The following is a 144,179-nucleotide window of genomic DNA, read 5'->3' as shown; positions in this document are numbered from 1 at the left end:
AATCAGTACATGCAGCTTTAACAGATGTAAAGAATTATATAAATGGGTATATGCCAAAATTCTTGAGAGATGAGCAGCAATCAGTTCCAGAGCTTTAAGAAACATGTATGGGAGGACAATTGTAATTCTACTACCCCTTAATGTGTCTGTGAGAAAGCGAAGTGGGGTTGGAAGGAGGATGTGACCAAGACCATACATCACTTCACTTTAATACAGGAAGTCCTTGGACCAGTTCACAGAACTGTCATTTTAAAACCTACATCCAATTCCAACACCAACCAGAGTGTTCTTACAGTGCCCCCTGCCCCAGCAAGGCCAGCCAGAGCCAGGTGAGGGCAGGAAGTAGGTGAGATCGACAGGAGAGTTGGGAGGATCCTGACTCCATGGGCTTAACCTGGGTTGACCCCATCTGCCCAGGAGCGTCCCAGCCTGGGCTTCTACGGAGACACTTCCCCCACCTGAGGGCACAGGGAGAAGGCAGACCCAGGGCATTCCTGAGCAGCCTCCCAAAAGATGTGCACAAGAGCTGGGGAGGGGAGGGGGCAGAAGGGCATGCTCCCAGCTGCTGCCAGCACCTCTTCCCCTCCAGCTCCTCCCCCGACCCCTCAGATCCCCCACCCTCCCAACCCTGGCCCAGCATCTCTCCTGTCACTGAGGCTCTCTGATGAGACAGAGGGGCTGGAAATCAGGGCCCGAGGGGAGAGGCCCTGTGGCCCAGAGGCTGGCCCATGGGTGGTGACTGTCTCCTGTGCAGTGATAAGAGATCCATGGCTTCTGCATCCAGGGCTGCTGCTCCTTCTCCATCTAGTCGACCTGCCAGAGACCCCAGGAAACATGAGGCTGGTATGCGGTGAGATGGAGGAGACAACAGGACTGGAGGAAGCGGTCCTGGGCTGAAAGAGAAAGGAGCTGATCCACCATCCATCAGCCGGGTCGCTTTCACTGTAAGACACCACTTAACCGTCCAGAGCCTTCCTTTCCGCTGCTATAGAATGGGGCTAAGCTATCTGCTCCAACCGGTTTTTTTAGAAGGTTTGAATGAGAAGATGAATGCCTGTGTCCCCTGCAAACTCCAAAGTTTATCATCTACCACCTGCGCTGAGCCTTTCCCATTGTCACGCCCTGCGTTGGTGAAGTACTTCATACAAATGATGCGCTTCTGTACGCATTCTCTCACTTGGCTCTCCCACCGCACAGATGAAGGCAAGTGGCCCACCCAGAGCACACAGAATTGATTTTCGCTGAACCCAAGCTCCTAAACTGAGCTCTCTCCCTAGTGCAGGGAGGGCAGGCACGCCCAGGGATGAGTAATGGTCCTAAGTAGAGACATAATAACACCAGGGTCACTCACTCTGAGCCAGCACTGGGCAGGCCTGACCTCATGTGATCATCACATATACTAGCACACAAGGCAGCCACGATGGTTATGACCAAGGTCAGGAATTTGCCAGAATCAACAGGAAACGGCAGATCTGGGCTACAAAATCAGGTCTACTTTTCCGGAGTAAATGGTTAAACTGATCAAATGGATTCAATGTTAGAAGTGTCACCTCTTCCCCCTCCCACTCTGGGGACATTCCCCAGCCCCCAGGCGGGCCCAGGCCTAAGAGGTCACGATTTCCGAGGGTTGGGTCCTCTACAAACAGGTCTGCCCCACCTGGCCCCACATTCACCTGCGTGGTGTCGTGGATCCAGTCCAGGAACTCGGCGATCTTGGCGTAGACGCCGGGGTGGTTGGGCTCCGCGCAGCCGTGGCCCCAGCTGACCACCCCCACCAGGCGCCATGTGCCCCCGTCCAGGCACACCAGGGGGCCCCCGCTATCCCCCTGAGGGATCCAGGCACCAGGACAAGAGAAACAAGCAGTGAGTCCTTCCTGGGGGAGGGGAGCCAGGCCGCCCCAGGGCAGGGAGCGCACCGTAGATTCCACACCATCCTGCTTCCAGGATGGATCCCATCTTGTCTCGCCCTCCTAAACCCTCAGCACACAGCCAACTTGCCTGGGCGCTCCCCACTCCTAGAGAGGATGTTCAGTCCCACACCCCTCTACCAGCCCCGCACACCCTGCCCACCCCGCCCCAGGCCCCTGGCTGCCGCACCTGGCACGCATCCGCCCTCCCGTCCAGGTAGCCCGCACACAGCATGCGGGGTGTGAGGGCCCCGCTGTACACGCAAGAGCTGTTGCAGAGCTGGGTGCTGAGCAGGGGCACCATCGTGTCCTGGAGCATGTCCGAGCTGTGGGCTGCAGGAGGCAGAAGCAGAGATGGAGGGACACGGAGCCAGGCCCCAGGAAGGCAGAGCAGCAAGAGGGGGTTAGAGGCCCGGGAGACACGGAGACCCAAAGAAGGGGTCCCAGGGTGGGAGCTGTGGACTCTGGGCAAGGAGGCAGGGGTCTGTCCGACCTGGGGGCAGGGAATGAGGAGGAGCAGACCTCACATATACAACCCGATGCCAAGGCCCTGGAGCTCCCAGGACAAGGGAAGGGGAAGCAAGGGCCTGGGTTTGGGGGAAACATGGGGTTGTTCCCCCAGAAAGATGCAGGCAAGGAAGACGGGCCCACAGGTCTGGCCAAAGGTGATGCCAGAGGAGGAGGGGCCTGGCACTGCCCTGTGGCCAGGGGAGGAGGCGGTGGGAGGTGGAGGTGCCTCACGTTAGGGAAGGATGACCCCCACCCCCCACCCCTTTTGCATCCAGAGCCCTGGGAGCTGACTCACTGTGGCTGGGGTCAGTGTGGCCCCAGCCAGACACCCAACACTGAGAGCCCCTCGGAAAATCTTGGTCTTCAGCCGGCAGGCACACGGCACCCACGGTGTCTGTGGAGAGTGTGTGGTGTCTGGCGGGGGTCCTGGGCCCCACTCAGGCCTCCCTCCCCCTGAGGCTGGGAAAAGAGCAGGCCTGGCAGACATCCTTGCCCCCTCCTTGTCTTGGTTCCAGCCTCCTGTACCACTGGGCAGGTCACGCATGTGCTGTACCACCGGAGGGGCACCATGCACACAGAGGACAGTGTGGAAACCGCAGCTCATGGGGCACCCGAGGCTGGGCGATGTCCACACTGAGCACCCCCGACCTGGGACTGAGGGGGTGTGGAAATTCCTTCCTAATCTCTCCTAATGATGACCTGTTTTAGATTTTCCTCAGGGTGTTTGGACCCCCCTGGGGCATTGTTCCAACTGGTCCAATGAGGTGTAGCCCAAACCTGATTTTAAGTAGTGAGTAGACATGCCATGAGATAAACACCGCCTCACTGGGAGAAAGAATTCCCTCTCCAGTTCTCTTTCAGCCCCTCGACTGCACCAAGGAGAACAGCTCCGGCTGCTGCTCTGTTCCTGTCTGTGCGCCCCCGCGAAGCAGGGAGACGGCGCCCCGGGCAGGGCCGCTCTGCAGAGGACAGCTTGGAGCTGCGACTTGAGAGTGCCTTTGTGCACTCTCTGCATTTCGGTGGTGATTATTTGTCGTGATTATTATTATTTTGTGGTTATTATTTACTGTTAGTCATATGGGTTCTCTAGTTAGGGTGTAACCTAAAGTTTCCCTTTAAATACACTTTAAGTCACTTTAGAAGTGTTCATTGTTGAACAACAGGGCAGAGACAACAGCAACTGTGGTTCGGGAAACCCAAGGCTCCAGGTAGCAACGGGAGGGAGGCGTGCTGAGTGTTTGTGAGTGTGCGTGTGTGTGGCGTGGCTATGTACGCATAGGAATGAGCGTGCATGCGTACCCCTGTGAGCCTTGCATGAGCGTGTGAGCATCTGAGGGCACGCACACGTGTGTGTGTGTTTCCGCGAGTGTGAGTGTGTGTGTATGTAGGTGAGTGCAGCTGGCCTGTGCGGGTGGCAGAGCCGCCCTTCTAGGGGAGATGCTGTAGGGGGAGAAGCCCTGGCCGGGGGGCTGTCTACCTCGTGAACTTGAAGAGAGTCACTTCCCTCACTGAACGCCAGCATCCTTATCTGTATACACCTGCCTCCTCTCCCTTTCGGGGCTGTTATGAGGATTGGATGAAAGCATATTTGGTAAAGGAAATCTTATTAACCATAACAAGGTTCTAGTTATTAACTGTGATACTGTTAACTATCTAGTTAACTATTCTTAACTCTGGCCTGGCTGGGACCTGGCACCAGCCTGGGGACCAGGCTGGAGCAGCCTGCAGGAGATGGAGAAACTGTGATGCTCCTCTTTGGGACCTCAAAACGCATCCCACCTGCAGCCCGGCTGTGAAAAGGGCCAGAATGTTTGTCCCCAAAGGATTACATGGAAGAGTCAGGGCCACCTCAGGGCCAGGTGATGCCAGAGCGCACGACAGCTACCAAGCGAAGTGAAGGTTTTAAGGTTCCCAGCTCGAAGGAAATCTTAGAAACCAGCCTGCCTCTCCGCCTTTCCCCGGCGCCTGCTCCTCTCACCGCAGCCTCACCTGAGAAGTGGAGTGGGGTCCGGAGCTGCAGGAGGGCCACGTCGTAGTCATGGGTCTGGGCGCTGTAGAGCGGGTGGGCGATGATCCGCTCCACCAGAGCCCCCTGGTGTGGCCTGACCGTGCTGTGGCTGACCAGCCCCTACGTGGACCCGCCAGCTGGACAGGCGGGACAGCCTGAAACTGCACACAGGAGCCACGCTGAGCCCCCGGGAAGGGAGGGGCTGAAGAGGCTGATGTAAATGAGGCGGTGGGTGGAGGGAGCTGCCAGCTGAGGCTATTGGTGGGGCCCCATCACTGGGCCTCTCAGAATCCCCCTAGCAGCTGGCAAGACCCTGGGCATGCAGTAGGTGCTTAATAAATGCTCAGGCACTGATGGAGAGCGAAGTGAGACAGTTATGGGGTATCTACAACCACCCCCCACCTCTCCTGCATAACCCCCCGCCAGGTTTTACGACAAATGGGAAGGCCCTGTGTGAGACGGTAACTCTCAGCCAAGGCAGTGAAGCTTCCATGGGTCCTGTCTCCCCCTTCCTAGCTCTGCTCTCGGGGAGGGGCTTCAGCCCTCCCGGCCTCAGCGTCCTCGCTGTAAGATGAGGCTTACGCTCTCTGCCCTGCCCGCCACCAAAGAAGAGAGCTGAGGAGCTCATTCATTCCTTCCAACCAGTAGTTATTAAGCCCCTGCTATATTCCAGGACTGTCCTAGGCCACGGGGACGAGGCGGTGGACAGACCGACAAAGGGGCTGGATTCAGTGAGAAACAAGACAGAGTCGCTGTTCCCGTGGACCTTCCAGTCTAAAGGGGGAGAAGGACGTTCAACAAATAATCACATGGGAAATGATTTAATTACAGTGGTGATCAGGGAGTGCTGGGAGCGTGAGAGCATTTTAAAAGCTGAAAACCCGAACAAATCTAAATATCCTAAATCTAAATATTCTAAAAAATATTTGTATTATTTCTAGAGAGTATTTGTATTATTAGGGCTATTCAAACAAAGCTGTTCTTGGCACTGCACAGGGAGAAGTTCACAAACACCACCGGCGCCCACGCGCAGCAGACATGGGAGGCAGGCAGTTGGACAAGGACATCTTAGACAGGACGTAGCAACAGCCAAACAGAAGAGGCGTCGGAGGCGCTCTCCTCCCCAGACTTGCCTGTGCACACAGTGCGCCGCCGTCACCACCCAGCGCGGGGCCAGCACGGAGCCCCCGCACGTGTGCCGGGAGCCCAGGGCCACGCTGGCCTGCCAGGGCCAGCGTCCGGGAGCCACCGCCTGCCCGCCGACTATCCGGGAAGCCAGGGGCCTGGCCCCACACTCTGCAGACAGACAAGCACCAGCGAGATGGAGAGGAAGACAGGCGGATGTCGGCACGGTGCTGCTAACTGTCGGGAGTGTGGCCCCGCGGCGTGGACGGCCCCCGCTCATGACTCCTGGTCCTGAGCACGTGAGCTCAGGCTATGAGCCTGCTGAGGGCAGGGACGGTGGCTGCATTATCTACAGAGCCCCAATACCTAAGAAAATATCTGTCCCGTAGGAGGGGTCAGATACTGGTGCGTGGACGGATGCACAAAGGACAGATGACAAGACGGCTACGGGACTGGGAAGACGGGTGAAAGGCAACACCACAGACTGTCTCCCATGTGGCCCCTTGTTCCCCACCGTCCTTAGTCTCCAGAAGCTGCTACTCCATCTCTGGGGCTCTTCAGAAGAAGAGGGGTGAGTGTCAGGGGCCAGGGCAGGCAGCAAAGCAAGGAGGTCACCTGCCCAGACCAGCGGCTGGTGGGGGACGTGACAGAGGCTGAGACACGGCTCTGCTTGGGCAGAATTGTGTCTGCAAGTAGGCACCCAGCAGGCAGGTGGGCAGGCGGGTAGGGAACCCCACTCCAGACCCGGCTGAGCCTCTCCATGCGGCTCTCTCACCCTCCGGGAGAGCCCTCCTCCCATCGCCACCTTCCTGGACCCAGGACAGGACTCACCAGAGCATTTGAGGGAGACAATTTGACCGGAAGTGCAGCTGTCCCTGTGAAACAGAGGCGGCGCAAGCAAGCAGCTGGGCGGGGTGGGGGGGGGGCACCCAAGGCCGCACACCCACCTGAGGGCGTGGAGGAGGGGGTAGTTGTTGGGGGGAGCGGAGGCTGGCCTCTCCCAGAGCGACAGCCATCTGCCTCCTGCCTCCACCCAAGCCCCAAGGCCCTTCCTCATAGCAGGTGTCCTGGCCAGCAAGGCACCCTCTGCCCAATGGCCCCAGGCACGCAGGACATCGTGGTCCTCTGGGGTCGATTTGCACAGGGCCCAAAGTCACAAATAGAGTATTCACAGATGTGAAAATCTGGCTGTTCCCACTCAGGCCCCTGCGTAAATGTGTGCTCAGTGGCTGAGAGGATAAACGAGTCACTGAGTGGACAGGGTTCTTGGCCCCATCCTCCTCCCTAAGCTGACTCGACATCCCCAGCCCTTTTCCTGGCCACGTGTGCTCATACGCCGGCTCTTCTCTCTCCCCTCCTCTTTCTTAGCATAAACCTCAAGTTCTTTCGGACCAAAGCCCTCTTCTCTTTCTTTACTCATCTCTTGCCCCATGCAGCCCAGTGTCTGGGTCCTCAGTTTCTTCGTTTCCCATACCCACGGCCCTCCAGTCTCCTGGTGGAGTCCATCCTAGCCCTCCTTCCCTTTGCCTGGTCAGGTATCCAAGACAGGGATGCATTTTGAGCCTCCCTCATTGGCAGCCACATTCCCCTGATGGACTCTCAGGGGGGGACAGGAGCTGGACAGCAGGGGCCGGAGGTTCAGACGGGAAAGGCGATGCAGGGATGGCAGGAGGCTGCCGGAAAGCTTAGGACACCCAGGCAGGGCAAAGACCTGCTCAGCTTGCACCCGCCCCCAGGATTTGAGGAAGGGTCCATCCCAGAGCCCTCTTCTCTGGAGGGTCTCTAGGTTCCAAGCCATCAACTGTCTCTCTCTTGAGATGCCAGACTTTCCAAAAAAGGTGCAGCAGGGGTGAGAGGGCACTAGCTTGGAGCCAGGAGCCTGGTTTCAAGACTTGGCTTGACTGTTTATCAGTTCTGTGGCTTTGCACAAAGCCCTTGACCTCACTGAGTCTCAGTTTCCCTACTTGTAAAATGGGAATCAGAGTACCATTTCAAATCCTCTAACAATAACACCCAATCCTGCCGTTCTTGTGAGGGGCGGATAGGATAACGTGTGTGAAACTCTGACGGGCAGGGCTCCTATGAACTGAGTTAGTAATTTCCAATTGGGAAATGTCCCCCTTTGTCGTCCTGTTTACACCTCCAGTGTCCTGGCCACCAGGGTCCCATGTTGGGAAGATTTTTTTCCTGGCTTGTTCACTAGGAAACGAGGGGCATCGCTCAGCTTCATGAGAAGCCCTACCTGGGCTGCCACACCTCCTCCAGGAGGCCTTCCAGTCTAGGAGAGAGCTGGGCAAACTCCCTGGAGCTGTTCAGCCTGATGTCAGACAGGTTCACTGCCTTGTCGTGAGTGAGTCTTGCCAGGAGAAAGGAACAGAACAGGAGGAAATGGGCTTTAAACTGCAGCACGAGAGATGGGGGTTAATCATAACCAGAATGTGCGGGAGATATGGTACCAGGATAGTGACTGAGCAAGACTTTGACAATGACCTCTTCTGGGATTCATAATTGTTAAAAAGCAGGGATGTGCAAAGGAGAGAAACAGGCTGGGGTACCGTCATGCCCAGGGGCCAGGAGATGACCAGAATGACCTCTTGCCATTTCCTGAGTACTTTGATGCTGACAGGCTGATAGAGGTCTCCACTGCCCCTCACCCCACCCACCAGCCCTCCACCCTCCCCAGGCCCCGGGTCTGGCCCCAGTTACCTGAGATGCCCGAGGCTCCGGCAGATCCGCACCCCCAAGGCAGAGCTCCAGCCCTCGTGGCAGACCAGGAGCCAGCCTGGCCGGGCCCTCACCTGCACTTCCAGAAAGAAGTCCTCGGTGTTTATTCTGAAAGATACTGAAACCACAGCATCAAAGCCACATCCCACCTGCGGCTGGATGGAAGGGCGGTGTGGGCAGGGCAAGCCGGACCTGGCTACGGAGGGACTCGAAGATGCCTTCATGACAGCATCTGGGTCACCCAGATGCTCCCCAGGGATCCGGCCAGTTCTGAGAATACACAACCCCTCTTTGCACAGAATTTTAGTTCTGTGTTTTAACCAAGTGCTTTCAAACGTGCTCCATCGCTAAGTGTCACAGCAGTCCTGTGGGGTGAGAATTCCCATCTTCCCTGCTCTGCAGAGGAAATTAAGGCGTGGAGGTTGAGCGACCTGTTTAAGGTCACAGAATCTGCAAGTGATGGACCCACGTTTCAAATCTTGTGACAGTACTAGCGATGGTCGCCATTTATTGAGCATCTGCTTTTTCCAGGCTAAACTCTCATATATTATGCTATTATTAAGCTTACAACTTGGTGCAGTGAATATTTTTTACCGCGTTTCATGGAGAAGGAAATGGTGGCTCAAAGAAGTAACTTACCCAAAGGCACACACAGCTAGCCAAAGGCAGCTCCAGGCTGTCCCAGCTAACCTCTGTGACTGAGTCTAACCCCAGCCTTGGCAGCATCGTATCTTCTGATCCTCAACTCTTACCTGGAGGGGAGGGGACAAGATTGGGGTGGGGGAGGGGGAGACAATGTGGAATGATGTCCCCAGCCCTCTACCAAAGACCCTGGCCAGCCACACACTGGCTCTCCCATCCCCCCCGCACACACCTGCTGGCTTACTCAGCCCCAAATGGCAAGTCGCCATCTCTCCTGCCAGCCTGGGCTCTTGGCTATGCCCCAGCTAGAGTTAAAGACAGTCCCCAGGGAGGGCTGGAAGCCCTAAACTCAGAGCTCAGCTCTTCAAGGCTAGATCATGTCACCACCCTCACACCACGGAGACACAGGGGAATGACAGTGAACTCCTGGCCCTTCACATTGGTCCTCTGGCCCCCAGTCAGAAGGGAGGATCTCAGAGCCGTACAGCAGCTGGGGTGGGAGTCTCCCAGCCTTGGGGGGGTGGCCCACCTGCTCTGGGAAGCGAGGGTTGCAGGGCTTCCTCGCCACTGTCCTCTGAGCAGTTCAAGGTCATCTCCTCATCCTGCAAGTTCCCGGGAACGGGCTGAGAGGCAGCTGGCCACAGGTAGAGCACTTCAGAGGACAAAGGCAGGAAGAGGGTCACCGTGAAAAGGCTGGGGGAAGGAAAGGATTCCTACAGGAAGGGGCCAAGGAGCAGGACAAGACCCCTGCAGCAGAGGGAGGCAGAAGCAGCCTCCTGGGGACCCCGCATCACCACCCCGCCTTAGGCGCGTCCGCACGCAACACACAGAAGACAGGCAGATCTCTCTCTGACTCTGTCACTCTCTGACCAGGAAAGATCTCTGGAAAAAGTTTGACTAGGGCCTCCCTGGATCATCCCGCAGGCCTCCCTGCTCTCCTGGGGCCCCTAACCCCACCAGAGCACATTTCTCACCGCAGGACTAAAACATTCTTCTTTATGTAGAGCCTGAGTCCCTCCTGTGGACCTCACCCCTCCTCCACTTGCCATCTACTCAGAGTGGATGGAAAAGATGCTCGCCCATCCGCCCGCCCCTAACACCTGCTTGGCACCTGCTCCTCTCTCCCAGCACCCCCTAGATCCTGTCCTTTGTCCCTCCCAACCACTGAGGTCCCAGCACTGACCTAGAAGCCACGAGCCCAAGCTCGCGCCAGCCAGCAGCCCCAGGGCTCCCAGCACTGCACAGCCGCGCCGCCCTGTACGCCAGCGCTCTGCCCGGGAGCCTGCGGGGGAGGACAGAGGAGAGTCTAGGGGCCCTGCTCCTGCCTGCCAGCCTCACTCCACCCTGAGGTGCCACGCTGGGGCCAGGCAGCCACCCAGTCAGGACAGGAGTTCGCCTGCTGCCCCAGCCCGCCTCTCTCTGCCCCATCATCCTGGGATGAGTCAGGGGCAGGGCTCTGATCACTGGAGCCCTCAGAGCCCAATCGAGCAGGTCTGGGATAAATAGTGAGACAGCCTCCTGCCATCAGCCACTTAAGGCTGACCTAGGAAGATATGGGGGAAAGAGAATCTGGGGGACGTAGGAACACTGTCCCTTCACTGCCCCCACCCTGTCATTCCCCTACCGCCCCATCTGGCTTACTGGGTTGCTGCTGGGCCTCCAGCCTCCGTAGCGGGTCTCCTGGTTCTGCCCTGAAGATCCCGGGTCCTGGGCCCTCCTCTGCATACGGAGCCTCCATGGGGGCCGGGCCGTCCGGCATCAGGCCCTGGGGAAATAGCTGCCAGTGACTCACCAAGGAGAGGAGTCAACACCCACCACGCGTCCCCCTTCAGTGACCCTGGCCGTGCCCTCATTGCCACTTACAAGCCTTTTATCCGTCTTGGGGACTCTGTGTGTTCCCACAGATGCCTGTCAGGCCTCCCTGCTCTCCTGGGGCCCCTAACCCCACCCACCTTCCTCTCACAGCCAGTGTCAGGGCAGAGACCTGAGCCTAGATGAGGCCAGCTCCAAAGCCCACACTCTTCACCACCCCCTCACCCTGCCTCCCGCTAGTGTGGAGGGCACCCTCTGAGTCCCTCAGCATCCCTCCTCAGCCCCTACAACCCCAGCCTTCCTCACTCCCTCCTGTCTCAGAGGAAGAGGTGCTCCTCCCCAGTGAACCATCCGTTCTTTCCCCCAGTACACAGTGTCTAGCCCAAGTGCACAGCCACGGTGGGGGATTCGGAAGGAGTTCAAGGTCAGTGAACATGGACCGCCATCACCACCGCCTCAAAGAATTTGCATGAGTCCTAAAGATAAGTCACATAAGCAAAGTGGCCCATGTTCAGTGACAGAAGAAAAGCTCAGTTCAACTACCAGTGGAATTCAAAAGCAGAGCTTACTTCTTGTTGGGGAGATCAAGGAAGGCTTCCTGGAAGGGGCAGCCTCTGAGACAGGCTGTTATAGATGAATAGGGTTTGAACTGGCCTGTAGGGGCATTGGGCGTTCCCGCGAAAGAGGACTGAAGAGGCAAAGGCGTGGGGGTAAGAAGGCAGAGGGTGGGGTGAGTCACACATGTGCCTGAGGTTCATGTACCATGAAAAGGAGTCGTGGAAAATAAGATCTTGGCAAAAACATTGGGCCAGTGGTTCAAAGCTCGGTCTATAGCCTACTATGTGAACTTGACAACTCATCAACCCTCCAAACTTCAATTTTCTCATTTATGAAACAAGAGCGATAGCACCTGCTCCCCAGTGAATAGCTCCCCACCCTGCTCTGGCCCTCATCTCCATTCCTTCTCCACCACAGCAATCTTTCTAAAACGCAAACAGGAGCAAGTTAACCCCACATTTAAAGTGTCCAATGATCTTTGTAACCTTTGGGATAAATTCAAAGCTTCCTGGCATGAATCACAGCATCCTCTGTGATCTAACCCTTCCTCCCCTCTCCATCCTCACCTGCCAGCACTAACTCCTCCACAGCAGAACTCAGGGTCGTATTAACAGACGTGCCTGTCCTCAGTGCCTTCGCTCTCACACCACGGAGGCGTGTCACCTGCTGTCCCCTTCCCCACATACTAACTCAGCTCAAATGCCGTTTTTCCTGGAAGCTTTCTTCAAACCACATGGCCACAACTGTGACCCAATACTATGCTCATTTCCTTCTCTCTCTCCTTCCTCTCTGGTCTAGAAATCCCAGGGTCTAGCTCAAGGCCCAGCACAATGTGGAAATTCAGTTAATGCATATTAAATGCAAGGGAAAGAGGAAGGAAGGAAGGAATGGAGGGAGGGAGGGATGGAGGGAGGCACATAGTGGAGGGAGGGAGGGAGGGAGGAAGAAACTAAACAAGGTTATGTGATTGAGAGTGTTTTATAAAGTATAACGCAAGTATTAAGTATAATAATATATACTAATATAATATATAAAATGAAATATGTATAAGCTCTGGATTCTTTCTTCAATGAATTTATAATCCAGTAAAGTAGACAGAGCCCCCTAAAGTTGAAGTAACTCCCGTCTTCTCTGCAGACCACCCTACCCAGGCTACATGGCTTGGTCCAGAGAGGAGGATTCCAGGGCACGCTCAGGGAGCCTGGCTTGAAGTTCAGCCTCTGAACAAACTGGCCTCACCTCGAGTGCTGCCCCACCTCGACACTCACCTGTCCCAGCTCACGTGGTTAGCCTAGGAAAATGGTCTTGATGCCACAGGACTTCCTGGTCCCCCCTTTGAGTAGGATTTCAATGTAGCCATGATTTGCTAAGCACTGCCCGTGATTAGAGCACCTGGCTAGGCACGTAGGGGACAAGAGTGGGGAATAAGTCAGCCCCGAGGGAAAACAAAGCCAGCAGGTTGGCCACACAGGGTCCCCTCTAGGATCTAGTCCCTGCACAGGAACTTCCAGAGAAGGCTTTTTCCAAGAGCCGAGCATCCCAAGGATGGGGTCAAGGGTCAGGGTAGAAAGAGAGAGAGGCCCGATCAGAATGGCACAGAGGTGCAGCCTTACCATAGGGGCCAGTGGCAGTGATGTAAAGCCTCAGGGTCTGCTGGGCAGCGTTCCGCTCCTGGTCTTGGATCAGCATTGATAAATAACCCGGCCAGTTGGTTGGAGGGTGAGGCTTCCCTAGTTCACACATGGCTCCTCCCTTCATCACCCCCCTACACACACACACACACCCAGAGAGACAATGAACTCCGCTCAGAAACCATGAATAGACCTCTTGTTGCAGGAAAGGCGACCATGGGTTAGGCTGGGCTGGGCAGCCTCAGCCCCTCCCGTTTGCTAACTGGAAGCTTAGAAGCAGAGAAAAAGGTTATGGGGAGGAGGGGAGGCCAGCTACTGCTGCTTAGCAACCAGGTCCCTTGGGCCAAAAAGTGTGCCCCATGCGTGCGAACACAGCCCCCCCTTCCTGCTGACAGGGCTGGATTCGAGAGACTGATATTAGCATTTGCTGAAACGTTTCTGAGCCCTCGGGACTGTGTCTCGCCTCTGCGTGGGTTGGCTTTCCCAGCAGTCTGGGGCTGTCATCGGGCTGGAACTGGGACGGTGATGGGGGATCACTGTCACCTCTCTTCTCGGGGCTGCACCTGTCACCCCAATGCAGGGAGGTGGGGCCTCTCGGCCCAGCTGCCCTCGGGGCCAGTGACTGCAGGAGCTTCAGAGCACAAGGGGCCCAGCTGAGCCCAGGATGGGCCAGACACACCTGGGAGCCACAGTCCTTTAGTCAAAGAGGCAGACGGATCCCCGGGAAGGGGAAGGCTGGCGTGGCTCCCCCTCCTCCACATGCCTCTCCGAGACCCCTCAGATGGGGCAGTTAAGAACTGAGCTTTAGAGTCAGGCCTTCATCCAACTCCAGTCCCGCTACCTCCCTTACTCAGCCTCACCTGTAAAGTTAGGATAATAGTACCTGTCTCTTAGGGCTAAAGCTGGAGTTAAATAAGCTATTGAATATAAAGCTCTTGGCCTGGTATTTTATTCAGTAAATATTAGCTGCTATCATATTTATTATTTAGTAAATATTAACTGCTATTATTATTACTGTTGAACGTCACCCACACAGGCTTTATTTTTACTTTTTGCTCCCTATTTTCTTCATATACTCAGACACAGTGGCAAGAGCTGAGAATCCCTTGGCTGGGCTCTGAGGTGTCCTCGGACAATACTCTCCAGCCTAGAGATGTGAAGACTCACTGTGTGTCAGGAACTAACCCGGGCATGGGGAATGAATGAGACACAGGCTAGGAGCTTGTAGGCTGGGAGGAGAGACAGGAACGGGTATAAATGTCTGCAGTTTGTGAAAATTGAAATCACAGATGCATGAACACAGAGGTACAGGAGAATAAAAAAGTGGCTGACTCCTTTGCCCAGAGGACCCAGGGAAGGCTCCACAATGGAGGAGACATTTGAGCTGAGTTTTGATAAATAAGAAGACAATTACATAGAAAGGCATTTCAAATACAGCACGGATGATGCTGGTGAAAATGGCAAAGACCCTGGAAATTCTCTCCTCCATAGAAGTGAGGTAACTGACCAAAAAGAATTGTCAGAATCAACTCTTTTAGAACTCTAGAAATTAACCAAAGGCCTATAGCAATATGGGAAGAGTTTATCAGAGAAAAATGAAGACCACAGCTAACCCATACTCAGTGGTGAAAAGCTGAAATTTTCCTCTAAGATCAGGGACAAGACAAGGATGTCCACTATCACCACTTTTATTCAACACAACACTGGAAGTCCTGGCTTTAGCAATTAGGCAAGAAAAAAAAAAAAAAGGAATCCAAATTGGGAAGGAAGAAGTAAAACTACCACTATTTGCAGATGATGTGATGTTTTTCTAGAAAACCCTAAAGACTCCATTAAAAAAACTGTTAGAATGAATGAATTCAGTAAAGTTCCAGGATACAAAATCCATATACAAAAATCTACTGTGTTTCTATATGTACACTAAAAATGAACTATCAGAAAGAGAAATTAAGAAAGTGATACCATTTATAATTGCATCAAAAAGAATAAAATATGTGGAAATAAATTTAACCAAGAAGGTGAAAGTCTTGTACACTGAAAACTATAAGATATTGTTAAAAGAAATTGAAGGAGACACAAGTGAAAGGAAAGATATTTTGTGCTCATGGATTGGAATAATTAACGTTGTTAAAATGTCCATACTATCCAAAGCAATTTACAGAATCAATGCAATCTTTATCAAAATTCCAATGGCATTTTTCATAGAAATAGAACAACCATCCTAAAATTTGTGTGGACCCACAAAAGACCCCAAATTGTCCAAGCAATCTTGAGAAGGAAGAACAAAGCTGGGGGTAGCACGCAACATGATTTCAAACTGTATTACAAGGCTATAGTAATCAAAACAGTATGGCATTGGCATAAAAACAGACACATAGACCAGGGGAACAGAATAGAGAGCCCAGACGTAAACCCATAGTCAATTAATTTGTGACTAAGGAGGCAAGAATGTACAATGGGGAAAGGATAGTCTCTTCAATAAATGGTGTTGGGAAAACTGGACAGCCATATGTAAAAGAATGAAACTGGACCCTTATCTTACACCATACTCAAAAACAATTCAAAAATTGAGTAAATACTTATATTTAAGACCTGAAACTGTAAACTCATGGAAGGAAACATAGGGAGTGAGCTCCTTGACACTGGCCTTGGCAATGATTTTTTGGATTTGACACCAAAAGCAAAATAAACAAGTGGGACTACATAAAATTAAAAAGTTTTGCACAGCAAAAGAAATCATCAATAAAATGAAAAGGCAACACATGGAACATATGGGAGAAAATGTTTGCAAATCATTAATTTGATAAGGGGTTAATATGCAAAATATATAAAGAACTTATACAACTCAACTGAAAAAAAAATCTGATTTTAAAATGAGCAGAGGACTGAACAGACATTTTTCCAAAGACATACAGATGGCCAACAGGTACTTAAAAAGATGTTCAATATCACTAATCATCAGGGAAATGCAAATCAAAAGCACGGTAGGATGTCACCTTACACCTGTTAGAATGGCAGTCATCAAAAAGACAAGAGAGAACAAGTGTTGGCGAGGATGTGGAGAAAAGGGATGCCTTCTTAAACTGTGCGCCCCAGGGGGTGCCCTATGTGAAACCAACTGAAACATCACCCCTCCATATTTTAACCCTGGTGATTCAGATGTAGCCTCATCCTAGTCCTGGCCCTGCTCCCCAGCCCCCTCGCCACCAACAACTCCCTGACTCCCTAGGACACCTCTGTGGATGAGCCTCGATTCACGAGCCTTGAAATCCTGGCTTTCTCTTCTCCTTCGAAAACAGTAAGAGCCTTTTGCAACTGTCCTTCAGCTGGGCCCTGGCTCCTCCAGACAGATAACACTGTTCTTTCTCCTCCACCCCCAAATGGAAATACCCAAGTGCAAGTTATATAGAATTCTCAGACTTGGAAATTTTTTTTAAAGAGATCATTGAATCTACCATCTCTCCTATCAGACAAGAAAACTGAGGCTCTGAAAGGTGAATATTGCCACAGGACACTGGAGGCCATCCAAGCCCAGGTTTCCTGCCATCCAGACCAGGGTCTCCCCCATTTCCATGCACACCCTACAAGCCATGTATTAATGGCTGAACAGGCAGCTCTGGAGAGAAGAAACTCCACATGTGGACCATACCTCTGGCCGGTGCCTATGGAGTTCTGTCCTGATCATCACCTCCCCTTTGTGTTTGCCAGTGGATGACAGCTTCAGCTCTTGTTTGTGGATTTAAGCTCGCACGGGATCATCTCTTCCTGACTGCCTCCCCTACGGATTTCAGACTTACTTAGCCAGCCGCCATAATCACTCCCTCTTTATCCTCTGGAGGGGGAAATGTTGGTGCTCCAGGTGGAGGTGATGAAAGCATGTGTGGCATAAGATGCAGGCTGGAAATTCTGGACAGCTCTGTGCTTCCCTCTCAGTTCCATCCTGTTCCCCTCTTCAGTTTCATCTATCAGCAACACATCCCCCACCCTCATCCAGTTCCTCTCTGTGGCGTGGTCCACCTGCATCTACAGCATCTCCAGATCCCCTCAAACAGCCCCCACCTCCTTCAAGTTGGGTTTGGATCATCTCAGTGAGGTTAGTTCAAGCCACCAGACATTCTACTGGCAGCCCACAGCCTAGTGAAGCCCAACTTCAAACCCTTTCCATCCAGCCCTCTGGAGTGTGGTTTTCTCGATGAAGAAATGAATGACTCCTATGTCTAATGAGAGAGGCTTTAATGAGTGAGAACTGGGAAAATGCTAGATCCAATTAACTTATTCCAAACAGTACTGTATATCGATAGGCAGGGAAGAAACCCCAAGCATCTGCTGCCATGCTGCTTGCTTTGAATACAAAGAAATGGATAAAGGAATAGAAGGAAGGAAAAGAAATTTATGTGGTCTCATATGATGATCAGCTGCTTACTCATTAGCATATTGTGTCAGAGCACTCTCTTCTGTCTTGTTACTCTGACCAAAGTCTAGAATGGGGGACCAGTGTGGAGGGCAGCCCCTCAGGGGGGTCCTGAAGGGTCTGGAGGGGACTCCAACTCAGTCTTCCCCCTTCACTGCTCTCCTCTTTCCCCAGCAAGACCCCACAGGCTATCTTGGGGTCATCTTTGCCTGCTCCCAACTTCTCACCTTCCATCAGTCATTCCGATTGGTCATCTGACCCCTCTTCCATTAAATCTGCCCCCTCTTCCAACCCTTGCAGCCACCACCCTGACCATCCACCAGCATCTCCCCTAGAATTACTGTAACAACCACCCCATCGATCTCCTGCTTCCAATCTCTTCCATTCTAATCAGTCTGCACCCTTATTCCTTTTAAGCAAACCCAGACGCTCAGCTACCAATACGGAAGGATAAAACAAGTGAGCATGGACCCCTCTTTTTGGTACTGTGCTGTCAAAGGGACATTTCCCAGAGCAAATCTAAATAGATTAAAACCCTTCCATGGCTCCCCAGAGCTCCCATGATAAAAGCATTCATTCATTTACGCATTCATTCATTCATTCAGCAAGTGTTTGTTGGTTCCTACCAAGGGCCAGGCCCTGTTCTAGATTCTGGAGTTACATTAATGAACAATCAGGCAGACCTCCTCTCTCAAGGAGCCTATAGTCTAGCTCGGTCACGCCAGCAATTAGAGCGCAGCATCTGATGGGGGAAAAACAGGGCGTGATGGGTGTGAGGGGAGCATCTAGCTTGCACCCAGGGCGTCCTTAGCAAGGCACAGACGGTTCTTTCCAAGTTTGCTCAACGTACTTTTCTGGCCTCATCTTTTTTCCTCCCTTTAACCCTCCTCCCCTAAGCCACTCACTAGTTGTTCCTAGACTAACCCCAGCACCCATGTTCATGCTATTCCCTATTCCTGAAATGCCTTTCCCCCTTTTACTAATTATTTCAGCCCATCAGTCAGCCAATTAGATTTATTGAGGATGTACTCTGTGCCAGGCACTGTGCAAACCCCAAAAGAGACAACGCTGAGCACAACGAGACACACTCCCCACCCTAAAGAGCTTACCGGTTAGTGGGAGGAGACACACATGAATCAAAGGAGCACGGAAGGTGCACATTTATAGCTCTGCAGACATGCTATGAGGGGCCCAGGGGACTGATGAGAGCAGGTAACAGACATACAGCTGAGTCTGAAGACTCAGTAAAGACTTCTCCAAGGAAGGGGCGATTCAGCAGGGATCCTGGGAGAGGCGAGAATGCTCCAAGCAAAGGCAACACGCAGATTCCTGGTGGCAGGAGAGAGTAGGGGTACTCCCAAGGGACTGGAAGACGCTGGAGAGGAAGAGTGAAGAGAAGATGAGAGGAGCAGGGGCCGGAGCGATGGTTGGGCCAGATTAGGCAGAAGCTTCAGAGCCGAGGTAAAGATGGGTACTTTTCCTCAGAGCAACGGCAATCATTTTTAAAAAGCAGCCCGGGGACGTGATCAGCTTGCTACCATCTTTAAGACCCAGGTTAAATGTGCCTCTACCTTCCCAGCAGCCCCGGCAGTCCCCTCACTCGACAGCTCCCTGTAACAGCACACGTGCCACACACACACGTGTCACACACATGTGTGGCATGGTGAGGACTAGTTGGTGGTAAGGTCTCACAGAGGAGACCCTCCCCTCTTCATCTTTGTCCTTTCAGCTGCACACAGGGTCTGGTACGTGGTAAGTGCTCAGTAAAGTTTTGTTGAATCAATCCATCGACACGAGTGGTTGCCAGTTTCCTTTCCTCCCCTCCATCACCCTGCCCAGGCAGGGAAGTTCCGCCCCGCTGCTGCCGTAGTTCAGACTCCTCCCATCCCGTGCCTTTTGAGCAATCTCTCTGCCTCCCTTCTTTCCCCCTCCATCCTCCACAGGGCTACCAGGTTTCCTTCCTAAACAAAGGTCAGCCCAGGCCCCTCTACTTCTCATAGAAGCCTCCGCTGACTCCCCATCGCCCGTAGGATCAAATTCAAATTCTTCAGGCTAATTGTTCAGTGCCTTTTATGATCCAATCTCAAGCTAATCTTTCTGGCCTCATGTTTCATTGCATCCTTCCTTCCCTGGACGCCATATTCCAAGTACAATCAAGGTCCTACAATATTCCTCAAATAGGCCTCCACTCCCACCCCCAAGCGGCTGCTCAGGCTGTGTGCTTCCCTCACATTTTCCTAACTAGAAAACTGCTGATGCTTCAAGATACAGCTCAACTGCCACCCCACCACAAACCTCCTTCTCTAATCCCGCAAACCCGGAACTAGCGGCTTCTCTTTTTGTATAAATGTAGTTATTCCTAGCCCCTTGCCCAGGAGCCAGCACATCCTAGCCCCATCTGTTCCTGCCGGGACCTCTGCCCGCATCCGCCACTGAGGCAGCCGGGAAGAGTGGGAGGGACGGGAGAGACTGCATTCCCAGGGGGAAAAGGAAACAAGGCCACCCTTGTTCAAATATTCAGTTCAAGTATTCTAGGAAATGATTTCTAAGCCTATAGAGAACCACCCATTGTTTCTGGATGACTTCTCAAGTTCAGACATAAAATAACAAGTTTCTGATTTACATACTATAAATAAAAGTGACCTCCCCAAATTGCTTATTTTGTTAAGCAACCACTTTTCTTTTTAACTTTGTCTGAAAGCCATTTACTTTGGGAGTCTTTCGAATTTATAGCTGAAGACTGAAACTTATGAGATACTCAGTCGACTACAGAGTGTGAGAAGAATTCCCCACAGGGCGAGTCAGTGGTGTCACTCTTGGACACAAAGGGCATTTTTCATCTGCTTTGGTGAAGACGCGAAGGAGTAGCAAAAAGTTTCAGTCCTGTGGTTGATCACAAGTACTTTCCCAAACATCTGCTCTAGGTCAGCGAGCTCTGTCCAACAGTTTAAATCGATGTTTAATGACTGACACGACTGTAAAACCCTGTCACGGAGAAAATAAGTCACTCTCTCCATGTGCAGCTTTCTTTGATATCTACTTTGTCACCACTGATCTTTGTTTCTTCTCCAAGAATGGCTTTCATCAATTATCCAAAGCTCATCAATGCCTGATTGCATACAGGGAGGGTGGGCACGGGGCCAAGTTCTCTGCTCTCTTGGAATCAGCAGTCCAACCCAGATGCACGTGTGGAACGGAGACAGCAAAATGGCCCCAGGAGTGCTGTCGTCCGCTGAATACAACACAAGCAAAATTAGAGTTTTCTTCCTTTTCACACCATCTTGTGTGGGGACAGCTCCTCTGAAGTTTATTCTGTTTCTGTGACCATCCTGAGAGGTAAGCTAGTCGGGGTTTCTGTCTCCATCTGATCGGTGACCACACAGAGAGCAGAGGGGATAAATAGTTTGCCCAAGTTCACACTGGTGGGCCAGGTGACCGGGGGAAAAGGAAAATCCCCGTCTTCTGACTTTAAATCCGGAGCTCTCTCCCCATCTCCACGGCTGCCCCCACCACAGACCTGGGGAGACCAGAGACAGACTGACAGCATCCATGCCCTTGGAGTGAGAGGCGGGGTCTAGGGCTGGGGTTTAGGTGGGAGAGAGAGGGAGGGGCTTGAGGAACCAGGGCAGCTTGGACAGGTAGGGTGCATGCTGCTGACAAATCCAGTTGAAGGGGATTTTCAGGAACCTTTTAAATTAGGGGAGAGAACTGACTTGCTATGTGACAAGATGAGGAAAGAGGCGGGTAAAACTGCAGGGCCTTGGCTTTTAAGTGGTTCCCATTTAATGTTAAAAGGCACATCCAGAGAAGGAAACTCCAAATGCCAGTTCAGCTTCCCTCTCTTTTCCTGCCGGAACAGGTGCAAACTTCCTGGGCCTGGGGCTGCCTCAGGGATGCCAGGAGCCAGCAGTGAGCTGTCAGCCTCCCCTCCGGTCTCGGCCAGTCTGTGAACCACAGTTAGGAAGCAGCTGTCCCAGTGAGCTGGCTAATTAAATTAGAGCCCACTGAATGCCTTATTGACCTGCAGCTCACTCCAGCGAGCAGGCCTACTTGAAGGTGTCTGTGTCCATGGCTGTTGGTTAACAGATTGAACAGAAGGGTCGAAGACGGTAAGAGGAAGCAGGAAAAGCGAACAAGGCATGTAAAGAACAGCTGCGGGAGTGTGACCTGTAGGAGACTTATTTATCTGATGTTACGGGTTGAATTAAATGCCGCCTCCCATCCCCACCCCTGCGCCCCAAAAGTCATATGTTAAAATCCTAACTCCAATGCCTCAGAATGTGACCTTATTTGGAGATAGTGTCTTTGCAGAGGTAACCAAGTTAAAATGAGGTCATTAGGATGGGACCTGATCCAGTGTGACTGGATTATCCTTGAAAGGGGGGGAAATGTGGACAGAGAGACACACACAGAGGGAAGACAAGATGAAGAGACACAGAGAGATGGCCAAGGACGGAGACCCAGAACAGGTCCTTCCCTCACAGCCCTCGAAAGGCACCAGCTCTGCCAACACCTTGGTTTTGGACTTCTAGCCTCCAGAACTGGGGTGACGTACTTCTGCTGTTTGAGCGCCCTAACTTCTGGTGCTCTGTTTCAGCAGCCCTCGCCAGCTAATACATCTGGAGACACACAAGAGCCAGAAAGACCCCTGGGTGAGAAGAATTTGTCCTGAGAACACATGAAAAGAGCACTAGCTCAGGAATCAAACCAACCTGGGCTGCAACTCTGACTTTGTATTACCCGCTGTGTGTCCTTGGGCAAGGCACTCAACCTCTCTGTGCCTTGATTCCTCATCTGTAAAATCGGGATAGTAACAGCTTCGTCAAAGGAGTGTTCTTAGGATTAAAAGTATAGTCTTTGGCTTATACAGATCCAGGTTGCACATGGCCCCTCAGCAACAAGGCACAGTCACCAGCATAAATTCTGACCACCTACCAAACAGTGATGAGAATGGGTACGAGGCGCTTTTGTAAAACAGCTACAAAGTGCACCACGGCCGGATAGCAGCACGCCCTCTGTGCGGCTCTGTGAACATTATGACGAATGCTTCCCCTCTCAGTTCTTTCTGCCCCATCAGATTTATCACACACTTGCTCTCTCTCCCTATCTGTCTGGAGACCTCAGCTTTATGCGCAGAAGGCCCCCGCCTTCATTTCTCCTGCCGGACTTGGGCCAGGAGGAGAGAGTTCATTTAGCAGCGCCCAGGGCCTTCCTCCTGCCACTTCACTCTCCAGCTCACTCCTAGAGAGAGCCCTATATAGACTTTGAGAAAAAATATATATATACCTTTATTTGCCCTTTTTTGTTGCCTGGCTTAAAAAAAAAATACTTGTTACTTAAACCCTCCCACCTCCACTCCTAAATAATAAGCATCATAATAAAACCAAATGGAAACCACTTCCAGTGACAGGACTAATAAGGACACATAATAAAGCTCTAGATTCCTTGGGAAATTGGCTGTTTTGGTTACCTGTCTATTCTACTTAAAAATCACTCTATCAAGGCTGAAGACTGACTTCTAAAGAATTAGAATGTAAATCAAATATTCTAAATTCCAAGTGCACTGGGCTGGCTGGATCTTTACTGGTTTGGAAGCCTTGCAGAATTAGGCAGTGTTTCAGGGACACTGTCAGGCTTCAGTTAGTGCTGAAGAGTCCTGGTAACAAGAACTGGAGGTAACTTGTGCCTCCAGGTGGTCCAAATTCGAAACAAACAGGCTTTGATACATATACATAAATACAAATATCCACACACGGCCAAGGGCAGGAGCGCTGCTGGACCCAAAATCAAGTCCTTCCCATGTTGGAGGTCTCCTGACCACTTCCCTCTACTTCCAAGGACACTTCAGCTCACACCACAAAGGTGCCCCGTTTTTCTCTTTATTTGCGCCATGTTGCCACATCGTGTGGGGCTGACCTCAAATCATTCATGGTTGTTTATTAAGCTTTTTCTGCCCAGCTCCATATCAAGAAAAGCATTAGACACCATTCCTGCCCTCAAAGAGTTCCTATTTGGTTGGAGAACTGCCTCCATAATTAAACGCTAAACTGAGTGCTTGAGCTCAAAATGCGAAACACTAGAGCTAACGTGTCTGTGATCACTGTGTCGGGCACTCTGCTGTGCGTTTGACACAGATTATCTCTTTGAATCTTCTTAGCGGCCCCACGAGGGCAGTCATCTTACTACCCCCATTTTACAAATGAAGGTTCTGAGCTGGAGAGAGAATAAATAACTTGGCCAAGGTCTCAGAACCAAGTAAATACGGACTTGGGTGTGAAACCCAGGTCAGTGTGACTTCACAGCCCGTGCTGGCACGTCACCCCTGCGCCCGCCACCCCACCTTCCTCTTACCCAAGTCCGGGCAGACCGGCTGGCCGCTGCGAAGGTCTGCCAAGGGGCCAGAACTAGGTCACTTGTGCTCTTCCTTCCCTTCCCTCCTCATCCCCACATACTCACCACAACTCCTCCTAACCTTTCCCAAGAAAAGCAAAACAAAAAAACAGAGAGCTGAGATGAGAGGCTTCTCAGGACCATTTCCTTCTACTGTGAAGCAAACTCCAAGGAGACAAATAAAAAAGGTTTTTATGTCTTTGTTTCATGGAATAATAATATTACTTTCTTAACGAGAGCGTAACTCTATAAAAAAAAAAAATTAGCTGTCATATGGGTCCATGTCCTCCTCTAACTGAAACTACACTTTCTTTCCTATTGCTTACGGTTACCAAAGGGGGAAGGGGAAGGGAGGGATAAATTAGGAGTTTGGAATTAATAGATACACACCATTATATGTAAGATAGATAAACAACAAGGATTTACTGTAAAACACATGGAACTATATCCAATATCTTGTAATAACCTGTAATGGAAAAGAATCTGAAGCTGTGCACCTGAAACTAACACAATGTTGTTAATCAACTATAGTTTAATAAATCAAATAAGAAATAAAAAGAAAGACATCATACTATGAATGAAAGAGGAGGTGGGTAGTTCAAAACTGAAAATCTGACCATATAATCAATAGGATGATACAATAAAAAGCAGGAGTGTGGCTGCAAATGAAAACCAGCGATGAGTTCAGCAAAACAACAATAACAAAAACATGAAAAAATAGTGTGGGGAAGATCAAAGCCCAGAATATGCTGAAGTTTTGAAAAAATATTATTTCAAGGAATTTGAGGGGACAGGGAGGGAGTGTGGTCAGTAAAAGAAAAGGAAGAAAAAGAGTTGGGCTATACTCGGAGCTGATAATGTGATGCTGAAAAAAATGACACACAGAATGTTGCAGACTGTCTGTCATGAGCGTGTGTTACCTTTATAATCAGGAAAACACTGACTGTTAAACACCTTTTTTTAGGATGTTCTGTTAACATTTAGATCTGTGATAAAAATTTAATCTTTAAAACCTGTGGAGTTTAATTTTTTAAAGTGACACGAAGGAAACCGAACAACTCAGACTCTACGTTGCTTCCATGTTCCTATCAAGGAGCATTATCTTCAGCCTGGAAAGGCTAGAACCAACATATTTGAGAGGAAAATGAAGCCTGAGATAGGTGAAAAGATAGAGAAAGAAAACCTGGGTTTTAAATGAGTTCACAATTCTAGACTCAGATGAATTCTACCCCATGGGACTTAAGAGAACCTTCAGATGTAATCACAAAACCAGGTTACATAGCCCTTGCAATAAGCAAGTGTCCCAGTTTTCCAAAAAGGGGCAAAAGACCTACAGCTACTTTAGACAACTGTGATTAAAGTTAATTCTACAAAAGACTACTAAATAGCTGGTGAGCAAGAAGTCCTAATTTTTTTAGTTTTAAGCAATAATAATGTAGATACAGATACGGCAAACTATTTAGACTGTGCATTTAGGAAGAGAGCTTAGTATGGAAATTAAATGAAATTTCTAACAGTTAATCTGACACATTTAATGTTGTGCGTAATTTGTATTTTACCACATGGTAATTAATCAAGCATAAATGGATCCCGTCATGCACATGAAAACAATTTGTATTCTTTTAAGGCAGCATTTCTAAAGTCAGAGAATGGGTATGGGAGATAGAAGCCAATTCCACTCCTGACGCCACTGCACCCAGACAGACCTTAGGGAAGGGAGTTAGCTGCTCTGCCTTGAACCAAGCCAGTAGCAGACTCCCGCCAACACCCAGCCCTAGGACCCACTAGTTAGAGCTTGGTCACCATGTCTAATGGGAGTCTCTGGGAAAGGAACCCGGGAGAATCTGGTTCTAAGCGGATAGGAGGTCTCCTCTCTGATGAAATAATCAGCAAGAGGAGTCTTCTCTGGGCACCTTTTGAACACTCAGAAATGATGGGGTCAGGGTGGCTGGAGCAAGTGCTGGGCAGAGGGAAGAAGGAAACAAAGGGGAAGTGGTGGCAGGTCAGCCGTCAACTGCACTTGAGGCATTTGTGATTTAACACCCTGCGTTCAGGGAATGGGAGTGGGGTGAATGCAGGGTGAGCCTGAGTAGAGAGCTGAGGTTGGGGGGAAAGGGGAGAAGGCAGGCAGCTAGAAGACAACCCCTGCGGGCAGAGGAGAGGGGGGATGACAAGGGCCGAAAGAAAGATGCAAAAAGAGAAAGCCCCACAAGACACAAAATTCAGACTTTTCACAGGAATGAGCCCTGGGTTGAAAATAATATGTCATTTGCTTCAATAATTGACCATGTATTTGTGGGAGCAATGGGGAGGGCGGGGAGAGGAGGGGTACCGATGAAACAAGACAGAGGAGTTCAGATTTATCACCCTGTGTTAATTTTTTCCACACACTTACAATCTTCAAACATACTATCTAATTTACTTATTTTATGTTGATTATATATCTGTCTTTATCACTAGAATTTAAATCGCCAGAGAAACAGGGGATTTGGGGTGTTTTGGGGGGAGGAGTGTTCGGTGACTAGAGCAATGCAGAATCAGTGTAGGAAGTTTTAGAACCACTTATAAGGCTGAGACAAGGGAGGGAGTAGGTGCCTCTGGCCTTGGGACTAGAGTCTTCTTCAGTAGCTAGAGTAGCTGAGACCCATCCACTCCCACCCCACCCTCTCAAGAAATCTGGGGCACCTGATTCCTGAGGAGGAGTGAAGAACTTATACATAGCTCGTCAAAATTATTGCCCTCCTCCCCAAACTCGAGGCAGACGTTTCATAACAAGGTTTTGAGACATCTAAGGCTATCTCCAGTTACATCACATGACCTCCCACAAAATTCTTAACCAAACTCCTCATCACAAAGTGAGGAATTTCTGTCTAAATCATATAACTGAAAAACTTCTGAAAATTGGAGCTTTGTAACTTTCAGGGAATTTTAGGCTTTAGCAAAATGCATATTTTTAGGAGGAAGTTATCACAAAACCAGTCTTCAAAGCCAGTTCTGTGATTAGGAAGAATGTGAGCATCAAAACCCAATTTAAAAAGACTACTTTGTACCAAGACTTTTTTGTATGTAAGGCAATTTCCAATAGCCTTATCCCTTCCTGAGCTGACAGCTACCTCCCTTTGCTAAGAAGCCACTCCTATACATGCCCTCATTTCTCCACTGCACAAACCAGCTGTGGAGCTTGGGCAGACTACTCCTATGGGCCAGATTTCTTATGACAAAAACACCCCAGGGGATGTGTGCGTAAGTACCTCTCAGAACTTCCAGAAGATAGACATAATCTCGGGAAATCAGATAAACAATAGAATGAAACCCCCTGAAGGGGTTGCTTTAAGTGCATCTTTTAATCTTTTATCTTGCTATTAATCAAAGAAAACAGTTTGATCTATTCACGAGTGACGGTTTGGAGATATGTTGCTGTTTATAACACAGATGCGTGCAGGGCCTGGGTCACCCTTCTGGGCTGGCTGAGGCCAGAGCAGAAGCCCAGGGTGAAGAGGACAGGCTCCCTGGCTTCCATTTCCAGCCATCGGGCCTGGATGCCTGTGATGCTCCCAGGCCTGAGGGAAGAGTGCCATCTGGAGGATCTGCATCCCAGAGAGAAATCCAGGGCAAAGCTGACCACGGAACAGGGCAGTTCAGGACCCACGCTGTCACAGCAGCCACTGTTAGTCACCTTGGGGATTTAGGTTCTTTGCAGACTTACCTTTTTAACAAAAACTTGCCTTTTTACTAAAATTTGAGAGAACTATTCTTGAATTTCATTTCCCAGTCAGCTGCATAGTCATGGTTGTTATCCAGGAAGCGGTGTCTTCTGGGCAGCCTTCAGGTCCGCTGAATGAGTCAACGTCCTTTCCTCCCATAATCCACATCCTCCTTCTAGAGACGGTTCCACTCCCACTCCACTCGGGCCCTCTATCAGGGCAGGTACCTTCAAGGTCCCCGGGGGAGCTGCCAGATCCAGCTCCCAGGCCGCTCAGTCGGATGGCTCATCCCTAACTTAATCATGAGCTAGCAACTGCCCTGGCCAGGGGAGCGGACGGAGTCTGACCGCTCTGTACACTGATACACAAACTGCCCATTAGAGGAGGTTGTTCCGGGGGTGGCCGTCTACACAGCCTCAGAAGAACCGTGACGCAGTTTTCTGTGCTAATGGGGGGAGGGAAGGAGTGAGGCGCACGCTTTGCAGTTACAAGAGACCCTGCCCCCAAATGGCTGTACTTGTCAAGCAACAGGAATAGTTGCTCTGAACAAAAGCAAGCTGTGTAGCCGTCCTGCAATGCGTTTACTTCAGTTCTGTCCTCAGTTCCCCAGCCTCACAATTGCTGAAAACAGAATGCTACTGGAGATGGTGGGAATTTTCAAAAACATTTTCTTCACCTGTGAAAATGGTCCCTTCATCCTCTCAACAAAGACAACCTTTGTTCACAAAAAACTAAAGTTGGTCGGGGCGATACTTTTTTCCATGCGTTCTCAGAGTAAGATATGTTGAGTACAGACAAACAGCTTGTCATTAACACAGCTGAGTTCTGTTATAAAAAGAAACCAGCCTTCTTTCTGATTCATTCTATGACCCCTAAAAAGGTAAAAGAAAAACTAAGCAAGCAGAATGTCCAGGGGCTGAGCCCTAAGAACAAGAAAGCGAGGGCAGAACACTTCCAGCAGGAAGCAAAACACTTTGTTCTCTGTGGGTCAGGGTTTGCGGGGGTTGAAGCCTAGGGAAGCAGAATCACTTTACTGCAAACATCCTCCAGACAGCACCTCTTCCCAGGCACAGAAAGATCACACTCTCTACCCTCTTCACACAAGAGGAAATCGTATTTCAGTATGAAGAGATACAATCCAGCGTCCTACAGAGAGTAACTTTAATATAATATACACCTCCGATGGCTGCAAAGAGTTAAGACAGAAAGTTGAGCTGAAGGCTCACCCACATCCACCAAATAAAGGATTAGGCCGCAAAGCCCACAGTTAGCATCTCAAAGCACATACATGCCAAAGAGCCACTGGCAATTCAAAACCTTTGTCGTTTGGTACTGAAACAGGAACTTGAGAGGCCGGGAAAAAAAAACCCAACCAATAAAATAGAATTTAGTTGAAATAGCAAAAAGTGCCAAAAAATTTATACTGAAAGAAAGACCTAGGAGTCCTAAGAATGCTGAGAAATTAGTAGATAGTGTTATGAAGAACAGGATAGTGAGCGAGTCCTCTGTGAGGATCGTAAATGTCAAAAAGGATGGGACAGAAGACAGGAGAACGTGATGGTCTCTTTTGTCAAAGCTCCCATGTTATTAAAGACACTCACCCTTAACTCTGAAAAGCATTATTTATTGGAAAGAAATATTAGAGGAAGTCTCCTTAATTCCTGCAAGGCCAAATATGGTTCCCTTATCCTCCAAAATACATCTCCCATTTGCTCACAAATTCTTTACTCTGACTCGTGCAATGTCCTGGATTCCTTGATCCGAGGCCAGGGCTGATTATTTTCAATGGACACAGTTCCCACAGGGTCTTGGAAGCAGCATGAGATAATGCTGCCCCGCAGTTTCTCATCACGGGAGGGCAGCTAAAAAGTCAGCAAACCGAGGTGCTTCACTTGACATCTTAACATCCATTTCTTCAACAAAGCCTAATACAAGCCATGAGGTATGGTGTTCTTGGGTGAAATCAAACTTCCAGGATATATTAGCTCACCAAAACCAACAGGTGATTCCAAGAAGCCTTTAAAGGAGTAATTACGCCAACAGAGGAATCCACATAGTCAAGACACAGCCTTCTCAGGAGGCTGGAGCTATTTAATCTTAGCAAGGGCAGCCGCTCTTCTTTCCGTGTTCTGGAACAAGGCACGAATTAAAGCTTTCACTTCACTGGAAGAAAATGCAGCTGCCAAGGGCCCTTTTCCATCTGCCCACCTGCAAAATAAAAGATACAATTTCTATTTCCTATTACGTCTCTAAAGTATAAGCAAGATTTTAAAATTGTTTACTTGATCCCAAATGTGTATTTGTTTTAAATGGAAATAAAGCAAAACCTGGCATCCTCTCCTTCTCAATAGCTTTGATGTCTTCTGCGCTTTGGAATCAGCAGAGATGGACGAAGAGACCAAGTCAGGAAGATAAGACTGTTCCCCCTTACTCTCTACCCACTACTCCCTGTTTGAACTTGACAATGATGACCACACCCTCACATGGCAATATACACTAATGGGATTTGTAAGTACTTTAAAAAGTGAACCATGGGCCACACATTTTAACTGACAAAGGATAGGTATAAAAAAACATGAAATCACACACAATCCAGTAGAATAAAGGGTAAAAATTATGATAACAGCTCACAGACATAAAGAACACACTAGTTACTACTGGGGGAGGAGCAATTAAGGAGCAGGGGACCGAAAGGTACAAACTGTTACGTAAAAAGAAGCTACAAGGACATAGTGTACAACACAAGGAATACAGCCAATCTTTTAGAATAACTATAAATGGAGTATAGCCTTCAACAATGGTGAATCACTATACTGTACACCTGTAACTTACATAATACTGTACCTCAACTAGACTTCAAAAAAAGACATAGATACCCAGTATCAAAAAAAAAATACGTACAGACATTTTATAATGGAAGAAAAAGGATCAATGAACAGATGCTCAATGTCATCATGTAGGGAAATGTGAATTAAAATGACAATGAGCTATCATGTCATGGCAACAATCTAGCAAAAATTTTCAAGTCTGATAATACCAAATACTGGTGAAAATGTGAAGCAACAGGATAAGCTATGAAATATTCAGCTATAAAATAAATAAGCCATGGGGATACAATGTAAACACAAAGAGTACAGTCAGTAATATGGTAACAACTTTGGTGATGGATGGTAACTGGCCTTATTGTGCCGGTCACTTAATAATGTGTAAAAATATCAAATCCCTATGTTGCGCATCTGAAACTAATATAATATTGTACAGTAAATCAATTAAAAAATAAAAACTATAAAATATGTATAAAATAGAACATGATACAGCAGTGAAAATGAACCACAGATTCATGAATGAATTTCTTGAACGAAAGAAACAAGTTTTACAAGGTACCATTTTTAGAAAGCTCAAAACAGGCAAGTGTAAACTTTATATTGTTTAGGGATATGTGCAAATGTGGTAAAGCTATAAAAAGGCAAACAAAGAAGTAACACAAAATTCAAGATCATGTTAGTTCTGGTGGGGACCATCTGGAGAAGAGTACACAAGGGTACACACAGGTAGCGGTAATACTTTTCTTAAGCTGGGTAATCACTACATGAGCATTTATTTTACTCTTTCTTTAAACTGTGAACATATGTTGCATATACTGTACTCCTCCATATGTATGTTTGATAATTTTTGAATGTTTAAACTAGAGGTACTTTCTTCGGTAAAAAAAAGTTTTTCTCAGGTTAGTTATTATCTTTGTATTTCCTGAAATCTCTGAGAAAAAAAGAAGCTGAGATATATCAATACTGTAATTTTTCTCATAGCAAAGAATTACTGATCATTGTTGGGCTCCAAGAGGGCCCTGGGATAGCACAAAGAAAAATTCTAATCTGCTGCCCTCTGGAGTCTTACCTGAAAACATCTTATAACCCACTAAGGACTTGTAAATAACAAAAGGAATAAATCAAATTTTGTACTGAGTGTAGTTAGAGATATTTTAATGTGTTTTTTTTTTTTCAAGCAAAAATCTCATCTACCTCATTTTAGAATGGATAATATTTGCTGAGAACAACTCAGACCCATCCAGGGTGACCAGACTGGTATCGCTGGGCATCTGCAATTAACCGAGCTAAAGCAGGGAGACAAGTAGCTACAGGAATGGATATTGACCTTAAGGTCTGTTCAGTGAGCTCCCTATGCAAGGTGTTAATAATATACCAAGACAATAATAAAAGCATCCAAGGATGTGTAACTGACCCTCGTCTATTCTGTTTTGCATAGTATCAATGACTTTTGCACTCTCAGGATGAAATGACCTAGCATACAATTACTGGGCACAGAAACATTAACTGATGGTGTAGAAATAAACACATCACCTACCATATTTAAGAAAAGATGAAACTTCTCTATGTGTATGACGCTGAATCTCTAAAACTACTTTACTCCCTGCAGAAAACTGCTAGTCAATCTAACAATGGTTTGATGCTGAATATTTTTATAGATAAAAATCACTTCTCTGGTAACGTATCAAGGCAATCTTAAAATGCATCCACTGTTGGTTAAAATGGGCAAGAATTTCCATCCAGGTGTCAGAGGGTTATACTTTTTTACATGTAAGGTTATCTGTCTGTACAGCATACCAAAACATGTTCAAGACCAAAATAATAGAAACAAGGTCTTTATGTCATCGCACATGAGAAAGCAGTAATGAGGTCCACATCATGACAGACCCTGCAAAGGCCCCAACTACTGCCACTCAGTGTGCAGCTTCCCTGAGTAACATTAAGAGACAGAGAACAGCATTGCCATCAATGGCACCAATACTCTTTCACGGCTGTGATGAGATATAAAATCCTACAGAAGGGCTGACCCACCGATCCCCGATTTCTTGCAGGCTGGCCTGTAACATCGTCATCAATTCTTTGAACGGCATCCATTTTGGCACATAGACTGGAACCTCTTCTTGATATTTCTTGTTCTTGCTTTCTTCAGACAGAGGTGCAAATACTTGGGGTCCTTCATCCATCACTGTTTTGCATAAGGAATACAATCTATCACCATCTTCCGTAGAGATGTCCTGGTTTTGCACAAAGGGAACAGAACAGAACAGAATTGGGCCAGCTTAACATGAAAAAATGCTCAATATCGCTAATTATCAGAGAAGTGCAAATCAAAACTACGAGTTTTCACCTCACACCAGTCAGAATGGCCATCATTCAAAAGTCCACAAATGACAAATGCTGGGGAGGCTGTGGAGAAAAGGGAGACCTCCTCCACTGCTGGTGGGAATGCAGTTTGGTGCAGCCACTATGGAAAACAGTGTGGAGATTCCTCAAAAGACTAGGAATAGACTTACCGTATGACCCAGGAATCCCGTTCCTGGGCATACATCCAGAAGGAACCCTACTTCAGGATGACACCTGCACCCCAATGTTCATAGCAGCACTATTTACAATAGCCAAGACATGGAAACAGCCTAAATGTCCATCAACAGATGACTGGATAAAGAAGCTGTGGTATATTTATACAATGGAATACTATTCAGCCATAAAAACCGACAACATAACGCCATTTGCAGCAACATGGATGGACCTGGAGATCATCATACTAAGTGAAGTAAGCCAGAAAGAGAAAGAAAAATACCGTATGAGATCGCTCATATGTGGAATCTAAAAAAAAAGCATATATACAGAACAGAAACAGACTCATAGACACAGAATACAAACTTGTGGTTGCCAAGGGGGAGGGGAGGGGAAGGGACAGACTGAGACTTCAAAATGTAGAACAGATAAACAAGATTAAACTGTATAGCACAGGGAAATATATACAAGATATTGTGGTAGCTCACAGCGAAAAAAAATGTGACAATGAATATATGTATGTTCATGTATAACTGAAAAAATTGTTCTGTACACTGGAATTCGACACAACATTGTAAAATGACTATAACTTAATAAAAAATGTTTAAAAAAACACCTAAAAAAAAAAAAAAAGAATCGGGCCAGCTTAGTAGTAAGTTAAGAGCAGATCTCTGGTGCATGCTATCCAGGGGGTCAGCCACGGCAAGATGTTTTCCAAACAATTTAGCACATCTTACTAGACACCAGATTCCATCAGCGCTGACAACACTCCTAAAGCTAGAATGACACAAAATATGTTTCAACAGATTGTCGGTACTTTAGTTTGTCTGCATGGAAGAGCCTATTTCTCCAGTAGAATGTGGCACAGCTTGCTGCAAAGCAGGGGATGTTATTACAAGTAAGATGTTATTACAAGTAAGGTATCAGTTGGCAGAGGCCAGGCAACTTTCCTGTAGGATCATCACACATACATTCCCAACTGCAACAGTGTGTTGGAAGCGACACACAACACAAGGCTGCACCTCACTTTACTGCATGAAATTATTTCGTTCACTTACATATTACATAAATATGTAACTTTGTACTTTACATTTTGGAACCACTGCCCCGTTTCCAACCTCTTCATTTACAATTTACACGATACCAGATGAAGCAGCAGTATAATCCCACTGTCTTACACAGGTTTAAAGACAGAGATTAGCAAGTCTCCAGCAGAACAGAATTACGGCATACGTGAAAAAATAACAGTACAATGAGTGAGACGTGAAACGGGAACAATTTCTTCTGCCACCTGTGTTGACTAAAAATGAGACTTCAACGTGACTTGTCTCAGTAAAGTGACCATCTGGGACAAGAATTGCATCTCCAGTCTGGCGAGGCATCTAACGGTCCTTACCTCTAGGGCAGTCACTCTGCCTGATGATCTCAGAAATTGCTGTATTGAGTAAAGTCCCCATAGCCTTGCAGTATATATTCACTGGCAGGACATCCTGCCACACAACTCCAAGTCGCTTTAGTTGGTGCAGTACCTGTCAGAAGAACACAGCTATTTACGTGGAAGAGAGATTGTTACAGCTCCTATTTTCTTGATTTATATTTATCATTTGTGTGTGTATGGGAGAAGAGGCATCATATAAAGAAAGGTATGTGCTTCTTGAATATCTAACCTGAGTGATCTCCCAGCTAGATGAAAAACAGACTCATCCTGAGGATGGGAAAACTGCAGCAAAAAGACAAGTCACTTAGAAGAGAGAGGCATTTTTTTTTTTTTTAAGATGAAAGCTAGTATTTAAAATTCCCCAAACCCTAGTTCATGGGTTAAATACTTGCTATGACAGACTCACTAGGTAACTAGTCACTCTACTGGCTTGATGGAAAGACAGCTTCCTACTGAACTGGTGGAGCCAGGGAAGGGAAAGGTCGTGAACATGGGACCCACATTTTCCAGTTGGGGTTGTGGGGAATCAGCTGAGCTGTCACAAATTTTTTGCTGATTGAAAAACAAGGGAGGAGCGTCTAAAGAAAGAGGACAGAGTCCAGAGCTAACAACAGCCTCCCACCTGCCGGACCGCTTTACTTGCTGCGGAATAATTCTCCTCGTCATCCATGTTTGAGAAGTTTCTAGCACTTGATAATCTTTCCAGAAGTTCTCCTTTCTGTGCCCGCATTTGGGCCAAAAAACACTCTGTCCCTATGAGAAAACAGAAAAAAGAATTCTAAAAGTTGTTCAGTTACACACTGCGAAGCCAGGGGAGAAGAGACAAGACAGACATGAACCGCATGTACCTTTCCTGCTTATCTGGAAACACCTGCTCGCTAGATAACATCGGAACGTGGCCCTAAGGTTAGCAGAAGCATCACTTCTGATACACTAGCCAGTCCCTCCAAACCCGCCCTCAGGACAGTGAGTCTCTTCCAACAGTTTGTCCAGAGTCAGATAAGAAAAATTACTTATACAGAAGAAGCAACTGCTTTTTTTTTTTTCTGATAGATGTATACCACCTAAGGGAAAAGTCAGAAATTGAAAAGCTAAGTAAATGACACAGAGTCTCTGCTTTTCTTAGTCTATCATTATAGTCAACATGTTGATTTACCCCACATTTCATTTATTTTAATTTTTAATAATCCCAAGTAAAGCTAAGGGAGGTAGACGAGAAGGGAGTTCAGTTGAGGTTTTGCAAAAAAATCAGCACTGACATTAGTGCGCTCTCACTGGCAATGCTAACAGAATTGTCACTACACAAACCTTATTGTGTGTCACTCCACTGACATAACTCTGATTTGAATTCACTACACACCAGCGATGAAGTTGGGAACTCTAATGCACCATGAAATCATGTCATGAAAAAGTAACGCTTTCAAAAGACTGCATTCACTTCGTAAAACTGAGTAACGGAGAACACCTGGACGTTAAATGCCCTCCCACTCTGCAGTATGGCTCAGGACCACCACCTAATTTCTAACCGCCTCATTCACAGATTACAAAGATGCTAGTCTGAGAAGCTGCATAATCCACATGGTTTCCTGAATTTAAGGTATCAGTTACCGAGTCTCCTGAAGCCAGGTACAAGATCCACAAAAGTAGTGGTGCCATCACACAGAATGGGGGCAAGACGTAATCGGAACTGATGCCCGAGGGTCAGCAAGTGGTGAGCGATGTACATACAGTTGTTGTGGTGAATGGCGGCCAGCTGAGGCAGTTTTTGAAGGTTCTCCCTAAATCAGGAGGAGGCGGAGGACAAGACATAAATCACGGTACAGAAGTTGGGGTTGATGGAAAGTCTACTCTTCTAATGTATTTCTAGGCGTTAATCACTGTCTACTGTATAAATGCTGTACGTAACAAGATGTAACCTCATCACTCCCACTCCGGTTCAATCAGTGAAGCTGTTCTGTCTGCACGGGACCTTCTCCTATAAACTATCCCCATGATTAATGAAAAAGAGCAAGGGGATCAGGATGTCTACCTGTGTCCGCTCTTTGTGCCAACCTAGCCTAGCTATACTTAATACTTCCCTTGAAATTTAACACTGCTAAGTCCGTGGAGACACAGGTTTACTTCCCCTTTCTCCAAATTCCTATTTCATTTCTATAAAGAAGTCCTTGAACTATTTTCTAATTCACTAGTTTTCAAAGGTGGCTAGAAATTAGAGTAATCCAAGAAATTTAAAATCTATAGATGCTCACTTAGACTTCGCCCCAAACAAACTAAATCACAAACTCTGAGTGAAGCCAGGGCATTTATATGTTTTAAAATCTTTCCAGATTTTAATTACCACAGAAGATCAAAAATCCCTGCTCTAATTCTTCTGCACATATCAGTCTATCTACCCAGCCTGGGGAGAGAGCCTGTCTTATACTTACTTCTGCTACATATCAACTAGCAGTCATACAAGTAACACCTTGTGGTTTGCTGATTCAATGTCAGGCTAGAATGTACCACGTCAGAAACTAACAATCTAGAACAGTGGTCCTCATTTTGGGATACAGATCCAAATTACTGTAGGGCTTCAAAAAAAAAAAACCAGATGTGTGGGTCTTACACCCCACCTATAAATCAAAATCTCTAGGGGGTAGGGCCTAAGTAAATATATGTATGTTCTCAAAGTTCCCTAAGACAGTCTGAAATCCTACCAAAGCTGAGAGTTCTAACCTAGAACAGTGGTTCTCAAAGTGTGGCTCCGCTGACAAGCAACACTGGCATCACCTAGAAATTTGTTAAAAATTCCAGGCATTATCCCAGGTCTACCGAATCAGAAACCTTGGTATGGGATTTGGCAATCTATATTTTAATAAGGCCTCCTGGTGATTCTGATACACATTGAAGTTTATAAACCACTGGTCCAGCATCAAGTTCCAAGGTCATACAAAGGGAAGAGAGAAACAAACCTAACTCCACACTTGTCTGAAAAAGCACAGAAGCTCCTAAGCCAACTGTCTCTGAATCTACAAAGATACGGTGATTAACTGACGGGAAGATGATTTCTCTTTCCCTTTACCTGACTAAGTAGAAAGTGAAATAAAAATTGTAAATCGCAGCAAAGAGAATACAAATAAAAATAATAAGGTTCACAGTAAACAAGCTGTCTTTTAGAACAAAAGCAATAGCTGGGCCTCCTTAAAAATACCTCAATTGTTCAAAAAAAAAAATCTGAATCAAAAAATACTCCAAATAATAAACTGGGTTCTTCTCTGAAACCAGGGTCCTGGATTAAGGAATAGCTTTGTTGACATATTGTTTAAAACATTTATAAAAGGTATCCAAAACACTTAATTTAGAAAACAGAGAACTCCTGGAGGCTTAATGTTATGAGTACCTTTTCAGATTAATATGAAAAGAAACTTTTAAAATCCAAGACATAAGGTAGATACCTAAGATAGCCAGGAAGAGTGGCTGATGGACAGTGAAATAGCGATCTCTCGTGGTATTAAGTCTGCGAAGCTATGAATGCCAGGGGGAAACGTGGCATGTCTACTGGACAGCAATATGGAGTGAGGACCTCTTTATTTTGTAACTAAGTAAAGTGAGGCAGTTCTGAAAATACCCACCATCAAAACCAGGGTAAAGTTCTTCTGAGTTTTTAAATCTGTATCACCTACTACATGCAAGATTATAGTAGCCTTATTAGTTTATTAATAAATGAGCAATGCCCTTTAAACCTGTATTTTAAATGGTTTACTGCATTTTATTGTGAATTTTAGTAACCAGTTATCTTTGGTGGGAATATAAAATCACTGGTTTTAACCTGACTTACAAACACTTCAGACCTACAATATTATACCTGAAGTCAGATACAATGGCACTTACTTGTGATATGTTGGTACAACATCATGGAACAAATGGAAGATATTCCTCACTGAGTAGAAAAGTTGAACAGCACTAAAAGAAAAACAAGGTTTCAACAGAAATGCAGAAGGATATATTGGCAATGAGAAAAAAAAAATCAAATTAAATGCACCTTAAGTGAGAGTCATCGGCTAAAACTGCCTCGGTCACTGCTGAAAACACAATCTAGATGGAAATACATTCTCAACCAGTTTTACTAAGACTGAACTAGACTTCAGTTCTAAAAACCTGGACCCATTAATAATTTTAAGAATAGCAGCATTCAACCCAAAGCCTCTTTTCCATTCATCAGTTTGGGTTCTGCCAGTACCCAGAGTATCCCTGCAGTTACAAATGGAGCTAAGCCTCGAGCAAATGCCACCTGCCCACTGACACACTCTGCAAAGGGCAAGCTATCAATAAAGGGGCTCGCTGATGCTGCCAGAACCAGCCCGCCTTTCAGCTTCCACCTTTTCTCCTGCTTCCCCCAATGCAAGGAGATGAATCAACATTTCTAGCACAGAATCTAACCTCACGTTTTCTTGCCCTTTAAATCTGGCCTTAGAACATGTAAAGATTATTATTAAAATGCACTTAGAAAGAACAAATATAAGGTTTTTGTGCCTTACTTCTACGTATCTTCAACTATGTATCTTGAACGAGTCACAGGAATTTCATAGTTTTTAAAAATAATGGTTATTATACCCCAAAACACTGTTATGACTTGCTTGTGATACCTGACTATTTTTGTTGCACATGTTGCTGTTTGACGTTTGATAAGAGGGAAACAGGTTGTTGTAGTGTAGTTGTGTTTTTGTTTGTCGTGTTAAAAACTATTTTTGGCGGGGGAAAGAATGTCCACAGACACTCAGTATACAGAAATATTGTTTGGGGTTCTCTTAGGAAAAGTCGCCTTGACTCCCTAACTCTGGTCTGGTATATTTCAGGTGAATGTCATGTAAAGAAACAGTCATGCCCACATTTATTTTGCCAAAGGAGTACATATTTCCTTCTACATGTATCTTTTTTTCCTACTTATATTTAAAACTGGATGGACTTGTGAATATAATGATTCATTAAAATCATGTAAGTATCTTGGTAAACATGTTCTTTCTAGAGAAGAATAAAACAAAGGGGTTAGTTTTTACATAGAGATAAAAACTGAAACTCCGGGAGTCCATCTGAAGATACAATTTGATTAAGTCAGGCCCTAACTGAGACTGTTTTCCACTATGAGGATGAGAAGTACAAAAATTACTACACACAGATTCAAACTAAGGTTTTGTAAATCTCTTTTATAATCAACTTGGGCTATAGCCTACCATTTTCTCCTCAATTTAGCTCAGGAGCAGGGGAGGAGCTTCCTAAACAAAAAGAGATTCAGTACAAATGCGGAAGCATGTGGAATAGAGTTTGGGTACCCTGGATACAATGTTGACTGGAAGAAACCTTGAAAGGGAGAGATCAGAACTTTGGTGCATTCCACTCCTTTCCTTCTACCTTTGGCTGGCTGCCCACCAAACTATTCTTGCTTTAAAACTGGTATTTAAAATGTAAATTAATTAGGGCCTAGATTTCCAAAGGTAAAATGAAGGTTAAGGTAAAGGGCCAGCGCATGCTAAAACAGACAGTACAACAAGCACTGTTACCACCACCTGCCAATACTAATGAACATCTGAGTATTAGTTAATTCCCAGGCAGCATTCTAAGTTCTTTACAAGTGCTTCCTCATGTAATATCATTCAAATCGAATAAAAAGTTAAAAGTAAATAAAAATTGAAGAGCTTTTGTGAAAACTGATTGACAGTTTTTAACATCTGTCCATCCATACACATGCTTTTATTTCTCATACCTTGCTGTAAGATTTATGTTATTGTAAATAAAAGTAATTATCAATACATGTCTGTGTGCTGTACTGTTTTTCTAGGGAAAAAAAAAATTAACAGGGTATGAAAACCCAAAGAATTCCAGTTAATTTTCTTAATAAATGTCTAGCTTACGTACGCATCTACCCAAGTCATTGCCATTTGCAGATGACTCAGAACTCATACCATTGATCGCTGCTGGTTGTTGCCTCTAGTAAAGTCTGATAGGCAAGTTCCATTAATTTCTTCACAGATTCACTGATGCGGCACGTGGGCAGAGAAAAAGAATGCTGGTCCAATGAATTTTCAGGCTCCAGATTCACCACTTCGTCGTACTGAGTTATGGACACTTTCTGAACTTGCAGCTTGTCATCCTCATCAGGACTAGGAAGGTCTGGCACACTTATCTTAGAGGCAGGAGTAATCTAAGATTCAGACAGAAAGACAGAAAATGCATTGTCCTCAAAATAATTCAAATGCAAGCATACAGTGAGGAATAGGATACTGGTTGCTTCCATGATGCTTACGCTGTTGCTCTAGAGAGTAGCTGGAAGAGCTGAGTAAATATGGCTGTCCTTTAATGACCTGCTCAATCTTGGGGGAGAGCACGTTATGAGAAATAAACAAGTCCTTCCACTGCGCCATTCTTCTAGTTCTGTGCACATTTACTCTCGGTGGAGACAGCAGAGCTGTGAAACTGGCCCAAGATTTCAGGTAAATGAAAGGACCTTCAAAAATTCTCTTTCTCAGACCAGACTGTTGGATTACTGCACAGCAGTACGCTTTTGTGTTCCACTGTCATTAAACAAATTACTTGTGTTGGCTTGGTCAAAGAAACAACACATTCACGCTAGCTTATCCTATTCTTAAAAACAAAATTCCAAACCCAAACCAAAAAAGCCTCCCTAACATTTACACAGAATGAGAATTCCCTGACTTGGTCAAGACTAAAGGAAAGAACACTAGACTTACAGTCTGGAAACATCAGTGATATTTTTTAACCCTAACTTTTAACAAAGTCATTTAACCTCTCTGGACCTCAACTTTCTCATTGTTATGTGAAGAAATTGCACTACAATAAGGGTTTTCAAACCTTGCTTCTCAAAGATGCCTCAGGGACCAAAAAAAGGGGGGAGTGATTAAGGGGGTGGAAGCAGCGGGCTCCCCACTCCTACCGCAAGAAGAGCAGCTCTGTCTGCACGTGTTGACCTCTATGGAAAACTTCTGATAGAAAAAGTTTTAAGTCTAATCACTTAAGTCATCAGACTTGCCTTCTTAATCTGCAAAATGGTAAAATCATGTCTACTTCATAGGGCTGTCAGGAAGTTTAAATGAGAACACAAGCATCACAACCAGGAGAGATGCTACTGGCATCTAGTGGGTAGAGATCAGGGGTGCTACCGAACATCCTGCAGGACAGCCCCTACGGCGAAGAATTATTTGGCCCCAAATGTCAACAGCGACAGTGCTGAGAAACCCTGATCTAGAGGAAGATACATTATTAGGATTTGGGTACTTGGGGAAAAATACAACACTACAGAATGTGAGAACTAATTGAATAAGGAGCTCAGAGATTACCTAGTTCAATTCTGTCATGTTACAGAGGAGGAAATGAGATTCAACAGGTTAAAAGATTTAGCCCAGAGTCACAGAGCAATCTAGTAAAAATCCTCTTTACATCAAGGAGTTATGACAGAGCCAATGAGATACATGTTACTTTCATTTACCAAACATTTACTAAGCATTAAGCCCACAGTAGTGTGTGCCAGGTATTCTCCTGATGCTAGAGATCCAACAGTAAACAAAGCAGGAAAAAAAAAGCAGCACCCCGCCCTCATAGAGCTTATTCTCTAGAAGGGAGAAACCAAATAATTCACACAGAATGCTTATCGCTAGTAAGGGATATGAAGAAAAATAAAGCAAAGAAAGAGTATAAGAAGTAAGGGGAGGTCACAGTTTTAAAAAGAGCGGTCAGGAGAGGGAGCGAGTCACCTAGGTGTCTGCGGTAATATTCCAAACGGAGAGAAAAAGAGCTTCGGAAGTTGTGCAGCCACGTGGGCTGGGCACCGAGCGTGCGGGGCCTGCAGGGAGCCCAGAGTGCGCGAAGCAGAGTACGTGGAAGAGCAATGTGCTAGGAGACAGTCAGACAGCAGGCATGGGGACACAGCACAGAAGTCCCTGCAGGCCTCTGGAAGGGGCTTCCTCTGAATGAGATGGGAGCCAGTGGATTTTGCGCAGAAACGTGACATAAGTGATATTTACATATAAAAATGTGCAGCCCAGTCCCCAGTACTGAGTACATTTCAGCTCCCTTAACAACCCCCAAATTACCTCAAAATGTGTTAACATCTGAGCACTTCGAATGGCGAGTTAAATATTCTGCTGAAGTAGACACAATAGCAGGGTACCCCCAAGGGAAATGGGGGATGGCAGAAGGGGTAGAGGGAAGAAGAGCTCAGTGCTCTCAGTGACAACAGAAAATTCCTCAGCCATTTTTCTGTTAAGGGATGACTTTAATCTCTGTCACGCTTTAATCTAAGTAACACCTGACATTTGCCAAATATTATTTTATATGTGTAAGACATTAAAAAAAAAACAGAAAAAGTACACAGAATTATCTAAGTCAAAGGAATAAATTACTCTCAGTACAAATTAATTAGTCCACTGACTTTGCAGATAATTGTTTATACCCTACACAGATCACAACTTTTTGTACATTTCATTATTTTTACTTGAAAACGAGTGTCTCCATTAGCCTAAGAAATGAAGTCAACATTTTCACAAAAGGATATAATCTCTGCATATAACCATATCAGTCATGAAACTGTGTACTAAAAACTCAAGTGATGACGTTGAGAAAAATCCACAGGCTAACACACTGTCTGATTTCAGTTAACAGTGTAATCCATTACACTGATGTAGACTTTTTCAATTTACACCATGCTTTTATGTGCATTATCCTATCCGGACCTCACAATGCCCTATGAAAGAGGTAGATGTTAGGACCACTTTAAAAATGAGAAAACAAACGTTTAAGAAGATTAATAATTCGTCTCAGTGACCTCAGCAACTGCCACAAGCTCTTCCACTCCACCATAATCCTCTCAAAAATGATCTGCTCCCTACGTACAACGTATAACCACCCCCATACCGTCACAGTGTTGTGAATTTCAGAGGTCATCAGGTTTCTAGCCGCCACGATCACATCCTGACACTTCTTGTTAGCAAAATGAGAATTGACATTACGGGCAGTATTTCAGCAAATCTGTAGTATCTCCTTTTAAAAACCTCATCTCCTTTAGGGCATTTTCAAATTCTTCAGTAGACTGTATGATCTGAGAAAGAAACACATGAAAAAAAATATACATATATACATATATTCCGTTTCAATATTAAAATTTCAAATCCAAAGTATAGAAAAGAACAAGGACCAGCTGATCATTTAAGTTTTAGAACAGACCACCAATTACTAGGTATAAAAATAGTATACATTTTTCTAGCCTTAAGTTCTCTGGAAGAGCATCTTCAATAGAAAGTTCTGACTCTACTGAGTAAAGGTGAAAAAAATCTTTAAAATAAATATACAGTATTATCCTTGGTTTCATTTACCCACAGTAAACCATGGTTTGAAAATATTAAATGGAAAATTCCAGAAATAAACAATTAATGAGTTTTAAATAGTGCGCTGTTCTGAGCAGTGTGATGAAATCTTGTGCCGTCCTGCTCTGACTCGCCCAGGACATGAATCACCCCTTTGTCCAGCTATACATACTACCTGCCCGTTATTATAGGAAAAAACATAGTACGTATGGATATATATAGTTCAGTACCATCCACAGGTTCAGGCCTTCACTGGGGGTCTCAGAACTTAGCCTCAAATAAAAGGGGGGGGGGGACGACTGTATTTATTTTAGTGTCTGAGGAACCACTAAAAAGAAGCCAGAAAGTAAAGTGTCACATAGTAGTTACTACAGCTATACAAATATAAAAACAATTGTTTTCCAAAAGTATCCTACTTAAGAAAACTTACTTAATAAGAAAACATACTTCCCCAACCAAAAGGTAGGAAGCCAGGAAAGAAATGAAGTTACAGGGAATTTGCCTCCACACTTCATAATTTTCTTGCAGATGTCACTAAAGAACAAAAGATCTCCAAGGTAAACAAACGACACCAAGGGGAACCCATGGTCTCCTCAAACCTTCTGCAACCCTTCTGCTCTTACCTCTTCATACTGCTGTAACTTGCTGCTGTTAGTCGGGATGGAATAAACCAAACAATTTTTAATGAGGCACTCAGATAAGTCCTCCCAGATCATGTCACCAAGCATCTCAGCCAATATGATCTTGGATGTTTTCTCATTTTCTAGGTCAGCATCAAGAGGCAAATCTGAATTCAAAAGAAAAAGTTTTAAACAAGAAACCATTCACGGTCCAGATATACTCTCAAATTCCCTTGTTTTCTAGAATCCCCTAATTCTAAGATGATGGGGAAGAAAACAGCACACATAATTCTACCACTGTCTCAACTGACTGCGTGGGACACGGCATGACACACTATTATTTTATTTTCACTGCTCAGATGAATTGTCTGCACCGCATTACTGCCTGTTCTCTATTAACAATAAGGTATCAAGCCATCTACATTATAATCATCTACTGCTAATCTACCCATCTGATTCTATGACAAGCATTCAGAAATTCCGCACACCAAACTGAAACTAGTTTAGAATAAAATCCCAGCTCTTTAATAATGAATAAACATAGGTTTTTTTCATCTCTGCACAGGATCTGAGTGTTTAGCCTAACTAAAATAGCAATAAACCCCTTACATTATAGCATAATATCTAGTCTATGAAACAGAGTACCTCAATATCTCTTCTATGGTAATATTTTATGTTGGTATTTTCCAACACATTTTCAGGGAGTTATATTTAGGATACACTATTAATTAATTAAATACTTAAGAATCAGTGACCAACGTAGAGGGAAAGACCATAAGCAGGACCACCTTTTTTGAACCTAGTTCTGATTCACCAAGGAAGACCTTAGGAGATAAGAACCTTAAAAGAAAGTGACCGTATTACCTCAGAGCCTTGAGATACGTTACAGCATCTGAACTCTAGGCCTTTACTGCCTGATTTGGTAGCAGTCAGCCACATTTTGTTACTGAGCACTTGAAATGTGGCTAGTGTGACTCAGGAACTCAATTTTTTTTAGTTTTTAGTAATTTCAAATGAAGTGTAAAAATGGAAGCAAGAGTGGGCGGTTATGAGGGGTAGGTGGCCCCAGGGAGCCTTGTGGTGACAGAAGAGTTCTGTATCTTGATGCATGAATCCACACAAGAGATAAAACTGCACAGAATTGTGCACACACACACACAAACGCACACACAAGTGCAGGTAAAACTGAGAGAAATCCGAGTAAGTTCTGTGAATTGTACCAAAGTCAATTTGCTGGTTTTGAAATTAATACTATGGTTACACAAGATGCTAACACTGGGGAAAACTGGGTGAAGGGTACATGGGGCCTCTGAACATTTTTTGAATAAAAACTTTAAACTAAAAAAAAAAAAAAAAAAGGAAGCAGCATAAAATGCTTTCAAACACAATTTTTGTTGCTTTGATAAGACCGCATCTCACTTTAACCATCACATCACGTAAGCTATTACGTTGTACTGCAGTGCTCACATCAGGTACGTGTATCATTTCTAGTATTCCATATGAACACACCACCCATCTAGTCAGTGTAAACAGATTCATTCCACTCTAGCGACTTTTTTACCCTGTGCACCAACGTAACATTATAATGTGCTTATTTGAATATTTTATGCATACAGCACAAATGACTGTGATATCTACATGAACTGCAAAATGCAGTTAAACTGAAATCCTTATTTCGATTATGATATATTCTTATAGTTTAAGAAAATACCTATAAACAGATTTTTAAGTTTAAAACTAAGGTATACTATTGATGCAGAATCAAGTAAAGATGCAGAAGCTAGTGAAACTAGTGGAACAGTAAAGGAAAAAAAGAGATGAAAACAGGCCACAAATTTTACAATGGATGGCAACTGCAACTTGCTAAAACAAAGCAAAACAAATCTTTGCTTGCTGTGCAAAAAAAAAATTTTAAGATAATAAAGCAGACAACATTAAGAGAAAACTTTCAAGAAATACATTAGGGAATTGTGAAGTTTCCTCTCAAAAAAGAATTGACAAAATTAGCCATCTGAAATCACAATTAAATGTCCAACCAAAAATGTGATTTTAATGGGATCTGAGCTTGTAACTTTGGCTAGCTATAAACAGACTTGGTAAAGTCATTCTATATGTTTTCTCTGTGTGCACAATTTGGTGTCAATTTTATGCTGGTTTTTAAAAAAGCTAAGGCACTTATCTGTCTTTTTCTATTGACCAAAAGAGCTTGATTAACAGAGGAATTATCTGTAATTTGGAGAATACAAATGCAAGCTTTTGGTTAGTTTTCAGAGTTCCAAAAAAGTTGATTCTGCCAGTTTCTGCCAGTTTTTAATTGCTTTTATGGAGGACAGATTTTTGGTGTTCCTTACTCTGCGCATGGTCACTGATGTCATCCAAGTACAGATTAAAAAAAAAAAAAAGACTGATTAAGATTGTTGGTCTTTTTATGAGCAAATTGACCTAAGTTTCCCAATAAAATACCAAAAGAGAAGGTACGGAAATCCTTCAGAATTTTTGAAGTGCTCACACATCCCACAGCAGCATTATCAAGGTATCTGAGGAGCCTCATTCATCTGGTCACAGTGCTGGGATCAAGACCCTCCATTTAAACCCTGCATAGGCAGCATGCTTTTCTCAATTCTAGGCCACAGATAACCCCTCAACTGTCTACTGTTTTTTAAAACATGATTTCCAAAGGATATCTGGCCAGGAGAACCCATATTTCTCTTTGTTTTTAAAAGAATGATGCAGAGAAAATAAGTTTATTGCACTGTTCAGATATAAATCAGTCATGTGTTAACACTCTGGGGAGTGGAACTGAGGAGGGCGTGGAGTGTGCCACTTTATATACTTCTGTAGTTTCCTCTAATGAGTATTACTTTGGAAATTAAAAGAAAGGAAAATAAATTCAAAATATCATGTGAAATAATTTTTTAAAAAAAGAAAACGCCTAGAATTTAGCCATAAACCATACGTACCTAATGGTGGCCTTTTTAGTGGCAAGTCTTTTAACAACCTTTCAACCTTCTACAGTTAATTGTATGTCCAGAATCTCTACTTCTTGATAAATTTTAGTAACTTATACTTTCTAGAAAATCATTCATGGCAAAAGCAAAATGTGCTTGTTGTGACCAACCCAATACTATTAAGGTTTATAAAGAAAGAAACCAAATGTTCCCTCTCCACAGCCACAAGCTGCTCTTTCTCTCTCTCTCCTTCTGTGTCCTAGTGACCAGTGTTAAGAGTTTGGCTTGTATTCTTTTTCCCTTACGTTACACTGTTTATATAAACATATACACTGTTTATATCACTTCTGTAAGGAATGAAAAACTGGGATACCTGGGTCAAAGAGATGCATATCTTAGTACAACTATATAGCTTCAGATTACTTTATAAAAAGCACTCACAAAAGCCATGAAGGAGACTACCTTTCCATTTTCTTGCCAGAAACATCTTAAACAGGTCTTTTATCAACTCTAAGGGTGGAAAGTTCTACCCTGATGGTGTGATTTCCATTCCCCTATTAGGGAAATTAAGTAACACATATTTTTAGGTTAATTAATAATTTGTACCATTTCTTTCATAAATTGTTTATTCATTACTTTTTTTTTAAACCTATTTTTCTACTGTTCTCTTTTTCTGTGGGAAAAAAAATCTTTATATTACCTCCTTGTCTGTCAGATGTATTACAAATATTTCCTCCCAGTACACTATTACCTTTTGACTTCATGGTATTGTTTACTATATAGAATTTAACATTTATATATAGTCAAATTTGCCAATCATTTCCTTTATGCATTGTGTGCTTCCTGAGACTATTCAAGTCTTCTCCTAAATTTTCTTCTAGCATTTTTACCGTTTCACTTTTGCATACAGGGCTTTAATTCATCTGGAATTTATTTCTGTATGATGTATGGAGCAGGAATCTAACTTTGTTTTATGCCATATAGCTAATTTTGCTAGCATCATTATTTAGTAAACTATCTGTCCCATTAAACTGAAAATGTGACTTTGATCAAATGGTAAATTCTCATTTATGTCACTTCAAAAAAAAGTGAAGGAAGTTTTATATTGGTGATAAGATGTAGGAGACATGACAACAGCTGCTGTGAAAAATCTGAAAGTCCATCATCTATAATAAGAAATAGACTTATTCTGTATGGCTCCACACAGCAGAAATAGCATCAGTAAAGCAGATATTTCAAGGCAATATATTTTGAACATATTTTTAAAATAACTATCCTAAAGATTTAATTTCCAAAATGGGCATTTTGGCCATAGTATTTAATATAAAAAGGATATACAATTAAAACAAACAAACAAACAAACAAAAACTTCAGAGTAATCAGAGTTGCCCAGTGATAGGATGGAAAGCCTCAAGAAATGAGTTCTCTCTCACTAAAGGTGCTCAGGTTGGTTACATGACCAGAGATATCTGGACTGAATCACCTCTCTAGTTCACTCCAATCCTTGGATACTGTTTATAATTTTATAAAAATCAGTGTATTATCTCCCCAAGTGAAGGAATAAGAAGAAAACTACCTTGGATTTTTGTAATTTATGCAAGTCTTAACATTTTTTATTCTCTGCTGTCAAACCTAGAAAGAATTCTTTGCTTTACATATAAAAATATTTACATATAAATAAGGTATACGACTGCCAGGAAGGCATACGAACAATAGCGGCATTTCTTTTTTATCTTTTCCACAGCAAGGATGCTTAATCTGACTATTCAATAAGACAACTGAGAAAAGCAAAAAGAAGGTAGGTCAAATAGAGTAAAAACAACAGTGTTATAATAAAACACCAGAATAGCATGACAGCCAGAAAATGATTTAAGCAACATAGAAACTGGCTATTTCAAGGATGAATATATAAAGATCTAACCAACAGGTTGAGTTGGAGTGAAATTCATTTCCTACATTAAACCCAGTTTGTTTTTATCAACTAGGTTGTTGGGGATTCTTCCCATCGAAACATGTAAAACAGCACTTGGTTCATTTCTGCTTCTCCCGTAATTAAAGCAAGAGCCCAAAATGTGATGCTACTAGAAGTCCAGTGAGAGAAATGCATCCTGAAGTTCAACTAAATATTACAAACACAGAATCCGGGCACCACTGATAACCCTGCTTGTCAGCACAGGGCAGAGAAGGAACGCAAAGTAGAGCACAAAATAAAAAGGCAACGGCTCTGGTCCTATGACATAATTTACTCACCTCCCATCCTCCATTCACGCAGATTGTTGGTATTTTTATTCACTTTAAAATAATATTTACTTTCAAAAATCATAATTACTTTTCAAAAACATAAAAAGCACTGCCTTGGGGACACATACCTAGAAGCTGTTTCTGGACCACTTCCAGTACCAGTCTGATCTTTGCAAAAACTTCAGATGGCGATGGATGTTCCAAGTCAGTCATCACAGATTCAAAACGAATAACAATGATGTTAGGCTGGTTTTCTATCACAGCAAAAAGGGATGGGCAAGATGCCAGAGGCCTAAGGATATACTTCAGCAGCATCTGACCTGAAAATGATATGAAGACTCATCAAAAATCACCAGAAGAAACAAAGAAACAAAAAAAGATTTGTGCACCTAACAACAAAAATACATACACCATGACATTACACAACACCCACAATGCACTGCAGGTTTTCCCACTAAAGCATCCCAGACTGTCTACAGATTTTTATATAAATTATTCAAAAAACCAAATAAAACAAATACCGGCACTTAGTCAAAAAAAAAAAAAAAAAAAAAGAAGAAAAAAAAGGAAAGGATCTAGGCCCTTAATGAAAAGAGTAATATTTACAACAATTCCATTTGATAAACCATGAGGCCAAACCCTGTATGATCCATTATTGATATTATTCAGAGAATATTTGTTAATTTTTTCTGTCATTCCTTTAACACTGGACCTTCTGAAATTTCACGTAAATGAAACAAAGCTTAAATCATTTATCTTACCAAATGACTTAAGCTTGGTATGTAGCTCCCCAAGAAGAGAAAATGCCAAGAGGACAGAACTGATGGGTGGCACGGGGCCCTTCTCCTCTTTCTGAGATTGCTCAGTACACAAATGAAGTTCTGTTTGTAGGCAAGATTCCAAGTTGCTGATATCTAAGAAAAAGGGAAAAAATATCAGCTGTCTCAGCAACACAGGATGTTCCCATTCCTATTCCTGAGAGCCCACTGTCTCCTGAGTCTTTAAGTACATGCTCTTACTACAATCCACTTCTAATGCAGCCAAATATTAATTACGACATACATGTCCTGGGCATCACTTTAAAACAGGAAATTACTTTTTTTTGGTATGTTCGAAGAATCAAACTGAGTGCAAAAGTATGATGACGTGCTTACAATAACTGCTAATTCAATATGTACTGAATGGCTGAAAAAAGTCAAGGAATAAAAAGTGAGATCCTAGTTTGCATTAAGACCTCCCCTTCTATGCTCCCTCTTACCAAGTGAAGAGAACAGCCTGCCAGACAAGTTTAACAGGAAGAGTGTGTTACAACAGAGAATGAACACACCTGCCACCTTCTCTTAATTTTACAGTCTGCTTGGAAATAGCATCTAATTATTTTCTAGATTCCTTCCTTCAAAATACCTAAAATACATACGTGTGTATATGTGTGTGTATGTGTGTGTGTCTATGAACACACATCCATATATAATGTATCTGAGGGCCAAAGTGGACATAAGAAAGGGAGCAAGAGGAGACTGTGAGGTTTCCTCTGAAATAAGACTAAATTTCAAGATTAAGTGCTGGAAAATACACCAGGTTTAATGGCATGCCCTTTACATATACCCTCAGGGGTTTTACTTTGTGTAAACAAGACATCAAAGAGGGCTCCCACCCAGAGGTGGGCAGAGGGACTGAGAGCCAAGTAGTATAAATAAAAGCCAGGGCCAGAGTTATCCTATTTCTTCACCTTGCAAAGCAGCCCCCATCTCATGATTCTGTCACCATTTTTACCCAAGGACTGAAAAAAAATTGGCCCAAACTCCTATCTCATTGATCCTCTGTCTTCTTTCCTTAGCAAGAGAGAGAATGATTGAATAGCTTCTTTAAGCTTCTAGACAAGATAAACTGTTGGGATTAGGGATTTGGGAACTGGCACGTCCTACAACGCAGTGGAAACGGTGTGGTCTTAAAGTGCCACCTTCTCTACTTTCTTCTCTACCCCTCCTCCAAGTGGACCCCTCCCAATCACCTTCCCTCTTCTCTGCTCCTTCCTACTGGAAGGGACAGAAAGAGAAATGTCACAGAAGTAAAAAGCATTTTGGTCCTAACAAGCATTTTCCTTAAAATGAGAACTCAATATAGACTTGATAGAATAATAAATGAAACCTTCTCATCTACCAATATAAAACATTTGGAATATATTCAGAGGCCAAACTGGTTCAGGCAGATTAAGCAAAGCAGTCCACCTGAGGTCAGCAGCACCTTTTGATGGTGGGAACTTCCATACAATCAGCTTCTGCCACTCTTCTCCAAGGTGATACAGTATGTTCTGTTTCTGTATTGTAAGCTCCATACTGAGAGATTTCAACATTTTTAAATCAAAGCATTTTCTGGATTTTAACAACTTCAAGCATTTCTGTGCCTGGTAGGGAAACAGAATCATTGTTAAACATCCCACCTGGACTGTGGGCAATCAGAATACATTTTATAATAATAAGGAATACATGGAACACAAAATTTACTTAAAACAAGAATAGTATTAATTGCTCATGCTTTGGAGAAAGTGTTTAATACCTCCTCGAGACGCTGAGCAGCAGCGACATACTTCTTCTCTGCTAATGCACAATTGTATTCTTCAATAGCAGTTGAAAACTGAAAAGAGAAGTGTAGTTATTTAGGTATCTTATTTTACATACTATTACTTCAAGTCTGTCTGCTTGCCTGTTTTTAAAATTTGGGAAAGAAACCATATAGTCAAAGGACACCCATTTAATGCTGAGACCAACTGGAAAAAAGTCACTTTCTCACCACCAAAACACTGAAGTTTGGTTTGAGTTTACTGACCTCTTGTAGCTGTTTAAGCAAACTTAGGACTACTGAGTCTCTTTCCAACTGTTGCTTCAGGTCTGTAAATTCAGCAGTTGATACATGAAGATCCCGGCGGACCTAAGTCACACATCAAAGACAAGTAATTTTAAGCTATACTATACCTAAGAAATAAAACATTTCTTAAAATCAATAAGCTTTATTAGGGGACTGTAATTCATGATGAAACTTACATGCTGATGAAGACTGGAATAAAAATCACAGAATGCAGTAGAAGAGACCTTCAGTTGTCCACGTAGCCCAAACCCTTATCCTACACAGGAATACCCGTTTCCAACAACATAACATGTTTTTGTCACCATCTATTCTTGGTTTTAAATTCTCTTTCATCAGAAAGCTCATTCACCTGGATTACTAGCAGGGTATCCCCACTGCCAAGTGGTAATTCATCCTACAGCTGAACAGTTCTAATAAAAAGCTTTTCTTACGTTGAGTGAGACTCCACCTCCCATTCTGTCCCCTCTATTCAGAGACTTGGTACTATCAATTATTCCCTCTCGTCTTTCACCTCTCCCTAATTCATTCTTCATTCACGAATTATATATTGATTGAATACCTATTAGAGCATGGCTCCTCCCATCAGATTTAAACGTTAAAATTTCCCCCATCTTTAAGAAAACATCTCCACCTCAGCAACTGCCCTATTTCTCAACAGCTACCTTATTCCTCTCCTGCCTCTCAAGCTTCTTGCAGGAGTGATCCATACTCACCGTCTTTACTCTCTCACCTTTCATTCACTCTATAACCCACGTGATCTGGTTTCTATCCCCATCATTCCACCAAAACTATTCCAAAACAGCTGGTGCCAAAAACACCGATCAAATTTTTGTTGCTAAATCCAAAGCATCCATCACCCGTAATAACCATTCATCAGTACACCGTTACTTCCTTTTGCTTAGTTCCATGACACCAATTTCTACCCATCTTCCTCCTGGTTCTTTGGCCATTCTTTCTCATTTTCTTTTGGGAGCTTCATTTTCCCTCTGATCACTTCACACATATTGACATTCCTTTCTGCCTGGCCCTCTTATTACTCTGAACCAACGGTTCTCAAAAACTAAACTTTTTTTTTACCCCACCCCCATCCAGGGACACTTGGCAATGTGTAGAGACATTTTGGCTTGTCACAACTGAAGGAGTTCTACTGGCATCTAGTGAGTTGAGGTCAGGGATATTGCTAAACAACTTACAATGCACAGGATAGCCCCCCCAACAGCAAAGAATCCCCAGCCTCAAATACCAACAGTGCCTAGACTGAAAAACCCTGCTCCGTACACTCTCTCTGAACAATTTAATCCATTCCCATGGCTTCAAGTTCTAAGCGCAGCTATCTCAAGTCCACATCATTTTCCAAATCTCCAAATATGTTATGGATGGAGTGATGTGTAAACTGTCCTCTAAAATCCATTCTCCCACTCTCCCCCAGTAACAGCACATGGCTACCCAACTAGGCTACGCATTCTAGAGGGACAATGTGCCTAAGATCCCATCAATGGAATATAAGCCAAAGGGATGTGTACCAGTTCCAAGTCTTAGTCTCAAAAACATGGATGTGTCCCCTCTGTGCCCTCCCTTTGCCCTTTAACCTCCAGCTATAACTGGACATGGGGCAAGACCCACTTCAACCATGCAAACAACAACAAAGTCTTAGAGCGTGCTTCTCAAACTATAACAGTGGCCAATTCCACTGCTCTCCAGACTGCTGGAAGACAATTCTTTAGGGGCACCTCACATTTCTGCACTGTCTTGCAAGTGAAGCAACTGACCATCTTTTGGTCTGGGCTACCTTTTCAAGAACACTTGTGTAGTGAACACTGGAAAAATAGTGTTTCCCTCCGTAGCAAAAAGCAGGCATTATGAGGCTGAGATTCCCTAACTCAGGAGTTCTATCATGCAGTCCACTGCACACTGCCCTGCAGAAGCCTGGGCTCGGGGCACTGTGCAAAAATGTTTAGCATTCTAGTTACTGCTGTGAGTAGTAAACTGTCCTTCTTCTCTCACCCAAGGATGCTCATGTTAGAAGCAAATGCAGAAGACACCTAGGATTAGACTTTGTTTAATCCTCTAATATCAGCTTGATTTCCTTCAACTGCCTGTTTTTCCTAAAAGGAAACTGCAAGGGAAAAATCCTGGTGAGATAATATATGTGAAAAATATTTTCTAAATTATAAAGTGGATACTCCTGTTTCCAGACTGGCTTCTTTATGATGACAGCACTCTGGCAAATGTGGTCAACATTCTTAAAACCCACTGGACCTTCCATAAGAAGTATAACAAGCACGAGGCCCACAAAGTGACACCGTGTAAGACAGGCAGGGATTCTCTGCATGGCCAGGAAAAGTGGCTTTACGACAGGAAGAAGAGTGGCTGATTGGCAAACCAAGCCAAGTTTTCAGACGAAGGCCAAAAGACAAAGACTGTGCTGAAGCTTTAACAGGTTGAGGGCAGCTGTGGGTATAAAAGAATGCCGGCCATTAAGAGATACAAGCATTTTACAGTAGGAGATGATGGGAGAGAAGGCCAAATGGTCCAGTTCTAAGCTTCATCTATTTTTATTTTATTATGAGGACAATAAAATATCTAAAATATCCTGAGTTTTTTTTTTAATTTATAAAGTGCTATTAAAAATGTAAGACATTATTGTAGCTAAAACATTCTTGCCATGAAAAAGAAATTTTTTAAATTATGTTTTTGGAAAGTATTTGCTTTTGTTTTTTGGGTTTTTGGTTTTGGTTTTGTTTTTTTTTTTTTCCTTTGGTGGTGCAGGAGGAGGGAGGCATTTAGGTTTATTACTTACTCTTAGAGGAGGTAGTGGGGATTGAACCCAGGACCTTGTGCATGCCAAGCATGCACTCTACCACTTGAACTATACCCTCCCCCTGTTTTTGGAAAGTATCTGAATTTTAAAATTGGAAGTTTCCCTAAAATCGTCTCATCCAACTTCCATTCCCCAATAAGGAAAGTAAGGTCTTTGAAAGTGGTATAAAACTGAATTGTCTTAAGAATCAGGAAGCTGACCTGCCTCCCAATAAACCTACCTTACAAACTATTCTTACCTCACTCTCGATCCTGGATTTCAGCAGGTCAATGTCAGTCAGACAGCTTATCTACTTGGGTAACCAGGTCCTGTGCACTTTGCATGCTAGGCAGGAATTCACTGTACTTCTTGCTGATCATACTGCATACCTCACCCTATTATATAAGATACAAAAATGAAAATGAGATGAGTAGGTAACTCTGTTACATAGCTCGTCTTCTGTTAGGTATCTTCCATGTTAGAGCCTTTCTGCTGGTTACCCACACCCATCTGCTTTCCCTCCAAGCCAATGGGGTTCTTCAAAAAGCACATTTCTCCCACCATTAAGAGTCCCATAACTTAAGGATGCAAGAAGACAATGACCAAATCCCAGTGGTGCCCAAGAGTTGTGCAAACACTGAAAAAGAGAAAGGCACAACCAGAAGTTCTCATTTTGAACTATATCAAGACTATAGCCACTAATTTTAATCATATCACTAACAGAAAAAAAGCAAATGTATAAATTAAACCCATAATGTGTATACTTCAATCAATTTGTGAATTTCTGCTTTCTTGCTTATAAAATTGTAAGATCTATATAAACTTGTGGTTGCCAAGGGGGCGGGGGGTGGGAAGAGATAGACTGGGATTTCAAAATTGTAGAACAGTTAAACAAGATTACACTGTATAGCACAGGGAAATATATACAAGATCTTATGGTAGCTCACAGAGAAAAAAATGTGACAATGAATACGTATGTTCATGTATAACTGAAAAATCGTGCTCTACACTGTAATTTAATACAGCATTGTAAAATAATTATAAATCAATAAAAAATGTTAAAAATAAAAAAATAAAATAAAATAAATTGTAAGACCTCATCTTAAAACCCTAAATTGATTTGAATGCCATTATCTCTGTTAATGTGAATTAATTTGATAAACAAATTATTGAATACTTTGCACTGAATTAGTCAATGCTTTGGAAGACACAAGAAAAAATTATGCTTGCCCACAAATAAATTCCTTTTAGGTAGGAAAGACAGCATACACAAGTAATCAGAATACAGAAATGTAATATGACAACAAAGTTAGTGTCCTCCAGGAACACAACTGGAGTTTCGCTTGGAGTACAGAAAGTAATTCTCAACTGGCTGAAGATTTAAGTTGTTAAAATCAACTAATGAAAAGAAAGTTAGGTCCAGAACAGGGAAGAGCCTTGGGTGCCATGCTCAAGTAGCTTGATTGTCTTCTTTCCATTTTTATATAAAAAGTGATGAAAAATCCTAAAGCCATATTAAAGAGATGCCAGTGACAACAATACTTAACATTTAGGAAATCATTTTGGTAAAGAGAACTATTTTTGTGCTTTTATGGTACAGTACCAAACTTGCTCCCTTAAATCCAGACCTATACAGGTAAACATCACTTTAAATGAAAGCAACAAAGACAAGGGCAAATACTAATAGGCTGGTGATAGCAGAACAAAGTGAAACTGCTTGTGGCTATGTGCCTTTTGTTTTTGTATCAATCTCAAGATAGGAGGGTCCAAAGAAGCGCTATTTACGTGTTTTGTAACACTCAGCATAGCCTCAAGGGCCTAGGGTGAAGAAACTTTTAAGAACATATCGATACAAAAAAAAAAACAAACAAGAAAAATTCCTAGAAAGGAGATTGGTATAATCCTCCCAAAGCTATTAGATTCATCCACAAATCGTACAAGGGAGTAGGTGGAGGAGATAAATACACGCCGACGAGGGGTGGGGGGAGCCTGCCCTCATTTCTACCCTCTCCTATGCAGACACCTGGGCCCTCCAGTCCCACCTTCCCTGCTCTGCTGGTCTCCTCGGCCCTCCTCCTCGTCCCTCTATCCCATCCTTCCCCTACCTAACCCCACTCCCCAACACCGCCCCAGCCCCCTCGCTTCCTCAGTCTCCCACTTCCGTCTGGGCTCCCCTCTAAGCGCCCTCCTCAGCCCACAGACCTCCCAGCCCTCCCACTCCTCATTCTTCCCCCTCAGCTCCCACACCCGACTCCTCGCACCCACTCTGGCTGCCGTTGGCCCCACTCTGGCTGCCGTTGGCCCCACTCCTCTCCCGTCCCTTTGTAGTCAGCCACCGGCTGCCCCGCCTTCACCTTGATCTCCTCCACCCGCCGGGTCAGGCGGCTGATCCGAGTGCCCAGATCCTCCTTCTCCAGCCTCCCCGAGTGTGCCAGAACTTCTGTCACGAACGAGGCCATCGCCACCACTGGAACCAACGCTGACAGGGTCACTCTCCCGTAGCCAGCGCGGCAGCTCCAGTCCTGTTGGCGGCCTTGGCGCGCGGCCTGCCGGGAAACGAAGTCTCGCGGGGCCCGAACTGCCGCGAGAGGGGGCGAGCGCCGAACTACAACTCCCAGCAGGCACCGCGGCTGTCTTAGCGTGGAATTTCCACGGTGTCCGGTAGTTGGCAAACTGTGTGGAGACGCGTTTTCCTCTGTCTCCGTTTTCAAATCGCTTTTCCTTTCCCGCCCGTTTTTCCCTGGGAGAAATGTTTTTATTTAATAACCAGTTCCAACTGAACCTTTCTCAACTTCAAAACGCTTACCTGTGAAATTTATCTAGCCAGAAAACCCAACGAGCCCATCTTGATGTTTTTTTCGTTAAATATTCCTTCTCAGGGGCCGCAGAGGCCGTCAGTCTGTACGAATGGTGCTCTCTGAAGTAGTGCAAGGAAATGGCTTCACCTCATTATAAACAAAAATCTGCCCATAATTGCACTCCTTTTATATTGCATGGTTTATATTACATCTGTGTGTGTGTGTGTGTGTGTGTGTGTATACTACATCTATGTAATACTATTCATATTACCCAAATATAAATAACAGTACAGTGTGGACTAGAACAAGATACTTGGAACTTTCTATCAGAGATTACAAGTCAATTTTATCAAAACCTTTTTTAAAATTTTTTAATGTGTTATGTGTTTAAGATATTTACACATATTTAAGATAAATAAATACATATATTGAGATGAAGGATATACATCTCTCTGAGTGATGAATTTGTGGGGGGGGGGTTTCCCCTTCTCTTTCCCTATTTATTTTTCTGCAATAAACGTGTACTGCTTTGATTAAAATGTTATTTTTAACTTTTTTAAAGGTCTCTTGCAAGGGTTGACCCCAAGTAGATGCTGACCCTAAGGTCCTTGCTAATTTTCAGTGCCTGTGGGACAATCTGCTTATCCTAGTGAGGCCAGGGCAGCTTCCTGTGACGTGAGCAAAGGAAATGAAGCTGGAGTTGAGGCAGGAAGTCATAATATCTTGGGAAGCACCTCTCCCTAGAGAACCAAACCAACTTATTTGGTAGACCTGTCAGCTTCACTTTGAGTTCTAAATGCTACTGATAATAAATGCCCAGTGAGAAAGAAGGACCTGCAGATGAAATTCCTGAAAACTTGTATCACACATTTACTGAGCAACTACTATATGACAGATACTGTACTAGGTTGAGAATCCAAAATACTCAAATAAATAATCTCAGGAAAATACGATCATTACTATTTTGGAGGTAGATAAGGGACTGATCCAGATTTTGTGGGGCCTAAGTCTTACAGTTGCCAGGTGAGGGTGGAATCTTTAAGGAAAAGAATATAAAATAACAAATACAAAATTAGATACAGGCCTTGGAAGGAGCCTGTGCAAGGAAAAGTCCCTGAAGCTTAATCCACCTCTGAGGAAGAGACAAAAATGCAGAGAAAATATTGGAGGAGGAGCACCCAGTCTCTGATTGAATCAGAAAGGTTTCACAGTAAGAAGGAATCTGACCTAAGAATGGAAGGAAGATGCCAGGTTGAAGTTCTGGAATCTTCCTCCAGGAAACCAATCCATTCATACCCACAAACACAGCTGTGGAAGCTCCACCTCTCCCTGGGCACTGGAGAAGCTAAAGATTGTTCCTCAAGTTTCCAGAGAAAGAGGGAAGAGCCAGGGTCAGCCTGAGGAAGGAGAAGAATGTTCTTCTAGGGGATGGAGTGAGATTGCTACACACGGTCAGTATACACAGGCATGAATGAACACTTGAATAAATAAAGAGGAATTACCAAATGAATGGGTTCCAGTTTCCCCCACTAACCTGATCTCCCTCATAGTTCACACTTTATCCTGATGTGTGTGTCTCCCAACTCACAGATTTTTCACAAATCATCAAGAAAGAGCTCCGAGGAAGAGCCAAAGAATTAAGGAGCAGTGTCTGACCTCTCATGGCTTACACACCTGCGGCATGCCAGTATTCAGGAAGCCAAATATCAAACACAAATCCAAAGGGATGTAGTACAAGCAGACAGTGTTTCCAGGGATGCCTAATATTTCACCATTGTGTTGATTAGAACATGCGGTTGTTATAAAAGCAGCAGAAGGAGCCTACGATTTAAAAGAGCATCCCATTTCCTTCAAGATAGTGTGAAGGGAGGGATGGGGAGCAGTGGGTACAGGTATGGATGAAACAAGGTTGGTGTAAGTGGATAATTTTTGACGCTGGGTGACAGTGCATGAGATTTCTTTATACCATTTGCTCTACTTTTGTATACATTTGAAATTTTCTGTAATAAAGCATTTTTTAAAAGGGCATGCCAGAAGATTCTGCTCACCTCCCTTCACCCCTACAAGATTGATAATCTAATCAGGCTGCTTAAGTGTTGAGGCATCTTTCAGGTAAAGTCAAGATACTGCCTTCTCAGATGCTTCCTCTTTGCTGAATATTCCACACCCTTCTTTCACTTCCTAGTGTACACAGGGCAATCAGTAGGTTAAAATATGAATAGGGGAATACATTAGTCAACATTTATGTTTTCAATATAACAAATCCCAATTTTTTTCTGTGTTTTGCCATTAAGATTAACCTTCATCTATGTGCCGTGTCACAGGTGCATAGGCACAGGGCAGGTGGAATCTCTGCTGTGGCCTGGAGACAAGAATATGAAATGTCACCGGCGAGCCGCCTGGCTTAGGAGTTGGATCTGTTGCTTACCAGCTGGGGGCTTTTGGCAAGTTACCTAACATGTATCTCACATCGGTGGTGTGAAAAGTAAAGAAGGATATAGAATTTAGTCAAAAGTCTGGTATTTAGCTGCACTCAGTTAATGCAAATGATTTCTTTTCTTGTCGGAACCTGCCTCTTGGCAGCAGCAACAGAAAGGAATGGAAGCTGGTATGACTACCATCTATTTATAGCTGCTTTCCTAACAGCAGCAGGAGGCTGAGGAGGAAGGGCTTCCCTCCCGATATATTCTGGGTCTGGATAGCTTCCTTGGATTGGGGGATTTTTTTTTCTGCTTGCAAAAATACTAAATTATGAATTTATAAATGTATAAAATACATAGACAAGCAGAAATAATAAAATAAAAACTATCCATAATCCTTCCACTAAAATAACCATAGTTAACGTTTTATGGTATATGATATATAGATACATACTTACATACATATATACAGATATATGCAGTTTTTTGTGAAAGTGAAATTGCATTCTATATACTCCATATATTGTTTGCTCACTGCTTTTCTCACTTAACAATATGTCAAAAACATTTTTCATGTTATTAAAAGTTCTTCTACATCAATTAAAAATGGCTGCCTAAATTGTACATAGCAACGTACAATTATTAATACTAGTTCAATAAATATTTTCATAAACCTTTATATATATTCACAGTAAATGAAGAGAAGTTATTGGAGGCAGGATGCTGGGTCAAAATATGCATATATTTGAAAGTATAAAATGTGAAGTCATGTTGCCCTTTAGAAATATTATATCAAGGTATAGTCCCAGAACATCATTCTTGTCTTCTTGCAAGTGGGGAGTGACCCTAACTCTTAAGTTTATGAATTTATTCATCAACTATATCTTGATGGCTTGCTGTCTCGCTTTTATGCCTCTCGTGGACCCTCCCCAAGAATCCACTCCCCCTGCCAATCTTGGACACACCCCCTAAACCCAAACATTGCCAAGTTCCTGGCACCTGCTTCAGCTGCTGCCTAGAAAACTGAAACAGGAACCCTCTCCAAATGCGAGAGACCTTCCACTCAACCTCCCCAAATTCCTCGCTGCCAGCCAGTCACCAAGCCGCCTGTCCTCCTTTTCTTTCTGCCTCTATTTTGTGGCAGGAGCCACCATGGCCTGGAGTTCCCGTGGGAAAGCCCAGCTCGGGGGACTGCTCCTCTCTCTCCTTGGCTGGGTCTGCTCATGTGTCACCACCATCCTGCCCCAGTGGAAGACTCTCAATCTGGAACTGAACGAAATGGAGACCTGGATCATGGGGCTTTGGGAGGTCTGCGTGAATCAGGAGGAAGTTGCCACTGTGTGCAAGGCCTTTGAGTCCTTCTTGTCTCTGCCCAGGGAGCTCCAGGCATCCCGCATCCTCATGGTCACCTCCCATGGGCTGGGACTACTGGGGCTTCTGCTCTCTGGCTTTGGGGCTGAATGCTTCCAGTTTCATGGGACCAAATGGGTATTTAAGATGCGGCTTTGTCTCCTGGGAGGGACTTTGGAGGCATCAGCTTCGGCCGCTACCCTCTTTCCAGTCTCCTGGGTGGCCTACGCCACCATCCAAGACTTCTGGGATGACAGCGTCCCTGAGATTGTGCCTCGGTGGGAATTTGGAGATGCCCTCTACCTGGGCTGGGCTGCTGGAATTTTCCTGGCCCTTGGCGGGTTACTTCTCATCTTTTCATCTTGCCTGGGGAAAGAAGATGTGCCTTCTCCCCGGATGGCTGTTCCTACAGCCCCACCATCCTGTGCTCCAGCGGGGGAGTCTGACAGCTCATTCTATCTAATGCCAAGACCTAGGAGCCTGGTCATCTAGGACTAGCGTCTGCCAAGGAGTCTCTGGAAAATGTCAGTACAATTTATTCTCTTCCTTAGCCTTCATCACTCTATATTTGTTTGCCTCATTTTGCGGGGGATGGTTCCTGTCTCATTTGTCAAGAATTTGACAATCTTGGTAATATTCTAACCCTAATTTCAGAATGAAAAATCAAGGCACATGTGTCTAAAAACATGTTTATCTGATTTAGATTCCATTTGTATAAAATGCTTTTAAACTCATAACATGAATTATATGCTTGATTCTTTTATTACTAAGGAAAATGGATTACAAAGTGGCATCCATCCTAGAAAATCTAGTCTCCTGTTAATCCAGATAGAAAAGCTGAAGAATATGCCTTGGCAAGTGAAAGTGAATTATGGGCCTGGAACAGCACCTCAGGACAGGAAACCTCCTTGTGTTTATTTCCAGCCTCGGGTGCACGATTTGAAAGGGTGCTTCACAATGTATCTTTGCTGTTTTGTAGATTTCTGATACTCCAAAGGGAAGTCATACTCTTGTTTCTGCCATGTCAAGAGGCTATGTACGGTCTGCTCTGTCTTCCCAACGTCATGGTGAGAAACAGTCAGTGTGAGTGGGTGGTAGGGTGACCAACTCTCCTGGTTTGCCCAGAACTGGGCATTTTCAGCACTGAATGTAGGAAGATCCCTGGCCTGACTGGGTACAAGGACTGCCCAAAGGGGCATATATGTGGAGAGAATTATCAGCTCCTCAGAGCTGGTAAGCATAGGTCTTTTACTATATGCAAAATCACATTATAAATTTCTCAAATTTTAACCCAAATGTCAGAAGACCTACCCAGGCCATGGTACAAATGAAGTCCCTTTCACAACAATGACCCAAGTTCCTTTGCTTGTCCCCCCTGCCTGACCACCCCAACCCACCTGTCTTCCTCCAGCACTTCTGCCAGTCTTCCAGAAGAAGCCTCAGGCTTGGTCATAAAGCTGCCCGTCAGCTGAAATTACCCTGCATATCCACCCTGTTCCTTCTCACTACCATTTGTCCCCCACTCCCTTAATTGGTTGAAAAAGAGTCACCATCGACCCCAACCCTGTTGACAGTTCCCACAGGAGCACAACTAAGGGTGATGGTCCCTTTGCCAAGTTCAGAGGCACCTGGATTGCTTGCAGGACTGAGGAGCCCCGTCTCCTCCACATTGGTCTTGCCCTTCGCCCTGAGGCTATGTGGCTTGTGCTGAGATGTCTCTGGTTCTCAATTAAATAGCCCTGGCATGGCCCTGGCATCTTGAGACAGCCGCCACTCAAGCAAGAATGTGCACACACCGACACAAGAATACACAAGTTTGCCAGCAGAGTCCCAACCAGTTCCCATTTTTTTCTGAGGCAATGAGTCTGCCCAGGTGCAGCCTCGTCTTTGGCACCTTACTTACCTTCTCACCCAGAAGAGGGTCCTCTAGGAGCCTTAGTTTCTCCAGAAAGCTCCTTTCCTTTTTATGAATGACTTTTTGGGGATGTCCACTTGACATACACAAATCCAAATGACTCTTAGGTATGTAAATTTCTGAGTATAAGAAGACAGTTTGCATCAAACTTGTATTCTGGCCTTCTCTGGTTCCAGTGCTGATTGGATCAACAACCCTTTAGTTTCAAATATCTTTAGGCCACTTTTCAATCAGGGGTGAGGCTCAAATATCCAAGAGTTATCCTGGGATTCCCTAGGATCTACAAGAAAGACCCATTTCATCATTCACCCATCCGACCGTTTATTCACTCAGTTTAACAAATATTTATTGAGCAACTACAATGTGCCAGGCATTGTGCTAGCAACCAGGAATAAAACGGTAAGACAAAATTTATCCCTACCCCTCCTATAGGTGAATAGAGGAGACAAATATTAATGAGAAATCACTTACATGAATGCAAATTGTAACCGTGACGAACTTGACAAATTTGAAAGGTACATATCATGCAATTGGAGGAATTTAACCTAGTCAGGTGAAATGAGTGGGTACCCTAGGGAAATGATGACTGGCTGAAAAAGCTAAAGGCTGGCCGGCAGTTCTAGATGGAGAGAGACAAGAGTATAAGGCAAGGCTGGTAAAGTAGGAAGGAGCCAGGTCTTACAGGGCGTGTAGGGCTCATAGGGCCTGGAGAATGTTGGCTCTGTGCTCAGGACCACTGGGAAGCCAAGCATGTGGCCAGAACAGGCGCTCAGCCCCCAGCCGCCTGCAGCCGTAGCCTGCTCGCCCTTCCCTAACACCTTGTCCCCACCGCACAGTTGTGTAGGGTTTATGAGATTACAGCATACTTTCACGTCACTTGTGTGTTTTATTTAATGTATCTTGAGGGGTTTTTTAATTTTTTTTTTTTTTGAGATTGGGAGGACAGATATTATTTGTTTTGCTAAAGAGGAAATTAAGAAGTTAAGCAACATGACTTCAGTGAATAATTAGCTGGCCAGGACTTGAATCTGGGGTTTTGACGTCGTAACGGCCTTTTGTCACCCCATCCAGTTGCTTCCTGGGAATCGGTCGCCGAGACAATCCACCAGACCAAAGGGAAAACTAGCAGCGAAGTGGAAGGAAAAACCAAAGGCCTGCAAGAAAAATCGTGTGCTCTGTGCTTTTGTTGAGGTCTAAACAGGGTCTCTGTGGCCAGGTGGCTCACCTGCTCCTGCTGGTGGCTTGCAGCCCGCATCCTAATCCCACGTGTGCAGGTGTTGTGATTCTGGCTTCCTCTGCAAAGAAACGAACACAAAGTAAGGATTTGTTAAGAGAAAATAGCCTGTCTTCCCAACTGTCCTGATAAAGGACACAAAGGCATTTAAAAAAAAAAAGGAGTCAGGCAGGGACTGCTGATTGATTCTCAGTTAGCCAACAGCATGTCATCCCCAGAAAGGAATGTCACATGCATTCTGGCCAGAATCCACTTTTAGAGAAAGAGTCCAAGAAAGAAGATGCTTTTTACCTAAACCTACCACTGCTTGTATCTACCTGTTTTGTACAGAAAATAATGAGACATAAAAATAGAAGTAATTAAATCTTAGCTTCAACACAGCTTTTTCTCATACATTTGTGGCAAATTATTTCAACATTAAAAGCATCTCTTTGTTGTGGTTACACATGGGGAAGTGTGTTGTCATATGTATTAGAAACAAAAAGGGACATCCATCAATCAGTGTTTTAAGTCAAAAGCTTTTATTATGTGCAAGGCATTGAAAGAAAAGAACTCAGCAACTCGCCAGATTTGATGCAGTTAGAATTTGATGCATTCAGTGCTACTGTCTTCTCCACCAGTCTTCCTTTGGATCTGAGCATTTCAGGGTCAGCAGGGAAAGCACTCCAGAAGGTCCCTATTAAAATGCTCATCTGTTATCCTTCTGAACCTCTGAGACAGTTTCTGAGGAAAAAGTCCCATAAGTTAGACACATTTGGGGATGGGAGAGAAGTCAGAAATGGTTTCCTGGGCTTCTAGACAGGAGATGTGTCTTAGCAGCCAGGAGCCGGACAATACAAAATTCAGAGTTAGGAAAATGTTCGCAGTCACTGGTCTCTAATAAGGAGCTGAGAGATGTTCCACTCTACTAATTGATGGATTTATTTTTTAAGCCAGTTGTTCTTGCTACCTCATCCACATTTACAGGACGTGTATAGACTGTTTTGTCATCCAGAATTCTGACCAGAGCCTCAAAACCAAGTCCCATGGGTGCTATATGCCCGTATTCTAAAGAGAAGGGCTCACCACATTGTTAGTAAGAACTGACCAAACTGGTTGGCCTTCATACCCAGCAGCCTACGTAAGAGAACCCCGGGTTGGGGGTGGGGGGGAGGTATAGCTTAAGTGGTAGAGCGCATGCTTAACATACACCAGGTCCCATGTTCAATCCCCAGTACCTCCTCCAAAAACAAAAACAAAAACAAACAAAAAAAAAGGGAAGCGCCTTCATGAAGGAGGATTCCTGGAAGGGAATTCATAACAGTTGGGAGCACTGTGATGTCTCTACACTTCCCTGTGAGCAACGGGGTGGAGATGGACCTCAAGAGAACTACTCAGAGGTGGGGCTGTTCCCGGCAGGGAAGACCTGTATCTGAAACACACCCATCCCACCCCTGCTGAGCTGCAGAAAACCCTGTGCTCTGGAGGCACAGAGAAGGGTGCCTGACCACGAATGGAGCAGCCTGAAGCGGGGGAGCAGGCTGAGAAGGGGCAGAGTGGCAGCACCTGACTTCTGCCTCTTACTGGGGCAAGGACAGTGAGCTTTCCATAGCCCAAATGGATGCTGGGGAAGGCAATCTGGGTGGCACTGTCCCTGAGCACCGCTGGAAAGGGTGAGTGACTAGAGCAGGAGCTGAGAGGGGCTGTAAGAGGTCAGCCAGAAAGTCCGAAAGCCGTATCCTGGAATAATGTGGTTTTCTACAGGGTTCTCTGAAGAACCCATAAAATAGCCCACACAAGAGCTAGTGATTGGATTCTTGCCATAACAAAGAACATTTGAGAACCAAGAGAGAATTACAAATAAAACTAGCTGTTTCTTTAAAAAGTAAACAATGTCCTTTGCCTTATTCTCCTAGAAACCCTCCTTTCCCAGGCTCTAGGGCAGCGGAAGTTGGGGTGGGTGAGGCGGGGAACAGAGCAGGGCAGTGGAAGAGCATCCTATGGCTCCTTCCTTACTGCTGGTCCCTGAACTTCAGATTGGGGCCTGAACCAAGGCCAGGGAGAAGCCCTGATGCAAATGGATGAGAGTGAACTTTTGATCTAGATGCATTCAGACTCTGTAATTCATGAACATTTTTATTTTAATACTCAAACATGACAAGAAAGCTCTGAGCATCTGAAAAGCAGTGGAAACAAAAAGAGAGCTATTGACTCATCGTACTCTATCAAGCCCAGGCCATCCAATAAAAAGATAAAAGAAAAAATATATCTAGCACAAGGAAAGAATCAGATGGGAGATACTGTCGTGTTTCCATCCAGCGTAAGCCCTGACCCTTTCAACATCTCTCTTCCACTTAGATCGGCTAATATGAGTCCATGACCCCCTGGATATCTACATTATGCCCCAAGTGTTTAGAACCCACCTGGAGCCCTACGCAGGCCAAGGACAAGCCTTACGATTCTTGCCCCAAGACGTGTTTCCCCATGAGAACTGAATCGGGCGTTCTTCACGCCAAGCCATTGCTGCATCTGTGGCCTCCTTTAACCCTTAGGACAGAACTGCAGGGTTAAGGCTTTTCCTGTTTTATAGACCAGGAAAGCAGGTTTAGCTAGTATTTGAACTCAGTTGTGTTACAGTCCAATGTCAATATTCTCTCCAGGAACCACATCTTCCTAAGAGACCTACTGATTCAGCAGTGATTTGTCAACAAGAAAGCTCCAGAACTGTGTGACTCAGGAATGTGAGACCTGGCTATTCCTTAAGCAGGGACGGTCAAGATGACTTAGTGAATGACCATGCTGCTTCCAGGTCATCATCAGTGGGGGTTCTGTCCTTACTGTTACAATCTGAGTGCTCATTTGGGAAGAGCATCTTTGGCATGAGTGGTACCTCCAGCCCGCTGTTAGGACTCTAGATAGAAAAGTGGTCATAGCTCCATCCATATGATTAACACCAGGACCAGCCCACATTTAATTTTCAAAGCTCACAACTGGCAGTTTCTGGGCACTTTTGTGCCAGCCTATCAGTCCCATCACCTACATTCTTTAGAAGGTTGCTAGCCCCTACTTCTACTCAAAGTTAATACTTCTGATCATTGCTTATTATCACAATTTCTGGTCCTCTTCATTGCAGGAACATCCAGGCTTATTTTGAGAAGGGAATAGACCAGGTCTCTGCCCCATAGGATCCATTCACCTGTTTATAAATGGCCAACTAGCTACACAGCAAGGTGGCAGGGTCGTCGTGACTAGCCAACGACCTACTGAGCAACGCAGCAAACAAGAGTGCTTTAAAGGGAGGAAGTGCCCTTCAAAAATCACTTAAGCCACTTCCACTCTGACCTGTAGCAGATTAAAAGATCAGTTGAGTGTTCAACAACTTAGAAGAATGTGGAAAATTTCTGTAAAGGTTCAGGGAAAAGCAATGTAGTAATCAAACAGCTGAGAAGGTGAGCTTACAAGCAAATTTTAAGTGTTTATGCTAATTAAAGGAAAGGTTAATTACACAGAAAACAAGATTTTTCTCTATCTCCATCAAAGTTGAGTTTAACACAAGGAGTGTGCCGAAGGTAAAACAGATTAATTCAGAAAGCATAAAAGCCTGCAACCTATCATTGAAGGAGGTTACAGACCATGAAACCAGAGAATTCAGGGTGTTGAGGAAACTAACTGCAAAAGCCACTTCATTGGTAGGCGTAGTTCTGGGAATTCATTCTCAGTTGTGGCCGTGTGTCCGTCAGAATCACCTGTGATGGGCCCAGCCTGGATCTAAGGAGTCAGGATCCACAGGGTCAAGGCCGGGGCAGCTGTGTTTTAAAGTGACGGCTGATTCTGGATTGATGGCCAGGGTAGGAATCACTGCTAACTCCAACTCTCTGAGCAATAAAAGCCGCTCTTTTTCCACTTGGTCCCTCTGCCTCTACTGAGAATTCTTTCTCAGTCAGCGGGCAAGGACCCACACATTTGGGGTGGGCTTTCCAATTTGGGGGTCCTTCCATCCACTGACACTTACATGTAATGCAACTAGAAATGAGATGACAAGCTATCAGCCACCACTAGGTGCTGCTCAAGAAGTGACTGCTGTCTGCTCTTACTTCAATCCCATCAAGCCTCTCAACCCTGTAATCTGCCTTTTTCTTTTGAAGAAAAACTAAGGGGGAGGGTATAGCTCCAGTGGTAGAGCACGTGCTTAGCGTGCACAAGGTGCTGGGTTCAATCCCTGGTACTGACTCCAAAAGTAAGTAACTAAATAAACCTGATTACCACTCCCCTTACCAAGAAAAGCTAAAAAAAAGATAAAATAAAAACTAAAACGTGACATATACTCACTGAGTCCAAAGCTGAAAGTATATATTTAAATGAAGCCACGCTGCATTCCAAAGGTAAAACAAATACTTTTATTGCACATTTATAAAATCTGCATAGTTGTATCAAGTGTTCTTCCCTCCCACGATTCCCTCGTTAATCTTAAAATTTGGTTAAAACACAATACCCAATCTGGAACTTTTAAAAAATGGTCAATGGGGGGATTTCTCTCTCTACATATACATATATATATATATAGTTTTTTTTTTCTTTTTACAAACCCACATCCCTAATTTTTTTTTAAAGCAAGAAAGGGGAGGGGCATCAAAACGTTCTCCTGGGCCAGCAGCAGCCTTAGATATGTGTTTTTGACAATTTTCAGATGCTAGAAAATTTTACATAAATGGTTAAGCAAATATGAAAACACTATCTTTTGTCAAGTTCCACGACGCTGCTCTTCTGTCTAAAGTCCGTAATGCTTTCCTTTCTTTCGCTCAGGACTGAGTATGAGGTTTTCTGGTTTATTCAAAAATATAGAATAAAAGAGAGAGAAGAAAGAAAGGAGAGGCAGCTTTGACTTTTCGGCATCTTGCTGCCACGTGACCTTACGTTCAACCCACACGTGAACGGGCGGTGATTCATCAGCAACCCTTCTGTCATCTCCTGTCAAGAGCCAGGGAGGTTTTCACTTCTCATCTCTGGACGTTAAGAATTTTTTTAATGTCATCTGTATTTGATGAAATAACTAGTTGCTATTCATCTGGTTCAGGTTCTGATGAATCACGCTTCAGTTCTGCTGTCAAAAATATTTATGCCTGAAGGATAATTTAAAAAGTGGCAAGAGGCTTAGAAAAAGCCCAAGCCGTCTTACAGGTGCATGAGGCATTTCAGGTCTTCTGGCATCAATCAAGTATCTTAATACACTGGTTTCTGCCTTTTTCAGTGAAATTGCTTTTATGATCCTGTACCTAAAAAGTGCAATTTTATTTTCAATCCTTCTTTACACACATAGCATGGTCGGGGTCTGGATCTGAATCTTAACTTTTTCACCTAATCCGTTTCTCAAAGTAAACACTGTGACAACAGACTTCTGTGCAACAGGCAGTCAACCAAAGACCAGGATGGGCCGTGGACACCTCAGGGCTTATTTCACGGTCACGGTTGAAACTCCTTGAATTGACTCCATGACGGCTGCAAACCGGCTGCAAAGGTCATAGGGGGAATTGGGTCGAATAGTTGGAGGCTCCTTCAAGACAATGATTTCTGCAGAAGGGTCTAGAAGCCTGGGTAGAAACTCCCCTAAGCACAGCTGCAGATTTTCTGTGGAGGGAAAACAGATGGTTACTATACAGCTAAAAAGATCTCTGAGTGAGGTGGGAGGGGATAAATTTGGGAGTTTGAGATTTACAAATGTTAGCCACTGTATCTAAAAATAGATTTTAAAACAAGTTTCTTATTGAACTATGTTCAATACCTTGTAATAACCTTTAATGGAAAAAAAAAAAGAAAACTAATATATGTGTGTAATGCATGACTGGGACACTGTGCTGTGCACCAGAGACTGACACACTGTAACTGACTGTACCTCAATTAAAAAAAAAAAGAAAAAGATCTCCAAGTAAAAATGTCTGCTACACAGGAAAGCCTTCCATACAGCCATCACCCATCCTCAAAGGTCAAAGCACTACTGGCCAGCTGAGAACAAATGATGACTCCTTCAGGCCAAACCAGGAGCAAAGACCTATTTGCCAAATATAGCAAAGCTTTAGGTCACTGCTTTAAGTCATCTGACATATACAGTCACTTCATTAGGGACAGATCTTCTAGTCAGTCATCCTTTTAAAAGCTGAGAAAGTGGTATGATACTCTGTACCATAAACATAATGCTGCTAGTTTCTTTCAAATAATTAAAATATACCAGTGTATACACATGGCATTAAGTAAAGCCATGTATCACACATGGTCTAAAGAAGAACTGGAGACATTAAACGGAAATTGGTAGCTTGTAATTATTATAGAGTTTTTCAATAAATATTATAAACTTGAACACTTCGAAAAGTCAACAGCATATCTTTACATCTGTGAGAAACTAACAAAGAGGATTCATATTAGGATATATACCAACCTTCTAAGTCTACCAAACTCGCCTGAAAGTAACTAGTTTTAGGCTTCCTCTCCAAAACGCACAGATAATCCATTTACTAATTTATCAACCTTGAAGGCATAATAGTTAATAATAAGTTTACATCTTGCAACTTCAAGTCACAGGAAAATCTAGTTATGGAACCATCAGGTAATTAAGCTCACAAATAGATTTGTATTTTTAAACTATAAAATTACTGGAGTTCAGTTACTGGCAGATGAAAAAGTAACAGAAGTCTGACATTCCTGCAGAGCAGTGGTTTTTTCAAACAGGGCTGGCTGGCTGTCTGTGGAGGTGACAACAGCCACAGAGGAGGTAAGGGGTTCAGGCTCATGTTCCTTGCTTCAATACAGCAGATTCACTTTTAACTCAACTTACATGCCTGGGGCTTCCAATCCCTTAAAAAGGTTTGACAATCATTGCTATAGAATAAAGTCCACTGTAATTTCTAGGATTCTCAGGAGCCTTAGAAATTCTGACAAGTGGTAACACCCACACACCTGCAATATCTTGCCCAAGGTAAGAGCACCAGTGGTTCCTCATGATCTCAATGGCATCCAGGTCATCCTTGGAGATGTCGTTATTAATGATAAGGTGAATGCACGGAATGATCAGCTCATTCATCACGTTGATGCCCTCAGTTACAGAGTGGTCATCATTTGTTTCAAAGAGAGAAGCTGCTCTGGCATTCAGCTCCTACAGATAAAAAGCAGAGTTAAAAAACCAAGCCTGAAAAAGAAGATAAATATCTGTTTTAGCAAAGTCTAAACAGTTCCCAAACTTTCCTGTACATTGGAATCGCCTGGGGAATCTTTAAGAAGTTCTCTCGCCCCTCCTCAGACACACGGATTTAATTGATATTCAGGTGACCTGGGCAATGGGATTTTTTTAGTGTCCCCAAGATCCTGGTGCAGCAAATAAGTCTCTGACCCACTGGCCTAGACGCACAAGTCAAGGTCATGCTCAACACCCACTTCTAGCAAAAGCCCTAGTCAACGGTTCTCAATCTTCAGTGAACGTCAGAATCACCAGCAGAAAGCAAGCTGTGCCTGGGGTCCTCCCCAGAGGCTCGGCCCTGGTCACCACCATGTGAAAGCTCCCACTTAGGTGCTTCTGACGCACCGCGGGGGGTGGAGGAGCCGGAGATGAAAGAATCTAAATCCCTCCTGCCTCCTGGCGGAAGCTGAGCAGGACGGTCAAAATGTAATCTGTATTTGGTGATCTAAAAAATAAAAGCATGCCTCTAATAGAATTCAGATCCATCAAATCTACAGGTTCCCCTTTTCAGCTTAAAAATGCCTTGCTACATCTATAACTGATACAGGAATCCAAGTATAAATTAGAAAATGAAGCTCTTGAGATAAATATACATCATGACAATCTCCTCCACCTGCTATTAACCGGAGGCACCAGAGGCAGTGGCAGAAACGCTGGCCTCACTCCCCAGAGAAGGGCAATCGTGCCTGGCGTGAGGGAGGCCAAACGCAAGCACACGGTCAGAGGGCAAGCCTCCTCTGTAGTCTTCTGAAGGACAAGCACCTGTAGAAATCCCTGGGAAGGCAGACGGGCTACGTGGCGGCCGAACGCAAAGCAGGCCAGGACAGCTCTCCAGTGCTATATGACAACAGTATTAACAAAACTGCAGGACCAATCCTTACGGTTCATACCTTTAAAAACAAAACAACCTGGAATCTCTTCAGAAGTCACTAAGATTCTCATTTCCTAGCTTAGCAGGGAGCACAGAAAACCACTGCATTCCTTTAACACACTTTTATTATACACTTAGTACGTGCCAGGCACCGAGAAAAACAGCTGAGTAAGAAGAGACTCTGAGCTCAGGGAACTCACATCTAGGAGAGGCGCCCCGTGATAAAAGCTACGATGGATGCAGGCACACAGGAAGGGCACAGAACAGGGGTGGTGCTCATCCCAGCCTCTACCGGGAGTGGAGGAATGACTGCAACTGAAATGACTGATGGAACAATCTGTTTCAACATAAAACTACTCTTAAGAGTTTGGAAAAATCCAAAACCCCTTGGAGATGTATTTTTTTTTTTAATTCTTTTAAAAAATTTATTATTGCATTATTTAATTGTTTTATTTTGGCAGAGGGGAGGTAATTAGGTTTTTTTATTTTTAGAGGAGGTACTGGGGACTGAGCCCCGGACCTTCTGCATGCTAAGCACGCATTCTACCACTTGAGCTATGTACCCTCCCCACGAGATATTTTTGTGTTTTAAGTTATATTTCTTCATGCCTACAAGGAGCAGAGGTAAACACAATAAAACAACACAAATCGTAAGGCTTTACAAACAGCACAAACCAGAAGGCATTTTCTTCGGTATAAAGCGATTACCGACTCCTTCACGCCCCGGCGGGGCCCCTTGGTCAGCAGGGCGGCATTGCTCTGGTAGGCGTACACCAGGTAGGAAAGGGCCTCTTGGTACCTGAGAAAGCGGTAGATAAAACACAGCTCAGTGCCCCTTCCCCAGATCCAGGGCTTAGACCCCACTGACCCCTAAAATAAGAACGCAATTGGCTGCATTATGGAAAAGGCTTCAGGATGGAGGCAGCACGAGGCACTGGGAAAAGCCTGAGGGCCAAAGACCACAGCCACTCTCAGCTCCTCTGCAAACTGGCCAAGAAACCCAAGGCCCATCAGGGACTTCCCTGGGCTTCTGTTTTTCCCAACTCTAAAGCAAAGAAGCAGACTATGCTCAAAAAGGTCCAAGCCAACGCTAAAATTCGTTTTCTGCGTTCACTTTCATTGATCACAAAAAATTTGGCCACTGTATCTCTCTAGTAATAAATCCATCATTCTGTGACGGATGAAAGGGCATGTGTGATGTTCAGAGCAAAGCCGAAGTGAAACGCTGGAAAGAGCAGAGGCCTGCTGGTGCGTGTGACAAGGGAGGGGACGCAACTGTGTTCTTAGAATTCCTGGGCGGGCATCAACAAGTAACAGCGTCCTGACCTCAGTGACATAAGAGGCCAACTTACTTTCCTTTCTGATAGAGCTCCAGGCCTGTCAGGAGATACACAGACACCTTTCGAAACAAACTGTAATCTTCATGCCACTTCTGAAAGGAAGGACAGCCATGAATGATTACGACCACAATTACTTCTGCACTTTCTACCACAGTGAATTTTAAACTCAATAGAACTATTTATCGAGCACATATGGGCAGGGACAAAGAGATGCAAAAGCTTTCAGATAATAAAATTTTCAATATTTAGCATAAAAGTCTACTGCTGACCTTACTTTTGACCCTGTTGCTTCTGCAGAGGAACAGAAATATTTATAAGCTTTAGAATTTAGTGTCTTAATTTCCAACACCCACGTCAAAGGCATTCAACTCTGATCTCACTGAATGGCCTCTCAAGTTCTGACGAAACCACCCAGATGTGGGGAAGATGGAGGGACAAGGCTGTTCCAACCGCACAGAACACCACCCAAGCTCTAGGTGGCCCACCTTGGGCAGCACGTAACATTGTTTTACCTACAACGCAATGCCTTTAAAAAAAAAATTTCTAGTTATGTGAGCATTTGAATGCACAAAAATTTAGTTTCCAATATAGAAACAGTAGAAAACTGTATTATTTAAAACAGGCCAAAACGAAGAACTGTGTTGTCTAAAACAAGACTAAAGTGGGTATTTGAAGGAAATGAAGTGTTGATTTAGTCGAACAGAAAAATGGAATAAAGAAACTGCCTCTTCTAAGGGTAAGGAAAGATCATTTGTTCATTCTTACTCAGTTTTTTTGGGGGGGAGGGAGAGTCAGTGATAACACAGTTGTTAGTTTTGCTTCAGAAATGACTGTCTTTGCTTCGTGGACGTGAAGAAAGGACCTCACCTTGTACTCGTCCATGTTCATGTCATCTGGACCAATCTCCTTCAGCTTAGCCTGAGCCACCTTCATAATACTGATTGACCTGTGGACAAAATTCAGAAGGCTGTGAAAGCTGCCCCTTCGGGAGAGTCGGTCAAGTCAGACCCAGAAGGAAGGCTGGTCCCCCGAAGAATCCCCTTCTTACCTTTCATCGTAGCTAAGATTTTTATCTGCAAACTGTTCCAGAAGGGTCCGCTCTACTACCCTCTTAGGTGCTTCATTTTGGAAAAAGTAGACGAGCACGTGCTGAAGGCGAGGGTCGCTATGAGCGGTGGGGGTCTCCTTGGCAAGCTGGTAAAGCCTGGAGTACTCTTCGTGGAATGCCTATTAAATGCAGAATCAACAGTCGGAAAAGGGGGCACTGTGGGCTTCTACACACAGAAGGTGACGCCCAAGGGCTGGAGAGGTTTTCATAACTCTAAGAAGGCTTCTAGGAAGTCCTTCTTACTGAGGAATTACAGAGGCAACTACAGAATCTGTAAGTTGTTTGCATCTCCTAAGGGATAAAACTCCTCTGGCACCAAAGACCTACTGAAACTCATTTTTCTCATAAATTTCTCAGAAAAACAATATTTTGTTTTCATTGTTTCAGGAATATCCTTGAGGACCAAGGATGTGAATTTTAAAAATCCACATAAATGCAACTTATCCAAGTAGCTTAAAAAGCATGGTCTACGTACTTATAGGATGGCCCCCAAATTACCAAGGCGATGTCTCATTCACAGCTTTATTTACAGACATCTCCTAAGAGCAACAGCGAGCCCTCCAGGCGAGGTGTGACACAGAACTAGTGCCAAGACAGGAGGGGCGAACACTGCTGTGGGATGGCTTGGTCTTTAGTCAGGCAGGTAAGGGAGTTTTGTTTTATTTCAGTAAAAAACCCTTTTAATCCCATTTTTTTACCATCTGATAAAATTTGTGCCCCAGTATTATGATATGTGTGGTATAATGATTAGAAGGAAAAAAACAGAGATACCTTAATAAGCCCTGCTTCAGACCCATCCCGGTCAAAGGTCTGACGGGCTTTAGCTATGGCCAGGATGACCCCTTGCATGGCAGGGCTCAGCATCACCTACCACAAGAGGCACAAACACAGAGAGAAAGGAGAGGGGGAAGGTTCAGAAGAAGACCGTGGGAAAGAAAGGCGAACAGACGGCCGCAGGGAGGCAGAGCAGGGAGCGCCTCGGCCAGCGTCCACTGCAAGTCAGGTCTCACACACCTGCCCCTGCACATTCACAGCCCCCATCCCTCTGCACAACGGCAAGACCCTGCCCACGACAAGCTACGCCTATATATTGCCTCTAGTTTAGCAGATGAATAAAGACATATGTCTAGAAACACCTACAATATGTCACTGCTGAAGAATCAAGTTAAATTATAACTTTCAGGAAGTGTCTGAGGTGAGAATTCCAATTTATTTCCGTAGTTTGGGTGTATATCTGAAATACACCACTATGTTAGGAGTTTTACTAGGATGAACAGCACATTTAAAACAGTCTGGAAGTAGGGGATACCCAAACAGGACTCCATAAAATGAAACCTTATAATGACTAAAAAAAAAAAATATATATATATATATATATATATATATTTTTTTTTTTTTCCCCACAGGAAAAAAAACCAGAAATCTGAGGGACAGGACTCATGACTGTTAGTGTGGGGTGACAACTGTAAAGGAGGTAGACAGTGAGTGACTTGGGTTCTACAGCTTCTTCCTAAAGCTCAGAATTAAAAGTAACAACTTCAATTCACATTTGTTTTGCTCATTAGATGATGGAAAATTTTATATTTGGAGGAAACACCACAGACTAATATTACCAAAGACAAACACGCCTAACTTAAAAGGCAATCTTTTTGGTCATGAAACCAAACAAGGAACTAAGGGGGAGGATATAGCTCAAGTGGTAGAGCGCATGCTTAGCATGTACAAGGTACTGGGTTCAATCCCCACGTACCTCCTCTAAAAATAAATAAGTAAAAAAAACCTAATTAGCTCCCCGTCCCAAGAACAAAAAGCAGAAACAAACAAACCAAACAAGAAACTAAATTCTACCTTTCTGAGCCATCTGGACTCTGCAGTGGCCCTTGTAAGGGGAGGTCTGGGGAGGCAGCCGTGTTCAATGGTAACTAAGACAGGCCCTCCTATCCATCATTTGTCTCGCTGAGAAAATAGTAACTATTGCCACACACCTTACAAACGTATATTCGGTTCACGTGAGCAGGAAATGTAAGACTGACAACAAACAGCTAGGTCCTGTACTCATCTCTGTACCTCCTCATCATATCCATCTGCATCAGATCTAACCAGAATCCTTCCCACACTGGGAATCTCGACTTCAGAGACCTCAGAATCAGGCTGGGCAGCAGACTCTGCGTCATCAGCCTGTGGGGGCTGCTCTGACTGCTCTGCAAGGTGTGTTTCCGGGGGCATGGGCATCTTGGGTTCAGCCTCCTTAAGCTGTGGCAACAGAGTGGAGAGAAAGAGTAAGGAAAAAAAAGGAGAAAGAAAGAGGGATCGGTTAAACGCAGCAGACACACAGAATAATAGAAACGTGAGAAAACTGCGGCAGTGACTGCAGAGAGCCCGCCCCTCCTGGGGCGGGGCTTCCAGGCCACGCCCACCTCACTCAACGCGGCCTCCACGCCGCTCTTCTCGAAGGCGCGCGCCGTGTTCGCTATGGCCTGGGCCGTCTGCTCCTTCGCTATCACAGCGTGCTCCGATGACAAGCAGCGCGCCCCGTGGGACGAGGCCACCGAAGGCTCTGGGAAAGAACCGCACAGAAGAATTAGCATCTGATGAGAAATAACCAGCAGAACACTCTGTAAGAGACACGAGGATGGATGGATACCAAGTTTAATACGCAAATCTTCAACAAAAACCTTTAAAAAAAATCTGCAAATTTTCCTCTAGAAACTGGTGACTTAAAGAAATGGCTAATTCAGCAAGAAGCCATTGGCTTTTCTGTAAAATTTAATGTGCTTCCAATGGTGTAATATTTCTTTATGCCAAGAAGGCTTCCTACATAAACCATCTCGTAGGGTAGGTCACCTTAGGAGAACAGTTTTCATAAAAATCTACCTGTTAATCCTACCTACTTTCTCCTGCAACATGGGGAATAAACAAGAACTAAACAGAGCGAAAGCACAGGCAGCTAGCCTTTCTGCTGTTACTTCTGCTCAGCAGCAATGACTTCTGAAGACACAAGCTCTTCCATCAGGTTGAGGAAAACCCACTATATATTTGGAGTCTATTGTGCATACTGGCCTGGCTCACTCAGAGGCAGTGAGAGGGGATGGCCAAGGCAGTGCAGCATGAATTCCACCAGATCACTGGCAGAAACTCCCTGCTCAGATACCTTGTGATGGAGAGAAGTCCTGTGATGCTGAGCTGGTGGAAGACTCCATTTGAGGGATTTTGCAAGACTGCTCCTCTTCCCACTCCTCGACCTCCTGCTCAAACCTCCAGTTATCTTCCTGAACGTAGTGCTTCAGTTCAACAGAGAGGGACTCCACTTCTCCTAACATCTGACCTAGTTCATTCGGGGCTGCCTCTGAGGAAGAACAAAGACGACGTTAAAACGGAGTCCCACTGAGCAAAAAGGTCTCACGGAATCAAAAGGTCCTTTCTAGAAAGAAAGAAAATACGACATTTTGTAATAAGAAAATACATCCATCCATCAGAGGTACTGACAATATCAGGCCAATGGTGACAGCACTCCAGAAACAGTACCTGGCGTATGAGTAGGCAGGCACATTGAGTATCTGTTGGATGAATGAATGAATGATGGCGAGTAAGAATTTGGCATAGAAGCCAATCACTGACAAAGTAGCAAGAACAAAGCAAAACTTTCTTGGAAATTCAGAAAATCATTAGATCCAATGAAAATTTCAAGGTAGTTTTATCAGTGTAACCACTGTCCCTATTATTGATACGAATATCCGTCTCAAGATAGTTAGAGATGAATTCCAAGACATTTACACTGCTTTGAGTTTCACACAATCAAGTGCTGTCAGAGAGCAATTTGATACAAAGGTTGGATGGTCAATGACACCTGGTTCATTAAAAGCTATGAGGAAAAATGGCTAGAATATCAAGGACATACTAAGTCTCATTTCTAACCTGGTGACCAAAGCAAAACAAAAAAACCTACAGCACAACAGCAGATCCACTTACTGGTTGCTATTAACCAGTCTTTTCACTAAGCAAATGATAGTTTCCACTTTTTGTCTGTTTCTGTAATATAAAAATGAGCCATACGTGTAATAACAAGGCTTCTACAAGCTACCAACAGCCAGCACAGTCATTTGTACAGTAACTCCCACAAGCAGCTGTTCCTGCTTTCACACTGCAAATATGCAACAATGAAGATAGGCTGCCCTTAAGTGAGCACTCTCTCTATTCCCCACTCCCCCAAACCACACCAACACATTAGAAAGACAATTTGCTGCCCAGACAATATGCTCACGTGTTTTCTTACTTATGCGACACAGTGAACTTTGAACGCTAAAAGACGCTTCTATGACCTCGGATGTGAGAGGAAGAAAGTGAAGACTAAGATAAATGGAAAACAGCACTGAATCTGGAATCAGAACTGGATTTGCATCTTGGGCCTGCCATTTATTTACCGGCTGTATGACTCCAGACAAGTGCACAACCTCAGCTGGAAAATGTTGGTTACAAGAATTCCTGCCCTGCCTGCCTCCCTTTTAGAGTTACAAGTTATTAGAGAAAAAAAGTTTGAAAGCATGCAGGAAGGAGTAAAGTACCAAAATGAACGACTGCTCTTAGCATTAGCAGTAGTGTAAGAGAAGTATGAAGTTGTTTAGGCAAATCCACTTATTAAATTTAGCTTTTCCCCAAAGGGTGCAAAAATATGTGCACAAGAACATCACTAAAGAAGAAAAAAATTAGAGGCAATTTAAAAGTCTACCAATGGTTCAAAAAGACACCTGCACCCCAATGTCCACAGCAGCAGTATATACAATAGCCAGGACATGGAAACAACCTAAATGTCCAGACAGATAACTGGATAAAGAAGTTGTGGTATACTTATACAATGGAATACTACTCAGCCATAAAAAAGAATAAAATCATGCCATTTGCAGCAACATGGATGGACCAGAGATTGAAGTAACCCAGAAAGAGAAAGAAAAATACCATATGATATCACTTAAAACTGGAATCTAAAAAAAAAGGCAAATGAACTTATATATAAAACAGAAACAGACTCACAGACATAGACTACAGATTTGTGGTTGCCAGGGGGGAGGGGAGTGGGAAGGGATAAACCGGGAGTTCAAGATTTGCAGATACTGACTGTTATATATAACATAGGTGAGTTTATACTGTGTAGCACAGGGAAACATATTCAATATTTTGTAGTAGCTTAAGGTGACAAAGAATATTAAAATGAGTATGTATATTCATGCATGACTGAAGCACTGTGCTGTACACCAGAAATTGACACAACATTGTAAACTGACTACAACTCAGTTAAAAAAAAAAGTCTATCAATGGGAGGCTGGTTTAATAAATCATATACATATTTCATACAGTGGAATTATTATATGGTTGTTAAAAAGAAAAGGGTGGTTCTATTTTTAAAAATATAGAGATTGCTAAGATAAAAAACTAATGAGAGAGATGCAGAATAGAATGGAAAAACATCCCCCTTGAGGGAGAAAACGCGGTGGGAGAGAGAGATCAATAAATAAAATCTAGCATCTGCATAGAACATTTCTTGAAAACTATGTAAGAAACCTAAGAATGGATACTTGTTGGGCTCAAGATAAACTTATTTTTCGTTTTTATTTTCTTTTGTACTATTTGTCTTTTTCAAAATACATTATACTTGCTAACAAACTCTAATTAAAATTTTTTTTTTTAAACTACAAGACAGTTCCCTTCCCCGAGCAGTACAGATTTTCCCCATCCCTGGCTTCTGCTAAGGAATTTTTACCTGCATTGAAGTGGGGTAGCTTGTCGTTAATGTACATCAGACAGTAAGCACTAACATTCCTCAGGCCCCCGTAGGAATCTCTTTCAAGCTCTTCCCAGGAAGACTCTGTGACAGAGATGTCATTGTACTTGAGCCAGACTTGTCGGGGCTGATTATAGACGTAGGCCCAGTAGTGTCCTGCATTTGCCTGCCCTTCGTGCACGAGAACCGCGTGCAGGCGGTAAGGCACCTGCAAGTCAGAGAGCACTTCCTGAGACAGGTTAAGCAAAGCCATCCGATTAAAGTTTCAAAATTCAAAATTATTCCCAATTATCAGACATAAGAAAGCTGACTATCTATAAATGTGTCTGATACAGAGTTCACACCAAAACATCTAATTGATTCGAGAGAGACTAAGAAAAACACAGCCTTGCCATTATATTTCTGAATTGATAAAGCACGAAGTTGACATTCCTATACATGTTAATACTCATTTTATCAAGATGGCCAGTAAGCTTGTACTTGAAACTACTGGTTAACATACTATTCTTTACGCACACTCTGGGGTTAGGTCCAAAGATTAAGTCCATATAGCCATCAAGTCATATTCTCCAAGTCAAAATTATATTCAAAGGACTTTCAGAAGATCAGCTTCCAACTAGTTTTTTACTTGCTAATTACACAACTGAAAATGAACTGTTTTGCTACCATCTTATTATAATTGCATTACACTGAATTTCCTCAGCATGAAATTAAAAGGCATACTTCTCAAGTAAAAAAAAAAAAAATCCGTAGCCTTGGAATCTCCCAATTATATCTCAGTTCCTGAATCTCTAAAACCAGACAGCTGAACTAGATGATCTCTTTGAGGCCTCTTTCAACTCTAAACTCCATGAACTACAGACCTAAAATGAAAGATAACCAAGACCTATTTATCCCTCGAATTTCAAACTCAGTTTATCTAAAAACAGAATCACCATGACCACTCATGCTGTGAACGTACTTAGCACACTTGGGACCTACAGCAAGCATAGCAAGTATCTTGTTCTATGCCTACTTTATTTGGCACCAAAATCTAAGTTAGTGTATTTCATTATCAATCAGTCACATGATGTATTTCTTCTTGCAAGTAATCATCCACTTATTGGGGTGAAAATCCATTTAGCTACATACTTGTTTGCTGCAACATTTGGAAAGCATTTTATTTTTCCCAATGTGGAGAAAATAGAGCAATGTTTAAGTGCCAAGTAATTACTGGTGAAAGAAAGGAAAGTCAGCCCTCGAATCAAATCAAACTTTCATTTAACCAGTAACTTGACATGCTTTCTTACTGGTGGTGAAACTTTTAAAATAATACAAAAGAGAAAATGGGGAAAACCTAATATTTACATAGTGCATTCCTGCTATGCGACACAACCGTGCCTCCACGTGACCTAGAAACAGGCCGCTCCTCCCACAGCCGTTCACACGGGAGCCACTGGAGGTCAGGCCCCTAGCTGGAGCCTCTTTATTCTCTATGTCCAGAATGTTAATCTACACAAAAATTTCTGTGGATACTAAGAATTTCTGCCCTGCCCTCCCTGGAGTTATCAGACAAACAAAGCTTGAAAGCATGCTGCTAACTGAAGGATCACGAAGAACGTGGTTCTTTGGAAAGGATGGGTAACCAGTCCCTCGTCAGCTTCCCCCACTGCACTACTTAAATTACTATTTTATGAGATTTTAAAAACATTTAACAATAAATCTTTCTAATATATGCAAAAAATACCATGTGGCAGCATTAAGTAAGTTTCAGGTTCTGTTGGCAGTAGAAAATACATTGCTCTTTTTTTTTTTTTTTTTTTTTTGCCTAAAATACAGAATAACGCCAATTTCTTTCCTAAATTCATTTTTATACCTCAGGGAAGTTCCCATTCTATTTCAAAGAAAACTATCAAATTTTCTCTTAGTGTCTCCCACTAGCACCATCACACACGCCTTGACTACCTTCCCGTCAGCTTTCACTCTACCTGACGAAGGAGAGGATCACAGTACATCTGCTCGATAGTCTGCGTTGTGCTTGCAATACAGTTCTTTAAATCTGTGAAAAAAGAACACTTAGTTACAATGATTTCATTCCACATCACACAGGCTGCTTTAACTCTGCACATTCTTCTCTGTACACGGGGTTCTGACGATTTCAACTTCACTCTACGAAACACAAAGGAGTATGTAGTTTTACAGGAGCTAGCACTTTAGGTTATAAAGGCTTTTAGTTTCATGTAACTACATTAAGATTTTAACAAATGATCTCTTACAACTGGCATCAAAATTTCTTAAAAGAAGAAATAATCTCTAGAAAAAAGACCTTAATGGGTCACTTGGGTGTCAAATATACATCCTAGAGACAGGACATGAAAGAAGGCAGAGCAAAAGGCAAGGCTAGATTTCTGTGAATAAGAACTTGGGAATAATCTAGATTTTATTTATTTGTTTGTTTGTTTGTTTATCTATTCATTCATTCATTCATTCATTCATCTATCCATTTATCTCTAGATAAAAGGAGAAAGGAAGGGGTGGAGGGAAAGTGAGCAACATGACAGCGAGGCCAAAAGAGTTTAAAGAACAGAATGTTGAACAGTTTGATTTTTCACTGTGTGTATCACTCAGTCTTTGTCTCATTAACCTTCAGTAAAGCATATTTCATGTGGAAAAGACTTTAAAAGTGGAAATTAAGGAAAGCTAAATTACAAATTTGGGTCAACTCCGATCACTATAAGTGAAATAGAACCTGCAAACAAAAGTCCAGGATCAGACGGCTTCACTGGGGAATTCTATCAAACATACAAAGAAGAGCCCACAGTGATCCTTCTCAAACTCTTCCAAGAGATTGAAGAGGAGGGAATATTCCCAAACTCATTCTATGAAGCCACCATCACCCTGATACCAAAGTCAGACAAAGACACTACGAAAAAGGAAAACTATAGGCCAGTATCACTGATGAACACAGTGATAACCTGTTGAACAAAACTCCTCAACAAAATATTAGCAAACAGAATACAACAATACATAAAAAAGATTATACACCATGATCAAGTTGGGTTCATCCCAGAGACCCAAGGATGGTTCAACACACGCAAATCAATGTGACACACATCAACAAGAGAAAGGACAAAAATCACATGATCACCTCAACAGATGCAGAAAAAGCACTTAATAAAATTCAACATCCATTCATGATAAAAATCTAACCAAAGTGTGTACAGAGGGAACATGTCTCAACATGATAAAAGCTACTTATGACACGCCTACAGCCAGGATAACACTCAAGGGTGAAAAGCTGAAAGCCTTCCTGTCAGAACCCAGGACGCCCACGCTCACCACGTCTATTCAACACAGTATTGGAAGTCCCCGCCACAGCAATTAGACAAGAAAAGGAAAAAAGGGGGATCCAAACTGGAACAGAAGAGGTAAAACTGTCATTATATGCAGATGACATGATACTGTATATAGAAAACCTAAAGGTTTCCCACAAAAACTACTAGAGCTGGTAGAGAATTTAGCAAGGTCGCAGGATACCAGATTAACATAAAGAAATCAGTGGCATTTCTTTACACTAACAGTGAAATATCAGAAAAGGAAAATAAAGAAACAATGTCTTTTAAAATTACATCCAAAAAAATAAAAACCTTAGGAATAAGTCTGACCAAGGAAGTGAAAGACTTATACACGGAGAACTACAGAACATTGATCAAGGAAATTAAAAATGATTTACAGAAATGGAAAGATATCCCATGTTCTTGGATTGGAAGAATTAATATTATTAAAATGGACATACTACCCAAAGCAGTCACAGATTTAATGTGATCTCTATCAAATTACCCAGGACATTTTTCACAGAACTACAACAAATAATCCTAAAATTTATATGGAATTACAAAAGACTCAGAATTGCCAAAGCAATACTGAAGAAAAAGAAAGAAGCTGGAGGAATAACTCTCCCAGACTTCAGACAATACTACAGAGCTACAGTAATCAAAACAGCATGGTGTTAGTAAAAAAACAAAACATATGGATCAATGCAACAGAACAGAGGGTCCTGAAATAAACCCACAAACATTTGCTCAATTAATCTTTGCTAAAGGAGGCAAGAACATACAATGGAGTAAAGACAGTCTCTTCAGCAAATAGTGTTGGGAAAACTGGACAGATGCATATCACTCAATGAAGTTAGAACTCTCCTCACACCATACACAAAAATAAACTCAAAATGGCTTAAAGACTTAAACATAAGACACTATAAACCTCTTAGAAGAAAACACAGGCAAAACATTCTCTGACATATATCTCAGCAATGTTCTCCTAGGGCAGTCTACCCAGGCTATAGAAATAAAAGCAAAAATAAATAAATGGGACCTAATTCAACTTACAAGCTTTTGCACAGCAAAGGAAATCATAAGCATAACAAAAAGAAAACCTAGGGAATGGGAAAAAATATTTGCAAAAGATGAGACTGACAAAGGCTTCATTTTCAGAATATATAATGTATATACGCTCATACAACTTAATAAGAAAAAAACAAACAACCCAATCCCAAAATGGGCAGAAGACCTAAACAAGCAATTCTCCAATGAAGACATAAAAATGGCCAATAGGCACATGAAAAAATGCTCAATATCACTAATTAGCAGAGAAATGCAAATCAAAACTACAATGGGGCATCACCTCACATCATTCAGAATGACCATCATTCAAAAGTCCACAAATGATAAATGCTGGAGAGGGTGTGGAGAAAGGGGAACCCTCCTACACTGTTGGTGGGAATGCAGTTTGGTGCAGCCACTATGGAAAACAGTATGGAGGTTCCTCAAAAGACTAAAAATAGACTTACCATAAGTTCCAGCAATCCCATTCCTGGGCATATATCTAGAGGGAACCTTAATTCAAAAAGATACATGCACCCCAATGTTCACAGCAGCACTATTTACAATAGCCAAGACATGGAAACAGCCTAAATGTCCATCAACAGATGACTGGACAAGAAGCTGTGGTATATTTATACAATGGAATATTACTCAGCCATAAAATATAATAAAATAATGTCGTTTTGCAGCAACATGGATGGACCTGGAGATTGTTGTTCTAAGTGAAGTAAGCCAGAAAGAGAAAGAAAAATAGCATGATATTACTTATATGTGGAACGTAAAAATTAAAAAAAGGCAAACAAACTTATTTATAAAACAGAAACAGACTCACAGACACAGAAAACAAACTTATGGTTACCAGTGGGGAAAGGGGTGGGGAAGGGGGTGGGAAGCGATAAACTGGGAGTTTGCAGATACTAATATATATAAAATAGACAAACAACAAGTTCACACTGTATAGCACAGGGAACTATATTCAATATCTTACAGTAACTTACAATGGAAAAATACAAAAACAAATATATGTATGTTCATGTATTGACTGAAGCATTATGCTGTACACCACGAGCTGACATGACATTGTAAACTGAGTATACTTCAATAAAAATATATATATACAAATTTGGGTCAACTGAAGCCAGAGTTCAGATAAACTAGGAAAAGAAAATCAGCAGATGCAGGAAACTCTCAAAGGTAAGTAAGTGTCATGATGTCTCAGATCCCCGGGAGTCCCAGAAATTCTGAGAGGAGAATGTAGGAGAGAGCTTTTCACGACTGTAAAATGGAAACGTGTGATTCAATCTTATAGGGAGCAGAAAGTACCGAAGAGGTCACAAGCCCCGTGCCCAAATTCAACAGTTTGCATGGCAATGGGAGGAGGTGTACCCCAGGTACCAAACTTCCAACTATTCAAACACATGGAAAAGGCAAAGGGTAAGTGTTTACAAGAACTGAAGGAGCTGACCTTGTATATCCTGTTCAATCTCGCTCCTCCACCTCTGAAGGCAGGTCTTAACAAAGTTTATCTCCTCGTCGGTCACTGTTCGAGGAGCCTGGGTACGCAGGCATTTCCATGGAAGACAGGGAAGATGTGACTGGCTTATTTGCTGTCTTAGAGTTGTGTGAAGAATCTTCCGAAGAGGAAAAGGTACCTTCAGCATCCTGAGAAGTGCTCTCCTCATTTGTACTGAAGGAAGATAAAAAAACATGCTCATATGATAATTTCCGAAATATGCCTTGGCCTAAATGTGCTCTGCAGGGCAAGCTGTTATATGGGAAAGTACAGCCAGAATTCAGTGAGTGCGTACTCTGGAAAGGTGCTGAGCCGAACTTAGCTAGTAAATGGCAGAGAGGGATTTAAACCCAGATCTGCCTGGGTTTAAGAGTCTATGGCTCCTGCTTCTCTAACCCCTTGTTCTAATGCCTTCTCATCAAGAAAGGATGAGAAGGAATATGGAAAAGAGGAGACTGGGACTGGAAGAGTCAAGGAATCAACTACAGAGTGTCCAAGATGCAACCGACTAGAGTAGGATGATCCAGACGGATCCAGGAACAAAATATACACAAGAAAAATCAGTATCAGCTCAACATCCATCTCACAGGAACACCAGCCAGGTGGCACCGAGGAGAGTACACGGCACAGGACTGAAAGGCAGGCCATCCCAGCCCAACCATGCCTTAGTTAAACACCCAGTCTAATGCCTCAGCTATAAAATGTGAATGTTAACTCCTTTGTATCATTGCTGTAAACTGAGAATAAAGTATATAAAGTAAATGTTAGTTTATCTGCTAAGCATTGCCAACCTGCACACAAACAGGAGTATAAACTAAGCTTCTAACTATACTTGGGTTTCTGTTTCACACCAAAACGGAAGAACATAAACTTTCTGTAGCTTTGACTTAAGAAACCCTCCGTCCCTGTTTTTCCCACCCGCCTTTTTCTCAAAATAATGGAGAAAACCTCTTTTCCCTATGGATCCATACATATGAAAAAATAAGCCTAATATAAGCAAAGGAGCAGATATCTTAATCTCAAAAAAGATCACACACACACACACACACAGAGTAATTTTAAAATCTAACATCAAGCAGTATTATTTTATGTGATTAAACAGACTGCCAAGGCTCTTTTTAAAAATTGAAACCGCTTCTATTTCATTAAAGGACATAAAAACATTCTACAAAAATCCAAACACATAAGTAGAGTATAAAAAGTAAAAGAATCCCCCATTCCTTGATTCATGCCATTGCCTAGAGATCATCATTCTTAACACGTGGTATGTTCTATCCAGACAGGCACACTTCTACGCACACATGATGAATGAATGTTATTCTGTGGAGGGGGGGGGGCGCCTGGGGGAATGGCTGGGTTTTTTTTTTTAACATAAAAGTCTAATCTTTTTTTAAAAAATAGGTTCTAGTTTTCTTATTAGTAATTGAGAGATTATTAATAATCTTTTTTTAAAATAAATTCTAGACACACACATCAAATCTGATCCGAGCAGACCCTGGTGGCTCCTACAGACCACAAGGTTGCTGCCCGTAGCTGAGCTGGGAGAGAACCAAGGGCTCGTGTGACTTGGCCTCCCTGCTTCTTTTCTAGATAAGCCCCTCTAGGCTGTCCTCTTCAACTTCTAGCCAGTTCTTTTTCATATTTTAATTTTACATTTATGAGTAAGTTTCTCTTTCCTTGACGTTTAGCTGGTGGAACATACTTCAGCAGCAGCTGAGAGAATGAGATGTTTTGGAAGGTCAGGGGCGGAGGGTTTCCTGTGAGCAAGGCCTTAGTGGCAGCTAGCTTGTGGCTAGCTCAAAACTAGTGGCCCTGGTAGAGAACGGACACTGTTCACTGGGACAGCTCAAGACACCTCTGAAATAATCCTGACTATCCTGCGGGCAAGACAAGGCACACTCCCTCCACGTGACAGTTGGCAAAATCCTCCCCTTTAAGACAAAGAGCTCGTGGCCCTTGAGCTCTTAGGGGGTGAGTGTTAATCAGGTGGAAAGATGGCGCACAGTTCAAATTAAACCAAAAACCCCAACACATGCATACTATTTTTAAAACTTGTCTTCATTACCTTTCCTTGGATGTCAGGTCAGATGCCGGGCAGTGCACTGAAGAAAGTGGTAATGTCACGCGTGCATCACTTGGAGATGGAGAGCTTTCTGAGGCAGGTTTTGTGCTAGCAAATTCAATAACATATTTCAGCATGTCCGGGAGTGGGAACCGAGCCGGGCCCGAGCCGTACTTCACATACCTGCGGGGCGAGAAAGCGGTACTCCGCTGCCAAGCCTGTCCTGCATCTTCAGGCTTGCTGAGAAGGTCTGTTACTGTGCGGGGAGTCAGTGGATAGGCTTACTCCTGAAGGCTACGCAACATTCACTACATTAATCCACAGAGCGAACGTCCTCTAATTACAAAAGTGAGAAGTGCTAACACTACACTTTTACACCTGGCAGAAAGCCTTTCAAGTGGGCTCCCAGTCAAAGTCAGGCCCGTTACGCTCTCTCCTGACTCACATCACACTTAGGCTCTGGCGATAAAAGTAAGAGCTGTTTCTTAAAGGAAAAGAGAGATTTCACCAGTGCTCAAATCTGAAAATAATGTTAGTGAACCAGTCCCAAGGGTTTTTTTCTCTGCTGCCCTTTAGATCAGGTACTTTGCAACTAGGAAACCTGAGAAAGAGAAAGCTGGAAATGGGAAGGAGGTGTTGACAAAGCTCAGCGTTTAAGAAAACTGGCAACACAACTGTAAACTGACTATACTTCAACTTAAAAAAATGGGATTCATAGACAACCAAAAAAAAAAAAAAAAAGAAAACTGGCAAATCTTTCCTCTGCAGAGTCCTACGTACCCTGTTATTCACATACTCATTTAAAAGCACGGGCCAGGTATAAATTATTGAAGGTTCCCTTGGGATTAATATGTAATAAATATCTTCAATATGTAACCAAAATAACTCATAAATTATTTTAATAATACCCAGTGTTCTGCAAGTACTAGCATATGCTATGCTCAGCAAAGAGATTGACCTTAATGAATTGTACACTTCACTACAGGAGAGAGTCTAAATAGCACAGTAATTCAGCTGACTCATTGGCACAGGTAAACTCTCTGATTCTGGGATTCCATTTACAAAAGGATGGAGTCACTTCATATTTTTCTTCTCCAAACAAAGTGAAGGAAAGAAACAGGTACAGAACTAGGAAGAAGAAAAACTATTCCTATATCAAAAAGGGCATTATGAAATGAAAAATAAAACATAATGTGACCCCAAATCAACCACATGTTAGAGAGTATGTAGCAAAGAGTTCATCCTAATTTAAAGGAGAAACAGAATGATTTTTCCTGTAGATCTGCCTGCCAGAGAGCTAGAGCTTTCATTGGAAAGGATGTTAAATATGTAAGGCTAGAGAAACTTTAAAGAACTGTTCTATTCCTTAGATCTATTTCTTTGGCTTAATTTCAGTTATCATTTTCTCTAAATTCCACTTATCTTTTAAGATCTACTTTCTCCAGAAAGTCCTCCCTCAATGTGCCATTCTCCCTAATGCTGGAAGGAACATCTCCTCTCTCCTACAGTACGTGATCTAAACCTCTTGCCTATCCCATAGATACGATTAATATGTCTTAAGCCCACAGTGTTTGTTGAAATAATTTATTAATATTACTGGCTTGGACCAAAGGAAAACATTTTATTAGCAATGCAACACTGATTATCTGTTGTAAGATTTTAAGTCATCATTTTACATCTGTAACTCTTCCCAGGTTTGTTGTATTTTAATGACACATGCAAAATTTCAGGAAAAAATTTTGTCTAAAAAACTTATCTTCCATTTTATGACACAACAATTTTCCTGTTCTACTGAATTCCTTTAGACCAACTGCTGCATACAGTGCAGTACCTTTAGTACAATTTGGTAGAATCAAAGCAAAAGTAGTTCTAAAAAAGATGTCTACACTGTATACAAGAAACCTTATTTTCAATATTATATCAAAGTACCTTATAGAAGAAATAGTGAACATTTTAATTTTTTTAAATGATAGAAGCAATGCAGGCACCTGGTAAGAAAATCCAAATACAAAAAAGTGTAAAAGCCCCATAAAAGCCATGCTCCTCTGCCTCAGCTCTCCCATCTAACAGTGTCCATGAACAGTTTCTTGTTATTATTCCCAGGATTACGTCATACACAGGGAAACCATTTTTTAAAAAATTATCCAAGTAAAATTATCTGAAATTTAAAAAGTCATTTTATTTTAAAAAGAAGTAGTATCCAGAGTATAGAAAATGCTCCTGTGCACTATTTTAAAATCTAATATAAGCCAGAATGGCTTGATGGTTCCTGGCAAATTGAGCATCTTTGAGCTATAATGCATCAGGTATATCCGGTTGTATAAAAACAATTAAAATTTTCTGATCTTATGAAGTATCACTAAGACCTTAGAAGTAAAATACTGCTGCAGGTATAAAGCCCTGTGAATCTCTTCCAGGACAGTATCTGAGGGACCGATCATCAGCGTAGGTCAAAGGCAACTAGACGCTGGATCTTAAAAGGGGAGAGGCACCTACAGGTGCAGGGTCTTTCTGGGGCTGCTGTGGGAAGTTCTGCTTCTCAGGGAAGTTTCTGACCTAGCAACGAAACAGGGTAGAAGCGGTGCGGTGGAGGCAGCAAAACTGTTAAGCAGATAAAGCGGAAAAAAGCCATTGACACTGGATGGGATTTCCTTCCTAAATTCCAAATCAATGGGCTCTCCTCTGACTAGAGAGAAATGACACGGACTCCTTAGTAGGCACAGGGTGATTCCACAGAAACAGCACCTGCAAAACAAGTGAACAAAAAGGGACAGATTCCCCAGCAAGAGAAGGGGCTTTGGACGTGTCAGGAGCACAAGCCCTCAGTTTGAATCAGCGCTGCTCCAGGAGAACACCGCTGTCTTACCTCCCCAGCACCTCAACAACTGCTCTCCCAAGACAAAGGGGTTGGAGTTTTGTGACAGTTACCTCTCCCGTGTTTGTGGGAAAAGGTGGCAAGGTGGGTAGAAAAGGTAAAGGGCTATGAAATCAGAACTTAGGTTGTCTTCAGTGCACCACCGATAACCGACTGTGGGACTGGGTCACGAGGGTCCCCCGGGGAATAGCGCCCCAAGGACACAATTTGCTCATCTTAAAGACGACTGCTTCACACTTAGGAATAATTTTTTCTTAGCTATTTTATAAAATACACATTAATGCTTAAACTCTGAATTATTTTTTAAATATTAGCAAATTATCTGATTTTAATGACTCACTCTTACCTTTCACATTTCTAAATACAAGGTGTCCACGACTCACCTTTCCAGTTTCTGCTGCAGAACTTTTATTTCCTCTTTCAACTTTCGAATACACTCTCTCTTACTTCGAATAAGCTCTTTGCTCCTGTACATGTACCTAAGCAAATGATAATCCCACAAACACAATTTATATTTAAAAACGTTAATGACACAGTTTCAGCAAACTTGGGATACAAGGAAACTGCCTTAATCAGACAAATGACACCTTTGAAAGCGCAGAACTAACATCATATTTAATGGTGAGAGACTGAAAGCTTTCCCCTTAAGATCAGGAACAATGCAAGGATAACCACTCTTGCCTCTTCCAGTCAATGTTTTACTGGAGCCATAGCCAGTGCAGTAAGGTAAAAAGAAATAAAAGTCATACAGATAGTAAAGGAAGAAGTAAAACTGCCTTTAGTTGCAAATAACATGTAAAAATCATCTATATAGGAAATCTCAAGGAATCTCCAAAAATGCATCAGAACTAATAAGTGAATTTAGTAAGGTCAAAAGATGCAAAGTCAATTTAGAAAGAAAGAGGAAAAAATCCAGTGCATTCCTGTATGCTTGTAAAGAAGAAATGAAAAGTAAATTTTTTTTTAAAAAATCTTGTAATAACATCAAAAGCAAATAATTATTTAGGGATAAACAACCAGATATGTGGAAGACCCTTACACAAAAAATTATAAATCCCTGTTGAGAGAAATTAACTAGGACTTAAATAAACGGAGCAATACTGCATTCATGAATTAAAGGACTAAAAATTATCAAGATGTCAGTTTCCCCCAATTGATCTATAGGTTCAACACAATCCAAATCAAAATCCCAATAGCTATTAGGGGTTTTGACAAGTCGATTCTAGTATTTAGATAGAAGTGGACCAGAATAACCAAAACAATTTTGAAAAAAGAACAAACTTTGAGGTTTACACTATCTGATGTCAAGATAGTACAATAATATCACAGTAGCCAAGACAGTGTAGTACTGGCGTAAGATTACACAACAGACAGAATAAAGAAAAGGCCCGCAGATGTAGGTTCAATCAATTTTTGAAAAAAAAAAAAATTCAATGGGGGAAAAGGGAGTCCTTTCAGTGAATGGCACTGGAATAATTGGACATCCACACGCCTCCTTTCCCACTCCTGCAAAAAGAAAAATCCCCTTACCTCATACTATACGTAAAAATAAACTCAAAATGGGTCACAGACATGAATACAAGAGTTAAAATTACAAAATTTATAGGAGAAAATAGAAAACTTTTGTGACCCTGGTTTGGCAGATTTCTTAATTAGAATACAAGAAGCAAAAACTATAGAAGAGCAACTGATACATGAGACTTCATCGAAACTAAAAACTCCTGCTCTTCTAAAAACACTGGTAAGAAAGTAGAAGAGACAAGCAGAGACAGGGACTATTTGGATTTGCATCTAAAATACACAAAGAACTCTTAGAATCAGTATGAGCACAATCAACCAGATTAAAAAGCGCATAAAAGATGAACAGACACTTCGCCTAAGAAAAGAGACAAATCACCATTAATTAAGCACATGAAAAGATGCCCAACACTGTAAATTATCAGGGAAACATAAGTCAAAAGAAAAATAAGATATTCCTACAGACCGAATAGAATGGTTAAAATTTAAAAGACTGATAATTCCAAATACTGGTGAGGATTTCGAGCAAACAGAGCTCTCACACACCGCTGATAAGAGTGCAAAATTGCACAGCCACTTTAGAGAACAGTTTGGAAATTTCTTATAAAGTAAAAAAATATACTTTTCATATGACCCAGCAATCTCACTCCTAGGTATTTTACCCAGAAGCACTAAAAACCACACCAAGACTTTTATGTGAAAGTTCACAGCAGCTTTATTCGTAACAGCTTAAAAATGGAGACAGCCGAAATGTCCATCAATCGGTAAATGGAAAAAACACTGTAGCACATCCATTCGCTGTAACACCACTCAACAGCTAAGAAAGGCTGCTCTGACACTCAACGACACCAATGGACTCCAAAAACATTATTCCAAGTGGAAGAAGACGGTCACAACAGGGTTCATACTGAGTATTAATGTCCCTAACTATGACATTCTAGAAGTGACAAAACCACAGGGCCAGAAAACAAGAAAGTGGTTGCCTGGGGGTGGGGGAAAGGGCCTGACCGCAATGGGGCATGAGGGAACTTCCTGGGTGATGGAAATGTTCTCTATCTTGACTGTGATGGTGGTTACTTGGCTGTAAACATTCGTCAAAACTCACTGGCTGTATGCCTAAGAATGGCAACATTTCTTTTTATGTAAACTGTATGTCAATAAACTAGACTTTAAATAGATTAAAATTCTATTAAGTCTGCCTAGAATTTTTTTTTCCAAAGTACAGATAGTATTTAGATGAGAAATGAATACACTGCAGCTACTCTTCATACTGTTTATCAGCACAGATTAGCAGGGCTTTTACCAAAGCCAAGCTACTCAAATTGTGGTCCAGAGATCAGAAGCATCATTAGCATCACCCTGAGAGCTTCTTAGACATGCAAACTCTTTGGCCCCAACCTAGATCTACTGAATCCCAATTTCCACAGTATCAAGACCTCCAGGAGCGTCCTACGTACCACACGCTTAGTACCTGCTCACTTCTACTGCTGCAGTACATCAAGAAGCCAATCAACCACCAAACTCACCTGTCCATATAGATGATCTGAGGAAATTCCAGCTTATTGTGAATCTTCTCTGGCTGACCAAGGGACTGATTGAACTCAAATCTTGAGAGTTCAAAGGTCAACACTGGAGGTAGCTTCGTAAACCAACGCTATTGTCAGGAGTAGAAATGCGGGAGAGAGAAGTTAATTTTAGGAAATGTGATATGCCAGCCAGATTTAGTATGTCCCTCATCAGACTTTCTTCTTTTGGTATAGAATTTATATTCAAATCTAAGTCATACTACAGAGGTTTTTTTTTTTTTTTTAATCTCAAATAATAAATTGACCACTTAAAATCATCCCTTCTTAGAGAATATGGTTAAACACTCCTCAAGATTCCAAATTTATGAGCCAGTCAACAACATTTTAACTCAACTATCATCCTCAGAAATAACAACCCTTAAATATGTGAAATGCACCAAGAATCTACATATCATTCACTGGATCATCAGTATTCCAAAGAGGTTCAAACCCTGCAGAAAATGGCTAGCCTAACCAAAGAATTAGAAATTATCTAAAAAGACTAATATGTATACATAATATTACATACTATTAAAGTCTGGTAACCATAATTTGAATCCCCAATTTTTTAAAAAAGGAAACTTGAAATAGCCTCATAATTATGAGTTCTCAAGTTGCTGAGAATATCCCTGAATTCCAAGAATTTCCAGATCTCATAAAGGATTTAGTCAAATCCACCTATAATGTTACCTTGAGTTTCAGGAAAAGAAAGCATCAAGTTATAAAAGAGCGCTCAACTGTCACTGATCACAGATGAGGAAATGCTAAACCAGGAAAGGCATTTCTGTTCACTTCACCTGTATGCCACCTATATGAACAGCCTGGTGATCTTTCCTTTACCAAAGGTGCAAACAGCTCCATTCCCTCCACACCCTTGTCGGCATGAGGTGAATCCAGACAGCCTGCCTACCTCAGGGTTAAATCTAAACAGGCATAATTCTCTATTTTGTTTTTTAACAGAGAGTTCCCATTCTTGAATAAAGGTCTCCAGGGGTCTTAGTAACTAGTGAACATGTCTCTTCTTTTGTAAGAGCGATCATCAGCTCCGAACAGATGGCACACATGTTATGTCTCCCAATCAGGAATCAGTACTTCCCCTGAAAAGCCAGGGAGGCAGCAGCTGTCAGGTCCAACCCTGCTCTGCAGCTAATGCACTTTGATGAGGCTCATGTTAGGCTCTCTATTTTAATTCAAGAAAGATTTCCTTTCCCTTATAGTAATCACTGAATTGGACTCATATAAAATGCAATTCTGTTTCAAAATGTATGATGAAAGGAGAATGATCCAAGCTGTGTGGTGCTGACAAGTATCCTTCAATGTAACTCACTAATTCTTAACTCAATCCAAATTTTGAGGTATTAATTACCGTTGCTCTCTCCCCCTCTAACTTCCCACTTTCTTTCCAACCAACAAAAATAAATGAATCCTAGATTAAAAAAAAAATGTTAAAGCAAAGGCAGACTTTACAATTGAGAATAGCAAATACTATAATAGGGAAAATACTCTAACTGGCATACCAGAGGAGTTAATCACTGCACTTTCACCCTCTGAAAATATGGAGGCAGTGGGTTCTCCCTACCCAGGTACAGGTAGGCTTCAACAGAAAGAAACTTGATTATACTTAAAACATCAGAAGCAGCACACAACCTTTATGTGATTAACTCAAAATTCATATGAGACTATATTTCTCAAACACTAAGACTCACTAATACTTCTCAACTCATGACAGACTTCAGACTAGCTCTGATAAGTGTAAAGGTATTTAATATGTGGTGTGAAAACAGCTTGCCCCAAAGCTCTGTCCTGTTGAAGTGGCTTTGTCATTGGCTAAGCAAATAAAAATACCCAACTCACCTCTTGTCCATACTTCACTGAATGATCAGAAGGAAGCAGCTCAATGTCGCCCTCCACCATGGCCCCTTCCAAACACTCGTCTAAGTTGCGATAACCATTTACCTGAAGGGGATACTGGCCGAAGGTCTCGTTGTTACAAAAGGGCTTTCCTAGGCAAAGAAATAGATTGCTTTTTTAGAGACATCACTACGGCTTTCTAAAGCCTTTTTCCTGGCACCACAGAGACAGTATCTTCTTAGTTCAGCGCCTCTGAGAACTGGTTAGAAGTGTTCTCAGCCTGTACGGCAACCTCTAAGGAACCAGCGGAGCCGGGCACAGGTCATTAACACCTGTTAATAGCACAGAAAGACAGACAACTGGACGTTACACGACAGTTACACATCTCCTGATCAAACACTGCCCAGCTACCTGTGAACTAGTCTTGACTGACTTAAAAAACCTTACGTGAATCTCGTCAAACTCTAGACCTAACTACCCATTTACAGAAAGAGGAGCTGAGAGGAACGTGTTAAACCGTATCACAGATGGGTAAGCAGCACCATTTTAAACTGCGAAGTGTATTAGAGAACATACAACCTAATTTCTTAAAAAAAAAATCTCTAAAGGAAGAAAGGATGGGGGAGAGAGAGATTTTGAAAATAACTTAAGAGACATATCAACCAATCATAAATGAACCACATCTGGATCCTGATTAAAACAAACTGTAAAAAAGTATATATATGGGAAAGTCTGTGTTTATTTTTACACGTATAAAATTATATATTTATATACTTATAAAATTATAAAACAAATTGGATATTTGATTTTTTTAGAGAGATAGTGGTATTAGATTGTTTTAAAAAGGGTATCAGAGAAGTAGTAAGACGACAGGGGTTAGATGGAGAATGGCTGGCCACAGGCAGCTTAGAGAAGCCTCTACAGTAGACAAACATTTTTGGCCACCTAACTCAACGACACCTTGGGATTAGATTTATGTCAGAGAAAACAACACAGAGAAAACTGAATAACATCAGTGTGTGTCTGACATTAATACAAGATTTGGACTGTGCAAGTATCACACAATTTAATAGAACAACTCTGAGACAAATACTGTGCCCATTTTACAGATGAAGAGACCGAGGACCCAGGATCTCACATAGTTTGTCCACGGCTGCACAAATACTAAGAGGCAGAACAAGTGTTCAGACCTGCGTTTGTCTGACTGTCAAGCCTCTTCACAGTTACAGAGTTGTGGTTACAAGTCTCAAATTAACATTTAGAGCAGAGAATTTACCTTCACGAACCCCTTCAGTGAGGAAAGTGCCGTAGAACAGCTGCACCATGGGATTTTCAGGTTTGCTCCTGGGATCGCTACTTTAAAAAAAAGGAAATACTTCTGTATCATTTGGATCAGATAAGCAATACACTAAACCCAACCATCATTCAAAGGCAAGAATAATACATTTTTCATCAACCCCAAAGAGTCAGGTATGTGCTAAAAGAAGTAACAGATTAGTTCAGTTCAAGTATATGCCCAGCATGGTCCTAAATTCTGGAGACACAAAGACAACAGGCATGATCACTGAGCTGAAGGGGCTGAAAGTCTAATGGGGTCATACATGCAAATATATGTATGTGGACACATTCAATGCGTAACCCATACCCACTGACAGAAGTATATAAGGTACTGAAGTTGTATAAAAAGTAACAGTGAACTCTCTTGTGCAGTTTTGCAAACGAATGCAAAACAGCTTTCCCAGTGGCACAACAGAAATTCAGTCTATCCATATTATACTATCAAGTTCATATCAAGGATTGATTTGACCTTTTTTAATACGTTTTACAGCACAGGTCATGACTTTGTAACAAAGTTAACAGTTACAGTCCTTTTAGTAAAAAGCTGCAGGCTAGTATGGTTATCTACAGCCTTAGAGGGGAAAACCAAAGGCAATGGGGATGAACAATGACAAATATGAGTGGTTACCCCACGGGCTTTGGTAAAAATCAGCAATTCCCACCTGGGAAGAATCATTTCCCCCATACCACGGTCATCACTGGACCACATGAGTAGGAAGGATGTACAAAGAAACACTCAGCACTCACTTGACATTAACCGCTAGCTGGAATGCATCCTCTAGCCAGTCCAGGAGCTTGTGTGTGAATTCACTCACGTCTTGCTGGAAGAGAGGCCCAAATTGCAAAAGAATGAGACCCGACACTATACTTAGGGAAGTGAAAATGTGCCCTTATCCAGTGGTTAAGATTCTATTACTATGAAAGGATTTCTTTTTCAGGGCCAAATGTCCTGAAGATACAGGGAACTCTGGAACCCAGCTGCTGCAGATACCACGGAAGGCGTGTGAGGCGATCTCTGACTGGGTTGTGGTTAAGAAGGAACCTGGAACTCTAACCCTCCCAGCCACGTCTATTTGTAACAAACTAACAAACAAATAAAATCTTCCAGTTAGGCCTTTAAAAAGGTCCAAAGAACAGAGCAGTCTTCTAAGGGAACAACTGACATCTGAGCAGAGAAAGGAAACTTTTATGAAATGTTTCGAGAATTTTATAGAACTGTTGGACCTTTACATAAATAGACTGAAAAAAAAGTAATTTTATGAGAAAGAAGCTGCTGTACCAGTGACAGCTTTGATTTTAATAGGAGGTAGGGAACGGAAAGTAGTAACGTCTAGAAGACAAAGATTGCTCAGAAAAGCTACCGAACTCGGGTTGAGACAGTTTTGAAAAAACAGTATTTCTATCTGGGCCATCCACAACAAAGGATGGACGTTCCTTATCTCGGTGACCCTTTGCCATGATTCACTGAGATATTTTCCAGTCTCTTCCACTTCAACAGCCCCTGGATAATTCTATTCTTTCTGCTATTATTTCTTCTTCCCTTTAGAACTGCCAGTCCTCCCCAGCACAGCACGCCCGTACATATGTGCGAACCAGCCCAGACACGAGATCCTTTTACCACCTGCTCCCAGGCATCATGAAGGGCCAAAGCACTCAGGCACCCAGGGTCCCATTCACTCACGTTCATAGCTTATTCCACAGCCGAAATGAAGCACCAGCACCGTCACAGTAACAAGGCATCGTTCCAAACTCCAGAGTTTGAGGGAAAGCACGAGGGTAGCGGGCTTCCCGTACCTGCTGTTCCTCAGGCGACCGGAAGGCTCCCTTTAAGAGATCCAGGGCTGCGGAAGGGTCTACAAACTTGCGATTTGAACCCATCATCAGAGCAAACAGATACTGAAGCTCCTGCATGAACATGATATTTCTCTTTTCCTGTAGGAAAGACAGCAATATATACTCGTATACTCTCATATTTAGAAAATCTGAACACATAAAAGAGAGAAGTTGCTAACGATCACTCCCTAATTCATTTTTACACAGATCTAGGTCAGGGTCAAGTCTCAAACTAGGTTACAGGTACTCTGATAAGGTCTGTGTAGGGGATGGGCCTAAACTCAAGAATTCCTGTTTAGAAGCCAGAGAGAGCATTGTCAGAAAGCAAAAGTGTTTATTTTCTAAAGCTGCTGCCCTCCCTCCTGCTGGGAAAGGCATCAGGAAGGTGAGATCCTGGGAAGGGCTGGAGCTCCGGGAGGAGGCTACATCCTTTGGCTAAAACGGACTAAAGTCTCATCCAGGAAGGCCCCGGCCTCCAGCATCAGGCCAGCTCCCCCGCATTCCTCAGTGAAGGAGGCCACAAACAGAACAGGTGTTTCTGAATCTCCCAGCCACAGGCAGAAAAGCTGAGGCTATCAGGGTGACTCGCCACCTTCTTGAAACTGTTTTTCTAATTTTATTCCTGTTTAGCTTTACATTCTTGTCAACTCTTATTTCTTGTCACAAAGAAAAAGAGCCATTTGGAAACGAAAACCAACACTGCACAAGCCAGAGAGCAACACGGCTACCAGCTTTAACCAAAATTTAAAGGTCCCTGGGATGTAGGGGACTAGACAGTGAAGACTCCTCGACGCCAGCTTACCGTGTGACTTGGACAATTTTCAAGTACGTTCTGTGGCAGACTGTAGCTGAGAACAAGTCTTCGGAATTCAGGCAATTGAAAGAGAGACTGAAATAAAGAAAGAAATGGCTCAACAGCCTTTCTTTCAAAATAACCGCTGCAAAAAAATTTTTTTTTACCTTAAAAGAACTACACACAGTTTCCAATCCAGGATCGATTTGACCCTCCACCATCTGCTTCCTCCCCTGTAGCCTCTGTGTCACGAATTACATTCTTCTCCTCAGCCATCAAAGTGTCAAACTTTAGAACAATCTCTGACTCCTTCCCTTTCTTAACCACTCACATGCAGTAAGTAAGAAGCCCCGTGCACTCTGCCTCAGGGCGCTACTTTATTTAGAACCACCTCCTCTCCATCAGTCCCTATCACCGGCTCTAATGGAACTCCCCTCACTGCTCACCTGGATCACAGCACACGGCCGGCCTCCCCGCCTCCAGAGCCTCCCCTGTACCAGTTCTCTCTCCACACAGGTCCTTCCAACCGCCTTGCTAATATGACCAAAACAGAGCTCCTGATTCACTGAAGGCTACCGTCCGGGAAGAGGTCTTCCTACCACCCCGAGTTCTGCCATCCTTACTAGGTGACTTCGGTCAACATCCAATCCAAGGGACACCCTGTCAGCTCCGCCTTCAGAATAAATCAAGATTCCAACCTCTTCTCTACATCCGTGGTACGGCCTGGTCTAGGCCACCAGCGCCTCTCAGTGACGACTGGTGACCTCCTTCACGGTCTCTCCACTTGTACCCCGACCCCTTCCATTCTGCTCTCCTCCCAGCAGCCAGAGGGAGCCTCCGAAAACTCGGGTCAGAGTTTATTACTCCTCGGCTCAGAACCCTCAGTGACTCCCCTCTCACTCAGAATAAAAGACAAGTCACCTCTCCAGTCTCACCTCCAACCACTCTGCCTCCGCTCCTAGCATTACAGCCCCTGGGGACTCCTTGATGTCCTGTGAACACGCCAGGCTCGCCCCCACCTTGCGGCCATGGCTCTGTGCTTTCCAGAACGTTCTCCCACAGCAGCTGCCTTGCTCCCTCCCCCACCTGCTGCGAACCCGGCACCTGCTCCAATCCCATCCCCATCCCGACACCTAACGTAACATCACGGTTGACGTCGGAACCTGGTCCCATCCCTCCTGCAGGGACTCCAGGACCCCTTGTCCTGCTCTCTTTCCTGTCACACTGACCACAGTTTAACAGATCATATAAATTGATTTGCCAAGTTAACTAGTTAGTTTTTCAACTACTTACTGATGCTTATTTCGACTATTTATTTCCTACAAATTGTTCCTTGTCTGTCTTGCATCACAAGAATCTAAATTCCACAAGAGAAAGGCTCTGTCTTGGTTTTGCTCTCTCCTATATCTCAAGGGCTTAGAACACACAGCAGGTGTCCGGCTCATATTTGCTGAGGGAACAAAGGCACATTCGTTCAGCCCAGGGACCCCCTGGCTTCCTGAGCATCCTAACCCTTGTGATCTAGCCCTCCACTCCACCTCCACACCCACATCCACACCCAGGATACATCTATACCTGAAAAGCTGCCAATTCTCAGATCACAAATTCAGAAAATCCGCCTCTTGGACCACAGCCTGTCTTCTGGCTTATTTGTTCAAGGACCCACAGGACACCTGTGCTTTGACTTTATCAGGAACCCAAGCGAACGGACCTCTCTCCTGTCTTCTCAGCCATTAGCTCCTCTGTCTTCACTTCTCCCTCTCGCCAGCTTTGATTCCACGGTCTCTAAGCATCCTTTATTATATTCTCAAACTGCCCTTTGGTCCTTTCATTGCACCAGCAAATCCTCCAACTTAAATGAGTTTAATTTTCCACTTAAGCGTTTCAGAGCGCTGCTAAGAGAAAGTCCCAGTAAAACAGGACAAGTTGATACCACTGTCCACGTAAGGCGACAACCTTCGGCAGACCTGCACATTTCAAAAAATCCCACTATTGCATTCTGGTGCCAGCTGGTTTCCCACTGTTTACAACAACTATTTAAACATTCATTCCCTTTAAAACCTGTCACTTTTCCACTCTGTCTCAGAGAGTGGCTGCTTCCTTCAGAGGCAAAAATGACTATTAGAAATTATTTCAGCTTTAATTTGCAGTCATCACTTCTTCCTTCTCCTCTCCCCTATTACGCTCTTGCCCTTTGCTGTTTAAGGCCAAGCAGCCCCCACAAGCTTGATGTCCCACCCCCCTACCTTTCTCAGAAGCCTTTCACAGTCACCGCCTCTATCTGCCAGCTCCGTCCCCATCGCTCACAGGAGGGAAGTGAGTCTGGGGAGGGGTCTCGGTCTCAGTCTCTCCCTCTTGAAAAGAAAGAACTGACACCTGTCCCTAATTCCACGTGACCTTCCTACACTCTATTTTCAACACAGAGGCCAGTGATCCTCTTAAAACGGAAGTAGGATCATATTACTTCTCTGCTCCAAACCTTCCAATATTTTCCCGTCTCACCTCATTCCTGAATCCTTATCATGACCCCAAGCTCCGCTGCCACCTCCACTACCTTTCTGCCCCCGTCGCTGCCTCCTCCGGAGTCTCTGCACCTGCGTTCCCTGTCTGCAGCGCTCTCTGTGTAACTATATGAACTGTCCTCTATAATTACATGGCTCGTTCCCTCCTTAATTCAGGCCTCTGCTCAGGAGCTCACCTTAGCAGAAAGGCCACACCTAACATCCTCTGTAACAGCACCCTGTGCTCTCCAGCTGAGCCCTCCCCAGCCCCGTGTGCCCACATTCATGTGTCCTGACGGCTCTTCTCACCATCTGATACATATGCTGGTTCCTGTCTCCCCAGCTCTCCCCAGAGTAAACTCCACGGGAGTAAGGGCCCTGTTTAACACTGCTGTTCCCCCAGCGCTAACACAGTGCCAGGCACAGAGTAAGCTGAGTGAATCCATGGATTTTATGCTGGCTGAGTGGCTGGGCCGGTGTCACACAAGGTGAAGGAGAGATTGCAGGGCGGGATCGAGTGCTGCCCTGCGGCCACGCTACGTGTAAGGGACAACACTCTCTCCAGGGGAACTCGTCCTCTTGTTTGCCTTTATCACCGTCTCCATGCTACTGATCCCCAGAATCATATCTGCGGCTCAGATCTTTTTACTGAATGACAGAGTCACACAGATAACTGCCTGCATCTCCATGAGGCATCTCAAACTCAGCATGTATAAAGCTGAACTGAAATCCCACTTTACACACAAACTGTTCCCCCTTCAGTGTCCAATGGCACTGACATCCCCGTGGCACCTCAAGCTAGAAACCTTGGAGTCTTTGTCCGCTCCCTCCTGCACATACCCCTACCCAGTCGCTTACCAACTCCTGCAGACCCGATCTCCTAAACACCTGTAGAATGCTCTCACTCGTCTCCTCCTCCCATGGCTTATGTCATTTCTCTAGTCCAGGCTGCCATCATTTCCTTCCTGCCTGGTCCTTTACGATCACCTGCCAACAACTGGCAGCTCCTTGGTAACTCCTGCTCTGCTGGAATACAGCACTCCCTAAATGCTGAACCAACACATCTCTTCAACCTATTCATAGCACGGAAGACTCTGTTTACTATTGTACAATTTAGACCCCGGAGCATCCAGGTCCCAAACATAAGAAAGCAGCCGAAAGACAATAATGCCACGGGGAAAACTCTAGTTTTATATACGTTTCCATTTTTTTTTTAAAACTATGTTTTTCACATTTCAGTTTAAAGAATTACAAAGTTGTTTCCAGAAGACACAGTTATCTCTTAAAAACATCCTACCTGAATAACAGCACTGAACCAACATGTGTTGCCAACATTCTTCAGCCCAACTGGCCAGCCGTCAACTCGCCTCCAGCCACTGGGATTCGGATTTTCCCCCCAGACTTCACAGCGTTTTCTCTTCGAGCGTTTAGTTTCGGCAGAGGGTGCCTCGTGCATCCTATAATGTGCCAACGTACCACACATCAAAAAAGAGAAAAGTTAAATGACAACGTACTACATGGAGGATGCTGGTAACCTTTTATAGGTAATTCAAATTGCCAGGTAAACTACTTACTGGGTAATCACCAGCTATAGAATAACTACAAGATTATAATATAAATGAAAAGTAAGGTTTAAATATAGAGTTATTAATCCTTCCATAACAGAGATTATTAGCAATAAGGTCCCTAAATGGAACAGAGTTGAGACTATTTACAGCTACCAAACTACTAAGAGTTTTAGATTTCAACTAGCGCCTTCTCTCAGACCTTGCCGTTGAAAGGGGCAAGACAGACATTCTGCTACAGATAAGAGCCTCCAGATTGCTTAGCACACAAACCAGGGCCCTGTGTTTCCCTGAAAGAAACCACTCGGCAGTGTGAGCGGATAAACATATCCGGGACCTGACAGGCCACCACTCGGACTGGATATTTGTGAATACCAGACAATTACCAAATTAGTGCCAATTCAAAAAATACACCCCCTAGTCACTTCTGAGACAGAGTGGTTGAGTGGTAACTTTCATTTTCAAATAGCTGACCACATAACCCTCAAAAGTTTACAAAGGCTCGAAGTTCATAAAGAGAACACATATTTATCAGATACTTGCACTAGGATGGGGTTTTGTTCCCCAGTAACTGTGAGGTACAAAACCTTGCAGGATTCTACTTAAAGACACAGGCTGCATTAAGACCCTTATCGTATTTAGCTTCTTCAAAAGTGAACCAAAGAGTAAGAAAGCTAATGTGAATTTAAATTTGCTCCTAAAATAAATCTCCTTCAGGTGCAATTAAAGAAGCCTGCCAGAACTGCTCCTCAGCAGCACGCACAGAGATACTGTCTTTGACCTACATACTAGTGTGCAGAGCAAAGATCATAAACTAAATCAATAACCTGTTAAGATCTCTTCCATCAGTCTGAATTTTGGGGGACTCCAGCAGACTCAAGGCAATGGCAGCCTGAAGATCATCTTTGCTGTCATGAGTAAGGTCTATTACCTCTGAAAGATACATAGAAATTCATTAGTCAAAGATAAATAGAAATTCATTAGTCTACATGCAGGAAACACTGCCCTTCTGTCTGTATTGCAGGGAAAAAGGTAAATGCATTCACAAAATTAGATACACTCCCTAGTTCTCACTATAGTGGCTCATCTGTGTAACAACCTCACTATTCTACACTAGAGTCAAATGAATATCTTACAGCTACACTGTAACCTTAAGATTAGCAAACAGTACAGTAATAAGCTGCTAAAATGAAACGAAGCAAATACCCTCTTCTGCAGTCTTACTCCAGAGTCAAAAATACATCCCATACCTGTAAGTTAAATAGTCTCTTTACTTATCATTACTTATCAGCTAAAAGTTGAACAGTCAAAGAATAGGTATTTTCTTTCTTTTTAATTTTATTTAAATTTCTTTGAGGGGAGGAGGTAATTAGGCTTATTTATTTAATTATTATTATTATTTTTTTAATGGAAGTACTGGGGATTGAATCCAGGACCTTGGGCATGCTAAGCATGCACTCTACCACTGAGCTATACCCTCCCCACAAAGAATGGATGTTTTCAATCTCACAGAAACTATTCTAGAGAATAAAGAATATACATACTCCTCAACTCATCTTTTGAGGTCAGCATTAACACCCTGAAATATCCTTAACCAATCAAGAACAGTAAGAAAAAGGAAAAATAACAAACCCACACAAGATCACAGATGCAAAAAGCCTAAACAAAATATTAGCAAATACAATTCTGCTAACAGACCAAAACAGGTTATACATTAAGACCAAGTTGAGTTCATATGAGAATGAAATAACTGAGTTCATATTAGAAAACAGACCAGTAAAATCCACTATCTTAACAGTTAAAGGGAAAAAATGATTATCTCAATAGATATAGAAAAAGTATTTGATAAAACCGCCATTCAGGAATAAAACCTTCAAGCCAAGTAGGAAGAGAAATGAGTATTTTTAGGCCGATAAAGAATATCCATGAAAAGTCCACAGCAAACTTTGTCCTTAATGGTGAAACATTAAACGTACTTCCTTTAAAACTTAAGACTGAGACAAAGATGTCTAATGTGAGGACTTCTACTCACCATGGTTCTGAAAGTTCTGGGCAGGGCTAAAAATAAAAGAGATTTTAAAAAAATAATAAAGATTGCAAAATAAGAAACAAAGCTGTCATAACTCATAGATAACGATCACCTACAAGGAAAACCCAAAATAAACTACAGAAAATAGTTATAACTAATTAGGTGGTTAGATAAAAGATCAATGTACAAAGGTTAAATGCTAACTATTATATATAAAATAGATAAACAAGGCCCCACTGTACAGCACAGAGAACTATATTCAATACCTTGTAAAAGCCTATAATGAAAAGGAATATATATAAGTATAAAAGAATCACTATGCTGTACAATAGAAATTCACACAACACTGTAAAATCAACTATACTTCCATTTTTAAAAATTAAATAATTACTTTTTTAAAGTTAAATTAATTTCTATACATGAGCAATGAAATATTTAATTTATAAAGAAAAAACCCACAAAGATCACAAAACTAATAATCATGATTGTGTGCTACTGGCCTAAGAACAAACATAGATCGATGGAATAGAACTGACAGTCCAGAAATAAACCCTCACATTTATGGTCAATTGGTTTTCAACACAGGTACCATGACAGTTTAATAGGGAAAGAATATCTTTTCAACAAATAGTGCTGGGACAACTGGATATCCACATGTAAAAGAATGGCTTTTAACCCCTACCTAACATCATTTACAAAAATGAACTCAAAGTGGATCAAGCCCTCCAGGTAAGAGCTAAAGCTACAAAACTCTTAGAAGAAAATAGGTTTAAATCTTCATGACCTTGGATTAGGCAATGGCATCTTAGAGATGACACTCAAAGCACAAGCAGCCAAAGAAAAAAACAGACAAATGTGACATCATCAAATAAATCTTTGAGCTTCAAAGGAAACCATCAGGATAGTGAAAAGACAACCCACAGAATGAGAGAAAATTTTTGCAAATCACGTATCTGGTAAGGGATTTATGTTCAGGATAAATAAAGAACTCCTACAACAGAAATAAAAAGACCAACAGCCCGACATTCAAAATGGGCAAAGAATTTCAACAGATACTTCTCTGAAGAACATAAACAAATGGCCAGCAAACACATCAACACACCAGCGACTAAGGAAACACAAACCAAAACCCTGATGAGATTAACATTCCACACCCACCTGCACAGCTAAATAACAAGTGTTGGTGAAGATGTAGAGAAGTTGGAACTTTGTGTATTGCTGGTGGGAATGTAAGACGGTGCAGATGTGGAAGTTAGAAGAATGAAGTTTGGCAGTTCTTCAAAAAAGTTAAACAGAAAAAGCTTCATGACATTGGACTTGGCAACAAGTTCTGGGACATGACACCAAGAGCTTAGGTAACAAAACAAAAAATCAACAAATGGGACTAAATCAAACTTAAAAACTTTACAGCATGAAAGGACACAATCAAAGAGTGAAAAGGCAACCTACAGAATGGGAGAAAATATTTGCCAATCATATATCTGATAAAGGGTAGATATCCAATATATAAAGAACTATAACTCAACAATAACAAAAAATCAACTAACCCGATTTTAGACGTGCTCAGCGTCACTAATCAGCAGAGAAAAATGCAAATCAAAACCACAATGAGAATACTGCTAGGCTACAAAAAAGAATGAAATAATGCCATCTGCAGCAACATGGATAGAACTAGAGATCATCATACTAAGTGAAGTCAGACAGAGAAAGACAAATGCCATATATTATCACTTACATATGGAATCTTAAAAAAAGATACAAATGAAGTTATTTACAAAACAGAAAAAGACTAAGACAAAGAAAATAAACTTACTGTTACCAAAGGGGAAAGGGGGTGGGGGAGGGATAAATTCGGAGTTTGAGATTAGCAGATACAAACTACTATATATGAAACAGATAAATAAGGTCTTAAGTATAGCACAGGGAACTATATTCAATATTCTGTAATAAACCATAATGGAAAAAAAATATTTAGAAGTATGTATATATACATGTAACTGAATCACTTTGCTGCACACCAGAAACCAATACAAGATTGTAAATCAAATATACTTCAATAAAATTTTTTTAAAAAAACCACAGATACCACCTCACATCCATTAGAATGCTATCACAAACACACACACACACACACACACACGCACAGAAAATAACAAGTATTGGTGAGGATGTGAAGAAATTGGAATTTTTGTGCACTGTTGGTGGGATTATAAAATGGTGCAAATGCTATGGAAGAAACAGTATGGAGGTTCCTGGAAAAAGTTAAAAATAGAACTACCATATGATCTAGCAATCTCACTTCCGGGGATATATCCAAAATAGAAAAGCAGGATCTCAAAGAGATATTTGCACATCCATGTTCACAGCAGCACCAGGCACAACAGCCAAGAGGTGGAAGCAACCCGAGTATCTACTGATGAATAAATGGATAAACAAAATTTGGTATATGCATACAATGGAGTATTATTCAGCCTTAAACAGGAAGGAAATTCTGACATGCTACAATCTGAATGATCTTTGAAGGCATTATGCTAAGTGAAACAAGCCAGTTAGAAAAGGACAAGTACTGTATGATTCCACATATATAAGGTACTTAGAGTAGTCAAACTCATAGAAAACGGAAAGTAAAACAGTGGTTGCCAGGAGCTGGTGCAGGGGGAATGGGGAGCTACTGTTTAGTGGGTACAGAGCTTCAGTTTTGTAAGATGAAAAGAGTTCTGGAGATGGACGGTAGTGATGGATGCACAGTGACATGAATGTACTTACGACCACTGAACCGTACACTTAAAAATGGTTACGACAGTAACTTTTACGTGTATTTTACCATAATAAAAAAAACTGGAAAAAAGAAAAAAGGAAATCCTGTCACATTACAGCATGAACAAACACTAAGGATATTATGCTAAGTGAAGTAAGTCAGTCTCAAAAAGGTAAATAATACATGATTCAACTTATATGAAGTATCTAAAGCAGTGGAATTCACAGAAACAGAAAGTAGAAGGCGGTTTCGAGGGGCAGGTGGGAGGGGGAAAGGGTTATTTAATGGGTATAAAGTTTCAGATTTACAAGGTGAAAAAGTTCTGCAGATCTTTTGCACAATCACGTGAATATACTTAATGATACTGAACCCTGTACATGTTAAAATGTAAATTTTATGTTATATGTTTTTTACCACAATTTAAAAAAAGATTTACAACTAGTAAATTATGAAGTAATGAGAGATAAAACATTACCACTCTGAAATTTCCAATAAAATAAAGAATCTAAGCAATAATCAGCAATGGTGGCGGGAAACACTGGGGGGGGGGGGCTTTGATGATAAATGAATCCAGCTGACACTATCTGAGCACAACAATTCTAACACAAATGGAGGGTGACCAGACATTGTCTGCTTCTTGATATGACAAAATGGAAGAAATACACACAACAGATGCCAGATAAGTATGTAAGTTATTAGGAAAGACAGGAGACGGAAAAATCCATTAAAGGATACCACAAGAATGCAATCAGCAAATCCCAGAATGTGTGAAACATGACGGAACAAAGGACTTTATTTCTTCGAACATTCAATTGTAAGAAAAAAAAGTGATCTTAAAAGACATTTCAAACATATTTTAATGTTTTAATTTTATGTGGATCATTAGACTCACAAATCAACTGCAAACATATTGTTAATGAGACAATCAGGGAAACTTCTACACAGGTAGTTAATGAGGTTAGGGAATTATTAATTTTTAAGTGTGATAATATTGTCGCAGTTATTAAAGAGTACTCTTTTAGAACTTTTTAAACACAGAATTGTTATACAACCTAGCAATTCCACTCCCAATTTTGTCCATCTCCAGCCTCCATCCCTCCCCTGAACTGCACACTTGGACCCCCACTGCCTTTTTGACACTCCAATTGGGTGTCCAACAGGCATTTCAAACTTAACACTGCCAAAAGTGACCTCTTCATCTTCCACCCCAAATCTACTCCACCTGCATTTATTCCCATGTCAGGGAAGAGCAACTCCATCCTTTCAGTTGCTTGAGAAAAAAACGTGGAGTCCTCTTTAACCCCTCTCTTTCCTCCACAACTCTTACCTCCTTTGTAAGCAAATCCTACACAGCAAGCACTTCTCATTCTCCACCACTACATCCTGGCTACACCACCTTCATCTGCAGTAGCTTCCTGACTGGTCCTGGGCTCCTGGATCTGAACTGTGCTCACTACTCCCTCCCACACCTTCTGTTCCCAACACAGTGATCAGAAGGATCCTTAGAAAACGGAAGCCAGTTTACCTCGTTCCTCTGACCCAAACTCTCCAATGGCTACTCCTCTAACTCAGGGTAAAAGCCACGCCACGCCATTATGAAGGCTCTGCACGGTACATCCCCTGTCCCCGCTACGGCCTCATCTCTTTACTGCCCTCCTCACTTGCTAGATGTCAGCTCTGGGCTCCTTGCTGAGACTCCTGAAGCCAAGCAAGGTATATATACTCCCATCTTTGGGCCTCCCGTGACTCACTCCCTCACCCCTTTGCATCTTCTCAAAAGGTCCCTCCTATTTGAAATCCAGTTCCCAGCACACCTTTTTTTTTCATTTCTTTCATTCTATCCTTTATTCATCTCCATGGTACTCATCACATTCTAATATGCTATATAATTCACTTATTTACTTTTTTTGCTCTCCCCTACCAAAAAAAAAAGCTACAGACGGCAGGAATTCTTGTTTCCTTTCCTCATCTCCAGTGCCTAGAAGAGTGCCTGGCACACAACAGGGGCTCATTAAATAAGTGTGGAATGAATGGAACCATTTAAGTGCTGAGAACCGTGCCTGGCACATAGTAATGGCTCAATAATTAGCCATTATTACCATTACGTCCAAAGGGTTGACACGATTGACAGGACATTCACATAAACTCATCTCTGATTTTCTGCTAGTTGAGAGCAGGACCAAGACAGGATATACTCACTTGCTAATACTTCTTTGTTGACAGCACTCCCCTCGACTTCAGATGGTTCTGTAGCAACAGTGTCTTGACTGGGCTCTTTAACTCTTTCATCAGTGAGAAGGCTGACTGCCTGGGTGATGTCACCATTACTGGCCTAAGGGGAGGAAAAAAAAAATAGAAATTTCAAAAGTGAAGCATCACAGCATGCAAAATTAGTAGTCAAGTTAGTTTTTTGGTTGTAACTCCTCACAGCCTGGTGACATACTGAGTAAATCTAGGCATAATTCTGGGCTATAAAGTAGAAAACAGAGTACGGTGGAGGATAGTGAATCTACTTTGGTTAAAGCATTGATATCAAATTCCTAGTTACAGGGAGGGAGCTGCTACGCTCTGATTTCCCACAACATGCAAACAAGAATGAACTCCTGCTGGAGAGCTGTGCTCACTGCTCTGAACACTCCTCCTGATTTCACAGAACAGCCAAGGCAGGATGTATCAAAAGGGAGCTGGCAATTAACACAGATTCCAAATGAAGTCAGCTCCTACCATAAAGGTGCCAAACAGGCACCATATTCTGCAGAGGTGATCATGCTTCTATTTCTTTTTAACTCTTTCTTAGGAAAAAAATTCTAACATATACAACGGGAGAGGGAGTGTGTAAGTGAACGCCACATGCACATCACTCAGCTTTAACAATTACGAAGCCAAGGTCAATCTTATTTTACCTACTCTGCCTCCCCCTCCCAGATATTTCCAAGCAAATCCTAAGTGTCTTATCATTTCACCAGTCAACACTTCAGAACTTATCTTTAAAAAAATATATATATATATATATTTAACCCACAATGCTAATAGCCTCACAGAAATAACCAATTCAAATTTCCCTGACTCAAATATTTTTTAGTTTGTCAGAATCAGGATCCACAAAAGGTCCATACAGTGTAATTAGCTGATGTGTATCTTAAACTTCCCTTACGCTGTAGAGTTCCCCCCACTGTGAATCTCTCCCTCCCCAACTTTTTCCTGCTCTTATAACTTACATATTGAAGACACTGGCTCATTTGACCTGTAGTACTTCTGCCTCTGTACACATGCACTTTCTTTTAGGTATAAAAATAGGCTGAACGGGGGGAGGATGTAGCTCAAGTGGTAGAGTGCATGCTTAGCATGAATGAGGTCCTGGGTTCAATCCCCTGTACCTCCTCTAAAAATAAGTATATAAATAGACCTAATTATCTCCCTCCCCCTTAAAAATAAATTAAAAAAAAATTTTAATTAAAAATTAAAAAAAAAAAGGCTTGAACTGACAAAATTATGATACAAACAACTGTCTTAAACCCTGTTGACTAATCAGGGCCTTGAAACTAACCTTCAGAGCTTCATGAAGAAAAGAAGGGTCCTGAATGCCCGTGATTTCTCTCAGTTGATTTAACAGCATTTGGCAGCTCTGTATTTGAGAAACAAACAAACAAAAAACCCACAGACACATGTCAATCAGAAAGTAAGCCTGGATACATTTAAGCAGGTACAAGCATCTTGGGTAAACAGGCCTGAGACTTGCATTTCTTACTTTAAAAAACCAACAAGCTCTAAGCAACAAGGTATTGACTGTCAGGCACATTCTGAAATGCCAAACCTATTGCTCTTTTAAAAGCTTCATCATGGAAAATGCTTTTGGCACTTGTGGAAGAAATACGAGTAAACAGTAAAACTACAAATACATAAAACATTTAAACGTAATATTCTAGTCTTAATGGACGCCCGAAGTGCCTCAGGTTTCTCTCTGTGGGCAGTGCGTAAGTAGGTCATTATAAGGAGTCCAGGGAATTTGCATGGATGTGGAGATGTGCTATTTTAAGCTTCACTGCACATGCCATTTGTGTGTGTCATTTTTCACTGACAGTAAGTTTCCAATCTTGTAATTAACAAATGATACCACCAATGTCATATAGGAAACTTTAGGCTTGACTGCTTAAAAAGTATAGATGAAGTGAGAATTTTCTGAATTATAAATAAAATTCCAGAGGGACAAAAATAAAGCAGGGAACGCTTTCTCCTCATTCAACTGAATCGTGGAAAAACCTTTCTTATTAACGTCCAGCTACAAGATCAGTTTATAACCCTCTTCAGCCTTAGAAGTCTTCACTGAGCATTTTAACCTCTTTCACACAAAGACAAAAGTTAACACAAAACACCTATTTACAAGGAAGCTCAATGTAAACAGCTGGCTGGCCAAGGAAAGACACAGTGATCTTTCAGACGAATACTGAAAACAAAATAGTTTAAATTCAATCCAGTGAGAGGAAATCTAATTTACACCATTCCTAAGATTATCCTAGAATGAAGCCCCGATTCAACACTTGATGCTTCACCATTAATTATCTTTCAGTTGTCGTTTGTCTCCAAGAGGCAGTTTACGCTGTCAGCCGTGACAGAAACAGTATCCTCTGCTCTTCAATGGCCGAGAGTCCAAGGCAATGCGTAAGGGTCATACCACCAGAAATAACAAACTGAAACACCCGGTACCTTCCTCGGAGAAGCAGCGACAGTCTTTCTGTGCGAGTCCCAGGCCAGCGTCACAGGCTAGAAATGGAGCCCTGCCCTGCTGAGCCCAGCAGTCTCCGAGTCTGGGCACCGGGGGAGGGACTCTCAGACCAACAGGTGTCCAGATTTAAACTTGGCAAACACTGAAAACATGGCATGTGATTTCTAGAAGAATGAAGTATTAAAAAGTGTTCTTTCAAACTAGTTCTAATTCCATTGCTCTTACTGTGCAAAAGTGTGTGAATCTATATATCTCAATCATACCCAATTTTCTAAAAATTCCACATCAACGTATTCCAAAAAAAAAAAAAAATAGCAGAACAGTAATTGGGAAGGGGGAAATGAGTAGCTTATTAACCCTGAACTGGAACCAAGAAGGTGACAATGGGATAGATAATCGCAGCTTCACCTCAAATTACTCTATGAACCAAGTGACACAGGAATCACAGAAAATAATCCAGTTAAAGTAACAGCTCACACACGGCTTACTTTCAGCCAGGTGTTGTTCTGAACACTTCATGCGTATTGATTTATTTAATCCTTGTAACAAACCTGGGAGACAGACATTACGCCCACTTGACAGAAAACTGAGGCACGGTGGGGTTGAGTAACTTACACGAAGTTACTGCTAGTAAGAGGTGGGGCTGGGGTCTGACCCCAGGCTGCCTGCCTGCAGGGTCCGCCCACTAACCTCTATGCCATGCTGTATGAAGACAAAGAGAACAGGCCGGAATACCTATTTAATGCAAAACAATGCAAACACTTTATTTTTATATTTTGACCTTGATCTCTGCATCTTAACAAGTTTCCTATTTTTATTTTAGCTGCCTTCATAAAAATCACAATTTTGATTATTCAGTAATAAGTATATAATCAGTTGCAAATAAGCTATCATCAGAAAGTGGAGAGGTAAGTACGATACTGAACTGAATCTGAGGTGCCATCCGTTATAAAAAGCACCATTATTTTATGTATCACCCAAGAGAAAAACTGCTGCCATTTAAGCTATGACACACGGCCTTCATGACAGTCCTAGGAGACACACGCATCGGTCACACCAGCTTCTTGCAGCTCTAAAATGGCTCATTCACATTGAGAAATACAGCAATTCACCCCCTTCCAGGTGCACTGCCTGGCATGCGATAGGCAATTCTTTTGCATATTTCTCTGTAACAAACAGCTTAAAACACGTATATTATCTTCTGTTTTCAGGTCCCTGACTGTAGCTTTGTAAAAAAAATTTGGAACTGTAATCATTCCTCCAGTGAAAATTATTTTACTTCACATAAAATCATATTTGCACCCTTCTGTTCCCTTTCTATGCCCTTCTCCGTGTGTTTTTTTTGTTTCAATGTTGAAGTACAGTGTGATCTTTTTAAGCCATTTTAAATGACAAGTAAACTAACTGTGTGGTCCTAACCATTGGGTGCACATGACTTGACTACCATGACAGCAGGAACAGCGAGGTCCCAGCCCATACACGTGCCAACCATGATAACCACATTACACCTGCTACTCTGATGGTATTAATGTAAGGAGCATCTCAGTTTCAGAGATTTCAGAATGCCAAATAAATGTGAATCGATGAAATACGGTGTTCAAATCATAAATAATTTACTCATCATTACATCTGCCCTTGGACTACAGTTCCACTCCTCTGTCTCCACTTTGTAATAGGCAGCAGTGGACATTAACACATCTGGAATAATACACTCAGGAAACAAAAATAAACTCTTAGTTTCCCTTTTTCGAAAGCAATTGGGGGGAGGGTGTAGCTCAGTGGTAGAGCACGTGCTTATTAGCATGCACGAGGTCCTGGGTTCAATCTGCAGTCCCTCCATTATAAAAACAAAAAAACAAAAACTATTGAGCAGAGGTGACAACACGTAAAATCATGTGGTACAGCTCCAAGAGCAACGTCATATCCATCTCATCTCCTTCCAGAACCTGGTCCCATACTACTTTCTGCCCTTTCTAACCTCCCAAGTGGAGGGAAGGAAGGAGCCTGTGAATGAATGGGACTTACTGTCTTCACCTGGTATTTCTCACCATGCGGCTCTCTAACTGTTTTAAATGTGAAATTCTTGCCTCTGTACAGTCAAGATTCGTACGACATCCCGCCTGATTTGAATCGTCCGCAGAACAGTGCTGTTAACAACTGTAACTAACACCTATTGGACGCCTGTCGGAACCTTGTGTGCCTCACCTACGTGCAATCCTCGTAACAACTGTAAAAGTTAAAAATCACTATCTTCGTTGTACAAATAAGAAAACTAAGGCTTACAAAACCTGTTTTTGCCATCAAATGTCTTGAATCAAAAGATTAATCAAAGGTAACTATTAAGAGTTTGGATGATACATTTCACAAGGATTAAGCTATGCTATTGACCCACAAAAAAAACTGCTGTGACATGACTCAGTCTGATAAATATTTAGTTAAACCTAAATTCTCAGCAGTACCCACAACCCAAATCTTCATCAGTACCATGTGTTACGTGTTAATTTTACACTAACAGACAAGCTAAGCGCATTAGGGACCTACTGTGCTACTAACTCCGACAGTTTCTCCTGGAACTTCACAGGAAGCGGATTTTAAACATTCACTTCACCCTAACTCTGATGCTACTTATAAATTTAGGACACACCCAACAGGAGACAAGACAAAGCCTGTGCTCCAGTCATAACGAAGTCAAATAACTGGCAAGAGCCAACACGCCTGCATTTCCTTAGCTAAAAACACATTATTTTCATAAAACAAAAACCACTCTCTTTTCCTGTCCAGAGGCAATGAAGAAAGACAGGCACACATAAATCTCTAGAAGGAAGGAACTCAAGCTTTCTGACCTCAGCTTCTCGGTGGCTTTGGTGCAAACCAGTCCGCTTCTCGGAACTGAGGTTTTCATAAAACTAAGACAGTAACTCACCGCATAATAAGCAATAAACAGGATTATTCACACAATTAAAACATTAAGCTTTCAAGTTTTTGTAATAAACAACTGGCCTAATCTTACTGCAACTAAATTAAAATTCTCTCTCATCAGATGAAGCAAATTAGTGAGATTACTAATCTCACAATCATCAAAATACCCGATTTAGCATTGTGATGAGGTGCTTTCTAGATTATTCAGTTCTTTCAAACAGGGATGCTGTTTTCATCATTCTGATGCACACACTTCCTCCATCTCAATTGTGTACTATTACAAAGACATTTCTAAAATTTAAACTTAATTAAATAATTGATAACTGTTACTTTACTCCAAAGAACGACCAAGGTGTGCCTAATAAAATTCCCTCCAAAGTTAAAGATTTGGCTTTCAAATTTTAAAATAAACTTAAGTATTCAAGGAAAGCAAAGAAATAACTTTGGAGTCAAAGAAAATACACAGCAGCAACTCCAGAAATCCAGTCTGTACAACCAGGTCTTAACAACACACTCTAAGATTGCCACTAACCTTTCCAACTTCCACAAAACAAGGACCAACTCCACAAAAGCCCTGGTATTTTTTCAGTTTTTTCCAACAACAACTCCATGTCGGTCCAGTTTACTCATAAAGCAGAAATCTAAAGCGTCTTCAGGTTATGGTCCTCTACAAGTGACAAATAGCAGTTTTTTGTGGATGAAACTAAATCCCCTGAAATAGGCTACTTGATAACTTATTTTAATGGTACAAAAATTAGGTACATGATGAAAATGACTAGGAAACTAGGAATAGAAGGACATTTCCTCAACATGATGTGGTCAACTGATTTCTGACCAAGACTGCCTCTTAGACCATTCGATGGGGAAAAATAGCCCCTTCAAAAAGCGGTACTGGGGTGCTACAGGGATAAGACTAATGGTGTTTAAAAGTACAAATTTGCTACTAGTACTAAAAGAGCCATAGAGACTTAATGTACAGTTATTAACACAGATAATAGTATTGCACTGTATGTAGTGTGATAAATCCCACTGTAATGTAAACAGCACCCATATCATAATATACAAATTTACCAAAGTAATACAATGTATGCATTACATTTACATACACCACAAACAAAAATAGTGCTAGGACAACTAGAGATTCATTTGCAAAAGAATGAAGTTTGATCCCTACCTCACACGATATTCAAATAGTAACTCAAAATGGATCAACAACCTAAACATAAGAGTTAAAACACTTTCTTTTAAAAGAAAGTTTGAGGTAAAGCTTCATGATCTTGAACTTGGCGATGGATTCTTTTTATAAGATATCAAAAGTACAAGCAACAGAAGAAAAAATCGTTAAGTGGGATGTCATCAAAACTAAAAACGTTTGTGCGTTAAAGGACATTATCAAGACGGTGAAATGACAACGAAAATATTTTCATATAAATCTGATAAGGGCCTAGTATCTAGATTATATTAAAATTCTTACAATTCAAACAATTAAAGACAAACAAACCCAATTAAAACATGAGCAAGGGACTTGAACTGACATTCAGACATTTCTCCAAAGAATATATACACGTGGCCAATAAGTGTAAGAAAAGATGCTTAACATTAGCCGTTAGGAGAATGCAAATCAAAACTCAATGAGATACCACTTCACCCCTGAGGATGACTATTATGAGACACAACAAAGCAAAAATGAAAAATAACAAGTGTCTGGGGAGGGCGTGGAGAAACTGGAACCCTTGCGCATTGCTGGTGGGATTGTAAAATGGTGCAGCTGCCATGGAAGTCTGGCAGTTCCTCAAAATGTTAAACATAGAATTACTATATGATGCAGCAATTTTTTCAGGTACATACCAAAAGAACTGGAAACAGGGGGGAGGGTATAGCACAGTGGTAGAGTGCCTGTTTAACATTCACAAGGTCCTGGGTTCAATCCCCAGTATCTCCATTAAAAAATAAATTAATTAAAAATGAAAAAAATTGGAAACAGGTACTCAGATATTTGTACATAAATGTTCACAGCAGGATTATTCATAAAAACCAAAAGGTGGAAACAACAAATGTCCACCAATGGAAAAAACGGGTAAGATGTAATACACAGGGCAGAACATCAGTCATTACTGAAAGGAATGAAGTACTGATACGTGCTATCACTTGGATGAACCCTGAAAACATTAAACTAAGTGAAAGAAGTTGGACACAAAAAGTCACGTATTGTATGCTTCCATTTATATGAAATGTCCAGAACAGGTAAATGCAGAGCCAGAAAGCAGGGGCTGGGGGAGGGGGAGTAGGGAGTGACCACTTAGTGATTAAAAATGTTTTGGAACTAAACAGAAATGGTGATTGCACAGTATTGTCAATATACTAAATGTACACATTAAAATAGTTAATTTTATACTATAGGAATTTCAACTCAACAGCATAAAAATCGAGAGCTCTATGCTCGCATGAGCACGGGTATACACGCACGTATGCGCACACCAAAAAAGAAAAAAGACGCCAGGAAAGTGCTAACTTGGGCAGGAATACTGGAAAGGGGAAATATTTGTTTAGAACATCTAGGGTTTAAACCAACTACAACCATCATGCAGCAACTGCCAGCTCCTATTCACGCAGATCTTTAATGTGGCTTTGAATGTCTGATATTTTGACTTCCCTTTTTACTAGAAAGCCTTCACAGTGGAAATAGGACTACGTAGCCCGGATTCCACCACATGTTAGCCTCTGGGGAAATTTCAACTTGTCTGAGCATCAATTTCCACATTTGGAAAACAAAGTACAGCTTAAGCTTTGACAGCACTGCTGTGACTATCAAGCGAAGTAATGCATACAAGAATTGTTACTAAAATGAAAAAATGATTATATGAATGTAAAATACTGTGACCTGCCCATCCAATAAAACTCATCTAGAGGTTGTAGTGGAAATACAGACATCTGAAGAGAAAAATACCCCTGCTGTGATTTTGGTTTTATCACTTACTGGCTGTGTCACTTTGCAAATTCTACCTCCTAGTTACACTAAATTTTACTTCGTAGGGTTGCCATATGGGTTCAATGAGAATATATGTTAAAGTGTTTTGTAAATTGTCAAGTGGCAGTCAAAAAGTTTGGTTCAAGAAAGACATGTATTGCAGTGGGGAAAGTCAGAATGTCTCAAGTCCCAACTGCGCTACTTAAAATTTAATCTTGAGTAAGTCACTTCCGTCATCCGCAGTGGAGGCAAACAGACTTTGGTTTAAAATCTCTTAGGACCTTGCAAGCTATATTAATATCTGGGTCTGAGTTTCCCCATCAGTGATAAGACATGAAAATTCACACCTTGTAGTGTTTTGTAAAGATTGAAAATGTACAGAAAAGTGCTCTGGGCAGCAGCTGGCATATGGCAGATGCTACAGTTACAAGTGTATATTCCCGTGCCTGGCCTCGTAACTGTGGGAACGGAGCTCTGCAGCAAATGTTTATAGCCAAGGAGGTGGATACGCAAGCAGAACCTTTCAAAAAGCACTTGGAAACAGAGGGGGAGAGGTCATCTGCAATTTGGGATAAGAAATGCAGATCTAGAAGCAGTTAGTAAAAGGACAGCGACAACCGAGAAAGCAAACAAGTTCGCCCCTGGCAGAGAGGAAAGGCAGAAGGGCCAGAGGAAGACAGTGCCCAAGGGTCCACGAGAGGGAGCTCAGGAGGCAGGGGAGCTGCAGCACTGGGCGCACTAAGAGGGCCCTGAGCTGAAGCCTGAGGCCAGGGTTCTGCCCCAGACGGTGTGATCGTGAGTCAATGGACTCCCTAAACCAGCTGCTGCATTTGCAAGATGAGGAAGGCTACAGTAGGTCAAGTTCAAACATATTTTCCAGGGCGAATTTCCCTAAGAAAGTTGTAAAATGATGTCGTCCTGCTATACCTCTGTGATGAGACTCTGGAAATTTTTAGAAAAAGCAGAACAGTTGACAGTAAGTAGCAGTAAAATCAAATGCCAAGGTAAGTATCAACCAAAAAGTGTCAATGAACAATCATCACAAATGAAAACATGAAAATGGAACTTGAGGGGGTACTTGAATAACCAAGGGAGACCGTAAAATGAATTAGGACTGAAAAGCCACTGATTTGACGGGAAGGTGGTTAGTCACTGGTCACCTCCAAGAGATCCATTTTATTTGCTGGGAACAAATACTAAAAGCCTACTGCTGGCAAGGCTCTGGCTGGGTGGCCTGGAAGATGCTGATCACAGAAAACCACGCCCTGCCCTACAATCTAATCTTCTGCTGCCTGGTCAGCCTCTCTGCAGGCCTCTGGGCAATCAGCCCTCTTCTTCCTGGAGCCTAAACTCATCACCAGAGCCACCTCCTAATTGGGTTTTTGCAGAAGCTGTCGCTGCACCTCAAGGTCTGTGGCGGAAACTGGGAACCAACTCTCCTCAGCTTAGGGCCCTCCTACCAGCCAACGGCTAATCTTGCCTGGGTCTGTGTTCCAAATTTTCTACAAGTTGGAATTACAGTGGTAATTGGAAAACCATTTTAGGAAGGAAACAGGTGGATTTAGAAAATCTGTTCAAAAAGTAGACAAGATAAAAGGAAGGAGGTGGACAAGGCAACAGCTGGACGAGGCAGAAGGCGATTCTGCTGTTGCTGCTATTTTGTTTGAGGGCTAAGGACAAGTGTGCACAGCTGAATGGAAAATGGGAATTCTGTGCAGCAGGAAAGAGCTTCTCAAAGTTTATCCCCCAGGGATCTTGTCAAAAGGCAGAGTCTGATTCAACAGGTCTAGGGTGGAGGCGCAAACAGTGGTGTGTGGATTTGTGGAGCTTGTTTATTTCCTTAGTAGAAATACTCCCACTGCCCACGATTTCAAGCTACCAACGTGAGGTCACTGACCACAGAGTTGGGCAGAAATGTACACAGTCAGCTGGAGAGGCAGTCCAAGCACAAGCTGGCTCCAGCACACCCAAACTTCTACATTTCTAACAAACTGCCAGTGATGCTGATGCTGCTGGTCCGTGGACCATGCTGAGTCACAAGGGGGCAGAAGACAGTGAAGGTGCCTGGGGCTTAGGCTAGGATAAAGATGTAAGAAAACTTAGGAGGGAGAAAAGAGACATCATCTAAATCAGGGTTTCTTAAGTGCAAAATTACTGATGTTTTGGGCCAGACAACTTTTCTTTTGGGGGGGCGTGGCTATCCTGTACACTGCAGGATGTTCAGCATTTACCCACTTTGCTTCTACCCACTTGATGACAATAGTATTCTCCTCCAGGAGTCACAATCAAAAAGGTCTTTAGACACCACTGACATAGATTCATCTCTAAAAAGTGAAGGGAGAAGGGTACCTCTTCCACTGAGAGAAAAGAGATGCTCAAGAGGCAAAAAAAACAAACCCCAAAAAACAAAAAAAAAAAAACGAGACACAGCTCTTTAGATATCAGCAAACTCAGTCTAGTAGAAAGGAAGGTTATCTAGAAAAAGGTGCAGGGAAGATTGAAAGTCTGAAACTTCAGGAGGAGAGTTCTAGAGAGTAACAGAAAGATTCTGACCCAAGGCAATGGGTCCACTGACTAGGAAGTAAGATCAGGGCCAGCTTGGGCTCTTGGAGTCACAAGTGCCTGGATTCAGTCCTGGCTATGCCATTTACTAGCTGGGAGACCTTGGGCAAATTATTTAACAAGAAACAAGAAAAATTCCTGGAGTTGTCATAAGTACTGAGATAATATATGTTAAGTTCTGAGGGCGCACACGCACGCACGCATGTGCACACACACACATACACACACACACACACACAAGTTCTGAGGACAGAGTCTGGCATATAGTTCATGCTCAATTAACCTACTACTATTATCAGCATCATTGTGTTCCTTGAAAAATCATCTTTCCCTTGGCTATTGCTTTAAACTTCTTTGATGAAACAGAACACATGGAAAGCTCTTGCCTGGTGAGGTGTTACTGTCAATGTGTTTTGTAAAAACTATTTACTCTGTGAGTAGAAACTGTTTATAGCTGGAGGCATGAGAGCTGTGGAAGCCAAGCACTGACTTACTGATGTTCCAAAAGTCACAATTAAAGAGACAAGGTAAAAGAACGAAAAGCCAATAAATCAAAAGAAAGCACCAAATTTTCACTGTAACTGACAGGTTTTCAAAGGGCTTCCGTTTGCCCAATGTGCGGCGAGCCCTCCCTAGGATAGGTGTCAAGGATGACAGGTTTATAAGAACCAAACTGCCTTCAAGTTGTTTATCCTGCAATAACAGAAAACATTGCTGCTGGTTTTCATCTAAGACAAGAATCGATTAAAATCATACCCTCTTTTAGACTCGAGTACATACTGAGAACTTATTTCAAGAGCACTACATTTCTCTTTCACTAAAATTCTTGGGAGGCTGTTAACGGGTTCTGCCTGTCCCAAGTACAACTGAACAATAAGGGAAGGGAAACATTCTAGATTTTAAATAGCTTCTGAGCTTCAGGGGAGGGGAGCTCCCCACAATTAGAACAATTAAGGATCCTTTAAGGGCAACGCACAATGCTTCAGAGAATTCAAAGTAGAGTTCTAACAGGCAACTTAGGAAGATGCACAAGAAGTTATTAAAATCTTTCCTCTGAGATGTGAAATGCACCCTCCCCATAGAAGATTCCTTCAAGCTAGCCTGCGAACCTCAAGCATTTCACATTAACAAAAACAAAACGGGCAACATTATCAAGCATTCCAAGCTTATCGGCTGTCTGTATGGGGCGAATCACTGGGAAGAACAGTAAATGTCATCGCTGTGCAGGTTGCCAGGAATCAGGGTCCTCCAGCCAGCCACAGCCACTGGAGTTCCAAGCTTTCCAAAAATAGTTATGACTTATATACAAGTGTTCATCAACTACCTCGCATATAAACTCAGAGCGCCCAGGCAGTGGTCACCTCTCAAATGGTGGCAGAGGTAAATGCATTTGCTGCTGAGCAACAGGCACATGGTCTCAACCAACAAATTTAAGTATGACTTGCTCTCCCTTAAAAATAGTGTCTCCTCTACATTAACATGACTGCCCCCAAACTAAGACTTTCCCACCTGTTTTTAAGTCACTGTGCTAAAAACAAAGAGCACTGATCTCTGAAACCGGAGAAAATCCTGACTCAGATTCCAACAGGCATGTATAAACACCTAACAATATTTCTATTAGAAATCAGCACATGAAATAGCATACGCCTACTTTCATTTTGGAGCCCAGGGCCTGGAGGTATCTTTTACTACAGGACTTTAAAAGGGAAGGGCGGTCACTTTGTACACTATCGGTCTCCTGAGTGCCTGAAAAGAATAAAAAGCAGAAAAGGTTTCTCACGTGGAGGTATCTGACAGCTTTGTCTTGTAAATACTTTATGCAACTCCTCACTTCCAAACTCGCATTTGAATACTTGGTACAGGTTTCCCATTCTGTCTTGAAAAAGCGCAGCACTGGAGGGGTGACCGGGCAGTAGTGTTATATACATTCCAAGGTAACAGTAGAAGACATTCTCAAATTGCCCACTTCCCAAGTTTTTTTCGCACAGACACTAGCCTTTTGATTTTCTCTCAAACCAGTGTCCTTTTACTCTTACCATCTTAGCCCAGAAATCCTCGTACTGATTTCAATCTTCTTAGATAATAGGACTGGGAAAGCATTATCAGCATACCTTCTATTCACCGCGGTGTTCCTCCCCCGTCCTTAAAAATCTACAGTGATGAATGCAGTAATTGGGGAGACTGCTCTCTGATCTTTAAAAAAAAAAGGGGGGGGGGCGGAAGGTAGGAAGTGGTAACAAGGACCCCATGTCTTTCACGCGGTGTTGATAAATCCTGGCTTTAAGTTAGCTAACTTCGGTCTGCTTTGGAATCTTTTAAAACAGCACTGCTTTAAAACGGATTCAAAAACAAAAACAAAAAACAAAAACCAGCAAAGCTGCCCCTTTCGGAAGTTTCTCACCCCCGGTCAAGGCCCAAGAGCGCTCTCCTTAGGGCTCCCAGATGTAGACAGCTCACGTTCAGCCTTTTATATTTGATTTTCCAAAACAGCTAATCCCTCTCGAACTTCAGCCCGCCCCCGGCCCGAAGAGAGTCCTCAATCTGTGCGACCCGACCCTCGCAGCCCTCAGCCTCCTCCCCGAGCCCCCGTCCTCACCCCGGCCGGCGCACCGCCCTCGCCCTCGCCCCCGCCGGGCCCGGGAGCCCCCCGCAGCCCCCTCCCGCTCGCCGGCCTGCGCCCCGCGCCGCTCCCGCTGGGGCCCCGCACTCCCTCCCCCGCGGGGCCGCGGAGCCCGCGCCCCTGCTCCCGCCCGCCGCCGCCGCCGCCGCTGCCGCGGGGCCCACCGAGCCGTGGCGGTCTGCCGCTCCGGCCGCGTCGTCCTGCTGCAGCTCCGCAGTCATGGCCGAGGCGCCCCTCCGCGGGTCACCCGCCTCCTGCCGCCGCCGCCTCCGCCGCCAGCCCAGCCTCGCCGGAGGAGGAGGAGGAGGAGGCGGAGGCGGAGGAGGAGGAGGAGGCTCCGCCCCCGCCCTCGCCCTCGCCCTCGCCCTCCACCCGGCTCCGGCCCCGCCTCCGCCCCGCAGCGCCCCGGAGGCTCAGCCCACAGGCTCCGCCCCCGGCCTGCGCGCGCACGCCAGGCGCGCGGCCGAGGGCCCAGCCGCGCTCTGCGTGCTCCGCGTACGCCGGGCGCTAACCCGGCGCCGGCCACGTGACCCCGGCCCCGCCCGCGCCTAACGGTCAGCGTCGGCGACGGCGGTTGTGTTCCGGGCGGTTTGCGCCCAGGAAATGGCCTTGCGGAGCGCGGACTCTCCTTCTCAACTCTCGTCCTCCGCCGTCGGCGCTCAGTTCCAGGACTCACCGCCGGCTCAAGCCTCCCCACAGATGAGTTAAAGCTGCTCCCCATTTGGGGAGCCCGTCTAGGGACCGCGAAATAGAGGGGTTTCTCACCCAGCGGTGGAGCCATTTCCAGGTCTATACGCGAAAAATTTATGCATCATCCTTAAGAAAAGGAAATCAGAGGCTGAATGGAGTTGTCAGTCCAAAGCTAACCGAACGGACCAGAACCTCTATTCACTGATGCCCAGGGTGGGGACCTAACACGGACCTGGGCATGGGGAGCCAGAATTGCCAAGTTGTCCCATTTTAGATTTTCTGGAGTTCAGACTAAAACTGTATAGTATTTTGCTAAGTTTGAGCCAGATGCTTATAATGGCATTTGAAGAGCTAAGGTGCCCTCAGTTGAGTTGTATTTTCAACAATTTGGTGGAAAATGTAACTACTAAATTGATTAGCAAGTATTACAACCACAATCCACTTGGCACGCTTTTGAGTGTTCCAAATTGGTGTGGAGCTGGGTGTGCAAGGGCCTCTACTAGGGGTACGGCTTATACCAGTGCCCTTGTCTATCCCTTGGGCAGCGCCTTCAGTGTGAGTTTTCTATGAATGGTGGCCTTTCCTTTGCCCCTGGCATTGTTGTCCATGTGATTGTGATGTTTCAGCTGCAGGCCTTTCTGGTCTGCAAGTGAGCACAGCTTGAAGCATAAGGAAACAGGTACAGATCAGCTGCAGCCCCCATGGGAGACCTGATTACTTTCAGGAGCCTGGACCATGACTGCTGCTACTTCGTCCCCTTTCCCTGGCAGGTATACTGGCAGCGTGATCATAATCTTCCACATTGAACAGGCTGTGTGTTTGGTGGTCATAGGACTTTTTGTGCTTGTGGCTTTCCTCTTTTGTTTTTTTTTTCTCCTGAGTAGTAAAAACTTGTGTTCATGACCTTAACCTGAGGGTCATTGCAAAACAAGTTGACTTCTCATTTCAGTTTATTTGCAGCATTGCATGTTTCTACATTGCTAGGAAGCTCTATTTCTGTGTGTCTTTACCATGTATCCAGAGGAACTCTTGTTTGTCTTTGCACATTCGTTTTAGGAAATTGCTTATTTAATATGTGTAAATGGGGTGGAAACCTATAAGTCTATTCATGAAAATTTCCTTGAAAGACCACCAGAGACCTTCTGTATCCATATATCTGAAGGTGTGTACAGCCATTTGGTAAATCTAGACCCTTGAGTTTTGATTAATCATCTTTCTGCTATATGGTTCTAAACAGAGCTCCAGAGCTAATAAATTTGATCTAATCTGAGAGCTGGAGATCTGATAAATCCTCTTAGCCCCTTTGGGTTTAACTATCATCGGGTCCTGGATGTGGCAATCAGCTAGAGACACCCTGCCCAACCAAAGTAATTAATGAACACTTTACATTGGTGCTTGGCCATCAGTTGGCAACCTTCATAGTGATCAGATATCAAGATTGGGTATCATGGAACATGTGCTGTCACTACAGAAAACCCCTTCTCATTCCTCCTTAAACTCATGCTTAAAGGTTCCACAATAATTGCATTTATTAGTCGATAATCATTCCAAAGATATTCAGGAAAAAAATAATATTAATAATAAGCAGTAACAAATAGTTGACTTAATTTGAAAAGGGAATTGTTTCCAGAGTATGTTCCCAAGGAAAAAATTGAAGAAAAAATTTTCCTTTCCTGGAAACTTTTTGTCCTAGTGCTAAGCTATTTCCTGAGTCAATAAATTTATATTTCTGCTTTTGTTTCACCTCAAAACCAAAGTGTAGTTTTTTATAATAAATGACCCCACTTCAGTGTCTTGAATACCGGTGTAGAGCTTGTGTGGGCTAACTGAGAATGAAGGGGAAATGTTAGGAAAAGGAAGAAATATATTTCTTCTCTGCTTCACTCTGTAAATAGTTTTTTCCACTGGCTTTGGAGCAGCCGGATTTGAAAGCTGGTGGTTGAGGCTGACTGACAGGTGTGACTGTTCTTTGAGCCATGGATTCCTTTCCAGGAATTATCTCGTCAGGAATGTCCTCAGAGGCCAGTGTCTCAGCAGTTAGGAAAATGGCCTTTTTTTTTTTTTTTTTTAACTATGGAGGAAAGAATATGGATATTTCTGCTACAACCCCTAGATTAAAGAATGAGATGATGTATAAGGTTAAATACAGGTGTTAAAAAAATGTTTCAGAAAACGCTCTCTTTCTGCTAGTTGAAAATTAATGGGTTTCCAACCTTTCCGGACTGTGTACTGTAAGCAAATGTAGTTTGTGGAGAACTGAAACAACTTTCAGTAAAGTGAATGAGTTCATTTTAATTTTAGAAGTGTTTGGCCTTGGTATTCAAAAATAACAACCTCAGTTTCCCTTCTTTTTGTTTCTGTAGAAAAATATAGAGAAACATACACAAAAAAAGCTTCTAAAATCTGTTTTCATGAGTTCAGGATTCCTTAAACTCTTGGGATTTACTTTTCCTTGCATAAGAAAGTGAAAGTAACTTTAGCCTCCAGATAGAAAGGTGACAATAGACAATTAGAAATAAGCCCATTTCTGCAAACTTGATTTTTGACAGCATTGTAACCCACTGGGAATAGGATGATGGACTTTTAATAAATGGTTCTCAGACAGTAAACCATATGAAAAAATTAGTTTTTGTCTCTTACATTATAAACAAATGTAATTAAATGCTTAAATTTAAAAAAGCAACATTTAAAACTTTTGAAACACTTCTGTGGGGAATCTCTGTCTTTAGGGCATAGGGGAACTTTCTTAAATCAGACACAAAAGCACAATCCATAAAAGAAAAGATTTATAACTTCAATTATGTTAAAATTAAGAATTTCTCTTCATTCAAAGTTACCACAGGAACAGTGAAAATATCCACAAACTGGGAGAAAATATTTGCAACACATATAACTGGTAACCTATTAATATCTAGAATAAAGTTCCCAAACCTTGGCACATATTGGGCCAGATAATTAATTCTTTGTTGTGAAAACTGTGCCTTGAATGATGTTTTAGCATTATCTCTGGCCTCAACCTATTAGATGCCAGCAGCTCTCCCCTATGAAGTTGTATGACCATCAAAAATGTACCCAGACATGGCCAAATGTTTCCTTAAGGGCATATTCCCTCCAGAGAATCACAGATCTAGTAAGTGAAAAATGAAATAAGTCAGACAGAGAAAGACAAATACTCTGCATTATCACTTATATGTGGAGTCTAATAAATAAAACAAATGAATGAAAATAACAGACAGATTCAGATATAGAGAACAAACTAGTGGTTACCAGTGTGGAGAGGGAAGTGGGGAGGGGCAAAATAGGGGTAGGGGATTAAGAGACACAAACTATTATGTATAAAATAAATAAGCAACAAGGATATATTGTACAGACCAGGAAAATATAGCCATTATTTTGTAATAATTTTAAATAAGAATAATCTATAAAAATATTGAATCGCTATTATACACCTGAAGCTAATATAATACTGTAAATCAACTATACTTCAATTAAAAATAAAGATAAATCAAGTGAAAAATTCTTAAAAATTAAAAAGACAATGCAACAGAAAAAAGTGCCAAAGGCTTAAGCAGGCATTTCACAGAAAAGGAAATGCAAAAATACAAAAAGTTGCTAAACTCACTGGTAATCGGGAACACATGAATTAAAACCATAACTATACCGTTTCATGCATACAACTGACGAAAAAAATTTTTAAATGCCACAGTAAGAAGTGTTGGTGAGAATTTGGAGCAATGAGAGAACACTTTTACACTGTTTGGGTGTGTAAATTAGCCCAACTGCTTTGGAAAACAATTTGACAGCATCTACTAAAATTTGAAGTTATACATGCCTCACAGCCAACAATTCCTCTCCTAAGTATCCTAGATAAATTTTTAAACATTTTAACCAAGATATATGTACAAAAATATTCATAACACCTTTAACAACAGACAAAAAGGAAACAACCTAAATGTATCAAAAGTAAAAGTGATCCGATCTTGTATAGGTATTCAGTGGGACATTATACAGCAGTGAAAATGAATGAGTTACAGCCATGCAATATCATGACTCAATCTCAGGAACATAGTCCTGTGGGACAAAAAGCAAATCACAGAAGATGACATACGATATGACTCCATTTATGTAGATTACAGAAACTGTGCTAAACCATTTACTGACTAGGGAGATAAACATGGTTAAACTACAAATAAAATTATAAACCTAAAATCCAGAGTAGAAGCTCTGAGGGAAGGGATGGGATGGGAAGAGACATATAGGGGACTGCACTGATACTGATAATGTTCTGTTTTCATAAGTCAGGTGGTAGGTAGATGACCTCATTATGTCATTTTATGTATATTTTTATAACTACTTAACAAAACCAAAAGATCAGAAGAACACTACTCTATAAAAATCAAAAACATACCATTCTCATTCTCTAATAGCATTTCTGTGCCCTCAAAAAACTCTGAGAAAACAAGTCTGTAGTTTACAGAAAATTTAACTCTTATGCTGGCCGATGTATAAGGCAAAGATTTAACATTCTGTTCTAATAAGTAGAAATTATAATTTGACTATCTTCAATATAAAACAAAAATATTACCAACCCATCTTTTGCAGAGTGTGCCAAAAATCCAAATTTAAATGAGGGTGAAGGAGTTAGTAAGTCTGTGTTGTAACATATTTTCATTTTAGCCTCTAAGTTTTGGAGAGAGACTTCTGTGTCAACTGAAAAAAAGCAAAGCAGCCTGAAAGTTGAGAATTATTTTATTAGGTGGCCTTACTGAGAACTATAGCCCAGGGAACAGCCTCTCAGATAGTTTTGTGGAACTGTTCCAAAGAGGTAAGGGAGACACCAGGATGTATAGGAGTTTTTGCAAAACAAAACAAAACAAAACAAAACAGTAGTTGAACATCAAAAGATTACTGCTAATCACAAAAAACAGATGTCTCAAAGATTTTAGTACTTTTCTATGTAGGGAATGATGCAAGAGTCCAGGCTTATTGAGATTATTCCTTTGATATGCGTCTTGACTATGGAGGGCCAGTATCCTGTTTTTCTCCATCCTGAATTCCCCTCAGGGCACACCCACAGGGGCTGCAGTAGCTTATGGCTTTATGGCTGCAAAATCCTGTGCTCACTGAAATGGCAGGTGGGACATTCTTTGTCCACACGTGTTAGAGGTGGGGCCTCGCTCCAGAAACCAAAAACATGATTTAGGATAAAAACCAGAAAGCCACCCAGAAAAAGCACATAGAAACTTGTATAATGAAGCAAGTACCGGGACATAAATTGGGACTCCAGGTGACTTAATTCTTTCACTCAGACACCACTGAAGTAAAAAGTCCTTAAAATATCAGAATTTGAAAGAATAGATGAAGCCAAAAGTAATTAATACAATTTTGCTGTTAGAAATGCCAATTTTTTTAATCAATCTAATACTTTGCTCTAGAAGAAAAAAAATTTTCTAGAGGAATTGATAGCTAACTTTACTGAGCACTTAAGGCTAGGTGGTGTGTCAAATGCTTTGCACACATGAACTCATTTTATCCTAACAAGTAAGTGCTGTTATTATTAATACCTGCTTTGCAAATGAGGGAACCACCACAGAAAGTTTCATTTGCCCAAAGTCTTTCTACTAATAAAGGTAGAGCCAGGATTCTAACCTAAGAAGTCTGGTTCTTTTTCTATAGCCTGAGGCAAAAGATGAGAAGATTCTGGGTTAGAGAAATCCCAGTTGGGAAAGATAAATAATTAGAGAAGAAACAGACTCTAAAGACTTGTCTGAGGAGGTGCCACTTGAGAAAGACAGGGAAGGCTGAGAGGAAGACAGTGAGAATCTTGGCACTCAAAAGACCAGTTATGGTTGAGGTAACCACAGGTCCCAGTTTGCTCAGTACAATTCCAGTTTACCCTGCTTTCCCAGCATGATGAGCTCCACCTTTCTCAAACTTCCAGGTTTGGATGATAAATTACATGGTCGCCCTACTTATGGACTTAAGCCATGGTCCTAGAGAATATTACATTGTATTTCCCAGAGTCCTTCAGATACAGCTAAAATGCAAATACCCAGCCAAGTCTGATCAGCATGCATCATTCACAAAAAAATGGGTTTTGTTCTAAAGAACCCAGCCAGAGGGAGTAGAGGATACCCTGGAGTGACTGAATTCCCTTGACTTGAGTACTATGCCCTTAAGGGACTGTAGTTTTTTCACTTTTGTAAGCCAACTTTTATTGGCGTTTAAGGCCTAGGTGCCCCAAGGCCATCCCTGAAGAGATGGAGACAATGTGGAGTTAGAAGACTGGAAAATAATTGGTCACTGCCAGAGGGTTAAAACCTAGGGGCAGAAGTTGAATGGGCCTTTCTGTCCCCATTGGAGAGGAGAGTTTAGAATTTCAGCCCTGTGGAGGCAAAGGTAAGAACTCTGAAGTTCTGAAGCAATTGTTTGTTGTGTTTATTGTCTATTACACTTCACCAGAGTAATCCACAGCAAGCAACTTAAAACCCACGGAACGGGGCGCTGAATCCACTGTCTGGAATCTTCAGCTGTTTTTGTGAGGGGCTGCAGCCCTGCAGAGCGGGTGTAGTTAGTTTATGGAGGGCAGGTAAGTATTGCGTTCCTGGGGCCAGCAAATTTGAGAGCTGGTCTGTGCAAATCAAGGAGCTATGGTACCAAGAAGTAAAAAGCTTTAGGAAAGGATTTCAGCTTAAAATTGTCAGTCATGTTATTTGAAGTAGAGGAGTCTCAGCTTTTGTCCCATCAGCTTCATGAAAAGATGATCAGTGATCCCGGTAACTATCTTATCATCGTCAAGACAGAGAGAATGGGCTGCGGGCATCACTGTGTCTGAGTGATCTGGTTGTTAGCTCATCTGAACTGCACGAAAATACTGTGAGCCTTAAGAAGTGACACTTAAAATACATTTTGATTTTTACGAATGCTAAATATGCATTGCTCTAACCGGATAGGGTAGTTAAAGAGCCCTTACTCCGTCAGTCTGGACGTTACCAAATAAGCCCACACACTCAAAGCAGATTCTGGAGATCGCTTGAGAGAGATTTCTTGAAGCAAAAGTTTGTTTAACCAAAGTGACATTTTTGTTTCCTTTCTTGGCTAGGAATTCATTCTCAGTCTTTAGCCGTACTAGAAAAGCTATGATACATCTTTTGCTTTTCCCATCCATGTCCACATGTTAGTTGGGAATCTCTGTGTTGGTCATTATAAAAATCAAAAATCCGAACCATTCAATGATGTAAGATCTCATCTTTGTCTTAAACTAAGCTACTAGAGCTGATTTTCTCTTTACAAATGACAGATTAAAAATAGTTTTATTTTTCTCACAAAAGAATTTATATTTAAAAATCTATTTATTGTTACTTATAGTTATCTGCTTTTACTCTCAGTTTTGAAAAATTAATAATAATTAATAGTTACTATTTTTGTAATTATGTTCAGTCCATAGCAAGTGATACTCAATTTCCTTTTGTATTACTGATGCGGTGTTGCCTTTTAAAATCAAGATAAAAGTGAATCAATCAAGAGTACTGCTTTTGCTTTTTTTTGGAGGGGGTGGGAAGGAAGGAAGTAATTAAGTTTTTTTAATTTATTTTTTTAATGGAGGTACTGGGAATTGAACCCAGGATCTTGTGCATACTAAGCATGTACTTTACCACTGAGCTATAACCTACCCCCCTTTGATGTATTGCTTTTGATGTGGAGGAGTAAAATCTTAAAACTGCTCTCCAACAGATAATTATAAACTCTAGACAAAATAAAAACAACTACTTGAAGGGTCTGAAGATTGAACAGAGGTTTTAAAAGGGAATCAAAACGTGAACGAAAGGTCTGGCGAAGGCGTGTGTGCCCCATTTTTGCAGCTTTATTCAGACAACAGGCCTTAGTTGCAGCATGACACAGTATAGAAAACAGCCAGGTTTCTGGACTGATGAGCCGTAAGCTAGAGCTTGGGATATTTACAGATAGGCACCCAAAAGTGAGAAAGGGAGCTGTGAAAGGGAGAGAAATAAAGAAGAGGATCCCTGGGTTATTGTGTCGACGCTGCCCAAGCCTCTGGCTGACCTTCTGCCATACATGCAAAGCACCTCAAAAAGGACAAAAGAATCAGCTGAGCTTTGAGCTGTTGTCCACCTTAGAAGAAACAGTTTGCAGTTTGAGTATACCAAATTAATTGAGTGCTAAAACAAAAATAACACACATACATATACACAAACATATATCTTCTTTTCCCTTTAGGTACAACAGAATCCAGAGTCTCAACAAAATAACATAATGTGCAGGATACAATAAAAAAAATTTACTTCATATATGAAGAACCAGGAAAAGTGATCCTTTCTCAATGAAAAAGACAGTGTAGTATTGGCAAACGACTAGACAGATCAATGGAATAAAATAGAGAGTGCAGAAACAGACTCACGTAAATATAATCAACTGAATTGGGACGAAATAGATAATCTGAACAGACTGATCATGAGTAGTGAAATTGAATCAGTAATCAAAAAACTCAGCAAACAAAAGTCTAGGACTGGATGGCCTCAGGGGAATTCTACGAAACATATAAAGAAGAGCTAGTACCTATCCTTAACAAACTATCCAAAAAACTGAAGAGAAGGGAACATCCCAGATTCATTCTGTAACCATCATTACACCCTGATACCAAAACCAAAGACACTACCCAAAAAAAAGAAAGAAAATTGGAGGCCAGTGTCTCTGATGAATACAGATGCAATACAGATGCAAAAATCCTAACAAAATATTAGCAGACTGAATTCAACATACACTGTGATCAAGTGGTATTTAGTCTAGGAATGCAAGGATGTTTCAGTATCTGCAAATCAATCAATGTGACACACTGCGTTAACAAAACAAAGGATTAAAATCACACAATGATCTCAATAGATGCAGAAAAAGCATTTGACAAAATTCAACATCCATTCATGATAAAAGCTCTCATCAAAGCGGGTATAGAGGGAACATATGTCAACATAATAGAGGCCATTTATGACAAACCCACAGCTACCGTCATACTCGATGGTTAAAAGCTGAAAATTTTTTCTCTAAAATCAGGAACAGGATATGGATGACCACTCTCATCTCTTCTACTTAACATAATACTGGAACTCCTAGCCACAGCAATCCAACAAGGAAGAGAAATAAAAGACATCCAAATTGGAAGGGAAGAAGTAAAACTGTCACTATTTGAAGATGACATGATACTATATATAGAAAACCCTAAAGTCCATTGAAAAACTATTAGAACCAATAAATGAATTCAGCAAGGTTCAAGGATACAAGATTAATATACAGGAGTCTATTGCTTTTCTATATATTAATAATCAACTATTACAAAAAGAAAGCAAGAAAACAATCCTATTTAAAATTACATCAAAAAATACAAAATACATAGGAATAAACTTAACCAAACAGGTTAAAGACCTATACTCTGAAAAACTATAAAACGTTGATGAAGGAAATTCAAGATGATACAAAGAAGTAAAAAAATATCTTGTGTCCATGAATTGGAAGAGTTAATATTGCTAAAATGTCCATACTTACCCAGTGCAATCTACAGATATAATGCAGTCCATATCAAAATACCCATGACATTTTCCACAAAACTAGAACAAATAACCCTAAAATTTTTATGGAACTACAAAAGACCCTGAATAGTCAAAGGAATATTGGGGGGGGGGGAACAAAGCCAAAGGTATTATGCTCCCTGACTTCAGACTATACTATAAAGCTGCAGTGATCAAAACAGCATGGAACTGGCACAAAACAGATACATAGGTCAATGGAACTGAATAGAGATCCCAGAAATAGACCCACACACATGGTCAATTAATCTACAACAAAATGTACAATGGGGAAGACAGTCTCTTCAACAAGTGGTGCTGGGAAAATTGAACAGCTACATGTAAAAGAATGAAATTAGAACACTTTCTTGACCGTATACAAAAATAGACTCAAAATGTATTAAAGACCTAAATGTAAGGCTGGAAATCATACAACTCCTAGAAGAAAACATAGGCAGAATATTTTTTGGATCTATCTCCTCAGGCAAAGGAAACAAAAGCAAAAATAAGCAAGTGGGACTTAATTAAACTTAGAAGTTTTTGCACAGCAAATGATACTGTGAACAAAGTGAAAAAACAACCTACTGAATGGGAGAAAATATTTTCAATATGATGTGTCCAATAAGGGGTTAATATCCCAAATATATAAACAACTCATACAACTCAATATCAAAAAAAACAAGAACCTGATCAGAAAATAGGCAGAAGACCTGAATAGATATTTTTCCAAAGAAGACATACAGATGGCCATCAGGCACAAAAAAAAAAAAAAAAAAAGCTCAACATTACTAATCATCAGGAATGTGCAAATCAAAACCACAATGAAATATCACCTCACACCTGTCAGAATGGCAGTCATCAAAAAGACCACAAATGACAAATGTTGGTGAGGATGTGGAGAAAAGGGAACCCTCATACACTGTTGATGGGAGTATACGTTGGTGCACCCACTGTGGAAAACAGTATGGAGTTTCCTCAGAAAACTAAAAATAGAACTACCATATGACCCAGCAATTCCACTCCTAGGTACATATCTAAAGAAAATAAAAACACTAATTTGAAAACATAAATGCACCCCAATGTCCACATCAGCATTATTTACAATAGCCAAGTTATGAAAGCAACCTTAGTGTCCATCAACAGATGAATGGATAAAGAAGATGTGGAATATATCTATCTATCTCAATGGAATATTACTCAGCCATAAAAAGAGTGAAAATCTGCCATTTGCAACAACATGAATGGACTTGGAGGGTATTATGCCTAGTGAAATAAGTCAGGTAGAGATAGATAAATATTGTATATTATCACTTATATGTGAAATCTAAAAAATAGAACAAAAGAATGAATATAATAGAACAGGAACAGACCCATAGACATAGAGAACAAACTAGTGGTTACCAGTCGGGGGAGGAGTGGGAGGAGGGGTAAGATAGGGGTGAGGGATTATAAAGTAGAAATTGCTATGTATAAAATAAATAAGCTACAAGGATATATTGTACAGCACAGGGAATATAGCCAATGTTTTATAACAACTTTAAATGAAGTATAATCTAATCAGATATTGAATCACTTTATCACCTGAAACTAATATAATATCATAAATCAACTATGCTTTCATAATTTAAAAAAAAATCCAGAATACTGACAGCACCAAATGCTAATGAGGATGTGGAACAACAGGAAGTCTTGCTTCCTGGTGGGAATGCAAAATGGTATAGCACTTTGGAAGATAGTTTGGCAATTTCTTAGAAAACTGAACATACTCTAAGCATGCAATGGAGAAATTGTGTTCTTTGGTATTTGCCCAAAAGAGTTGAAAACTTGTATCCATACTAAAACACAGATGTTTACAATAGCTTTATTCATAATTGCTAAAATGTGGAAACTGAAATGTTCTTCAGTAGGTTAATGGATAAATGAACAGTGGTACATCCAGACAATGGAATATTATTCAGCAATGAAAAGCAATGAGGTCTCAAAGTGTGAAAATACATGGAGGAAGTGTCAATGCATGCTCATTAAGCAAAAAAAAAAAAAAAAAAACCAATCTGAAATGGCTATGTATTGTATGAGTTTGACTACACAATATGACATTCTGGGGGAAAAAAAACTATGGAGACAGTAAAAAAAAATCAGTGGTTGCCAGAGAGCTGGGTAGCTGTTGGGGGCAGTGGGGAGTGTAGGTGATAGTGAAGCTCAGAGATTTTTAGGGCAATACTCTGTATGATGCCATAATGATTAATACATGTCATTCATTACACATTTCTCCAAACTCACAGAATGTGTATCAAGGTCGAAATGCATTGTAAGCTATGGACTTTGGGCAATTACGACACATCAGTGTAGGTCTATCAGTTGTAATAAATGTCCCACTTTGGTTGGGGGTGGTGATAATGGGGAGGCTGTGCATGTGTTGGGGGGCAGGTTGTATATGAGTAATCTTTGTACCTTTCCCCTCAATGTTGCTGTGAACCTAAAACTCTTTAAAAAAATAGTCTTAATTAAAATATATAAATAAAAATAGAGAAAAAAATTTTAAATTGTATCCATGCTGGTTTTAATAATAAGAAATTGTGTGCTGGGAACTTACCTACCTTTCTGAAGTTTGCAGCCTTAGCTTTCCTCCAGGGGCTAATCGTAATTTGGAGTTAATTCAATCTCTAAGATTCTTCAAGAGTTAAAAACTAAAAATGTGAAGGAGTTGGCACATTTAGCAAGGATGGAGCACCCAGGAGTCTTTAGTTTGAAGGATCACATCAGGCCTGTTGCATTACAATCAATAAAATGACTTGAATAAATAAATAAATGAACATACATTGCTATGGGCTACATTGTGTCCCCCTCCCCCACATTTTTATGTTGAAGCCTTAACTGCCCTCACCCCCATCCCCAGGGCCTCAGAATGTTTCTATGCAGAAAGTATGTGGAGTCAGCACCTTTAAAGAGGGTAATTAAGTTAAAATGGGATCATTGGGATGGCCCTTAGTCCAATGCGACTACAATCCTTAAAAGAAGAGAAGATTTGGACATAGAAATACACAAACTAAGGGACAACCACGTGAGGACACAGTGAGAAGGGAGCCGCCTACAAACCGAGGGGAGGGGCCTCGGAAGAAACTGACACCTTCATCTTAGGCGTCCAGCCTCCAGAACTGGGAGCAAATAAATTTCCGTTGGTTGAGCCGCCCAGTCTGGTATCTTCTTGTGCTGGCCCTGGCAAACTGACACACACACACTGTGTCTGACAAGCCTAATATATGCGGCAATTATTTCTCAATCACCCACTCAGCATTCCCCTTTGCCCTGCTCGACGCCGGCTGGAAGACTGAGGCGTGGCCTCTTTCCCTTACGGGGCCTCTAGTTTAGTGACGAAGACAGACGTGGTGGTGAAGAATGATTCTATACAAGCTCAGAAATGTATACACACCATCAGCATCCGTACTTTACCCAGCGGAAGGACATTTGGGGGCACAAACTTAGTACCTGGCCATACTTTTATCAAAGCCTTTTTAGTTGCAAGTAAGGGAAACCAGCACAAAGCAACTCTAAGCAAAAGTGGTCGGGAGGGCTTTTTTGGAAGCCACAGAGCAACCTCTCGCAAGTGCAGCTGGGCCACGCAAGCACTGAACCCGAGTTCTTGCATCATCAGGAAGCAAAATTACTCCTCTCTCTGCTGCCCCACGTGGTCTCCCCTCCTCGATCTCTCTACAGGTCTGTCTTCCTCTCGTTCTCTGTAGTCCAGCGTTCTCTGCTTCTCGGTGGAAATGGTGGAAATTCACATCCCCACAGCCCTGGGTCCGTGATGCTTTCCCAGCCCCAGCACCACTAACCAGCTGGCTAGTGACTTACTGTCCAAGTTCTGGGAGAGAGTCTCGTGGTCCACTTGGTCCAGATATCCATCCCTCTTCCTACTGGCTTTGGTCAGAGAGGGTGGGATAACAGTACACATCTGGAACTGGAGAAAAAGGCAGCGAAGGAAAGTATAGGCAGGGCAAACATGCCAAGAGTTTCCTTTTATAAGCATCAAAGTGGAATTCAATAATAACCCAATGAAGGCAAATTCATCTCATCCATCTGCAAGTGAATGTATTTGCATTGATTTAAACTTGTGATTTTTAGACCTGGTGCACATCAGAGTCACCTGTGGAGTTTCAAAAACATGCCAGTGCCTGGTTCCCACCTTTGACCATAACGTCAGACTCTGTAGAGGTGGGATCAGGTAATTTTTAAAGTTTTTATATATTTATTATTTTTTTAATTTTTAAAATTTTTAAACAGTCCAGTGATTCTGTTGTGCTGGCAGGATTGCAAACTGTTTAGATCTCACATCATTATAATTTAGACCTCAGATTTTATGATTTCATATCTTATTCTTAAAGATGTGATCAAGTTAGGGACCACGTGCCTCTGCTAAAATTTGTGGCAAAACCATCATTGAGTAGTTTGGGGAGACGAGCTTCCTTCAGGAGGGGTAGCATGAAGTTAGCTTTTTATATTTCTGTATGATGAGGCTCTGAAAAAGTTGATCATCAGATTCCTTGGAATGTAAGTCTTCTGGAGAAATAAACTTAGTGCCTCCCATAAATCTTCGCTGACCCTGCAGCAGAAACCTTCAGTGGTCTTCCCAGATCTTCTCAGACCCCTCGTTAGTGTTTCTGTGCTCCCCTCTCTCGGCTTCTGTGTGCTGTTGCTTCCAAAGGCCAACACCTACAACTTTTATGGAACTTCCCTTGGGCTTCTAAAGCTTTGTCCGCCCAAGGAAAGAGCAGGAAATGCCAGCGAGTTCACTCCCTGTCACCCCTCCCCGCTCAGGCGCAAAGCCAAAGACTGACAGGTGTGCGCATGCCGGCCAGGCTTCCTAGTGAACAAACCTCTAGCTTTCACTGTCAGCTTCCCCGTTGCGTCAGGCTAAAACCATCGTTTCTCCTAAGCTAGTTCTATTGTGAGCACTTCGATAATAAACACTTGTTCACAAATCCGCATCTCAGGTCTGTTTGAGGAAAACCCAATCTAAGACAGTCAACTTTATAGAATTTTATGCTTTCTGTCTAATATCAAAATTCTATATGGCTTTCAATAATACTGTTTGTAACTTTTTAGATATGGAGCATCAAGGCTTTATTTATTCCTGCTCTTAGAAACAGAGTAGGGAAGTTACCCCCTTGAGAAGTCACTGAGTCCCTGGGAAACTTGGGAGCTCCCAGGAACAAGGAGTTTGGAGGAGAGAGAGGAAGGAAGTAAGCAGGGAGGAACTGGATGACAGCTGTAAGCAGAATGGAGACAGATTGGCCAGGTTGGTGCGGGGAATCTGAAGAGAGATATTTAGAGCAAAGAGAAAAGAGTGGTGACACGAATAGAGGCAGGGCATGACTTTCGATTCATGCAAAAGTGCATCAGTGTGATAAAAATGTAACAGCTTGGAGTTTTCTGGAGCTGCAGGTATGACAGTTGCCACAAGGGGACGCTCCGAGTACATTCACTTTGGTTTCCGCTGAGCTTTCCATTTTCCCACTCTGCTTGCAGTCTTGAAGGGCTCCAACTAGAAGTCTGTCACACTCCAGCCATAGCCAGCCAGCCTATTATTAGTGCCAAGACTTCCTCCTGGAGCAATGACAGTGTAAACTTCAGCAATGGCAGAGAGGGGACAAACACAGCTGCTGTGCATTTTAGAATAATTGCTGCAGGCCATTTGGAGACAGCTTTATAATAACACCACTTACACAGACTTCTATAGTAGTTCACTTTTCTGTTTTATTCTCCCCTCAACACTTTGTAACACGAACTTGTTAATCCACTTAACTCACGTGAATCTGAAATTATCTGCCCCTTGATTTTACGAAGTGCAACTTGCAGCGCCCTGGAAGGCACCACACTCTTTCATCTCACCTTCCAGCCTTTTTGCACACTGTTCCTCCCGCTCACCCAGCTCTCTCCTCCCCCAGCTGACTGTCTCTACCCAGCACAAATGCCATCTGTGAAAAGCCTCTCCTCACCTCACCCCAAGTCTGGACTCCTTTTTCTTTTCCCCCACTTCCATCATCCACAGTCCCCTCATCTGCTAGCATTATCTCGTATTCTAGGTATTTCTTATCTATTACCTCCACCCCAAGCTCCTTGAACTTTCTTACCTTTCTATCCCCAGTGTCTACCACAATTCTCCACATAGTGAATGAATGAATGAATGAATGAATGAATGAATGAATAGTGAATGAAGCAAGCTCTGAAAGATCAAAGCCCTTGTCTCATCTTGAGTCTACAGCAGAGATAGAAATATCCAGAAACGTAGACCCAAACCAGAATATCTTAACGGCCACTGTGATGGACTGTATCCAGGCCTCTCAAACGTAAATGGGAAAGTCCTGGCCTCTGTCGGGATTCACAGGTCAGGACAGACTCCTCGGTGTTGGCACAGCAAGACTTCGAGGCTCACGACCTGTGCAGAAGGCCTGGACAGCATGGCTTTCTGAGTAAGACTATTTTTCTTACCCTGCAGTCTGAGCAGTTTCCTGTCACTGATGTCCTTGAGGGCATACGCAGAAGCAGCAAGCCCACAGTTATGTAATCCTCTGGCTTCCAGGGAGATCTCTCACTCCCGGGAGCCACAAGAGCCCTGAATTTTGGGCGCCCTCTGAGAGAATCAGGCATGAACGTCCTGCATCTGTGTGCCGTGTTTATCCTTTGCACCACTTGCTAGCTGGTTCTGGAGCAAACCAAATAAAACCATCTTGCTCTGAACCCAGGTCGTCTTCCTCATCCTTTGTGAGATGCATGGTGAAAGGATAGCTTATTGGAGGTGCTTGTGAACAAGCTAGGCCCTTCTTGCTGCCAACTGTCTTGCGTAAACCGAAATTCTTTTCTGTCTATCTGTTAACTCTTTCCTCCCTCTCCTCCTTCCATCCTTCTCGAACATTTAGCAAGCACTCACTAGGTACCAAGCTCTGTGCTGGAGATAAGAAGATAAGATACAGTGCCCTACCTTCAAGGAGTTCACAGAGTTCTAGAAGAGAGGAGAGTATACAGATAGTCACAGCACACTTGAATGAGTGCTGTAATGGAGATATAACATGAAGCCTTGGAAAATCAAGGAGAGGGCCCTGGGGTGCTAGTGGATGTTGAGTCACCAGCTGGTGAGAGGGGCCCTGATTTGTAGTGTTTGCTGATTTCCATGTGGCAAATGCTCCCATCATGGCTGATTTCAAGCTACTAACCTGATGTCACCGAACACAGAGTTGGGGAGGAGCACAGTTGGCCCTTTCGATGCTGTAAGAGCCGGCTCCAGCATACAGCCACGATTACTGCCTTGTGAGACCCCGAGCAGAGAGATTATTCCTGCGGTTCCGGGGCTTCTGACCTCCAGAACTGTGACCTCACAGACAAGCTGTTTTAAGCCGCTAGGAGTGTGGTAATTGGTTACGCAACCATAGAAAACTAAACGGAGCCCATGATACCCTTTTTACAGATGTGAAAACTCAGGCTTAGAAACAGTAAGCAATTGGACCAAGGCCATGAGCACCTAGCAGGTGATGGAGCTGGGAGACAAAATGAGGTGTGTCCAAAAGCCTGAACCCTAAGCTCCTAGGTGCTCGTAGAAAACGTTGTCACATAACCAGTGAAGGGCCAGAGTCCTGGGAGACACTTGGGACATACTTATTTATTTGTTTGTTTATTTTTAGGGGCCAGGAAATGTCCATTATAATTTTAAAAACGAAATTCTGTGCCAGAAAAAAAAATCAAATGTTGAGTGTGGCTTTGGACTTAAAGTGGTACCCAATCGGTTATCTTGATAATTTATTTCAGAGGACAATGTTATGGAGTAAAAGACATTTCATATAGGATTCTACTCAATAAAGATTTGAGTTTGGCCCGAGTGTCCATTTCTGTTTTTCTCCTCCAGCCTGACCAGATGTGCTCAGAAAATTTGGTTCCCCCTGAACATGTACATCTGTCAAAATTCCTGTCAATTTTAGCACGACTGCCAAGGGAATGAACAAAGAGAGTTAGCGATTAACTTCAAAGAACTTTGTTGGAGAGGAATAAAGATATTTAAGGCCTGTTTTGTGAACTAATTGCATTTGCATATTTATAGGATTTACTGATATAGCAGTAATTAAAAACTATTTAGTAGTCTTAAAGGACACATAACTCAGTTGCTGTTTGCATAATAAACACTTCCTTATTATGTTTGCATAATAAACCCTCTTCCCCTGCTTCTTCCAAAACACTGGCCCATCTAAGAGGTGTCATATCTTACTTGGAGCTAATGGGAAAACAAAGTGCAAGGACTCATGGGAATGTGGAGAGGGGACTTCTGAAATAAATATATTTCTAGGTACTCTCTTAATGATAGGCCTGGCCTGAACTGCTGTCAGAGAATGGCAGATTTGGACCTTAGTTTAAATACGTGTTTCTTTTTCCCAGGGGGTAGTTAAGAAGCCTGAATGTTTCTCCCCTGACAATTCCAATTTTTTTATTTTAATGCATTGATCTACTTGAAGGGCCTGAATGGGGT

General features: G+C 42.6%; 4 protein-coding genes and 1 long non-coding RNA gene across 5 annotated transcripts; 2 read left to right on the top strand and 3 right to left on the bottom strand.

Moving 5' to 3' along the window:
* Positions 1–674: 674 nt before the first annotated feature.
* Positions 675–13,021, bottom strand: TMPRSS5 (transmembrane serine protease 5). The gene is given in 14 exon segments (XM_032472399.1): positions 675–813; positions 1,674–1,826; positions 2,098–2,240; positions 2,713–2,811; positions 4,407–4,545; positions 4,547–4,586; positions 5,559–5,721; positions 6,382–6,425; positions 7,793–7,906; positions 8,257–8,392; positions 9,446–9,568; positions 10,100–10,198; positions 10,558–10,681; positions 12,900–13,021. Coding segments are annotated over 14 exon segments (1,389 nt in total). The 5' UTR covers positions 12,903–13,021; the 3' UTR covers positions 675–804.
* Positions 13,022–29,025: 16,004 nt separating this feature from the next.
* On the bottom strand, positions 29,026–57,579 carry ZW10 (zw10 kinetochore protein). Its single transcript, XM_032472334.1, is given in 19 exon segments — positions 29,026–29,630; positions 32,279–32,481; positions 34,161–34,181; positions 34,183–34,293; positions 34,825–34,955; positions 35,811–35,980; positions 38,073–38,144; positions 40,142–40,380; positions 43,107–43,205; positions 43,207–43,290; positions 44,179–44,342; positions 49,493–49,684; positions 50,126–50,278; positions 51,609–51,768; positions 51,921–51,998; positions 52,191–52,292; positions 55,289–55,324; positions 55,326–55,424; positions 57,384–57,579. Coding segments are annotated over 19 exon segments (2,340 nt in total). The 5' UTR covers positions 57,489–57,579; the 3' UTR covers positions 29,026–29,509.
* A 3,820-nt stretch (positions 57,580–61,399) lies between these two features.
* CLDN25 (claudin 25) lies at positions 61,400–62,089 on the top strand. Its single transcript, XM_006181737.1, has one exon. It carries the CDS (start codon positions 61,400–61,402, stop codon positions 62,087–62,089), a length of 690 nt encoding a protein of 229 aa, XP_006181799.1.
* Positions 62,090–69,099: 7,010 nt separating this feature from the next.
* On the bottom strand, positions 69,100–125,721 carry USP28 (ubiquitin specific peptidase 28). Its single transcript, XM_032472755.1, is given in 27 exon segments — positions 69,100–70,350; positions 71,674–71,869; positions 73,497–73,620; positions 74,174–74,253; positions 75,029–75,107; positions 75,210–75,388; positions 76,041–76,136; positions 77,337–77,522; positions 77,687–77,826; positions 78,421–78,615; positions 81,025–81,253; positions 83,013–83,083; positions 86,872–86,959; positions 86,961–87,093; positions 88,985–89,164; positions 92,240–92,335; positions 94,901–95,028; positions 96,794–96,942; positions 98,067–98,146; positions 98,876–98,949; positions 99,923–100,060; positions 100,764–100,850; positions 104,553–104,712; positions 105,648–105,753; positions 111,807–111,939; positions 113,155–113,232; positions 125,564–125,721. Coding segments are annotated over 27 exon segments (3,438 nt in total). The 5' UTR covers positions 125,621–125,721; the 3' UTR covers positions 69,100–70,174.
* Positions 125,722–125,965: 244 nt separating this feature from the next.
* Positions 125,966–128,389, top strand: LOC116661151. The gene is made up of 2 exons (XR_004316921.1): positions 125,966–126,186; positions 126,716–128,389. It is a non-coding gene; the product is annotated as an uncharacterized LOC116661151 (long non-coding RNA).
* Positions 128,390–144,179: the final 15,790 nt, after the last annotated feature.

The sequence above is a fragment of the Camelus ferus genome, chromosome 33, assembly GCF_009834535.1.
Source record: "Camelus ferus isolate YT-003-E chromosome 33, BCGSAC_Cfer_1.0, whole genome shotgun sequence".
Classification (NCBI taxonomy): domain Eukaryota; kingdom Metazoa; phylum Chordata; class Mammalia; order Artiodactyla; family Camelidae; genus Camelus; species Camelus ferus.
Note: the sequence above shows the minus strand (reverse complement) of the source record. Positions and strands in the feature narration are given on the sequence as shown.

What these genes read in the sequence shown, in the direction of transcription:
- CLDN25 (XM_006181737.1), top strand. Translation starts at nt 61,400, where the DNA reads ATGGCCTGGAGTTCCCGTGGGAAAGCCCAGCTCGGGGGACTGCTCCTC.